The sequence below is a fragment of the Paroedura picta genome, chromosome 1 (genome assembly GCF_049243985.1).
Source record: "Paroedura picta isolate Pp20150507F chromosome 1, Ppicta_v3.0, whole genome shotgun sequence".
Classification (NCBI taxonomy): domain Eukaryota; kingdom Metazoa; phylum Chordata; class Lepidosauria; order Squamata; family Gekkonidae; genus Paroedura; species Paroedura picta.
In genome coordinates this window covers 156378140-156522318 of record NC_135369.1, presented here as the reverse complement: position 1 = coordinate 156522318, position 144179 = coordinate 156378140, and the positions used below count along the sequence as shown (strand labels likewise).

Below are 144179 nucleotides of genomic sequence, written 5' to 3'. Positions count from 1 at the left end.
TGGAGAAAGCCTCTTTAGGCTGAAAGAAGGTTCTTTGGAGGGTGGCTACTACAGCAACATGACAGCCAAGGTGGAGCCAATGCAGAGTCATTGCAAATGATGTGGGGGAAGTATAGAAAAACTCGCTTGTGTAGAAGTTCTGATGTCAGTGTGCATGCTTCTGTACTTGCAGCTGTGCAAAAATCGTTGCCATGTGGAAATAGCCACATTTGTCACTTTTCAAACAACTATTGGGTGCTTTTCAAAGGTAGATGAACTACATTTTATATGGCAGCCTAATTCCAGCAGTTGTCATCATGACTTTTATACGGAAAGAAGAAGCGTTGGTTCCTATATGCTGCTTTTTTCTACCCAAAGGAGTCCCAAAGCAGCTTACAATCACCTTCCCTTTCCTCTCCCCACAACAGACACCCTGTGAGGTGGGTGAGGCTGAGAGAGCCCTGACATTACTGCTTGGTCAGAACAGCCTTATCAGTGCTGTGTAAAGCCCACGGTCACCCAGCTAGCTGCATGTGGGGGAGTGCAGAATCGAACCCAGCTTGCCAGATTAGAAATCCGCACTCTTAACCACTACACCAAACAAAGTGGAGAATGATAATCCAAATGAAATCTTGGGAGGGGATTTACTCATGTAAGTTTCCCAGCCTCCAGGTGTGGCCAGGAGATCTCCCAGAATTACATCTGATCTCTAGACTAGAGACATCAGTTCTAGACTTGAGTTAACTCTTGGTTAACCTTAGCCTTTACATAGGGGTTGAGTACTATTCATACAGACCCAGTTAAACATGGAACTAGAATAAATAAATACTGAGAGGCTTTCATAAGTAGGAACATTCCACTGGCAGAAACATAGGAAGGAATAAATATTTCCCATGTTGACAGTTAAAAGCGGACGGATTAAGAACAAACCATTTTACTAGCAGCATGGGAACAATTCATTATAGGTATAGTGGCTTTGTAACTAATCTCTCCTCCTTGTTTAATGACAGATGGGAAAGTATCTGAAGGGGAATCATTATGTTCCGGCCTCTGGTGCATATGACTGCTTAAATTTATGGCATTTAATCGAGTTAGAGTTTGAAGAAGCATGTGTAGCAAGCAGAAGTTATCCAATGGTTACAAAAAAATGGCACCTCTTGCCAATATGGTTATAGGTGTTCTATCACTCACTTGAACTAGAGCTATAACCACTATTGCTCATTCATCTGGAATGATTGCTTGTAGCATTACCTGCTTATATATAAGTACACCTGTTTGTAAGTAAGAGCTAAAGTGCTTTACAAAGGAAACTGGGGACCAGTACGGTTTCAATCACAACTTCAGCTGTACAAGAATTGAATATATCACATGTATAAAGAAAAGTCAAGTGTAGCCAGTATACTGACTGCATGTGCATTCACTATAACTTATGAACAAAGTTTTTAGGAAACAAGGCATAATATAAAATGTGCTACCTATGTAGCTATCCTTTGGTTGATAGTTTCTCTCATGAATATGCATTTCTGATTATTTCAGTTGATGCATTACATGGATGATTCGTAACACATATAATACTACAGACAAATCTTTCCTTTCCCTTCACATCATCTCAAAGACAATGTTTTTTCAGTGCAGCCAGTAATTCAAATAACAGTCAACCCACATTTATCAAGTGCAGAGAAGAAAAATCATGTACAGGTATGAGTGAAACAGGCCCAGGTTTGAGTGAAACAGGCCTGGCTGTCTTCCCCGCTGCTAGCATGTCTTCCCTCCTTCCAGGAAAATGATCTATTGGGTTGGGAAGGGGTGCATGAAATGCTTCTAGCTGTGGGGTAAGGTTTCTGAGCATTCTTTATGTGCTGGTAAACCACTTCAGTAATTTTGCATCTTCATACTGCCCTGGTTTAAACAATCTATAGGGTGTGTGTGTGGGGGGGAATACTAAGTTAAAAATGGAGAGGGAGATTTTCTGCAGCATTATTATCAATCATTTGAATCATCAGTAGCTTGACCTAATAATCACAAGTTAAAAACTATGAAATATTTTGATCAGCATCATAATCTGTTTGCTAACAGTGCTAAAAGTAGCAATAACAAAACCATCAAATGGGAAACAATAGAATATCCAATTCCATAAAACCACAATAATAACAGCAAAAACCTACAAACAATTCCCACATTTAAAACTATAACTCCATAACTCTATAGACGGTGGTAAAATTAATTAATTAATTAATTAAATCACCTTTCTATACCAGGGTCCAACCAGCAGGACTCAGGCAAAGCAGATTCATATTAAATAAATAATAAATTTTATTTAAAAAGAAATCCTAAACTATTTAACATAGCAATTCTCAAAAATAATTCACACACACCCATACTCTTGGAGAAAATTAAAGATTATAGCATACACGATAGAGGGATTAATGGGGGAGGGAAGTAAAATAGACTTACAACCTATCCAAAAGACAAGTGGATCCATTGAAGAGCAGAGGGAGAGGGGCAGACACAAGACCAGCTTGTATCTGGGTGGTCTGTCTGGCGCAAAGACAAACGCCTTGTTTAAGTAGCTTGTAGCCTACCTAGCATGGTTCGGCTGGAGACAATGAGGGGGGAAATTAGTGTAAGAAGTGAAAAGATTGCAGCACGGGTGAGTTCCTGGGCTGGCACGAGACTCAGACCAGGGCTGTTAAATTAGCAGGGCAGTTCTGAGTTTCCTGCCCAGGTGATGATGAGTCATGGCAGGCAGATCCAGGCAGAGACCAGACGCTTTCTGGATAGATAATTAAAAGTGACAATAACTTTGATGGCCTGCGATAGTTATCAGGATGGGAAATTGAGGTATTATAAAATTCCGGAAAAGTGGAAGATTAACTACTGTCCCAAGTGAAGACCTAGAATCTTCAGGAATCTTGACAGAATTAAGAGAATGTCTCAGTTCCTTTGAGTTGTTAATCCAATCTCTCTCTCTCTCTCTCTCTCTCTCTCTGGCAACATGGGAGTGGGCAGAAGAATTACCAGCCCTGAGTTTATTTTCCAATATTTCCCAACCTGCCCTTGCTACAAACTCCTTGTTTCCCCTGGAAGTGGTAGCGCCAGGCCATGAGAAGTACAATTGTGGGGTTAGGCTATGTATAGACTTACCTGGATCAGTTTCCTGGGGTGAACTCTGACATTCAGGGTGCCTCCCTAGCCTTGACGCCATTGCAGAGAGACGCTATACAGTATATGCTGGCTGGGAACTCTGGGAAAAAGGCACCCCAATATAAAGGGGTCCTCTTGGTCTTACAGAACAGTAGAGTTACTATAGCTGAAGGTAATAACTTAGGTGTTACATTTCAAATAAAAAAACTGAGAACTTTTAAAATCATTTTAAACGACTCACTATAATTGTAGTGTCTCTGTATAAATATATCCATACCTCTGTGTGTGTGTGTATATACAGATATAGATAGATATAGAAATTTGTATTTAGAAGGGGACTAGCTAAAAGAAAATTGCACCACCTTAAATTAAATGAATTAGTGCCCAAATATTAAAAATTAACTAATTATGTAACTCCTGTTTTGTAAATCAATGTGCGACTTCTTTATTTCTGAAACTGTTAATTATCTCTTCCATTCCTGGGAACACTATATAAGTAAGATATATGGATTTGGTAGTATCAACCAGAAACCTTGTGTTTCCTCATGATAATATAAACCTCGCATTGAAATGCTATACCACAGTTGATTAAATCATTGGTCCAAGGTGGCCATGGGACCATAGTGTTTCTTTTCTAAGGTATATATTGGCTCCTAGAGATCTCCCAAGATATTACTTTGGTTAACAGTCTAAAATCCCTGGACTCCTATCAGGAAGAGCAAAGGCTGTAGAAAATGGGGGGATAGATGTTAATTGATGGTATTACATTGGGAAGGGCTGATCTTGGCCCAGGATTTCAGATAATGTAGAACTAGGTTGCCAAAAGAAGCAGGAAATGAAAGAACTGGCTGCCAGGACATCCAGGAGCTCATGCTGTGAACCAGATTAGATTGATGTACATAAGGGGGATTCCAACAAACCACCTGTTTAATCACACTGTTGAAAACCATTTTGCAACTCATTGCAGTCCCTCCCCGTTTGCAGATGCACCAGGCAGCTGATCCTTCAGGCCTTGCTGGCTACTTAATCTTTGCAACACGGATTTAGAATAACATCCTGCCTGGTGGTTTGGTTTGCAACCCCCTGCTGCTGCTTCCTTTCCATATAATGAAGAAAGTCCAATAGGAAGAGAACATTGTTTGCACTCATGTTTTTGCTACTGCCTATACTGTGTAGGAAGAAGGCATGACTCTATGATTTCTCATGGCGGTATCTCAAACTGGTAGTCTTCAGTAGTACAAATCAGGGTTCTGGTCTATCTACAAGAATAATTTTGAGACCCAGATAAGCTTTTCTGACAAAGTCAAAGTTGTATATGATTATTTTCTGCATGGTGAGCAAAAGGTAGCTAGCTGACTAACCATAATGCTATATTCTGAGAGTATGACTACGCATGGGAATTCCATGGCCAGAGTTCCCAGTTTTCTTTAAAAAGAAGCTTGAGCAGGAGATTCTGACTAGGAAAGAGGGAGAGGGGGTGTCAGCCTTTTCCTCCCTTTCCCTGCCCTGCTCCTTCTCTTGATCATAAAATTCCCCTTTGGGAGATGATCATCTTATATGAAAAGCTGAACCTCACCCACACATGCACACTGGGAGTGTTAGGTGTGCTGCGATGCCACATGGGGCCCGGTTGTAGAGACACAGCCATGACCCAGGGCACACTTGTTCCTCTTCTAACCTCCATCCCATCCCCAGATGTGTGAGGGTGGAGGCCAGGGAGATCCAGTTTTGGTGCTTTGCAATGCAAGGCGGATTAAAAACCAGGTAGTTGTGAATTTCCTGCATTGTGTAGGGGGTTGGACTAGGTGACCCTGGACGTCTCTTCCCACTCTATGACTCTATGATTCTTAACTTGCACTTTGATTTGCTGGTTCCTGATGCCAATGTCAATGATCATGAGCCTCCACTAGATACATTTTAGCCCAGCTCCATCTTGGATTTGACAAGAAGACTGGAACCCTATAATTCCCCTAAGTAAGCTCTCTATGACTGTTCTGCAGATGTTATGTGAAGTACAGCCTCATGGCTCATTGCACTGGTTTCTTTGGAGATTCCAGGCATGAGTTTTCATGGCAGTGGTAGAGTGATAGAACAGGACATTTAAAGACCACTGCTGTTTTGTGTTTCCCATGGTCACGTAGTGCTTAAAATACACTTTGGCTGCCCATTTAATACATTGCACGTGAGTGCAGAAAGATCACAGGTATTTCAAGCAATTGGTTTTATTTATTTATTTATCTATTTATTATGCCAATTGTATAGAGCAATCTGGTTTTAGGCCTGGTTATGGTCTAAATTGGCCTTGGTAACCCTAATGTACCAGGATATGGACAGGGGAGTGAATCCTCATTAATTCTGCTGGCCTTCTAAGAGTCTTTTGATCATGATATCCTGGATTGCCTTTTAGGACTGGGACTGTGAGGCACTGTCCTACAGTGGTTCCAGTCCTAACTTGATGTAAATTTCAGAATGTGGTGCTGCGGGATGGCTGTTCTGCCCCTTGGCCTTTTGGTTTATGGGGTTCCCTAAGGTTCTGTCTTGCCCCTTCCCATTCCCATGCCCTCCAGGCCTGTCACTGGCCACTTTGGGAGTGTCATGAACCCCTAGTTCCTGACCTGTAGTTCTCACCTCCTTTTGAGATTTGCCTGATTGCCTTATACTCCCGGATCTCTTACTGAGCTGTGGCATCTTCACAAGCCCACTCAAGAGCGCCCCTCCCATCACTCACTCTGCCTGCATTTCAACAGGAACTCATCCTGTTCTCAATTTCTTATCTCAAGGCTGTTCTCACTTCTAGGGTTCTGAAGTAAGGAAAAGCGACTTTGGATGGGAAAAATGGGAAAAAGTGAATCTGGCTAATTTATTCAGACAATGTCATAAAGAATCAAGATGAATTAATATGCCCGGTTCTCACTGTTGCTTCTTGACCTGCATATAGGTTTCTCAAGAGACAAATAAGATGCTCTGGTATTACCATCTCTTTAAGAACTTGCCACAATTTATATTCATTAATATATTCATTGCTCCTAGATGAAATAATTCCCCTACACTTCCAGTGTAGTTTGGAAGAACTCTATGCAACTGAAATCATACATTGGATTGTTGTAGACTGAAATGGAAAATTTCATGTGTTTTGAGATTAGGGAATTTTATTCTTCACACAATTCAATATTTATTTTTAAAGATGGAACATCGCACTGAATGAGTGGGAACCGCCCTATTACCCTTAGTGTTAGAATGAGGCTTTTAATTTGTTGTATACCAGAAAAATTCCATCTCTAGGAAAGCAACCATAGGAAGGAATTTAAAAGAGAAAGTACAATCATCCATAGGGTAACTCTCAAGCTCTTCATAAACAGTATAAATTATTCATATAACAAGTCAAGATCCATGTTAACAGTTATTTAAAGCTGGTGCTTCAAAAACTCCCCAGGGAGACCTGCTCATAAATCCCATCAATTTTCACTAAGTTTTAACATCTTGAAATTCCAGCTGAAGAATGTTTACATTTTAAATAGCTCTGACACATTTTGTTTTAGGAAATTGCCCAGATTTGGTCAGAGGGATTGTGTGAGAATGAATATTACATGTATCACATTTCACACTTCTATCTAATCTCTAAATACAATAAATGGCCTTACATTGTTGTTGTTTTTCAGGTCTGAGGAAGCTTTCTGTATCTCCAAATGATGAATTCCCACAAGATGGTCAAACAGACATGCAAAAGATTGAATTGAATGGTGCATGCAAATTTCACTCTCATGGACCAAAAGCAGCTAGATGGCCATGTGTTACACACATGGTTTAAGTATACTTAATACTGAACAATACTGCTCAGGATCAATGATGAAACGAACAGATCTGATATTAGACATATGGTCTGGATTTTATAGATTGGTCACCAGATACTGGTCTTTTGGCAGTGGGAGGTTGATTTAGATGGTCAAAGATTAAAAGAAATAAATCAGGTACTGGACTCCTCTGAATAGATGTTAATACTCATATTCTGAGTAATTCCCTTAAATAACGTATCAAAACCTCTCTCCCTTTTTCCCTCTCCTTGACAGTATAAAAGTTGAGAAGACCAACAATTGTACTGTATTCACTCTAAGTAACCACACTTCTTGGAGCTGGGAGTTCAATTAGTTCTAAAGATATGCAAAAAAATGCTAGAAGTACTAATGCTAACTAGCTTTCATGCAGTATCTATGTTTTCAATGATTCCTCTGGCAGTTCTCAAGTGATTCAGGAATATGGATCATTTTTCCACTGCAGATCTTAATTGTTCCCATTGTGTATGTGCCCAGAAATTTGATTGATTTTAGCTTTTCATTTTAGGATTAAAATGTATTTTATTTACTATTATGAAATATGTTCATTTTTTCCATTTCTTTCTATAACTTCATTGGCTTCTACAAGAATACACATTTTCAACAAACGCTGCTCTCCTGCCACTATTGGGAGGAAGTTACCAGACACTGTACCCCTCACTCAATGACCCTCAGACGATGCAAAAGACACTTTATTCTCAGACCAGTATAAGAATTAGCATATGTCTAGAATTGCCATCCTTCATTTCTTCAAATTCAGTCAGTTTAATATGTTATGCAAATTGTTTGTTAATTATCAATATATCATATATGAACTCAATTCTATTTCCTAAATATACCTATTAGTACAAATTATAATTACCTCATAGTATTCAATAGCTATCTGCTTAACAGGTAAACAGAGGATTCCCTGGATAATTTTTGAATGGGTCCCCATCAGTATTTCACTGAATCATGAATAAATATGTTCTGTCTGCAAAACCACTAAATGGCAGGTGCAAGACTGCCGAAATAATTAAAGGGCTACTTAATAGAAACCATGAGAAGTCCCAAGTGGTGTTAAGGCCATGCTTCCCCAGGGTATTAAGTGCTAATATGTAGAAGCTTTCCTTCTGTAACAGTTATCTTTCCATATCAATCCTTTGGTGAGCAGATCTTGTCAGTTGCTTAATCCCCAAAAGCATAGGTCTTCCGGATCGTGCCCATGAAGATCAAAATGGCTCATGAGTGGGGCATCCTTAACAGAGTGTCTCAATAGGGACAAGTGCTCATTACTCTAGTTTTCAAAGATCTGGATGAAATACCTACATACAAAAGTTGACATGGACATTTAATAGCATATATTACATTTCTGGTTAAGATATTTATAAAGCTGTTAACATGAACTCTAAAATCATTTATAGGGTTGGTAAGGTCTTGTATGGGCAACGTGAGTTTGCAGACACTGCACGTTCCACATTGAAAGTTTCCTCTGGGTAGTTCCCTTAAAGATATATCACCCCGTTTTCCCTTGGTGTAACTAACTCCTTTAGCGTGGATGCTTGAAAAATGTAACAATGAATTTCTATCATTTGGTTTCCTGTAAGAGGAGACATTCAATTTACCCTCACCATTTCCTTTCACTAATGTATCAAAAAATGTTCGTCACTCATATTAGTTATAAATTTTATCCTGGCATGTTACTCATTCATCCAGTCACTAAATTATCAAAAGCTATTCTTCTCCGCATAAATCAGAAAAATATCATCCAGGAACAGGAAGTAAAAATATACATGTTCAAAATAGGGGTTAGTTTGTGAATTGCACAGCCATGCATCCTCAAGCTTTTTCATAAATACGTTTGCGACCCCAGGAGCCACGGCGCTCCCCATGGTTATCCTGAACAGTTGTAGAAAAAGTTCCTCCTCAAACTCAAAACAGTTGTTATCCAAAACTATACCCAATAAAGAAATTTATTTATTATTTGATTTATTTGATTTATTTCCCGCCACTCATGGTAAACTCGTGGCGGATTACACAATCCATTAAAACCCCATTAAAAGCCTCATTAAAACTATCTGGACATACATCAATACAACACTTAAAACGGACTCCTAACACTTAAATACCATGCCAGTCATTACCCCACTATCCTCTCAAAAAAAATCTAATATAGGAGTGGGAGTAGGGAGCACAGATTGTATAGTGGATGCCACGCTCTTAACGCTGGGGGATTGGGGTCTTCCATAGAGTCCAACAATTTCTCCAAAGCTATCCTTGATTCCCCTTGTGGGATATTGGTATAAAGGGCATTCACAACCATCATGACCAGTAATGCACCCTTGGCAATACAAAGAGGTTCTATGGTGTTAATAAAAATGGGTAGTAACATTAAGCAAGATTCTTGATATAGAAATCAAAAATTTTTGAAAGAGGTTCAAATATTCTGCCAGATTTTTAATAATATAGTTCAGTCCCAAGCCCTCATGAGTGACAATTCTAATTACTCTTATAATTTCATCAATCTTACCTTAACCAACAGGTTTATAATACTTTCTCTGAGCTAGTTGCCTTCTAATTTCTTGTATATAGGCAGTACAGTCCATTATTACAGTTCCACCCCCCTTATACACAGGTTTATAACAATGTCTTTATCAGCCTGAAAACCCCGGAGTGACTCAGACTCCTGTTTAGCTAAATTCAGGGATAAACCCTTATTTTGTGCTTCTATTTTATAAACATCTCTAAGTACCATTTTTCAAATGTTGAGATCTCAGGTACCTCTAAAGTAGGGTTAAAAGATTATTTGGTCCTAAACACAGATGGATTAGGTAGACTTGGAACTTTAGAAAAGAAATGTTTTAACCTCAAAGTCTTAACTAGCTTAAACAAATCAATACACATTTTAAATGGGTTATATTTATACATTGGAACAATGTATGTTCCATGTTCTGGCATTCCACATTTCCTCGGTGTGCTGTATGCTGATTTGAGTCAGACCTGCTGTGCACAGAGAGGGTTGCCAGCTTCCAAGTAAGGCACTACAGCAAGCAACGGGCTTTACAACTAGTGAATTGATAAAGGATGTGAGAAATTATCATATTAAAAGAACTTTATTAATTCTAAAAAAAGCCTTGAGTCAATCTTTTTTCTCTTTTTGGGGCTTTGTCCTGATTGACAGACCTTCATTTTTTTGTCTGTGCTACTGAAGGCAAACAATGGCTCAACTCAGGAGGAATCCTTTCTGCATCTGGATTATTGCATCTTTTGGGGATTTACTGGACTTTAGGTTTAGGTTTTTTGTTTGTTTGGTTTTCAACTGCAGCTTCTTCTAAGATTTCTACACCTGGAGCATTCCGTTGCTTGTTCTTGGCAAGGAAGACTTCACAAGGATGAGTGAAATATAGAAACATTGTTCTGTTGCCTCATTTTCTAGAGGGAATGCCCAGCTTCTTTCTTTATTCCCTCTCCCCTCCAGAGTTTCTGAGAAAAGCATACAGGGGAGGACTGTACCACAGAGACTCAGCATGGACAAACTTCTGAATGAAGATGTGAGAATGAGCTCCATCGATTTTGGGTACAGACCTACAACATCAAAACATTCAGAATATATGGAAATATAAAGTTAAATTATTACTAGAGTAGGCTATCATGTGGCACTTCATGTCTTTGATGGGTTTCCAATGGTTGTGATTGTGCATCCTTTGCCTGGATTCATAGTAAATGTGTATGAATGGCCATTCACATGGTTGTTGTTGTTAGGTGCGAAGTCGTGTCCGACCCATCGCGACCCTGAAGTCTAAAGTCATGGTAGCATCTGCTATTGAGAGTATTTAAAGCATCATAGCCATGTGGTCATTTGTTCATGGTTTTCAGCCTAGAAACAACCCTCGTTTTTTGTTAATATTTTTATTATAGAATAAAATATATTTTCCTATATTTTATATATTTTCCTATATATCCTTACTGCGAAATCATTAAATGTTAAAAGTTTTCTTCCCTCTTTCTCTACTTCATCTTTACAGGACCAAACTTCTGGTATTAACTTATTCCCTTCAGAGTCAGAGGACAGACTCTGGCTTACTAACTTCCTGGCTAATGGATCTTTTAACACAAATTGGACTTATATGGCTTTGTTATTCCCCTGGGAGGATTATTGCTGGGCTGTGCTTGTTTCGTTCATGTCCTTTATCTATTATTTACATTTAGAAAACATTCTCTTTCGTTTTTTCTCAAATTGTACAGTTATTCCTGGCATCAGTAAGAGGATTTTGTCAGTATAATAAATGACCAATTACTATATGTTGTTCAAGCCAATATTCTGGAGAAACACATGTTGGATTTGTGTTGTGTTCTCATTTAGTGTTACCTTTTTTTCCTGGCACAAACAAAATAGCAAATAAGCAATTGCATCTGCTTGTAAGGCTGTAAGAAATACACTAACATGCACTGTAGTTGCCATGATAAACTCTAATTCCAGTACCCAAGTAATCGAGAGAAAGGAAGGAATCCGTACAATCAAGCAAGTACCAAATAATAGATGGACAGATTAAATGGCAGTTCTCACAGGCCTTGAGCCAGAAATTACATTGAGGAGGTAGGATTGCCTGGTCTCCATTTTCTGAAATCCTGTGAGATTTATTGGGAGGAGCCTGATCATGTCATGTGGAGGCTGCTTTGGAAAGTGGAGTCTATGGGTGGGAACCTAGTGATTTAACAATGAATAGCCATATTCTTAACATGAGAAGTCCCCATTCCTGTATTTTGTCCGAGCCAATAAATTTCAGAAACCAGAAAGATTTCTTTCATATGTGTTTCTTCCTCATTCATTGAACAAGGGCAAGAGAGATTTTTTTTCATCTTTCCATATTAGTGTTTGCTTGCGCACACACAAATACATATATGTGGGTCAAGTTAGTTCACTTCTTAGACCCCTACACTTAATGCAACATACTGGCTTGCATATGATACAGTGCTTAGTTATATATTGTATTGACAAGGAATGTTGTGCTGCTCACACTACAGTGCTGGGCATGAATAACCCAAGTAAACTGAGTGATGCTTTTCACTTGCACGAGAACTGATATAACGTCATGCAGTGAGCAAGAACATGATAACTGTGGCCTGATTTTAGTAGGAATATAAATGCTTTCTGCACAATCCTTGATGCTGTTTCTGTTCTGCTTACAGTTCTTTGGATCCTATCCATCAGGAATGAGAATATAATCTCTTCAGTCTTAAATAATATTTTCTATTAAACACTGTTATTATTGCTCTCAGGCCTTTCTCTAATTTTGTTTTCATTGCTTAAAATGAGTTTTTAGAGTATGGAGTTGTTTTGAAAAGTCTCTGTTAAACAATAATCGTGGCTATTTCCTACTCTGACAAAACTGAAAAGGCATCTGTTATCTGCAAATGCATATATGTTGCAATCATCATATAAGCTGCAACCTATCTTCCTTTGATTATTGACATAATAAAATATGGTTAAATGTTGCTTAAGCCTCCCATATTTTTGCATACCATGGGAAAGAAGGAGGTACTGTACTGTTATCACATATATCCTGTCCTGTAAGGAAATATAAATTCCTATACTAAGCTGACCACAGTCATTAAACATTTATATAGTCATTGGTATTTGACATAGTTGATATGCCATCATTATGTGTTTAGAATTCACCGCCCCCACCCCCCACAAAAATCAGAAATAGCAACTGTTTTCCTTCCAACAACACTCATGGTGTTTATGTATATAAATTAGATCTTCCCAGGTCTGGCTGCCTAAATGTTTCAACTATTGATCAGACTGTTAATAACATTCATTGCTCATTGTCCTGAAGTACATGAGAGCATGGAGTCACTTCCCTTTATTATTCACTTTTCACGAATTTTCACAATATGCACATCATCAACACTCTTACAGCGTTAACTTATGGGGAGTTATACCCTTTATGTCTATGGAAGTCAGGGGTAACTTTGGCTAGGGTAGCCCTGAAAAATGACTAAGTCAAAGAATGAGGTCCATTCCGCACAACTTCAATGTTGCAAAAGGCTTGCAAATTGTAAACGCTACTAATTTGCAATTCCGCAAAACGTCGCACACAATCTGCCACACTCCTGAAACAGTCCCGCAAAAAGCAATTCGTTGCAGCGCTTAAAGGGAAATCCAGAAAAGTGGATTCACCCTCTGAAAAGCGCAACACTCTTGCAATCAATCTGCAACAGTAGCGAAAAAGACCTGTGCGTTCCCATTGTGGCAGTTCCAGCAAAGTCCCTCCCCCTGGCTCTCTCCTCTGAACTTCCGGCAAAGCGATCGCCTTTTTTTTTTCTCGGAGTGAGCAGAAAGCAACGAACCAGCGAGCCTTCATTCACCCAGCGAGGCTTCTCCGGCTACAGTCCCTCCACAGAAGTGCTTTAAAGCTCCCCTAAGTCACCAAGCACAACACAGCCCCGTTTGCAAGTTCCCTTTATTTTTGGCCGAAAATCGCGCCCGTGCTGGGGGGGAGATTTTTCTTTTCACTTGGGGGAGCGTGGCAATGATGAATCGCCAGCTCACACTCCAGCTGCCAGCTAGATGGGTCTCTCCCATCAAATCAACACATATTCGTTGCAACGTGTGTGTGTGTGTTTTACTTTTCTTAAAGGGAAAGGGGCTTTCCCAGAGCATAATAACAACCGCCCATTGGCTGTTCGTTTGACTGACAGCCAGGGGTGGGACAAAGCACAGGAAAAATCGCTTCCTGTCTAGCGATTTTTGGCGAGACCGGAAACCTGTGGGAAACGAATGAAACGCTACTGGATTCCACTAAAAAAGCAGGTATGCGTAACGCCGGGATTGCACTTTTAAAAATAGCGTCTCCGCTTTGTGGGACCAATTGGCAACATTGGTCCGTGTGCGGAAACACCCCCAGAGTCACTTTATCATCTAATACTTCACCCTTAGCAAAGCCATATAGGTCTTGTTACTGTGTACCAAATCTACAAATCATGTGCCTGACTATCATTTACTGTCTCCACTATCCAACAGTTCACACCAGGCTTTCTGAACTAGAGTTTCATGAAACCCTGGGATTCCTTGATAGCCTTGGAAGGTTTTCCTGAATATGTGGGATTTAATTATTTTCGAATATATTTTAAAAAATTGTTAGCCATTTATCAGGTGATATGACCATATGTGATCATGTCAACCCACCCCCAAACAGCCAGTGATGGGCCTAGAGGGGGTGGGAAGGGGAGGGGCCTGGGTGAGCATGTACACAGCTATGTTTCCCAACCATATTCTGCACAATCGTGTCGCTTCTGGGGTTTCTTAAAGTTTGAAGAATGTTTCAGGGGTTTCTCAATGGTAAAAAGTTGAGAAAGGCTGGTTTATGCATACCCCTCACGCCACCATTCATTGGCTACTTTCAAATTGCCTTTGTATTCCATTTTAGTAGCTGGCCACTGATGGATTTCTTGCTATCATTTCAGATAACCCTGTTTTAGTAACTGGCTGCTAGCAGAATTCATTTACTCTGTTCATACAAACCCGCTTGCATCAGGTCAGCAAAGTGGAGCAGCTTTTGAGGGAAATGCTTTCTTCCATTTTCTGCCTCTTTGTTGCCCTTCTGATTTGCTGTGGTGTGCTGTTTAAAATGTCCATAGTACTTCCTACAATGCTGCTTCCCCTGATTTTCCATGGATTAAAAAAAATCGTTCTAAATTGAGTGCTATAGTGTTAAACCAATATAGCACATCAGCGCTATATTGGAACCATTGAGATACCTTGACTCCACTGATGATAAAATTTTGTATATGTGGGCCAGGACCAGCTAGAGAAGCAGTTGGGCAAATGAGTAGAAATGGTAATCAAAGACTAAATTGTTAACACCGAGGAATTAAGCCTGTTGAAGAAGGTGGGGCTGAAAGAGCCCTGACAGGACTGCTCTGTGAAAGCAGCACTATCAGGATTGGGATGAGCCCAGGGTCACCCAGCTGGCTGCATGTGGAGGAGTGGGGAATGAAACCCAGTTCATTAGATTAGAAGCACCAGTCTTAACCACTACACCACACTGGCAAAAACATCCCCAAACTGTTTACTGGGGATGTGCCATATTGGTGAAAGGCAACAGTAGGAGGAGACAGGCAGATCTCTCTGGGAGAGAATTCCAGCATTTGGGTGCCATCACACGGAAGATTTTTTCTCAGGTTACCACCTGTCTTGGCCCAGTTAGGGGTGCCAGCCTCCAGGTGGAACCTGGGCCCCCCGTGTAATTACAGTTTATCCCCAGGTGACAGAGACGTTCAATATGAAATGCTGGACTGTTGACAGTGTAAGTGGATTCTCTTTAAAAGTAATTTTTAAAAAGGTACCAATAAGCCAAACAATTTCTTATCTAAAGAATGTGCACACATTGGTTGGAATTAGCAATCTAAACTGAATTCCTGAATCTTTTGAATGAAGCTAATTAACGTAGTAAAACTAAGAAAAGATGTCAAGAAACTTAGTGGCAGCTAGGAGTTTCTTCAATTATTTACTCTGCCAAATCGATGTCCAGATGTCCAGTGAAAGACACTTGTCCAAATACTCATCTAGATTATATTTATTTTAATTTAAAGTGGTTTGCCAGTGCTCAATATTAAATGTGGTTTTTTAAAGGGGACTTTGTGTATGTACTATATCTCTGGCAGTCTTCTTCCCTTGCTTTTGCTGTTTATTTGAATACTTTGTTTTATTAAACAAAAAGCATGACATAGCCAAAGCTGAAACACATCCATTCCCTCAAATTCCCCTTAGGCAAAATAACCCATCATCATTAGATTTTCTAACTAGGAACTCAAATCCCAAGAACTGCATTGCTAGACAACTCCAGTGTTGCAGCTGATCAAACCAAGAAAGGAATTAAGAAATATGATTGATGTATAAAATTCATGGGATTGAATACTGTTTGAACATATGGTAATACTTGGTAACCAATATTTGCCATGTTTTCATTTCCTGTTTAGTATGAATATTTGGATGAAGTTATCTGTCCCACCGATAATGATTCCTAAAGTTGCAAACAAACCTGCCCAATGTCTTAGTGACAGGATTGCTAATGCTGACAGCCACCACTGGCCCCTGGACAATGAATCTGTCTGGGCTCCCTCCTATGACGCCAATCCAAACCTAATATCATAACAAAACAGAGCACTTGCTGACTGTTATCCTGCATCCGTAATAATAAAAGAATCCACATATCTATCTGTCCATTTGTGGCAGGTATTACTCATCAAAAATAAACCTAGGAATCTTAAGATGAGATGATAATGGGAGTTCCAGGGAATGAAAGGGGTTGGAATATCTTGGACCAGGCTAACTCCAGTTCCCAGCCCCCCATGCTATTTGCAATGTAAACTAAGCTAAGTTTTAACTTCTGTTCCTTATTTACTACCACCAAGGAAGATTAACATTTTATTAGCATGCATATTTTTACTATTTTAATAGATTAGAGGGAAATTTGTTCACAATATTAGTAAAGGTTTGCTGCTATTAAGTTGCCAACCAGGATGGATGAGAAAGAGACCATTTCCTCATGGAGGCACCTTCTGCTTGCAAATGCGTGATAGTAAACTACGCTTGCACGCTTCCTGATGGGAAAGCCCTCCCGTGTTATCCCGCCATCGTGTCATGGCTTTTCCCTTCCTGACAAGGAGGTGGAAAAGCTGGAAGCATGGACAACTCACATATCCCCCCCCACACACACACTTCTCAGGTTGTCAATCAATGCAAGCACCAAGCAATCCACAGTGGTTGTTTTGGGGATTCAAACTTCCATCCCCCCTGAGTCCCCCCCAAATTTTTTTAAAAGAAAAACACTTCCATGTTGCTACAGGGACATGACACAACAGTAAAACAGGTTTTCTTTTTTAATGTACACTTCCATGTTGCTATAGGATCATTTCCTTAGATCTCTTTTTGGGATTCTTTGTATAATGGTCTCTCTTTATGTTCAGATAGATTTCTGATACGTTGGCCATGGTAATTGGACCCTGATGATTGTGTGTTCACAATAAAGATTTACAATAAAGAGTACGGATGCTAAGCTAATAGGGAGAGGGCTGCTTCATCACATGCCTCCCTTTCCTGTTCATACCCCAGCACGAGAAAACACAAACAGGAATGTGTTTTAGATTGGGTTGGTACCCAATCCCAATATTACTGCACACACTGAAGAGAACACTTTATTTGATCTTAGGGCACTTTGCTTTGTGGTATCATAGCAAGGGGGATGGTACCATTAAAAAAAAAAGATTGGAAATGGAGAGTCATGAACCCCTGTTCCTGACCCATAGTTTCATCCCTTTTTGATGTTTAGCTTTTTCCTTTGTGCTCCTGGAACTCCCGTGGAGCTGTGGCACCTTCCTGGGCCCACTTGAAAGTGCCCCTCCCATCCCCCACTTGCATTTCAAAGTATCTTCCTGCGTTCCCTCCCTTATCGCCTCTTGCAAAGATGGCCTTGCCAGGAACTCAGACTAAATACCAGATGGCTGGATGGGCTGTTTTGTCACTTTGTAGATCAGAGGCGACTGTATTGCCCTTTCTGTGTGAACCGGTGTTCCCACCAAAAGCATCCCCTGTGCCCCCCTTTCGCCTCCAAGGTATATAAGCTATGTAACCCCCTTCCTTAACGACTCGGTCAAGAATCCTGTCCTTGATCTGTTTGAGAAGTGCTGATCTATGTCCTGACTTCTACTTAAAGCTTCATCCCGAAGCCCAAGAGTGATGTCTGTTGTGTGAATCTGCTGGGTCTCAACCGCTTGGTCCCCAACAGAGGGCAGGTGCAAGAGAGGGCAAAATACTGCAAAGTCGCACTGCAAAACACTGTCGCATGTTTCTCCTTCCAAACAGGCTTGCCCCTGTTTGTGCCTCGCTTTGCATCACAACAAGAAAGGGGGAAGTGGATTCTACTGCTTTCCCTCATCAGGAGGCAAAGAGGATAAAAACTTGCGCCAGCAACTGAGAGCTACAGGTTGCTGCCGACATGTTGAAGCAGCATTAAAACCCACAAATAACAAGAGGCCAAGCAGGGGCAAATTCCTTGTTCAGAAATGGTCAGTGTTTCTTTTAAAAAGTGCACGCACTCACTTCACTGATACAGTCATTGACCAGTCAGATTCTAGTAATATAACATAAGAAGGAAAAAAATAGCGAATTAAAATTCTGGAATAATACCCCTCTAAATACCGTGCACCACATCATATGTATAAACTGCATTGTAACTATAAAAACAAAAGTAAAAGACCTAATGTGACATAGCATTAACACTAGATCATAAAAGATATATTGTTAGCTAGTGGCCATTAGCTGTTCATGTTATTTAGAAGTGATTCCCATTTACGAATCACAATGTAGCAAAACTTTGATACTGCATGTATAACCAAATTGCGCTTATTCTCCAGTAGTTATTTTAAAAGTAAATCTTCTGTATAAATCAAGAAACTTTCAGGGGGATTAAAGCTCACAAGGCATAATTAACTGTTTTCTCTCTGCCTCATATAAAGCACAGTGTAATAAAAAATGGGATATTGTTTTCACTATGTCATCAGAGCAAAGACAGTGTCTCAGATGCATAGGAATCTGCCATAAAGTACTGCAGAAGGGAGAACTTTAAAAAAGCAAATGCATTCCGTGGGCTGTCCAGTTGACTTGAAGTCCCAAGAATTTTGTTTCCCCAGTACCCCCTTCTTGGTAGCCCTGCTTAGTGTTAGAATATGAAGATTTAAAAAGTTGTCCTCTTGATTCACTGTTTCTTCTATTGCATTGTATTTATTGATTGTTGTAGCTTTCACCTAGAAGCCCAAAACAGCATACAAGATTCTTCCTTTCTCAACTTTGTTCTCACAACAAGCTTCGGGCCCTGCGGAACCTTCCAGCATTCCGCAGGGCCTGTAAAATGGATCTCTTCCACCAGGTCTATGGTTGAGCCTGGGGCAATGAAGGAAGATCAATTGGGGTTCCCTTGATGTTAAATGCCACCTGTGATTCTCGTCTCTCCTTCCTCCTTCCTATGAAGTTGGATGGGGGAAGGGTTGGGGATTCTGCCATGATGTTGTTGCTATGCTGTATTGTGTTGTGACTGTCCATTTTAATGGGTTTTTATGGGATTTTAGTTGGACTTCTGTAACCCGCCACGAGCCTGCTGGGAGTGGTGGGTAATAAATTAAATAATAATAATAATAATAATAATAATAATAATAATAATAATAATAATAATAATAACAACCCTCTGAGGTAGATTAGGTTGAGTTTTATGGCAATCATGGCTTTGGGATGGGGTCTGCCTGGGCCTAGTCCAACACTTAGTCTCACTACTTGACTACAATGGCTGTCATAATTAGAAAAATGTCTCTTTCCCTTCATATCTTAGAGGAATCATTAAAGGTAAAGGTATCCACTGTGCAAGCACCAGGTCACGTCTGACCCTTGGGGTGACGCCCTCTAGCGTTTTCATGAAGCTCTGCCTCATGGGCAGAGCTTCAGACTGCATGTCTGCTGCCTTACCACTCTGTGCCACAAGAGGCTCTATCAGAGGAATCATTAATGAATCATAAAATGTGACAAGCATATTTGTTTGTTTGTTAGTTTGTTTATATACTGCCCTCCCCAAAGGCTCAGGTCGGTTCACATAAAACAGAACAGAAACCATACAGATAACTTAGATTAACAATATAAACCCAAACTCTAAAAAAGAAGAAGAAGAGTAAGGCAAATCCTTCCTTTTGGATGATAATTAAAAGAGCATTGGCCTTTGAGTAGGAGGAAAGGCAGCTGAGAGTAAATTATTTTTAGTGGTCTGATTAATAACCCTACTATGGTAGGGAGTGGTAAGCAACATTTTGAGGACATGTACCAGGATCCTGATTTATTAGATGCCAGTTCATTCCCTTCTGGTAATTCTCATGGAAATATAGATAGCCATTAATATGGCTCTAACTACAATGTGGAATGTTTTAATTTTCTCTGCCACTTCCTAATAAGAAAGCCTTTCTACAATTTAATTAGCAGTAGGAAGAAAAAACACACCATATTAAGCTGTGCTGCTGTCTGAAAGCTTACCGTAATTCTGAGCAGCAAATGAACGGCAATGGATGCTTTACAGTTAATGATGCCACGTGATAAGGATGTGACGATAGCTCTTTATGAAAATTGTCAAGGAAAAACATGCAAAGAACCAGAGGAAATAATCTTGTTGGAAAAAGAAACACAGCCAATTCCTCTAGTCTTATCATACTTATCACACACTAATCAAATCAGAACGTGGCTAGAGAGAACCAGTTGTGAAACTTGCTGTCAGGCTTGATCCTATGCTTGCAGGGAAACCTAGGATCACTAATATCCGTCCCTTAACAGATGATCAGAGCTCCAAAAGCAGTGAATCCCTGGTACATAGCACTCCTAAAGTCCAACTGGCTACAGCCAGAAGAGTGGATAGACAAAAGGGTTAAGGAGAAAATAGACAGTAGAAGCCAGGGGTCTCTAAACACATAGCATTGATGCCTCCTCACCACCACCTCTGCCTATGGCCCTTTAGAAAATACATTTGGGTGTCACTCATCAGATTTGAGTGCTTTCTGATGGAGTAGAACCCTGAAATTTATTCCATATACAGTACAAGGTGACTTCGGGTTATAACTTCTAGAATGGCTTTGGTACTTCCAGACCATACATAAAGTCGAAATTTAGCACACACATAATGAAAAGTATGCTGATTACTACAAAATGCTGGAAGAGATATATAAGTCTCTTCCAAGAAATTAGGATATGAAGGATACCCTCAGCTAACTAAAGTATTTCCAGGCCATCTGTGGTAGAAAGTGCTGCCTATTCAAGGAACCAAGTGCTGCCTATTCAAGGGACCAAGCCCTATGAAGATAGGTTGAGGGACTTGGGAATGTTCAGCCTGGAGAAAAGGAGGTTCAGAGGGGACATGATAGCCCTCTTTAAGTATTTGAAAGGTTGTCACTTGGAGGAGGGCAGGATGCTGTTTCTGTTGGCTGCAGAGGAGAGGACACGCAGTAATGGGTTTAAACTTCAAGTACAACGAAAAAGTTTTTCACAGTCAGAGTAGTTCAGCAGTGGAATAGGCTGCCTAGGGAGGTGGTGAGCTCCCCCTCACTGGCAGTCTTCAAGCAAAGGTTGGATACACACTTTTCTTGGATGCTTTAGGATGCTTAGGGCTAATCCTGCATTGAGCAGGGGGTTGGACTAGATGGCCTGTATGGCCCCTTCCAACTCTATGATTCTATGATTCTATTCACAACCAATTTACGGTGACCCTATAGGGTTTTCAAGGAAAGAGACATTCCATGGTAGTTTGGCATTGCCTCCCTCTGCATAGTGGCTTTGGGCTTCTCTGGTGGTCTCCCATCACAAATACAAATTAGTGCTGCCACTGCTTAGTTTCTGAGATCTGACGAGAGCCTGGACCATCCAGGTCAGGGCTCCAGGCTATCTAGAAAAGTAAAATATGTTGTATATATAGCCTTTGTTATTGTTACTAGAAAATATTAAAAAATGGACACATTTCAAGCTTCTAGAGTTAGCTGTACCCCCAAATAGTGGCATCACTTTCTGGGTACATATTTATTTGTATTTATGTATTTTTACATTTATACCCCGTCCTCCCCTGGAGGTTCAGGAGAAGGTTTTGCCACTGAATATGAGTAAACATCAAGAGCCTCTTGTGGCGCAGAGTGGTAAGGCAGCAGACATGCAGCCTGAAAGCTCTGCCCAAGAGGCTGGGAGTTTGATCCCAGCAGCCGGCTCAAGGTTGACTCAGCCTTCCATCCTTCCGAGGTCAGTAAAATGAGTACCCAGCTTGCTGGGTAAACGGTAATGACTGGGGAAGGCACTGGCAAACCGCCCCGTATTGAGTCTGCCATGAAAACGCTAGAGGACGTCACCCCAAGGGTCAGACATGACTCGGTGCTTGCACAGGGGATACCTTTACCTTTTTATGAGTAAACATGGCCCAAAGCACAGTGATTTGTCTGGAAATGGGACTTTGACAAATGACATTAACATGCTGGCAAGGACCTGATACGTGTTAACAATTTATATAAATTGGTGGGATTAAATCTGTGGTTCTACCAACCACAACATTTATTCCTCCATATTTCATTTTGGTAAAGTTTAAGAAAAGGAAATAGGGTTGACGTTTTAATGTCTGTGAAAAATGCAGCATTCATTGCATTGTTCAGTCTAATTTTTTGTTGTGATCCGTCTTTATTGCCCAGCTTCTTTTTATCACATTGTTTTTCTATTTGATTTATTACATTATTTTTATATATTAGGTAGTCACTTTTGTACAGTTCTCTAATTTTGTAATCTAGTATTAAAGATTTTCGTTTTTGTTTTTATTACATTGTTTTAAAAAGTTGTAATCTTCCTTGATTCTGGATGAGAAATGTGACCAAGGTGGGGGTGGCGGGAGTCCCCGGGCAGCTCTGCGGCTCTGCGGAGCTGACAGGGGTATGTGCTATCCCTGTTGGGACACCGTAGGTCGGGGGAAGGGCCAGGACAAAAGGCCCAGCTCTGCCAATTATGCATGGCACTGGCCCGACCCAGCCTCCACTCGTGCCCATGGCCTCCCAGGGAATGCGAAAATTATGCGTTCCCTTGCCACAGGTTTTCCAGGGCACTGCCCTGGGCCACGGCTTGGATGGCGGCAGTGTCATGCATAATTGGGGCTGCCCTGCTGCTGCCATCCCGGGGTTCCTGCTTCATGCATAATCGGTCAATGTGACTCAAGGCAGATTATACAATGTTTAACAATTTTATTGGATCTGATTTTGCGATGGCCTATGGCCTAGTGCAATAAAGTTTGACTTTGATTATACAATTTAAAATCAATTCCACCAATAGGATGATAATCCAATAAACCACAGAATATTACTAGTACCTGCAGAAACCTGAAGCAGATCCGAACAAAGCATAAGTATTTACATTACATTTTAAAAACTCAGAAGGTAGTTTTACATCAGAAGAAAGCAGTGCACTTTCCTGGGCCATTTTGTTACAATGTAGTTCCTTTATAAAAATGCCCTGTTCTGTTTTACATACTTTGTGAAATGCCAGGAGCGTGAGAACCATCCTGACCTTCTCAAATAGGCCATTTCACAGGGCTGGGTCCTCTCAAGTGAAAGCATGTGTAGAGGCAGTTGTTGATCATCTGAATTTGTAAAGTTTAAATAAATATTATTCCTTCTGTATTAAAAGGAATAATTTCACATTTTGTATGCATATCAACTCAAGTTCCATGGAGTTTAGTTATGGGTAAGTATGCTTATGATTGCAACTGTAATGCATGGGCAAATATTTATACCCTATTGATGATATACATTTATGCTGTTACAGTAGCCTTTTTCTATTTTGCCCTCCTCCCCAAAAAAGTTACTGACTTGCAACCATTTTAGCAATCTCTTTTTTCTTTTCTCCCTTTGGAAGGGTTGGGGAACAAAAGGGAAGGTTTAAATGGCTGCTGGCCATTAAATGATCAGCAGACCAATCACACTTATAAGTCTAAATGTTTGGTAGCCATTTCAACAGCATTGCTGCTGAATATGAGAACTGGCTGACAGATCGCACCAAAAGGGTGCTTCTAAATGGTTTGTCATCTTCTTGGAGAGGAGTGATGATATGGATGACGGAATAGAGGAGATACTTATTAAATTTGCAGATGACACTAAACTGGGAGAGGTAACATACACACCAGAAGGCAGAATCAGGATACAGGAGGACCTTGACAGGCTGGAAAACTGGGCTAAATTGAATAAAATGAATTTAAGTAGTGATAAATGTGAAGTTCCTCATTTAGGTCTTAGTAGACCATACATTGACCTACAGTTAACCTACAATAGACCTACAGTAGACCTACATTCAGTAGGATGACTCAGTCTAAAAAGGCAAACAGGATTTGGGGCTGTATTAAGTATAGTGTCCAGATGTTACTCTGGTAAGAACTCACTTGGAGTACTGTGTTCAGTTTTGGGCACCACAACTGAAGAAAGATGTAGACAAACTAGTGTGTCAAGAGGAGAGCTACGAAAATAGTGAGTGGTTTGGAGACCAAGTCATATGATGAAAGGTTGAAGGAGCTTGGTCTGTTTAGCCTGGAGAGAAGACGACTAATAAGTGATATGATAGCCATCTTCAAATATTTGAAGGGATGTCATATAAAGATGGAGCGCAGTTGTTTTCTGTTGCCCAAGAGGGTTGAACCAGAACCAATGAGTTGAAATTAATTCAAAAGAATTTTGGTCTAAACATCTGAAAGAAGTTCCTGACAGAGTGGTTCCTCTGTGGAACAGGCTTCCTCAGTAGGTGGTAGATTTTCCTTCTTTGGAAGTTTGTAAGCAGAGGCTAGATAGTCATCTGACAGAAAGGCTGATTTTATTAACTTAGGCAGATTGTGAGTGGGCGGGCAGGAAATATGTCCGTGTTTGTCTCTTGTAGGCCTTTCTTGCTTACCCAGGAAATTGCTGGTCACCTCTGTAGGATGGTAGGTAAATTTTCTCCAGATCAGGTTGGATTCTGGATATTTTTGGTGGGGGGATTACTTGAGCATGAAATTGGGGTCACTGGGGTGGTCAGTTAGTTGTGAGTTCCTGCATTGTGCAGGAGGTTGGACTAGACCCTGGAGGACCCTTCCAACTCTATGATTCTATATTCCTGAATAAAATATGAAAAATTCAGTTATTAAAAGGTAAAGGTAAATGTAAAGGTTTCCCCTGTGCAAGCACTGGGTCATGTCTGCCCCTTGGGGTGACGCCCTCTAGCGTTTTCATGGCAGACTCAATACGGGGTGGTTTGCCAGTGCCTTCCCCAGTCATTACCATTTACCCCCAAGCAAGCTGGGTACTCATTTTACCGACCTCGGAAAGATGGAAGGCTGAGTCAACCTTGAGCTGGCTGCTGGGATCAAACTCCCAGCCTCATGGGCAGAGCTTTAAGACTGCATATCTGCTGCCTTACCACTCTGCGCCACAAGAGGCCCAGTTATTACTCAAGTCATTTATACCAGTAGCCATACATTAGAAAATGTATATTCAGTTTAGAAATATCAAAAAAATACCATTACTTGCCATGGCAAGAACAGGAATGATGAACCAAATGCTAATGATAATATTAACCAACTGGAACAGAAAAATAGTAAGAGTGAAGAATTACACGATTGGAAATCTTCAGCGGAAGAAAATTGTGAAGCATTGGAGATGGACTCCTTCAGAAAGCAAGACCTGAAACAAGAACTTATTATCATCACTGATCAAGTTCCCCCAGATGAGGTTATCTTTACTGAAAAGACATATCTCAAAGCAGAAGTACAAAAGAATCAGCCAAAAGACACATTGGTTTGTCCTGAAAGTAACTATTCTAAAAGAGCTTTCCAGGAAAAAAAGGGTCCTAATACACCCCATATTGGAGATCAGGAGGTGCAACTGTTTCAAGAATAATTGGCAGATATTCTGTGGAAAGGGGCACAACTTCATTTCCTAAGCCTCGAATTGAGACCTCCTTAAGAAGACTGGGAGGAGGCAAGGAGGGGGGGGGGGCTGACATTTTTTCTATATTCTGTTTCTGTATGGATGGCATTAATACTTTACAGTAACTGCAAAGATTTTAAAACAATTTGAATTGAAGAATTTAAGAGCTGCAAATGTTATGATACAGCGGGCTTCTTCTCCCCCCCCTTTTAAAAAAATACTGAGCTAAAGTAGCTGTAAATGTCATGATAAAGGGTTTTTTTTCCTTTTCCCTTTTTATTTTCTTTTTATAAATACTAGATTAAAATTCATATTGTTTTATAAGAAATGCTTAATGTTAGGTACTTAAAATATGTTGTTGTGAACAAGTGCATGAATCAGCTTAAGGATATGCCTTGGTTCACGTCAGGGCAATTTTTAAAACACCCGTTGACTGTAAGTGCTGGAAATGTTATGTTAAAGTGGGATTTTTTTGTTGTGGCTTTGTTTTTATATTTACAGGCCACAGACATCTACAGTATTCAGCAATGCAAAACTTCAAGCAAATGGGGACTTCGGGGAGTAGAGGGAGGGATGATATTGTAATATTGTAATCAAAGATATTTTTCCTTGTTCTTTCTATATAAAAATAAAAAAATATATTAAAAAAACTACCAGTAAGATTTTTAAAAATTTTTTGGGTGCACACACCTAGTTAGAAACTGCCATTAGAGTCAGTTAAAACTTCAAGATGAGTACTAATGTTTCAAAAGAAATGGTTTGGGTACCAGCCTTCTGGAAAACAACACTCAGAGAAAGTATATCCAAGTGTTTGGGGGGAAATACTGAAACAAAAGCCTCCTAACAAACAGATTTAACTCACTGTGAAAAGCTTAAGAAACTCTCATGAGCCTGAAACATAATAAAGTCTATGCATATATGGATTTTACCCCAGAGTTATCTATATTGAGTTACCACAGAAATTTTACCCCTGATTTCACGTGACCTTTCCCCTCTATGTTGAATAAAATATTTTGATAATTTGGAATATAAAAACTTCTTGAGTGCCATTTAAATTAAAGGGGGCTCCCATCTTTCCCTCAGATTCTTGGGCTGAGCAAACAGCCCAAATACAGCATATTGAGAAAAGAAGAAGAAAAAATAACATGGGCTGCTCAGTCACACAGGAAAAGGAAAACTGAGGGGAAACCTTGCTTCTGAGGGAGGAAGTGGACTGGGGCATCATAGGAACCTCATGAATATTTTTGAAACAGAGTTAAGAGATATTTGAAGATATATTCTCACACAGAAAAGAAATGCCAGTAAGAATACAGAAGCCTTATAAAATGTATTTTTAAAGGGAGGGATTTAACCAAAGCATGAACATATTTATTTCAATAACCAATGAAGGCAGGCAGTAACGAGATAGAAAAAGTCAAATCCACTTAAAGCTAAAACAAAAACATCTTTTACAATCCAAAATAGAGTGATATAAAGATGTGTGGCGAAAATATATAGGGAAGAGGAATATTTTTTTTTTTTTTACGTTGGGGGGATGAAAATATGTTGTTGCACATACAATAAAGCAAGGTAATTTATTTCAAAAAACACGTATGTGTTTGAATATAACTGAGGAAGATTTGAGGGCTTATGTCTAGAACATTTTTTAAAAAGCGGGCAAGCACCAAAAGCAGTGGAAGAGACCAGTAGTCAGAGAAGGTTGACTAGGATGGTTGAGGGGTTGGAATCCATGCCTAATGAAGAGAGTTTGGGAGAGTTGGTTATATGTGGCTTGGAGAAAAGGAAGGCAAAGGCAGTATGATAGCTGTGTTTAATTATGTCAAAGGTAGACATGCTGAAGAGGGGGGCAACTTGTTTACTGCAGTTTTGGGGACAAGAGTTAGCAGCAATAGGCTCAAATTATTGGAAAGGAGGTTCCCCTTAAATATTAGAAAGTGTTTTCTGATGGTGAGGGCTGTTTGTAGATGGAATATACTGCCTCAGAAGGTGGTAAGATCTCCTTTACTGGAAATTTTTAGTTGGAGATTGATTGAACATATGTCAGGAGTATGTACTTTTTAAGTCCCTGAGAAGGTGGGAGACTGGAATGAATGGCCCTTTGTTGCCTCTTCCATCTCTGTGTGATTCTGAGAACCGTAGAAACATTATAAATAAGAAAAAAAGTGTATTTATCTAGTTGAAAACAACAGCAGCAGCAAAATAAAAATAGCAGGGTGACAGAATTTATTGTTTCTGGGCCATACATAAGCCTTGATACCTAGAGCTTGTTTAATACAGGTAATTTGATAACTGTCAATATTGATTGCAAGGCATTTCAGGTGTGAAAAATGGTTGCTATTGTATAATATTGTACTGTATAATATGTTATTGTATAATATATGTCGGGTCATTGAATGATGGAAAATAGAAGGCCAGAGTATGGTGAGGTAAGAAATGTTGACAGCAGCTGAGTAAAGGATGAGAGGAGAAGCAACTGCAAGTTCAGGCTGTTGAGAATTTATAGAATCTTAGAGAGCTAGGTTTTGAAGGGTAGATTTCTGCAGTTCTTTCCAGCTCCCACAATTCCATGAGGACCTCCATCTTGCTGTGTCTTAACAGTGAAATGGCTGATCCACTGGCAAGAAAACCAGACTGCTAGGCCAAGTAGTGGGTTTTTGCTTCTTCAGGGAACACCGTGAGTCAAAAATAAATTAACTTAATTAGAAGAATAAGAAAAAATAGTCTTATGAGGACTGAATGCACTCCAGAAAGAGGTGGGGAGCATTTGGATGCTGGGGAAGGGGGAGTTAATCAGAAAAAGAAAAGTAGCCCCTAAGAATTTCTAGAATCCTGGAGGAGGACGATTTTGAGGGCTGAGGTAGGATTTCTCAACTGTCCCTTCCCACAGTTTTTCAGAGGTTCCCAGTGTAGTGTTTGCCATCATTCTAATGTAATGACATCCGTTCAGTCTTCAAAAACATATTTTACTCTCTAACCACAGTATCTTGTAGGATGTATATTGTGCAGATACATCAAGTATATGTAAGCTGCAAGAGACATTCGTGACCCCTGGAAATCCTATCCCTATATACTGTAATACTGCTTTTTCTGTACAGTAGAATAATGGATCTTGGTGTTCTGCTGAAAATGCTGTACCAAGCCAACATTTCCTCCTTAGCTAACAATAATTCACTATTTGCGGCATAAACAATCCTTTTTTTTTTTTTTGCTGAAATGAGCAACAGGAAGGAAATTGCAGGGCAGAATTTATATGAATGAGAGTTACAGCATCCCTATTAAAAATGAATCACTTATGAAAAGTGATGGGAAATTGTTGGTGTGTCCTCATGGAAAGATCAAAAAAAAAAAAAAGCAGGAAATACACTTGATCTTTGAAATGGCTTAGTTACTGGCTGTGGTTTTTCTCAAAACAACAGAGTCTGCCACTGTGGAATATAACTGGACTATCTAATATAAGATGATCTTACATCTGGATTCACCTGTCTAACTTGTTAGCTGTTTTATTATCTGTTTAGGGTTGCAATCCTGTGTGTACTTATTTGAAACTAATTTCCACTGACCTTTCTGGGACTTACATCTAAGTAAAAATGTCTAGGACTGAGCTTCCTTTCATCACAAGACTAGTTTGTATTTCCGGGGTCCGGACAGTACAGGACTGAATTATTATCAGGCTCCTGCAGATATGTGTATGAAATTATGTTGTGTCCTTTCAACTACCTCATTATGTATTTATTTATTTGGAATATTTCTATAGCATCTCTCCAGAGCATCAAAATATAGAATCATATAACACTTGAAGCCAACGTCATGCTGAATACAGCCAAACATTTTTCATTTTTTTAAAGTGCAGTGCTGACTGCGGCCACTAGGGGCACAGGAAAATCTGAGCATAGCAAAGCAAAATTTGAGTCCAATAGTGCCTTTAGACCAACAAAGATTCAATCAAGGTGTGAGCAGACCAACACAGCTACCCACTTGAATCTGAGCATAGTAAAAAGCAAGATAGGATCAGCTAATAGGAGAGTCAGCTTGGTGTAGTGGATAGGAGTGCAGACTTCTAATCTGGTGAGCCGGGTTTGATTCTGTGCTCCCCCACATGCAGCCAGCTAGGTGACCTTGGGCTTGCCACAGCACTGATAAAGCTGTTCTGACTGAGCAGTAATAACAGGGCTCTCTTAGCCTCACCCACCTCACAGGGTGTCTGTTGTGGGTAGAGGAAAGGGAAGGCGAATGTAAGCTGCTTTGAAACTCCTTCGGGTAGAGAAAAGTAGCATATAAGAACCAACTCTTCGGGCCATTCCGCACCAGGATCTATGTGGCAAATTGGTTGCAGGACGAAAAAACACCATTTTAAATTGTGGAATTCGTTGTTATGCATACCTGGCTTTGTAGTGGAATCCAGTTGTGTTTCTATCGTTTCCCACAGGTTTCTGGTCTTGGCAAAAATCGCTAGCCAGGAAGCGATATTGCTGAGCTCGTCCCGCCCCTGGCCGTCAAGCAGCCAATGGGCGGCCGTTATCATGATCCCAAAAAACCCCTTTCCCTTTAAGGAAGTTAAAAAAAACACATTGCAACGAATCTGCGTTGATTCGTTGCAACGGAGAGACCCATCTAGGTAGCAGGTGATGTTTGAGCTGCCGTTTCATCGTTGCCACGCTCCCCCCGAGTGAAAAAAAAATTAACCCCCCCCCCCCAGCACAGGCGCGATTTTCGACTGAAAATACAGTGAAAAATAAAGGGAAAATAAACCAGCAAACTGGGCTGTTTGTTGTTTCGTGCTTGGTGACTTAAAACAGCTCTGCAGCCAGGGAAGCCTCGCTGGGTAAACAAAGGCTCGCCGGTGTGTTGACCTCCGCTCGCTCTGAGAAAAAAAAATGGCGATCGCTTCGCCGGAAGATCAGAGGAGAGAGCTAGGGGGAGGGACTTTGCAGAAACCGCAACAATGGTAACGCACAGAACTTTCCCGCTAGTGTTGCAGATTGGTTGCAAGAGTGTAGCGCTTTCCGGAGGGTGAATCCTTCTAATTCCAGAGAGGTGGTAGACTTTCCCTTGAACCACTGCATGGAATCAGAGGATGCCTGGATGTGGGCAAAAAAGCTAATGCTTTATCTGGAGAAAATGGAAATGGTGTGTGTTCCCCTGAGCCACTGCCCATCTTTTTTCATTTTTAATCAGTCAGCTCAGAGCATTTCTATTAGAATGTAAAAATTAAGTGGGCAAGTGCTTAACAAGAAGCAAGTTTAAAACATATAGCATTTTCCTTCTATAGAAATCCTTCTATTTGCTTATAAAATTGAGCAAGTTAAATACATAACTAAAAGCAAGATAAAATACTTGTAACAGAAAACTGATTCTAACTCTTATCGTGCCGCAGCTATATGACGGCTTGCAAAAATGATGCTGCATTCTTGGTTATATCAGGGTTGCGGTTATTCAAGAGATAGGAAACCTTGAAGGAATTGAAAAGTCCTGTCTTGTTTACTAAGATGGGGCTAAAATATTTTGTATTGATATCTGTGTAAAGGGAACAATAAAATAAGACACATGAAATAGTTTCAATACAACTCACTTTACAAAGGAGATGCCTACTTTACAAGGGATGTGCCACTTTTAAATAATACCCACACAATATTGAGATGGTAAATGTTCAATTTAGGCTTATTCTGCACTTACTTTGTTTATTACATTGTGGATCCTTGAACTCAGGTCTTCCTCTACCCCCCCCCCCCACTCCCCATTGAAACAGAAAAGTTCTGCATGTGATTAGGGGAGCTCAGGGGGGGGAGAACCAAGTACAGCAGGAGCCTCTTTCTTTTCTTGAAAGGAGGGGAGAGATAGCAGAGGAGGGGGAATAAATCCAAGAGGCAAATCTCTGCTGAGAGAAGTTAGGGCTTTTGGAGCTTCTGATGAAAGAAGTTAGGGCTTCCCCTTTAAGGGAAGCTTTGCAACATGGGAACAAGGGAGCCTTTGAACTGATGCCCTGGCCAATCAGGGCTTTCCTGCAATTTTGGAACCTCGACAGCAAGTTATTTCGGGGATAGCAGACAGCTGCACACTTATTCATGCTGATTTTTCAGATATCGAGGGTTATATCCACTCCAGGATATCACAGGGGAAAGGTAGGGTCACTCCAGATCATTCATATTTGTTGCAGAGGAAAAATTTAAATCACCCAAAATCAAAATGGAAATCACATTCAGTGTAGACGGCAGGGACTGAATCGACCTGGCATTGGAATAAAAGCTCCGTGCAGATTCAGCTAATGCAGAACTTGCAGATATTAAAGATATGAGCCTGTTATTTAACAGATTTTTAATCAACTACTTTGCCTTCATATTTTGAACATTATTGATTTCATTGTGATCAGTTTGTTGCATGGTTTTATCCTGTAAGCCTGTTTGGTAAAATAAGGCACATAAATTTGAGGGATAAAATAAACCCTCATCCTTTGTTGGGTTATCACTAATCTATAAAGAATGAAAGTAAATAAAATATAATAATAAAAATAAACAAAAAACAAATCCTCCATCCTGTATTGGATCATCAGTATTCTACAAAATCTCAATAAGATACCTGTTGCATATTTAGGGTATCCCTGAGTTGGCTGATCGCTGTTATATCAGTGCAGATGTACTGGCTATTTTAATGTCTTAGAAGTTGCTTGTGAATCTCTCCTTCACTTTGGTGGCCTAGCTGCCACCAATACTGCCAGTATCTCTCACTAACCTCTTCCATGCAGGACTCTGGCTTTGAATATCCATCAATTTTGGGACAACCATCATGATTGTCTTGGGATTCTTGCAATACAGTGAAGTTGCGGAGACTGCAGGCTGAATGAGAAAACCAGCATGGAGGGAAACAACAAAACCAGCAGTGGCTTTTAATGATATTTTATGACAAATGAAATACAACTGCTGAAGAAGCTTTCATTTATTATAGCAACATAACTTTTTACTCATCTATTAGTAGTAAGGAAATGACTGCAATCTCAGGGCAATTACATCTTTCCAGAGAAAATTAATATAGTAATGTCACAAACCTGCAAAATAACAAATAGCTCATACCCTCAGCCCTAACACACAATTCCATATCACCGCACTGATGGTATCATGTAGGAGTGGAGAGACTGAGGGCATTTCTGCACATCAGAAAAAATAGCATTCTGCCAGCCAAATGGTGTAGCGCTAAACATTATTGTGCCTCCAGGCCCCTCCTCACCTTTTTGCCATCTCTCTGTAGCCATCTTATCGCACTTCTCTCCCTCCACAAGTGCTGCTGGAAGTGGTGGAAGAGAGCAATGTGCTTTATACACAACTCTCTTCCACCTGTCAATCAATCCAGGCAGCCAATCCCCTTTTCCCATGTTTTAAAGGTCCCACGATGCCCACTAATTTTTTTTTAAATGCATAGTTCTTCATTTAAACACTTATACATCAAGATGCATAATGCTTTTTGAATGCCATCCCTTATGGAATCACAAATTTTGATACTTAAAAAAAATTGATCCACTCCCAGCCCAAATAAATCTCTCCTGTCTGCATTTAATTTGATTTCCATTTTGGTTTTGGGTGCTTTAAATTTTCCCTCTGTAATATGCATGATTAATCCATGGTGACCCTAACTTTCCCCCATGATATCCAGGAGTGGATATAAGAATTGATATTTGAAAAACTGCCACCAGTAAAAGTGTAGATCTCTGCTTCTTGTGAATTAACTTACTGTTCCATGCCTGCAATGCGGATGTAGCAAAGCAGTCTTCCCTGATTGGCCAGGATGTCAGTTCAAAGACTTCCTGGTTTCCAGTTGCAAGGCTTCCATTTCTGTTTTAAAGTGACTGCGCTCCAGAAGACCACACTTCTCTCAGAAGAGATTTGTCTTATTCTCTGAGAGGCTGCTGCTGGCTCAGGAGTCAAAAGAGAAGAAATAAAGCACTAATGTCAGCTGGACTTCACCCAACCCCCATTTCCTCGCTAGTTCAGGAAAAGTAGTTCAGTTTCATGACCTCCCCCCTCCCTCCCTGAGCTTCCCCAATCAAATGCAGAAGGCTTTCTGTTTCAATTCAGGGTGGGGAGGGAAGAAAAAGACCTGGGTTCAAATTGATCTGAATTCAGCAGGATTGACATTGGAAAAAACAAGTAAGTGCAGAATTAGCCCTGGTGTCATACCCCCCCCCTCCCCAAAAACATATATAAACAGTGGCTTTCCCAAGCCAAAGTGTGCTTCTGATTCGGGACCCATTCAGATCACCCTTCATGCTGCTGGCTGTTGTGTCTTATCTCTGCCTCTGTACTCTCCAGGACTGGTATATATAATGAGTGTAATCCTTTCCCCCCTGTTATTCCCCATATCTGCATGCCTGCTAGTGTGCCAGATATATTTTTGCTTATTACTTTTATTGTTTTCCTTCCAATAAAGATTGTTATTAATTTACTATAACTATCTGTAGTCTGCCTTGAGTTCTAAAGTGTGTAATCACCTTGTAAACATTGGCAAACAATCCTAAATGTTATGTTCCCAAACCTCTCTCAAGCAATTCCCCAATACTAAATATATATGTATCTTGGACACGTGTGTGCATTTCTGGTTAACAAGCACCCTGGAGGAAGGCCTGATACAGCCTACTGATCATACATTGCATGTCCCCAAGTAGAGCCCTTTAGTAGAGAGAAAACAATGACAGGAATCATTCAGAAAATAAAGTCTTTGGTGGGAACAGAGCTAGTCTAACACCTACAACAGACCACTCTATGTCTTGTTGATCCCTAGTTTTTGTCTGTTCAGTTACCATGAAATCTGCAACAGGAAACACTGATAGAAAAAAGAGCTCATTCTTAATGGGGAAATTAAAAGCAAAAAAACCTGCACTAATTCCATGTCTTTAGAAACATTATGCAGCAATTGCATCCATGTTCTAAAAAACTGCAGCTGTCAAGTACCTTGTAGTTAGATTACAATGGACAGGACCGCCTCATTTAGCCAAAGAACGAATGCAACAGAGCTGTAGTTAGCTGAAACACACCAATAAAACAATATAAACATAATGAAAAATTTAAAAGGGGAAATGAGAAAAAAATTTACACAGCATCCCAAAAGGATTGACAAAGTATGCTCCAAAGGAAAGTTAACTACACCAAGAGCAGACAGCTGTGTGCAAGGACAAAGGATTTTTAACGCCACAGATTTTCTAAAACCACAGTTACTGAAAATACAATTGTGTCACATAAGTGTCTGCAGTTGCCTGATGAGGGCTTGGAGTCCTCCCAGAATGACAACTGATCTCCAGACTACAGAGGTTCATCCCCATGGGGGAAATAGAAGCTTCAGAGGGTGGACTATGACATCACATCTCAGCTGAGTTCCCTGTCTGACCCAAACTCCATCCTTCCCAGGAAGTACCCTAGGATTCCCCAATCAATCCTATAAGTAACCAAGGAGCAGCTGATAACTGGAGAACCAGTTTGGTGTAGTCGTTAGGAGTGCGGACTTCTAATCTAGCATGCCAGCTGGGCGACCTTGGGCTCCCTACAGCACTGATAAAGCTGTTCAGGGCTCTCTCAGCCTCACCCACTCCAGAGGGTGTCTGTTGTGGGGAGAGGAAAGGGAAGGCAATTGTAAGCCACTTTGAGCCTCCTTGGGGAAGGGAAAAGCAGCATATAAGAACCAACTCTTCTTCTTCTTCTTCTTCTTCTTCTTCTTCTTCTTCTTCTTCTTCTTCTTCTTCTTCTTCTTCTTCATGTGGCTCAGAACATCAGCATAACATTTTTGATGGTAGATGACAACAGACCTAGGTTCAGAACCTTCCTGAAGGTTCATCACATGTTCTGCTCAATACACGTCAAAACAGAAGAAATAGGGAGCCTGAAAAGTGAATCTAGGCAGAATTACAGATTGCCCTCCCCTATTTGTAAGCTGGAGCCAGGTCTATTGGTGCTGACAGCAGGGGATAGGGGGAATTTCCAGGAGCAATGCAACATGCTGACATTACCCAGAAGTGACATGGGCATGTCAAGGATGTTGGGGAGGGGGTTAGACACTATGGCTTTTGGGCAAAACCCTGTGCTAGAATTTGCTTCTAAGCATAGAGTTTTGCCCAAAAACCAATCACCCCCACCCCTCTTTCTGGATGACTACACTCCTGGTTTCTTGTGCAGTTTGCTAACATAGGTAACAATCCTCACCTGAATCCAAAGACACAATGAAAAGGGAAAGGAAAACTGTGCTGGAACAACAAATTTGGGTTGTGAGTGCTGTTGGGTCTACAGATGCAGGAGGAAGGAATGGGGTGACAGAGTTCTCAGTCTCTAGCATTCTACATTGAATGTGGAGACTTACATTTTTGATGGCTCCTTACAAGCAAAACATCCCAGAAACTGAAAACTGGCACAATAGGGCCACAATAAGTCAATTTTCTAGTTATTATTTCTACAAGCAGAAACATTTAAAAGGTTATTCACCATTTGCAATCTTAGCAACATCTATTCAACCACCTCAGGATTCTATAATTTCATATCCAGTCTAGACAAGATCTGGAAAACAGGGATAGGAATCATTTTTAAGGAATCCATATTGTTCCTATACATAAGTCAAATAAGCAGAAGAATGTGACAATTTCCCAATACACTGTTAAGCAGTCCCTAGCCAATCATCTGTATCATTGTACTAAATGCTTAGGAGGATTTTACTGTGCATCATTTGCAGATGTGACTAACATGGAAAAGATCAACTTCATGCAGAAGTAAGGGAGGGAGGGAGGGAGGGAGGGAGTTACTCTTCTCAAACATAAAGAGGATCCTATAGCTTCCTCGTATGTTTCCCAAGTGTTGGAATTGCAATCAGCAAGTAATTTGATGAAGTCGACCCTAAAGGGTTATATTAAGCTGTTAAACTGCATCTGTGTGCTCACTAGTGACTCCAAATGGTCAATGGTGGAATTGTAGATTGGATATTTTACAGTAAAATCCTAAACAAAAGTACACAATTTCAGCCAATGGGCCTAGAAGGATGGAAGTCCACTTGGGACTGCGGTGTTAGCCTATCATTTCTGTATGCATGATGGAATAGAACCTGCCCGCCTCTCCCAACTGGCACACCAACTCTGGCTTTCAATATCCACAGGGGGGCTTAATGTCCAAACTGCATGCATGTGCCAATGTTCCAGATGGCTGGGGAACCAATGGCAAGTGGTGAGCAGGCACACCATTCCCCACAGCACACAAGGGAGCAATTGTTAAATGTGTCATCTGATCTGGCTCATGAACTCTGATGCTTGGGCAGGGTGCAGAGAGTCTTCATGCTTTCCCAAAGTAATTACAATTCTTGTTTCTTCTTCTTTTTTCCTTCCTTCGGAAATGCATCATATAGCCTCAGGATCTTGTAAGCGAATGTAATTGTGTGACTTGATGAAGTCAGCAGAGTACGTAATCAATGGGGCTTTGGATTTATTCATTAAAAAACAAAAAGGAAAGAAAAAATGTTGCCTGCAGGTAATCTGGAGACCCTGTTCATAAGCTCAATCAACGGTGATAGATTTTCACAAAAATAAATATGTGCGTTTGTCAAGGAATACTTTCCTGCTTGCCTTCAAACCCTTTCTCTTAATCTCTGTGTGCTTTTAAATTTTCTTTCTGTCTATATTTATTTCTTTTTCTTGTGGGCATGTTGAAGGTGTACATAATTATGTGCAAGAGGAAGTAAGCAGATAGAGGCTTCTCCCCCCTCACCACCCCATTTTTGGAGTCATTCAAAGAACTTGGTGGGCTGTAGATTTAGCACTGACAGAATGAAGTCTTTCTTCTGGGAACATCTAGGATTGTTGTAAGGGTCAAATGAAGAAGAGAACAATTTAAGCTGCTTTGGGACCCCACTGAGAAGAACAGCAGGGTATAAATGAATATTGGTCTGTGGATGTCAGACTCAGTGTCAGAGGATGTAGGGATGGCTATTAGTCGGGCATCTTTAAAAGGCAAACTTGTGGAGGATAGGTCCACCTATGCTTCTCAGTGCCAGTTTCTGGGGGAAACAACCAAAGGCAGTGTTGGCATCTGTGCTGCCAGTGGCTATTCTGAGGCATTTAGTCAACCACTGTGTGGACCAGGATGCTGGAGCTGATGAACCATTGGTTGGTGAACAGTCCACTGATCAACAAGGGTTTTATCCACAAATGGACATCAGGACCCAGGCACTCTGTTCAGCAACCCTTGAAAACATCTTCTATCCCAGGGAATCTTCCTTCAGCTTAAGTGACCCTTCCTCCTCTGTGGGAAGGGGAAGGCGGGGAAAACCAGTACGTATTGCATCTGGTAGTTGGTTGAATTCAACTCACAAAGCCCTACAACCACATCTTTCTAAAATGTCTTTCTCACTTGTTGCTTCTACAATTATTATTAAAAACTATTTCAAAATATACACCTGTAAGACTTCAGGACCATGAACACAGGAAGCTGTCTTTTACTGAGTCTATGGTTAGTGCATTGAGCTCAGTATTGCCTACTGCTGCCATCAGCTCTGTCTCCAGGGTGTAGTCTGCACGGAGCTTTTATTCCAATCCCAGGTCGATTCAGTCCCTGCCATCTCCACTGAATGCAATTTCCATTCTGATTTTGTCTGATTTAAATTTTCCCACTGCAACAAGCATGATTGATCCAGAGTGACCCTACCTTTATCCTGCAAATCCTAGAGTGGATATAACCCTCAATATTTGAAGTATCTGATTGAAAAAGCATGAGAAAGCATGCAGAGTTCTGCCTGTTTCGAATGTTCCTGAACTCCATGGTAGAGAAGCCCTGATTGGCCAGGGCATCAGTTCCTGGTTTCCAGGCTTTAAAGGAGAAGCCCTAACTTTTCTCAGCGGAAGTTCCAGAAGCCTAAACTTCTCTCAGTAGAGATTTGCCTCTTGGTTTTTTTCTCCCTCCTCTGCTGTCTCCTAGAGCCTCTTGTGGCGCAGAGTGATAAGGCAGCCGCCTGAAAGCTTTGCCCATGAGGTTGGGAGTTCAATCCCAGCAGCCGGCTCAAGGTTGACTCAGCCTTCCATCCTTCCGAGGTCGGTAAAATGAGTACCCAGCTTGCTGGGGGGTAAACGGTAATGACTGGGGAAGGCACTGGCAAACCACCCCGTATTGAGTCTGCCATGAAAACGCTAGAGGGCGTCACCCCAAGGGTCAGACATGACTCGGTGCTTGCACAGGGGATACCTTTACCTTTACCTTTACTGCTGTCTCCAATCCTTCCCCCCCCCCCCGCCCTCATTCAAGAAAAGAAAGAGGCTCCTGCTGTGCTTGGCTCCCCCCTCTCCTTCTGAGCTTCCCTTACCAGATGCAAAACACTTTTCTGTTTCAATGGGGGTGGGAAGAGGAAGACCCAAGTTGATATCAATCTGGATTTAGCAGGATCCACAATGGAATAAACAAAGTAAGTGCAGACTCTGCCCAGGGTCTCAGGCAGAGGTCTTTCTCAACCTAGTTCTACGTGGGACTGGACCTGGGATCCAAGTTGTTTTGAAGTGCTTTCCAAAAAACTTATTGAAAAGTCAACTGTTTGCTCTCCAAGGCAGTAGCCCATCGGGAAGTTGCCCAGCAAGGAAAATGGCCAGTCCATCCCTGGTATAGCCACACACTACTGGCAAACCACCCCGTATTGAGTCTGCCATAAAAAGGCTGGAGGGCGTCACCCCAAGGGTCAGACATGACTTGGTGCTTGCACAGGGGATAGCGTTACCTTTACCTTTATCTTTTTAAACCTAAAAAGTGTTCCTTAAAAAAAAAACTTTTATTCTGGCTACTTTATCATATTCACTCTCAGGACAAGAGCCTTGCTTTGGAATTGCCTCCCGCACCTCCAAATCAGTAAAAAAAGAATTTTTTTTTTACCCCAAGTAGAACATCATGGCATTAGCCAGAGGAAAAGAATGGGAAAGTACTTGATCATCCTATCCGGTTTCTATTGATTACGGTATGCTGAGAGCTCAGCTTCTGATGTAACGGGAAGGAACGGAACCCATCACAGCCCGCCGGGAATTAAGAAGCCTTCCATTATTGCATGGATGTTCTGTTGTAAGTGTACAAAGTTTCACTGTATGTTTTGTAGAAAACTAAAATTGTCTCCTTTCTTCTTTGTGATGACACTAGAATTCATATGCTATTTCTTTTTACAAACCTCGGCATGTTATCTGCTATTTCTTTATAAGCTGTCTTACAAACCCTTGGGACTCAACTTTCCTTTTTCATGCTCAGTGCAGTTGTCTCATCCCTTCTTGTTGGATGAGCATCTTCAAACACAAAGGTCACTGTTACAGCTCAGCTAGCTAGCTAGGTCCTTTCTGTAGCATGTCCTGTTCAGTCTTCATTTACTTCCTTGCATACCTGGGAAATACACCTTTGAAATAACTGGGAAAACTCCAGTCTACACGAGAAGTGATCGTCTTGGGGCTTCTCCCTAATTCAGCTCAGTTATCAATCTCCAGGCAGACTCTTATCTCAAGGCCTGACCCTTGTGGCCCGGCAAGACTGCCGAGGGCCATCATGGGCCCCTGCACTGCCGTATGACCCTGATACAATGCAGGTAAAATAAATTTCTCTGCTTGCTTTTACCATTAATCTAGAATAATGGATAGCCCAGGCTAGTCTGGTCTCATCATACCTCGGAACCTAAGCGGGGTCGGTTATGGCTAGAAGAACGGGCCTGTCTGTCCACCTGTTTAGGTTTGTGAAATTATGCATGGGATGGAAAGAGATAACAAATTGACATTTTCCCCCTTTTATTTATTTTATTTTATTTATTTATAATTAGTTTTATATCACCACCGCTCCCAAGATCTAGCTCGTGGCAGCTTACAATATCATCATATAAATCATCCTTATCCATTGTTCCTCTTAATATTTGTGAAACAGCCCTGGGGGTGGAGAGTGTCCTGGCTGTCCGAGTTGGAATTGGGCCAATCAGGGTGTGGCCAGCAAAGCTGGTTGGATGAGTATCTTCAAACACAAAGGTCACAAAGCAAAGCTGGCCGCATCCTGATTGGCCCTGCACCTACAGCTCCCACCCTCCCCTCCTGGACGCTAGCCACTATGCTCTCAGACACTGTAGAGGGACACAGAGAGAGAGAGACACAGAGAGCCATTGCCAAATCCCGCAGGGACCACAGCTCACCCGGGAGCTCATTCCACCAGGTAGGTGCCAGGACAGAGAAAGCCTTGGCCCTGGTTGAGGCTCGGCGCGCTTCCCTGGGGCCGGGAATGACCAATAGGTTTTCCCCTGCAGAGCGTAAGGTCCTGCTGGGGATATTATTATTATTATTATTATTATTATTATTATTATTATTATTATTGGATTTATTTCCCGCCACTCCCTTGCGGCTTGTGGCGGGCTACAGCATCCCAGAATCCCCATTAAAACCCCATTAAAACAATAATAACATTACCAATATTACCGGCATGGTGGAGAACGGCAACTCAACTTCCCCCCCTCCCACTACTGGTGGGTGGAGAGGAGGTCCTGATGATGTTTACTTCGTGTCCCAATCCCGAATCCCCGGGGAGGGGCATAGATCTATATTATCGGCCCCAGCCTCAACCATAAACCTGGTGGAAGAGCTCTGTTTTGCAGGCCCTGCGGAATGTTGAAAGATCCCGCATATTTATCATATGGCTTGTGCAGGGTAGCCAGGAGATCTGAGGACTGTGTGGCAGCCAGGCAAGGAACATTCCAAGGTGGTTTAACATTTCTTGCCTCTGCATCATGACCCCTAGTGTTCTTTGGAGGAACTACCACCCAAATCCTTGGAGGTCTCCCATCCAAAGACTAGCCAGGTTTGGCCCTTCTTAGCTTCCGAGATCTGACAGGATAGGGCTTGCCTGAGCTACTAGCCATTGGTGATTGAGGGGAAACTTCACCTTCAGAAGCACTGAGTTTCCTAATCCCAAAGCCAGAAGACAACGTCAGGGGGGATTGTGTTGGAGGCAAAGGAAGAAAGAATTTGGTTTGAAAGTTTCTTGATTAAATAAGCATTCTGGGTTTTGCTTTGGGGGTGGGTAGGTTAATAACTTTTTAATGTGACTGACGATTCTGTTTATAAAGGAGAAATTTACTCAGAACTAATACATTTGCAGTGGCTGGATTAAGTCAGCTGAGTCCTGCAACACATTTTTAAATGGAAGCTTCAAAGTTTCAGCTAAAATGCAAACCATGTTATTGTTTCTGAAAACCTCAATTTTTAAAAATTAAAATAAGCTGCAGAGTGCTCTGGAACTTTCCAGGACAAGGTTGGAAATATCTAAGCCCTAAATAAGTGAATGTGTAATAGAAGCAAATAGGGCCAGTCTACCTATGCATGTGAATTAGGCGCTACAGATCAAACGTCACAGAGAGAAGTTGCAGCTAACAGCTAAGAGTGCTGCAGCTAGCAGTGGCATCTCAAGTGGAGTTATACCTTTCTAAGCCCATTGGCTCCCATGCTTAAGACAGTTCTGTAAAGAAATTGGCAGTGCAATCCTATGCAAGCTTGAATGACGTCACATTAATAAATGCTAGCGGTGATCTCACCATAAGACAACTCAGTAACAGAATACTAGTTATGATGGTGCTTTTGGGGGGAAAACAAGTAGCTGGAATTGTTTTAATGCTCCTGTTCTCTCTGTATTTTTATTTTTAATATAAGTCGGACACGACTGAACGGATGACATCATCATCATCATAATATGCTGTACTTAAATTGTTATGTTGAATCAGGCTTTGATTATTTGTATGTTTATTATATGTCTAAAACCACTCTGGGAACTTAGTGTACTTGGGTACATAAGGTACTAAGATCACATGGTAGAACAATGTGTGAATTATATATCAATAACAAGCAGCAGTGCAGCATCCCTGGATTTTGTTTCCCCTGTACATGCCCCCTCCCGGTCAGTGGCCCTGTGGCTCTGGGCTTCTCAAGTTACCAAAACAGCATGGGAAAGACCCATACTACAACTTCTCTGCTGCAGAGGTAACATGATGCTATAAGTATACAAATGGGGATTCCTGTTCATTTCCATGCAAGAAGTACATGCATCAGTTTCTTCCACCGAAATGAATGGGAAGCCATGTAGGCAATGGACACCTGCGTTTAATGCATCCCAATGTATTGCATATGCCTATGCCTCCAGGTTGATTGGGAAGGCACAGGATTGACTAAAGCTAAACAGGCGTTAGTCTGAGTAATGTCTGGGTAGGAGATCCTACACGTACCACCTTGACTGCCACAGTGGAAGATGGAATGCCAGTGTAATAATATGTCATGAGGTAAAGCTGTATTTCTCAAGAAATCGGAAACTCCCACATCTTCCAATACTCAGATCCTGACATGAAGTAGAGTCCTGGTGTTAAACTAAACCATTTTGAGTCAAAACAGAAACAACAGTCTTCATATTGTTATTAACATTTTTGAACCCTGGAATAATCTCTTTGTAACATGAAAGGACGACAACGCTTGAGAAAGTACAAAAATATTCTTCAGGATTCAACAACATGAAGCATTCGTTGATTGAAAACCCAGAGCCATGTTTGTTTGCTTATGCTGAAACTAAAATTGGGATTTCAGTTGCTATTTAAAGCTTTGAAAAGTTAAACATCGTTACTTTCAATGTTTCAGGCATATGCGTGTGGGAAATTTAGACCTGGCTGGAATACATTAGCCTTTTATCTTTGGGCATGCTCATTTCTGAAGTGAGAAAGAGTGCAGCTCTTCATTCACTCTTTCTTAAACATTTGGGCCCCCTCCTCAAATTTTTCTACCTTTGGAGACTCTCCAGCCCAGGAATGGCTATCTCTTCAGCTATAAAGTATGCAGAATACTTGTACACAAATGGCACATATATAGCCCACTGCTGGACACAATGAAGGATCTGTGGGCCAGAAACAATCCAATCCTAATGTTCAGAGAACTGGAACAATTTTCTCTGTCCTAAAACTATCTAGCCAGGGAAGGAACTGCGCTAGCCAGACGCTTCCGTATGTTCCCAGCCTTGTTATAACAGCATCCATGGTTTAGCGTACCAGCTTTGGTGACTGCTTCACAGAGTATCTCATTCAACAGATGTCTTGCATTATGTTCAGAATGCCAGGATAGCATCATTTCTGTCCAGGCTGAGTTCATTAAACATGAACATATAAGGGGTGCACAGATATCTTGGTGAGGAGATGTTTAGTAACAATTTACACTAGAAACATGTTAAAGGAAACAACCAGGACCAAAATATTGCTCTCAGATGCCGACAGTTACTTTGAGAAGAGGCAGTGTATTCCGTTAATACAGCTCCCTGTTTGTATTATGTGACAACACTCCATCGAACATGTGAGGCTCCAACAGATGCTCCCCCTGTATAAGTGTGATGTTCTTAATAGGATGTAAGCCCTAATATAGGCAGGGATATTGTGCAAAATTGAAGCAGTCCTTTTAAAAACCAAACTAGAGCCCCGCGTATCAGACATTGCATGTGACTAAAGTCCAGTGAGCGAAGCAGGGAACGGGATAAGGTCTGCTTGCTGTTTCTAGTGCAGCTCTAATGACAACCTACTCGAGGGGTCCCCATCATTTTTTGAGCTTTTAGAATGGCTGCCACAAAGGGGGGGGGCAAAGGCAAAATGTCTGCCACAGGAGCCAAAAGCAATACCTCTATGACAGTAGCCTCTACGCTTTCCCCCACTCTGAGGTAAACATTCCCTCCTAAAAGAAATGTTGTTTCCTTAGAGTTGGCCTAGTAGCATGGGGGTTTTGTTTGTTTGTTAATAAATGAAGCTGAATGTCCCATGCTGTCACTGTTAGAACTTCTTGGCTTTATTCGGCCCTGGAACCATTTGGGAAGGTGTAGAGCCATATTTTCTTTAAAAACTCCTTTGTCAGAATGGCATTGAGGCATTTTTTTTTTACAACACACTCATTAATGATTTTATTTACAAGGGGGGAAAGGGTAGCTGGAGTTGAGAAATCAGTTTTCTTTATGCAAATCAGCTATTCTGCAGCTTCTATTTACACTCTTTTCAGATGTTCTTTGGCTTTTCTTTCAGAGGTTAAAATTTCCTTGAACTGAGAGGTTTCTTTACTGAACTTATTCCTCAAAGCACATTTGTTTTTCTTTGTTCTTTTAATAGTGTTCCCCTGAACTCCCTCTGGTTCCTAGAAAGTGTGCACACTTAAGATTGTACCCCCATTTTCCTCCTTTTTGGAGGAACCTGTCTCCCACTGCCTTCTGAGGTAACTGAAGCTCTTTTCCACACACAGGCATCTTATTTTCCTTCACTAACTAGGCAGGGGTCCTTCTTCTCTTCCTTAAAAGGACTCTCCTTCCACTTTGACCTAATTTGGGAGTTAACACCTGACTGCCCAGATTTTCAATGCCAAAAAACTGCCTTATTTGTTCAGATTAACTGTCAACCCAAAACACTGTTCCCTCACTAGAGTTTCTACTCAGAGGAGTTCATCAGCTAAGAATCAGACCTTTCTCAAAGGGAACCCTCTTCCCTCCAGCCCACAGCCAGTATAGCAACTCCCACTCAGCTGTGGCTGGCCAATCACAGGGCTCAGAGCAGCCTGCAATCCTGGTTCTGTCTGCTTAGTATTTTTAACTCTTCACTCACTGCTCCTGTTGTTTCAGCACTTAGGCCATGTCTGCAGTTGTCCATATTTTCCAGGTCTCCTGCATATTGGTCTTTGGAGGTTGACTTTGCATTTGCGCCTGGCTAGGTGCACGTGTAGTTTCCAAATGGCAATACCAAGAATCTGCTTTCTTTTCATGCTGTTCACATCAACTTTGGAGGCATGTGCTCCTGGTTTTTTTCTTTCCAGGGGTGGGGGGCAGATAGCCCCACCCCTACCTTTTCCCCTCTTTTTTTCTTTGCACATTTGCAATAATGCACGTTCATACGTTTGATTTAATGCATTTGTGATTTCTTTGTATCTGAGGAAGTGTGTGTGCTCACAAAAGCTCATGACTTGAATAAATCTCTGTTGGTCTTTAAGGTGCCACCGGACCCTAAATGTGTACTTTAAAGCTGAAATGATTGGGGGAGGGGGGTGGGGAGAGCCTGTTCAGGAAGAAGGCAAAAAAAAGGGGGGGAATGCAATTTCTGGCTTGCCCCACAAAAAGAAGGGCAGGAAAAAGGCAGGCTGAATCAAAAACAACAAATGCAGTGCCACAATTACTTTCAAGGAAGCTCTCGAGGGGGATGGGACATAATCATAATTATAATCATGCATCTTAATGTGATCAGAAAGAAATCTTATTTTGGATCCCCTACATCAGTGGTCCCCAACCTTTTAATCACCGGGAATGGGTCAATGCTTGACAATTTCACTGAGGTCCGGGGGGGGGGGTAGTCTTTTGCAGAGGGACGTCACCACCGCCACCTGAGCCCCTGCTCCGCTTGCTTTCCCACCAGTGCCCCTGACTTCCCACAGCCCGCTGGGGGGCGCTGCTAGCAGCAGCTGCACAGTACCACAGCGAGGGGGAGCCCCAGCCATGGCAGCTGCTGGAGAGCACCAAAGGTGAGCCGGTGGCAGAGCAGCCCCCAAGGCAGCAGCCGGGGAGGAGGACGAGGAGGAGCCATGGCCCGGTACCGACTGATCAACAGACTGGTCCCGGCCCTACATCTAGTTCTATAGTTTCGTGGATTAAAGGGGTTCCTAAGAGTTCGGAACACACATTAGGTGGTCATTCTAAGCTGTTTTAGTCACTAAGTGGAGACAATGGTTTTTATTTTGTGGGTGCGCTAATTTCAAACAGCAATCATACGTCTTAATGTAACCAGAAATATAAAATAACGGCAGCAGGGTGCAGAGGGAATGAAACGGGAGCCAGAGAAGCATGTAGGCAGGTTTGCAGGTCAGTGAAAGCATGCCGAGCATGAGGAAAGAAGTGAGAAGCCACTTCGATACCAAGTACACAAACTCGATTGCCACAAATTGTCTCCCCAGGAGGAGAGGCAATTCGTGCTTTCTCTGAGCTCCAAAAAAAGCCACAGGAAGAGACATTTCCTCTGAAGCTGTACCTGAGGAGCCTGATTTTGCTGTGAACCTGAGGAAATTCCACGGAGCTAGAACAGCGCTAATGCAAAATTTAAAGGTCACTGCAGAAATGGCCTTTAGAGTCTCATTTTCTGTGTGTGGCCCATCACAACTTCCCATCCTGCTTTGTACAAAAAAATTGCAGAAGGGGGAGAAAAGGAAATGAGGGAAAGCCTATGGGAAAGGGTAGAAAGAGGCTGAAGAATAAAAAGGAAAAACTGAATGGAACAACACATTAGCTAAGGTAAGTACAGGTACTTAGCAGTTCTCTGATCCTCCACAGGCTATGGCTTCTATTGCAGCTATGGGGCTGAATCTGCACAGGTAGAAAAGGTCAGGGCGGCATCAGAGCGGCTAATCCCCATGTCCACATGATGTCACCGCCAGGCCACCACTCTCCCAGAGCTGGCATGGATCGGGCCCCCAGAAGCCCTGTTCTAAGGGAACACAGGTTCTTCCGCATTCCCTTTTAGCACTGCGGGGGCCAACGATGCCTGTCCCTTGGAAGGCCCTTGTAGACAGGAAGAGCCTGGCCTTTGAGACCCAGCTCCTCCCTGCCCTATGGAGGCTGTCAGGGGGCAAAAAATGCCTGGACAGCTTTGCGGCACCTCACAGAGTCATTGGGTGGACCAGGGCTTCTTTATTTTACAGTAAGGTGGGATTGCGTTCCCAGGTAATCCCACCTTCCTGCAAAATAACTTCCCCACTGCCCCCACACATGGCAGAACTTTTCTGCCATGGCTGTGTCCCCTGGGGGGACAGGTTTCAGTGGGTGTCCCACTGAAATTTGTTCACTGCAGGGCACATTTTGCTGCTGGAGCAGATCTGGCACTGAAATGTGTCAACTGTGGGGACATAGAAAGCTATGGAGCATGCAGCTCTGCAGGAACACACTGGCTGCAGCCTGGAGTGGAGTTACTGGCCTCACTCTCTTTCTGGAAAGCTCAGCAGGCACCGCGGAGAGGGGGTACTGGCACAGGCACCATGTTGGGGAACCCTGAGCTACACTTTCCCCACCCAGTTGACTGTATAGCACTTCATTGAAGGGTATTAAGGGGTAAAGAAGTACAGAAACCTGTTTATGCAAATAGTCTCTAAGTCACACAAGCCTCATCCCTCTGCCATATTGTCAGTTGCAAAAAGCAGAGCAGTGTTTAATAAAAATTGCTTTGTAGAGAGAACATGAGGCCAAAAGAAATATTCCTTTTAGCCTGAAGATTCATTTTCCTCAAATAAATAAACTTTCCCACACAAGACTTGTTACCCAAACATTATGCCAGCACATGAGATCATGAGAATGTATATCATGGATAGGCCACCACCATCCCTTGTAACTTGTACACATTCATTTCGTCCATTAGCATTACATATAAAACATCTTTTAAAACTAATAAGTGCTACTGTTTGGCAAATACAGAATGAAATCCTGGAGCCTTTTTTGACTTTGACACGGACATCCACACACACAGAATTTCACCCTTAGATTCTGTTGTAGCTAAAGTACCTTTAGAAAGTGCTTTTTTGTAGAATATGCACTGCTTTATTGGCAGGAGACTATCTTGTTGTCTTATGTTTTAATTTTGTTGTGAACCGCCGCGAGCCGGCTGGTCCGGGAGTTGATGGTATATAAATTCAATAAACAAACAAACAAATAACATGTAAAAGCCCTGCTGGATCAGGCCAATGGTCCAGCATGCTGTTTCAACCAGATGCTCTAGAAGAAGAATTGGGTTTTATACCTTGCTTTTCACTACCCAAAGTCTCAAAGCAGCTTATAATCACCTTCTCTTCCTCTCGTCCAATTGACGGCCAATTAACTTCTGAAGAAGGTTCCTTCTAGTTGCCATGGCTAGAGGTCTACTATTGATGGACCTCCATGAATCTGTCCGACCCCTTACTCTTAATGAGGGTGGGAGAAGATGAGCAAATCATTACGAACATGTTTCATGAGACAAATGTTGATTGGAGCATTTCCTTGCCCTACTCATTCTTTCTCTAAGCCAGGACAAACAAGCAGGCTGTCTTTTCTGGTGCATGCCTGTTCTCTGTTGGGAAAACTGCTCTCTCTGGGCCTGAACAGATATACATAAAAAGTAAAGTCATTTAACTTTGGAAGCACACACAGCACATTCTTGTCCCAAATCCCTCATCTCTAGATTGGAGAAAAAAAAACCCCATTCTGTTAGTTTGCCACAAACATTAGCTAATGGCTATGCACAATCTTGACAGGCTGCTGGTGGTGATCAGACTCTCCCTGAAGATGTTAAAACTTGGTCCTGTATTCAAAAATAAGCTTAAAGGGGAATTCTTGATTGCTTAAAAATACACCTGACACTTTGAAGTAAGAACGAAACAAGTAATCTGCCTAAACATGATACAGAGGAGTGTAGCAAACAGCCAAACCATCTAGCACTGATGGCTACTGATATAACTGGTAACTACCAATGTCAAAGGAAGGAAAAAATGGTTACATCACCTGCTTTTTATTTACATTCTCCCTCTCCCTCTCTCTCATACACACGACTGCACTAGAAAAAGAGGACTTCTGGGGTTTGGTATCTTGCTGTTTACTACACAAGGCAGTCTCAAAGCAGCTTACAATCACCTACTTTTCAGTCCTGGTCCAACCTGGTGGAATGAGCTCCCGGAAGAGCTGAGGGCCCTGTCGGAATTGTCAGCTTTCTGCAGGGCCTGTAAGATGGCGCTCTTCCACCAGGCATACGGTTGAGGCCAGGGTAAAACCCCGGTGTTTCCATCAAGGACCCCTTCCCAATGTCTATCAAAGTCTATCAAAGTCTACTAGAGTCTATCAGACCTGCACCCACCCACTCATAGTGGAAGAAGACCCGGTCTCCGTCTGAACCGTCTGAATGAGGTGGGATAGGATAGATTATTGGTGTTATTGACCACTTGCTTATTTTATTGTAAATTGGGGTTTTATGAGGTTTTATTGTATTTTAATGTTTTATTCTGTGAACTGCTGCGGATTCCTATATAAATCAAAATAATAAATAAATAATACATAATAAATACTCCTCTTCTCCCCACAGTAGTCACCCTGTGAGGAAGGTAAGGCTGAGAGAGCTTTGAGAGAGCTGCCCCAAGGTACCTAGCTGGTTGTATGTGCAGGAGTAGGGAATCAAATCTGGTTCTCCAGATTAGAAGACACTGCTCCTAACCAATACACCAAGTTGGGATGATCAGCTAACTGATAGTTGTCCCATGAGTCTCTCAATGATAACTTCAGCAATTCTTTTCAACATCTTTCTTGACAACAGTCAAGGCCAAACAACATTGTCCAGAGGGTGTCTAATGTGGTATCTTCCCAAGAATAATCATGGGAACTTGACATGAGAATGGAGAATGTCCTTTTAACTTTTTCCTTTCTGCCACTGCCTTTGGGGGGGGGGGGTCGGCATCCCTGAGTTGCCTCTGCTCTCACATTTTTCCTAGAGGGAATAAAAGCAGCTTAAGGGTGCTTTTGATCTCCCAGAAGGAAAGCATTAGGAAAGGAATAGGTTAAAAAGCTCATTTGCCCTCGTGCTGTTCTCCCCCTCAAAAAAAGTAGTGTTTGCAAAAGAAAAATCTTTTAAAGCCCTCATGGAAGCAAGCACAAAGCGTCATTAACTTTACAAAAAGGATCTGTAGAATTATAATGTACATTGACCCCTCCCCCCAACACATACACACAACTCACTAGATCAGAAGGAAGGCCCATTGAGTTCGACTTGGTGGATCCAGCAGTGGCCTGTTAGATATTTCATGCCACCACAAGCAAGTCATGGAACCAACAGACCTTCTATATTTGCCCCCCGTGCCTACACTCCTCTCTCTGCACATGTAAGAACAGTACAGCTATTATGACTGTTAGCAGTCATCTTCCATGAATTCCCTTTTTAAAGCCATCACCATATTTGGGGCAAAGACTCTGTAGGTTAATGGTGCATTGTGTGAAGAGGTAGTTGCTTTTTGTCTGTCTGGAATTTATTGCCAATCCATTTTATTGGCTTACTGAGTTCTAGAGTTATGAGAGATAAATCTCTTTTGAAGTACTCCTCACATACCATGCATTATTTTATAGACCTCTATCGAGTTTCTCCTAATTCATCCCCTCCCCCCATTAAAAGGCTCTGCACACTTTCCACATAGACTGAGGAAGCAAACTCTTGATTAACTGGGTTACCCTTTGCTGTACCTTTTGCATGTCCATGATTTTTGAGCTGGGTCAGAACAATGCACATTGTTGTCAAGTTGGCTGTACCATCGATTTATATAAAGGCATTATCAGAATTTTTGCTTTCATTCTCTTTCATACTAATTGGCCTTTTCCATCATGTTGTACACTGAAATGTTCGTTAAAAGGACCTTAAAACTGCAAGATTAAAAGACGCCGGGAGAAATGTGAAAAATAATACCAAGAGCCATATTCAGAATTATGTTTCATACAGCTAACTAGTTTCAAAATGCACTCCTGTGGATAAAGTACAAAAGTACAAAACTGGCTGTGCTTTATAATGGTAAGAATGTCATCACACCATGGCAGAGTTGTATATGGACCAAATACTGCAGTCCAAATGGACCACAAGTATGATGGGCATTTTTAGAAATGATGCAAAGCGACACAGCTGTTCATTGCTTACAACTCAAAGAAGGGAATGGAGAAGATCATTCGAGAACATTGCAGGATTGATCCTTTTGGTTCCACAAGATGAAAAAACTCAAAAGGGCTGCCCTCCTCACGCACATGCACAGCGCGCGGAATCAAAAATACTGAAAATGATTTTGAATATGACAGAAATGTACAAAAAAAAGAAAAGAAAAGAAATGTACATACATACACTGTTTCATATAATTATCTTAAAGATATAAGGTTCAATTCAGGGTAAAACCATAGTGAACAAAATAACTCTAAGTCACACATTTACACACCATTGAAAAGGGGATATTTTTGATTACCGACTCTTTATTTCTAATCAGTGCTGAGGTGGTTGCATAGGGAGTCCAGTAGCTTTGTCAGCCAACTGACAGCCAAGTCAATGAAGGGGGCAGAGTTATTAGCTCAGTGTCAGGCATTACTGCATATTACTGTTGAACATGTAATCTGAGAATTGCACGTGGTGATGACGATGATGTTATCCGTTCAGTCGTGTCCGACCCTCGGCGATTCTATAGGAAAGACTTCGCCATGTGCCCCTGTCTCTGACTGGTTCTCTTAGTTGGTTCATGATCATCCCTGTGTCGGCTTTGATCGTGTTGAGCCAGCAGATCCTTTGGTGACCACGTTTCCTATTTCTGCTTACCATGCTGAGCATTAATTATTTTTCTAGCGAGTTTGATCGCATGATGCGTCCAAAGTAAGTGAGCTTTAGCAGTAATATCTTGCCTTCTAATGACATAGTTGGTTTGCTCCTCTGTAAAACTGTCTTGTTGCTAACTTTGGCTGTCCATGGTATTCGCAGCATTCGTTCGAAAGCATAATTCAAAAGCATGTATTCTCCTCCTGTCTTCCTTCTTTAGGGTCCAGCTTTCGCATCCATAGCTTGTTATGGGGAAGAGAATGGCGTTGAGTAGCCAGCATTTTGTATTAAGGCTGATATCTTTACTTTTACATATTTGGTTCATACTTAACATTGCGTTCCGGCCCAGAATTGCACGTAGTGCTTCTTATTTGCTTGGAGGTTGTATGTTTTTCTCTTTCAGTCTTAAAAATAAAACTGTTCTAAAAACAATTCTTACTCAATTGCCATGTTTTAGGAATGGCAGATTCGAAGCATTCTTTGCGGATCTATTCCATTGTATTTTTATTGCCTGTATACAAGATCTGCTGTCAGCAATCTTTTCCCAAGTCCCTACCGAGATATTGATTGCATAGTAGCTCAGTTTTAAACAGCCAATTGCAGTCTAAAACTGCATCCAAAGTTGTAGTACTTCCGTGCATTAAATATTGATAGGAATCCTATGTCTGGTTTCATCAGTTGAAACAAGAGTGCAATTGAAAGGCTGAGCCTCTTAGCATGAAAATTTTACCAATCTTCATTGAGTAGACTCAGACAGAACATGTTTCCCCTTTGTTTTTATGTAGGCCAACTAAATCCAGTCAAAACATGGTTGCTTTCACATTACACTTTGAATTGGCACCAGGAGGGAGCATCCATCTCTTCTGCGTCATAGGAAAGACATGTGGAGCCAAAGAAAGGGGCAAGCAGGCCACCAAAAGGGCCTTTTCTCTGGTGAAAACAGTGTGATAGAGAAGCCAGAAGTCCTTCCTCCCACTTCGCAGTGTTCAGAAACCCTGTTCTTCTGTGTGATGTCTTGGAACAGGGAACTGTGTCCCATCCTATGTAAGATGTAACCTCTAGCTTGAGCCTTAGTCTAAGAAATACTGAATTGGGGAAGTAGCAGAGACTAATGCAAGATAGACTGAACAACCTTATAGGACTTGAGTTCCACACTCATTCAGCTTCCAAGTATTCAGCATCTAGACCCCATCTAGTTCCCCAGAACTTTGGGGTGATAGCTGTTTTTCTTCCAAGTCAGATAGTTGACTAATCATGCATGTGATTAGTTAACTATTGGATGGAACCCCATCCCAGATCTACATTCTAGCTGTCAATTATATATTAAATAAACAGATACAGCCGAAAGCATAAAACCTTACCCTACAGGGATCTCATCAAAGAAGATCGCAATTCTCTGTGTCCTGTCGAGGGGGGGGACTTACAGAGTTCTTCTGCTGCAGTGTTTATAGAAATAACTCCAGCTAAGCCAGTTTTACCCATACTAACATTCTTTGAAGAGCTACATCACCCCTCTTCCCCATTCTTGCTTTCTTACTTAGGAAAACACTGGCTAACGATAGTGAACATTCATCTGTAACTAGTTGGTGCTGAATAAGTTACAGCTTGAGATGAAAGTTGTGGCCTTGCTGTTTTCTATTATCATTTCATCCTGCCCTGTAGAACACAGTTAATTCTTAACAACAATGGGAAGAATGCAATTTACATTTAGAGTAAAGCTCAGTTTCATAGCAGCCAGTATCTTAGCTCAGATAGGTACTACTCTCTCTCTCTCTCTCTCTCTCTCTCTCTCTCTCTCTCTCTCTGCCATCAAGCTGAAGATGACTTTGCTGTCAGGGGCTCATGGGAATTGTAGTCCATGAACATCTGGAGGACCACAGGTTGACTACCCCTGTTGTAGGGTTTTCAAGGAAGAGATGTTCATAGGTGGTTGTCATGGCCTACCTCTGCATAGCAACCCTAGATTTCCTTGGTGGATTCCCCATCCAAATACTTGGCTTCCTGCTTAGTTCCCAAGATCCAATTAGAGTGGCCTTTCCAGGTTAGGGCATCTCTCTACCACTTTGCTCATCACATCATCTGTGAAGGTGATGCTCTGCACAGAGACCCACAGAAACAGTGGCCTAGCTTGCATGCTCTTTGATGCCTTTTCATCCTCACACACAGGTCTCCACCAGACATTACTTTCAGTACATGCCGAAAGGGAAGACCATCTTTCCATAGTTCCAGCATGCAGATGGATTGGCTGATTGCTGAAGTATTTGAACAGGAGATAAGATTTCTACTCTGTAGCCGTCATCTTGGAGACGGATGCTAATAGATGTTCTGTTCCGAAATATATCCCTTGTGTGTTTGTATTTGATTTCAGAAATTAAATACGGGGAAACAAGGGGGAAGGTAAGATGTGTGCTTTCAAAATAGAAGAACTGGACCAAGCAGGATGTTTTGAAACGAGTTGTGGCCGACTCCAAACATATTGATTTGTATCAGGGCTGTTCAACATAGTGCTGAAGAGTACTCCTGTAGTAGGGCAGCTTGATTCTCTCGCTCAAGAAAAGATGAACCAACTGAAACTAGAACCCACCAGGCTGTGGTAGATCCTGAAGTGATGCACACTGCAGAAGTCAGCATGAGATATGACTACACCGTGACTCTTATAGTCACATGCCTCAAAAGAACACTATTAGTTTTTACTGTCACTGTTTTGAAAATAAACACTACGTAATATGTTCCTTACTAATATCTATTAAAAGCATAAAGTATCATAAGACTAGGAAACAAAGAGATTCTTTAGTCTTCTGCTTGGCAGGCCGATCAGGATTTAAATCCACGTTTCCCTTTGAAAACCAGCCCTTCTCCCTTCCTCAACCAATGCCACCACACAAGCTACTTTGGAAAGTCCCCTTGATGGCAAACTGCTTTTGAAATAATACATGGGGATTAATATTTATGTATTTATTATTTATTTAGCACATTTGTATACCGCCCTCCCCTGAGGCTTAGGGCGGTTCACATGAAACATAAAGGAACTATGCATCAAACTCAGTTTTTTACATTAAATAGAAACAACGGCAACGGAAATGACAATAACAACAACAGAAGAATAACAGTTCAACACAACAACAACACAATGGTCCATGGTTCGAGTCAGGCGCATGGATTTCTGGGAGGGAGGTTCAGGGGCCTAGTGGGAATTGTTGGTCCTGGTCGACCTCAATCAATTGCCTGGCGGAAGAGACCCCTTTTGCAGGCCCTGCAGAACAGTTTCAGTTCCATTAGGACCCTGATCTGGCCTGGGAGCTTGTTCCACCAGGTGGGGGCCAGGACAGAGAAGGTTCTGGCCCTGGTTGAGATCAAGTGGACTTCCTTGGGGCCAGGAATCACTAATTGGTTTGAGGTAGCAGGCAGAGTGAAACGCTCTTTGAGGGGTATAGGCAGAGAGGCGGTCTCTCAGGTACACTGGGCCTAGACTGCGTATGACCTTGAAGGTGATTACCAGAAACTCTAGACTAATCTGGAATTCGACTGGTAGCCACTGCAGTTGTTGGAGGATGGGCCAGATGTGGGACCTCCATGGTGTTGCTGTAAGGACCCTCACCGCTGCATTTTGGACCAGCTGTAGTCTCCGGAACAAGACTAGGGGCAGGCCTGCATAGAGCGAGTTGCATAACTCCAGTCTAGAGATGACTGTCACATGGATTAATGTGGCTAGATGTTTTGGGGCCAAGTAGGGCGCTAGTAGTTTGGCTTGGCAAAGGTGACAGAATGCCAGCCATGCTACTCCTGTGACCTGAGCTTCCATGAAGAGGGAAGCATCCAGGATCATGCCCAGGTTCCTGGTGGAGTGAGCCATTGATAGCTGCACACCATCCAGATTGGGCAGATGCACTTCCTTGCATGGTCCCTTCCTGCCCTTCCTAGCTTCATCTTTGAAGGATTGAGCTTCAGACGATTCACCATGAGCCATTTCATCACTGCTTCCAGGCAGCTGGCTAATGCTTCTGGGGGAAAGTCAGGGCAGTCATCCATCAGGTGGAAGTTCAGGGGCAACTAGTGGCCTACAGAATTAACAGTCTGATTGTTCTCACTATCATTAAGAAACTCATTTTTAGGAAACCACAAGCAAGTGCCTATAACTTAAAATCAAGTCAATGTTCCTCCTGATTCAGAAGCTGCCCCCGCATATGTGATTTTGCTATACTGGCACCTATTTTGTCATTTGCAACATGAACTTGGAAACTCTGTTCAGTTATTGCTCTGCCACAGAGCTGATTCAGACTGTGGAAGACTTCAGTATTCTTTTGAATTAGGCATTTAAACCAAGGGTCCATGTAGCAGTACTTAGTGCTTTCCATGCAGTGATGGGCCTGGATGGTGGTCCTCAGTCCCTATTGCTGGTAAGGCAGTAGTGATGAGGCTTCAACATGTCAGGTTTCCCACAGTTTCCTTGACACAAACCTCTAGCATCTCCTTCTTCTTGATCCACCAGGGATTTTGCAATTTTTTTTAAAGTAGTACTAGAACTGAGTTATAGGGATATAATGTTATACCAGCATGTTAATCAGGTTTATCAGAGCCAGCTTGGTGCAGTGGTTAGGAGAACAGCAGCCTCTAATCTGGAGAACCGGAAAAAAGTGGGTTCCAAAAAGCAGTCCGCCTTCTTCTCTGAATCCCCAGTGTTTCTTTTCTTTTTCAATGCCTTTCTACTTATATCTGTACAACAGAAAAAACTAGATACTTACTTGTTAATAAATCAAAGCTGGTAATTCAGAGAACCTGGAATACATACTGATGGTATAATATTATGTCAATATGATATTCTAGTCTCTTTGAGACAGAGAGAGGAAAAGCCTGCTGCAGGGATAAGCTTAGGGAAATGAGTGGGGAAATCCAATTCCAAGTCTTTATTGTGATCTTTTCCAGAAATTAAGAACACACTGGGGCTGAGATAAATCTGAGATTCAAGAAGGGGCATGAATGCACCATGATACTGTGGAAAGCAGGGGGAAAAACCTACTTTCCCCAAACCATTGAACTTGGGGCAGATAACTAGAGCAGAAATGGCCATTTATTTGTAATGTATTACACTGCATGCATTCTGCCTTCCTCTAAAGTCTCAAGGCTGATATAATACTAATAGCAAAAATGGAACAAAAATCACATCAAAACATTTAAACAGTCAGATCATTATAGAACAACTTGACCCTTGGTATCAGTGCAAAACCATAGAAAGGCCTCAACTTCTGGGGAAAAGGATTTGTGTACTGTCCAATGAATAGTCAATAATAGACTGGTCCAGTAACCAGGAAGGCCATGGAGTAAACACAGGAGAGGTATATGGCTCTTGGAAAGAGTACTGTTAGTAACAACTGGCTGGAGGAGGAGAACTGGCTCATTACATGGAGATGGAGAAGATAAGTATCAGTCCTGGTACCCTGGATTATAGCAATCTCATTTGATTGAATGAAAAGAAATGCTGGTCTTTGTTGTATTTAAAGAGCTGGTTTTTTATCGTTTGAAAACTAAAATGTGACAAAGGTTTCACACTGAGAGGAAGGAGTTAAATTATTCTCTAGAGCTGTGAACCCCCCCCCCCCCAATGTTGTAACAGCTCCTTGTGACCTAAACCATCTCTGACATGTGTTTATCCAGCCTTTCCTTAAAAACCTCCAGAGAAGGAAATTCCACAACTTCCCTGGGCAAATGGTTGCATTGCCTAATTGTTCTTAGCATTAAGGATTTATTTCTTTCCCAGCCTAAGGGCATGTCGGCACAGGAGTTTCACAGGGCTGCTGATTCCAGTACTTCAGCAGAGAAAGGTGAGAAGATGTATCCACAAAAGGAGGTGCCTTCCTTCTACCTGGAAATGTCCATGACATTTATCCTTGTGCTGTTAGGATCAGATGCACCACAAAGCATTGGGAGGTATTTGGCTTTAAGATAGAATAGATTGGGGTGGGCGAGTCATCCTTCCAATTACTTTTTAAAAAAGAATGAAATGAGTTTCAATCAAGAGTGAAAAGGTATCATCAGTTATGTTGGGGGGGATTTACAGCAAAAAAACAAAAAAACCTCTAAAGACTAGGGATGGGCATGAACTAAAGTTCCTGTTTAATTTTGGGGGAGTTCGTGGTTCATGAACTCAAGTTTGTTGCAGGCCAACTGATACAAACTTTCCATGAACTTTCAAGCAGTTCCCAGCAGTTCATGATTGGATACCTTTCCAGACAGATAGTCTCCGCTCAATCTAAATGTTTACCACATGTCAAAGCAACAGGGGGGGGGGACTTGGAGGGCATGCAGAGGAGCATGGGGAGGGGGGCTCCCCTGTCTTTAGTGTGCATAGGAACTGTTCTATACACACATGAACCTCTTGAACCTGTGTCTGTCAAAATGACAGCCTGTCATATTCTCAGAAAGCACTTTCCTGGGGACACCTTTGTAGGGCCCTGCCTTGGACTCCGTAAATCTAATCCTCACCAAACGTGGAGGGCTGGTAGAGAAAATTCACATGAAAACCCTTGCATGTCATCAGAGGGCTGTTCTACCACATCGCAAACTGAACCAGGTTGTTTGACAACTGCAAATTTGTGATGGTTCATGGTTTGTGAACCAGGCACACAATGCACCGCAATTTTCCGGTCCATGCGCATCCCTACTAACGACTGTGCCACCCACATTACACTGCAATTCTCTTGCTTATTAGAATAGAAAAGATGTTTTTACTGGACTGCATACTTTTCAACTTCTTGTTGCTATTACCACTGATGGTGCCACCACAAAAACGCAATGCCACTGTCTAGCTGTTAACACTGCATCTGTAACGGCAAAAATGCTTCAGATTAGTTTATCAAAATCAATGGGCATTATATCATTGCCTTTATTAAGATCTGCATTACAGGGCCATGGAATTCCATTGATTTGCATATTTATTGCTTTTCAGCTCATGCTGTTACATCATATTCTAGCATTACAAGAAGTTGAAATAATAAAAGTGAGAGGGACGGGTTTCCCTCAGCTAAACATGGGCTGGGGCACGATAGGACTTGGCTGCTGGCTCCCCACCTCCTGAGAGAGCCAGTGTGATGTAGCACTTAGACTGCCTGGCAAGCAAGCAGGAAGATACTTCAAATCCCCACCCATCTATGAAGCTCCTTTGAGGTTGGTCACCTTCTCCCTGTGTAGCCTACCTTACAGAGTGGACGTAAGAATAAAATGGAGGAAGAAGAACCATGCACAGCATCTTGAGTGCCTTGGAAGCAGGACAGGACTGGCTTCATAAATGGCAGCTGGAAGTTGGAGGAAAAAAAGTCCTTAGTTGAAAGTAGGTTGGGGCACAGTGCCTGGCTCCCTCTTGGCCCCTCTCTGACACTCTCATCACCAGGCAGCTTGATGGTCATCCATGGGAGCCAAGATTAGTTCTATTGTAGGGATCCCTGGCAGTCACTCACTGGCTGCCAGAAACTGGAGTGAGCCATCAAGCAAGACATGGATCCAGTGCAACAGAGTAGTATTTTGCAGCTATCTTCCCTCCTTTCTGAACAAAATCTTATCTATCCATAATTTTATAGATTCCTCAACGTGGTAAAAGGGTGAACAGCCCGTAGGCTAATAACAGAGCCATGACGAAGAACATGGTCCATAATTTTATACCTAAAACCAATTGGCCATTAGCAAATGGCAAGTAACTGTTTCTTCCGGGCAGGAAATTTTATGATGCATGGCTTTAACAGCACACATAACTATAGCCGGATAGGCATACTGCCTTTTTAAGTGCTTTTCTTCAAGACCGTGGACCTCTTTGGCAGGAATGTCAAAATTGTTAAGGCAGTTCCGCAACAACTTGAAAACTGAAATCTGGCATGCATAGCTTTAAAAAAAACCCTCTGAATGAACGAGTCTGAACAGAGCCAAGGTTGTTAGGTGAACGTTTTTAACATCATTGTAACATCCAACAAGTAAGTCATGGGATGTTAAGTTGAATTGGAGAAGTCTCCAACCTAGTTAGGTCAGAGGAATGACAGTGGTGAACAATCCATGATTGAATGTAATGTTATGTGACTTTCCCCTTCACAAGTTAGCAATTCTTAGAGAGGGAGGAAGAGAAAGGATTTAATCCTGGTTAAATTTGGAAGGCAAATTCCATGGATTCCCCCAACCTACTTCAAGGCAGAAGAGTCCTGCTGCATCACACCAGTGGGCCATCGTCTACCCTGCTGCCAACCTTTTCCCCTGGAGGATAAACAGCAAGGCACAGAGGCTGAGACCATCCTGATGCAGCCTCCTTGCACTGATTCAGATGTTGACTGTCTCAAAACATGTAGGTGCCCCTCAGTCACCATGACATTGGCTATTGATTGATGTATTCATTTGCCCCATTATCACCTACTCACCCAATTAGTGGAGTTTCTCTTAGAGCTCTTCAGTCAGGCTTGGTTTTCATCAATTGTGTATCATCTGCACACTTGGCTACTACACTACTCACCCCTAGTTCCAGAGCATTTATGCACTTAAATAACATTGGCCCAAATACCCCACTGCTTACTTCCCTCCATTGTGAGAACTGTCCATTTATTTCTATTATATTTGCTGTCCTCTAGCCAATTTTTAATCCAGAGCCCATCCTCCTATCCCATGCTGGCTCAATTTACTCAGGAATCCCTCCTGGTGGTGCCTTGTCTGCCAGAAGCAGCATTTTGTTGAGATCAGTGAGCTACTGTGGGAGGGGAGGCAGAAAACTAGTTGCTAGTGCATGTATACATTTATTACATCGACGGCTGAAGATCCACTTGGGTCACTGTTTCATATTTGTAGACTTTAAACAAATAAAGTGAATCCCCCATAAACCTATGGACCTGAATTCATTATGTAGTTAAGAATAGTCTGATAAATGACCTTGTGTAATTCTGTGTGCAGTTTGTTGATTTGCAAGCTGGCAGAAATAATCACTGGCAAAGCCATGAAGATGTAGTCCTCAGTGTCTCCACAGTTCCCAAAGATCTGAAACTGTTTTCAACAAAGATAGCAAAAGAAAAATATGTTTAATGACACTTCAAACTCTTGCACTAGATTGATAGTCTGTTTTGCTGCCCCTGGGGGAAAAAAACAGGCACTGCTCCTTTTTATTTATTTTTTTGCAAGGACTCTCTAGAACTCAGCAATACTTATTACCACCACTATGTGTCGCTACCCTCACTGCTTGGAATCCCTGTGATGCTCACCTGGATTAGCAGCCTTCTGGCATCTTTTTCTTTGCGTTCCAAGCATGATTTTCATCTGTAAGTACTTGATTATTTATTCAGGTGAGCCAGAGTGCATCTTGATTATCTCTGCTACTCCTTTACCATCTCTGCCCATTCCGTGCAGGTTGAGGAAAAGAGTCAGTATGTATGATCCAACTTTCTATTTACTTTATTAGCAGAAAAGGGAGAGGTTTATATACACACCATTAGAGCAAATAGAGTTGTTCTACTGGATCCTGTTTCAGTAGCATTTAAACACATGTATTATATTGCTTCGGGGGCTCGTTTAAGGGCTCGCAACTCCTGCCAGTTTGGTGTAGTGGTTAGGAGTGCAGACTTCTAATCTGACATGCCAGGTTCGATTCTCCACTCCCCCACATGCAACCAGCCGGGTGACCTTGGGCTTGCCACAGCACTGATAAAACTGTTCTCACCGAGCAGTGATATCAGGGCTCTCTCAGCCTCACCCACATTACAGGGTGTTTGTTGTGGGGAGAGGAAAGGGAAGGTGATTGTAAGCTGCTTTGAGCCTCCTTCAATTAGAGAAAAGCAGCATATAAGAACCAACCCTTCTTGGTTAGGCAGTGAGTCACAGCTCCTTCCGGCACCCCTTACCAACTTTATTAATGGTTCCAGATTGTATGGCATGTGTAGTGTAGTCCAATCCTAGGCGAAGGACCTTCAGAGGTGGTTTCCCATTGCCTGCCTCCACATCATGATCCCCAGTATTCCTTGGAGGTTTCCCATCCAAATACTAGCCAGGGTTGACCCTGCTTAGCTTTTGAGATCAGGCTTGCCTGGGCTATCCAGATCAGGCTATGGCTATACCACTAGATAGCAGGGAGCACTGACTGGCTGGAGCTACCCTTTGTAAACTACACCTGTCAAATAAGAAAGGATTTCCTCTACCACATCCGCATCTGTGCAAGGGGAATATAATTTATTTCTTTTTTCTTCACCTCACCATACATTTACACACTAGTGCTCAAATAATGTGAAGGAAGGTAGGGTGAAGTGATGCTACACCTATAGATTTCTAAAAATATTTGCTGCGGGGTTTATTATAATAAGCTGGAAATCAGGTAGCAAAATCCACTGATTATCACTTCCAGAATCATCGTGGAAAATAGATTCCAGAGATTGAACTGTGGCACAAGTTAAGACCTGTCTGGGCTTAACCCCTGGTTTGTCTGTGGGTTTATTTGAGCAGCTTAGGAGATATTATTATTATTTATAAAGCTGAAACAATATGGAGAGATTGGGCTGTACATGAAAAAGACTTCACATCCAGTCTCCATTTTCTTCTGTTAAAGAGGAAGTCAATGTAGTAGAGCTGGGTATGCTTCTTGGCCTCAGACCCTAGAAAGTCACCCCCAGCCAAACTAGGCAGTATTAGTTTGACTCAGCGTAACGGGGATTCTGCCACCATATGCGTGTTGTGTTATGGATGAGAGGGACCAGATATTTTGCTAAGGACTCTGAAATTTAGTTGTTTTCTTATCAGTTAATGGAGGGGAGACCCAACAAAAGTTGATGGAGAATGATGATGAAGAAATCCATCCCCCAATTGTTACTCACAGGCAATAGACAGCTACCCAAAACTAATTTATGGATTTAGAAACCTAAAAACCATTGGAAGAAATCTGACCCAACACCAAGCCCCTCCCCTCAGAAGGTTTTTTTTAATGTAAGGAAAAACCAACCTACTGTTTTGTCATTGACTTACCAAAATTGTATTTGAATATTGATTGTCACCCACCCTGAGCCTACCAGGGCAGGCTATAAGATTTAATTTATTATTGTTGTGTGTGATGGCTTTACATGGACAAGTAAAATTCATGGACAGTTCTAATATACCTGTTGACTAAAGGTCCAGCACACACCTGAGGATGTCTTACACCAAGCCAGACCTTGGGTTCATCAAGGTCAGTATTGTTTCTTTTAAGGGGCAGAGGTTGTGCAGGGCATCAAACTCAGGATCCTTTCTCCCTGATAGTCTTAAGGGAGATGCCAGGGGCTGAGTCCGGAATCTCCTGCATGATCTGGCAAGGAGCCCGGGGTCCATCCCCTAGCTACTACAGATCTCCAACTCCTGGGAGAAGGCTGTTGACTTGAAGCTTGCTGGTGGGATTGTACCGCTCAGCTCCTACAACCAGGCATCTAGAACAAGAGGGTCCTTGGACTTATCCAGTATGGCTGTCATCCGGGTGGGATTAGGTTCCTCAGGTACAGCCCCGGGGATTCTTCCCTACGGCAAGGGAGGCCCGGAGACCTGCCCCCCCCCCCCACCACCACCACGCGTGTTTCCCCTCCCTTCCCACTGAGGACCGGCTAAGTGGGAAGTGCATCGATCCGCCGCTGCGGCCGCCGCTTCCCGCTCGGGCCGCTGAGCTAATCTTCTTCCCCGCGCCGGTTCCCCGTCCTTCCACCCCGCCCTTTCCCGCCCCACAAGCAGGCGAGGGCGAAGCCCGCGAGCAGCGCAGCCAAGTTGCTGCTGGTAATCCCTCCGGCGCAGATGCCGGAAAGATGCAGCCCAGGAGGGCGACGGCGAGGAAAGGGAGGCGTGTGACGAGGCAGGGCGTCCAAAGGAAACGGGGGTGGGGGACCGGCGGCGGCGGCGGCGAGGGAAGACTTCGGGCGGGCGGGCAGGCTCGCTGATCAGAGAAATTTGGACGGTCCCCCCCCCCTCCGGTCCCTTCCTCGCGCCCTCCCCCTCGAGCCAGCCCGGGCTCTTTTTACGTCTGTGGGAGGCAGCATAAGAAGGGACTCGAGGGGGCACGGCGAGGGGAGAACTTCTGGCGGCGGCAGGAGGAGGCGAGCCAGCCAAGCAGCGGCGCTTCGCGGGGTTGCCTTGCCGGGGACTCGGCGCTGGTTCGCCCACCCACTTGCAAGTCGATACGAGGCGCTGACTCTGCCGCGGACACCTTCGGCGCCTATATAAAGCGCGCCCATGGAGTAGGTGGTGGAGACTGGACGGCGGGAGCGCCCCGGAGCTGAGACCACGCCAAGGGCAGCAGCCAGCCAGCCAGCCAAGCGGGCTCAGGAGAGCCGTCGAAGGCACCCAGCCGCGGACAGGTAATGCTGGACGCGGCGCGCCGCTCCACAAGCAGGTCCCGAGGCTTGCAAGGCGGCGGCAGGAGGGCGCGACAGTTCCCGCCAAAGCCAGCTGCCTGCCGGGACGCTGCGGTGTCGCTCGCCTCTCTGGCCACGAGGCAGGCAAAGCGCGGCCGGCGCCAGGTCCGGGGGGGGGGGGGGCTCCGCAAGCCGGTGGCCGGGCGAAGGTTCAGCCGAACCCCCCCCCCCCCCGCAGGGGCTTCCCAGGCAGCGCCCCGGGCGTTTGGCCAGTGGGCGCTTGCAGGGAGGGAGCGGGCGTCAGGCACCTGCTCAGCAAGGAGGGCGGGAGGGGACTAGGCAGCCTTGCGAGCGGTGCGGCGTCCCCTGGCAAAACTTTTTTTTGCGCCTCCGTTCCCCATTCCCAGGCTTCTGCTCTTCCTGGGACTCCTTCTGTCCCGGCCGGGCTCAGAGCGGGTCAGATCATTGGGCTCGGTTCTCCTGGCACGACAGTCTCCCGAGGCAGACGAGTGAGCGGAATATGCGGGGGGGGGGGGGGGGTTGAACCTGCGCGTCTTTGCGCCGAGTTGGCCAACTTGACTGGTGCTCGACGCTCCTTCACGTCCACGATGCGATGCCGATTCTGTCCGTTAGGTGAATTTAACCCTGTCGGGCTCAGTTGAAGAGCGGGGGAGGGGGCGTCTTCGAGTCCGCTTGCTGGGAAAGCACAAAGAACCCCCCCCCCCTCCAAATAAGACCATTCGAGTCCATAAAGGGTATGATCGAAGATACAAACAAGGTTTGACTGTCCAGAGGCTTGTCTGGTAGGGCTTCTTCTGTTTCTTAAACCAAAGTTTTCTTTAGAGATGGTAGACGGATTGGCCGGGAAGTGAGATTTCCAGAATCACTGGAAATCCTAACATCCATCGGTGTGAGGTGACACTCCCTCGGAAAGAAAGTGTGATGTTAATTTGTGTATGTGCGTAGTGTCCAGGGCAGCACCCATCAGTGTGACTGACAGGAGAGAGTGAGCAGGCTCGGACCCATTCCAGATTTCCTCTGAGCTTTTGTTTTTGACAGACATTGGTGAAAGTTTCACTGCCATGCCTGAGGGTCATTCAGTACAAGCCAACTCTTCTCAATTTTCTTTATACCCCTACAAGAACAGGGGGGAGAAGATTTGCCTTTCTCCTTTGCTTATTTAAGTGGAGTTAGATCGTGGAGGAAGAGCTCTGGAAGGGATACACCTGACTGCCTGCACTTCTTCTCCCCAGTCTAATTTGTGCAGCGTGGGTGGGAGGAAAGCCCTGGATTCCCATCGTTTTGCTTAATCCACTGCTGTCATGCTTAAGGACTTCCGAGTAGCAGATCAGGCTGTTAGATTAGTGCGCTGGCCAGGACTGCCCTGAAGAGCATAAAGCTAAGGATCTGAGGGAAATACGGCAGAGATCAGGACTCCCCATTGTTTTGCCTGTTGCATTTTGGCAACTCGCAGCTTCCACCCTGACACTCCTTCCCCCTCCCAACTCCTCCCACCCCAATCCTTCCTTTTTTTCCTTCCAGGGAATTACCCAGGAACGTGGCTCTGTTTCCTTGCTCTGAGCATTTCTACTTTGCAGTGCGATGTGCAGACTCCTAAGGTCCCCTGCGCTGCTTGGACTTGTGCTAGTGATGCTTTCGGCGGGACATTGCAAAGAGAGACCGGAGTCGAGTGCAGAGCTGAAGGAAAGGCAGAACCTCCTAAATCTAATCATGGAGATCATCCAGGAGCTGCGGAAGTACCATCTGGAGGAGGAGGAGGAGAATGGAGCACAGTATAAAAAAGACTATCTATTGGACAGGAGGGAAGTAACTGATTATGGAGCCTCCTCAGAGGAACAGAGAGTTGGTAAGTATATGTTAGGACTATGTGTGTTAGGGCACAGTAATCCCCTCTCCTTCCCCTTAATCTGAGGAAAGAGAGAACGAGAAATTGTCCATCACATTAATTTCTTACATTGGACAAACCACCCTAACTTTTTTTCTCAGGGGATGGTTTGCAGATCATTCCAGAAAAGCACTGGGAGAGATTCCTGAACAAGATTGGCTGTTGTGGAAAACCTCAAAGCACTGATGAAGTTGTTCTGACCAAGCAGTGATATCAGGGCTCTCTCAGCCTCAACTCCTTAACATGTCTGTTGTGGGGAGAAGAAAGGGAAGGAGGTTGTAAGCCGCTTTGAGACTCCTTTGGGTAGAGAAAAGCGGCATATAAGAACCAACTCTTCTCTTCAGTAGTGATCAGTGTTTAGCAAATCTTCGGTGTGCTCCTAGACAGAGTTACTTCAGTCCAACCCCCTTGAAATGGGCAGTGTAAGGCTGGTTGTTTGCCCCTGTTTAAATTAATGGAAACTTCACTACAGGTTTTCAAAAGGATAGCGCCCCTAGTGGTTATTTTGTCTTTTGTGCTCTTCGTTTCTTGAATAGGAGGGTATTGAGTCATTAGATGCAATCATGCTAAGCACTTTAGATATACTGTGTGGATTTGTGCACATGCATGCTGTTTTTTTTTCTTGGTGCCTGCACAGGACTGACATTACTGTGTTTGACTACTAGATACCACTTGAATTGTCTGCCTTTCTACTGTTTGATTTTAGTAAACTTTTAAAATCCCATTGACTGTAATGAACAAAAATGATGAAGCACATTTGAGAGAACATGTACTAAAACTCATTCTCTCCTCCCATTGATCAGTGGCAGCATTAGCTGGGCTATTGTCCATTATAGGTTTTGTGTGGCTTTGATTTATTTCTCTTCACATTGTTAAAGTATCCAACCATGCCATTTTTTGTTGTGATGGTTTTACTGGGTGTTGCCTAATCAAGAAGTCAGTTGTACTAAAAACTTTATTTTAGTCTGTTTTATTCTCATTTCTGACAATTGAACTAAAACTACTTACATCTGAGCATTTTGGCTTCATGGTTGAAAGCCAGCATGGTGTAATGGTTAAGTGAACTGAAATCTGGACAACTGGGTTTGATTCCCTTCTCCTCCCAATGAAACCTGCTGGGTGACCTTAGGCCAGTCACAGTTCTCTCAGAACTCTCTCAGACCAATTTACCTCACAAGGTGCCTGTTGTGCAGAGAAGAAGGGAATATGATTGTACACCACTTGGAGACTCCTTAAGGTAGAAAAAAGTGAAGTAAAAAAAAGCTCTTCTGCTGAACATATAGTATTTTTCACTTTAGAAGAACAGTTCTGTTGACAATCATTTTAGGGAGGTCGCTGTAGGCCTTTTTCAAGACTGCATGTCCATATCAAGCTTTATCAACCAGAGTTTCTTGTTGGCCCTGGAAGAGTTTCCCAAATGAGTGCGAGATAATTATATATATATATATATATATATATATATATATATATATATATATATATATATAAATGTGTTAAGCATTTATCAGGTGATATGATCATTATATGGTCATGTTGGCCCCTTCCAAAGTGGCCAATGATGGGCCTGGAGGGAGGGGGAAGGGGAGGGGCACCAGGTGGGTGTGTCCACAGCTATGCTTCCCAACCATATTTTGCATGATCACGCCACTTCTGGGGTTTCTCGAAGCCCGAAGAATATTCAGGGATTTCTCAGTGGTAAAAAAGTTGAGAAAGGCTGCTCTGTATAGTGGATACCTTTTAAAGTCAATGAGATAGGACGGTCCTTTTCATCTGTTTGATGTTTCTCTATTAGCATAGACTATTATGCAAATGAAATAGCAGAACTCTAACCCAGAGGTCTCCAACCCTTAAAATCTAGTGAAGGTACACTTGGAAATATGAAACAATGTGATGGGCACCGCACAAAATGCCTGCTGTAGCATACTTTCAGTCACATAGTGAAGATTCCTGTGCTGTAGAAACAACTGCTGCCAAAGCAGTGTTTTCAAAAATATGCACAGCCAATTAGAAGTCTTCTAGGGCAAAAGCCCCACTTGGCCCCACCCACTTTCTAAAAACACTTGGTGGGCACCAGGGAAGGTGTTGGTGAGTGCCACAGCCCATGAATGCACTAGATGTGCAGTAAGTTCAGCTTTTTCTAAACCAGGGGTAGGGAAACTGTGGCGTACCCCTGTCCTAAATCTTGTCAGTCACTCTAGTTTTCTGCACATAGAGCTATTTTAAAAAATATGATCCCACCTATTCTTATTTGTCTGTGTTCATGTGTTGAACAGATCGTTGACAGCTGGGAATCTTTTTGAGCCAGTGGATTAAAATGCCTGCTTAGCAATTCTATATCTTTTAATTAGAATATATTGGCTCAGACAGTAAAGTGAACTGTTATAATCAAAACAGAGTAAGTTCTGAAACAGTTTCTGAAAGTTTCTTTTTAAAATTACTGTCACAATAGATTTGCTTCTATCACTGAAAACCATCATTACCTAAAGATCTTATCAGCCTTCTGTGTCTATCTGGGCCCTGAGGAACTTTTGAGAGAAACATGTCTTCAGAGCTCCATGTGACACATTTAGGTCAACTATGATAAGGTCAATTCTACTGAGGCTGCCTATACTAAGAAGTAAGAATGAGTTTCAAGAAATGTCTAAACACACCAGTGAATCAGATCTGGTTCGAAATGTTCTAGCTTTAAATGCGATAAGAGGTTCCAAGGGAATTCAGTGGCCACTTAGACATTCATTTATGGTAAAATAAATAAAGTACAATGTTTCATGTGCATAAATGCAAGTAACTGAAAGCAATAAAAGATGACAATAAATCAAGGAGACAGCTGGAAGTAGTGAAAGCAGATTTCAGTAAACTAGTTATATTCCCATCTACTGAATACAAGATGTGGGAAAGCAGCCACAGAAGTCCAAAGTAGTTTATTGGGCATGTTTTCTGTTTTGCCCAGTGCTTCTCTTACATTTCTTGTAAAGATAAGAGCAACTGGTTTATAAACATTCATTTTCTCAGGCAATTCTCCTGGATCTTTCTAAATGCACATAATTCCATGAGTGCTACAGCAAAATGGGGGCGCAACATGGTTGGGGGTTTCTGCTTACTCAGAGGCCACAAAGGGCGACTACAGAAATACTAGTCTGCAAATTTAAAAGGAAGAAAACAAACCAGGAATGGAACAGTGAACACTAAACATGTCCACTGCATTTCCACAGCAATAATCAGCATCAGTTAAAAGTGGAAGTAACTGGAGAATATTACAGTTTGGAACATATGCCTCTCTCCATGCCAGAATCCTATAAACCTTAAAATATTCTGACCACTTTAGAGCTTTAAAATAAAAGTCCAGGCTGGGGGATCAAAAGCCCTTCCTCTGATCAAACATGGTAGCCTTAGTCCATCAGCAATTCCTTAAGTCATACAAAGATCACAGTACCTGTAACTACCCTGGAGTGAGGCAGACATGAACCAAAAAATTAGGGGGGGGGGCATGTGCTAGGAAGTGTGCATCCTTCACTCCCAATATTCTTCACAATCTTCTGTGCAGCAGGGAGTGGTAAAAGAGTTCGCACTCCTGAATTGTACTTGGGTGGTGGGGGAGAAAAGGGATTTCCCAATTATTTTCTTCCCCTTTGAGATATTTCTCAATCTCCAGGCTTCTTTTCCCTGGATAAGAAGTTAACTTGTGAAGAAAGGAATTACAGAAGCAAGTCCAGGTTGTCTCTATTATGAAGAAGAGTTGGTTCTTATATGCCGCTTTTCTCTACCTGAAGAAGTCTCAAAGCGGCTTACAGTCACCTTCCCTTTCCTCTGCCCACAACAGACACCCTGTGAGGTGGGTGAGGCTGAGAGAGCCATGATATCACTGCTCAGTCAGAACAGCTTTTATCAGTGCCGTGGCGAGCCCAAGGTCACCCAGCTGGCTGCATGTGGGGGAGTGCAGAATCAAACCCAGCTCGCCAGATTAGAAGTCTCAACTTGAGTTTCGGGAAACCCTGGGGTTTCTTGACAGCCCTGGAAAGCCTTCCTGAATGAGTGGAAATTAATTTTAATATATTTTAGAATTTGTTAAACATTTATTGGGTGGTATGACCATATATAGGAGCCTCTTGTGGCGCAGAGTGGTAAGGCAGCTGTCTGAAAGCTTTGCCCATGAGGCTGGGAGTTCAATCCCAGCAGCCGGCTCAAGGTTGACTCAGCCTTCCATCCTTCCGAGGTCGGTAAAATGAGTACCCAGCTTGCTGGGGAGTAAATGGTAACGACTGGGGAAGGCACTGGCAAACCACCCCGTATTGAGTCTGCCATGAAAACGCTAGAGGGCGTCACCCCAAGGGTCAGACATGACCCGGTGCTTGCACAGGGGATACCTTTACCTTTACCTTATGACCATATATGTTCATGTTGACTTACTCCTCCCTCTCAAAATGGCCAATGATGAAGGGGGGTGGTAAGGGGAGGGGCCCCCTATGGGTGTGTACACAGCTATACCTTCCCAACCATATTCTGCATTATCATACCACTTCTGGGTGTTTTTCAAAGCCTGAAGACTGTTTCAGGGATTTCTCAATGGTAAAAAATGTTGAGAAAGGCTGCCTTAGACTCCTGGTTGGAGCCTGAGATTGTGGTGAGGTCAACTGATGTCAAGGGGTAGAAAGTGGTGATGTCATAGAACAGCAGTATTAATAGCAGTACATCCACATTCCATTAAATACAGTGGCATCTGTGAATGTGTGTAGTCACAGTTATATCTGTGTAGTTTAGCTAGTAGCGCCAGATGATTCTAAGCACGCCAGGAGAAAAGTGATTTGCTTATGAATTCTTTGACTGAATTAGTTCACCTATATTTTTTCTTTAATACCAGAAATGTGTGGTTATTGTGTGAAGGAAAAGACCTCTATAGCTGTGTTTAGTGCTTGCAGTCTCAGCATTCAGAGGATGGAGGAGGGATTATTCTTGACTCAAATTTAGTTACGCCCTCACAAAGTTCTTAATTTTCTGGATGGAAAGGTGGCAGACTGGATATTGGCTCCCCTCCATTCTTTTGCTCGTCTAGAGTAAAGGACTTTTTTTTCCTGTGGTAAGAGGCTCTAGAACAGGTGTAGTCAACCTGTGGTCCTCCAGATGTTCATGGACTACAATTCCCATAGGAATATAGGAATTTGTCCATGGACATCTGGAGGACCACAGGTTGACTACACCTGCTTTAGAGTTTAAGCAAGCCTGAATATTATACCTCTTCCAAGTTCTAATATAGAGGCTTTATTTTTTTAAAAAACCTAGGAATTTCCTTCCTCCCTGTAGTTATGGTTTTGCCTAATTTACCAGGCTCTTGCATGTACTACTAAGATAACAGATATAAAAAATGCTTTGAATGTTTTTTTACACTGATCCTCATTCATTTTGATGACTTACTCCTAGGTAGTTAGTTACTGGATTATTTTTGCAAGGCATTTTTTCAATGCATACTACCAGGGAAAGTTGTGTTAATTTCACATGAACTCACCATGTGCAAGTGAAGCAACTATTCTTGGGTTCTGTGGCCCCAAAAAATGCTGCTGTTCTTTTCAGCTAGCTTTAGTTGTATCCTGAGAGGAAGGTGTCAAAGAACTACAGTGTAGAAGAACATGAATTAATTTAGTATAATCAATGTCAATTTCTTTCATCAGAAATAGTCCCTAGAGACCTGAGAATGAAAGACAAGTTTTTAAAGCATTTAACAGGTAAGCAAAGTTTAACAATTGAACATGTTACTGTTAGTTGTTATCCTGTCTTCAGATAGAAATCCAGTTGATTCATGTTTTCTTTTTTCCCCTCTAGGTCCTCTGTATTTTGGTCCAAAATGCACTAAGCACTTTCATAGACTTTACCACAATACAAGAGACTGCACCATTCCAATCTGTAAGTACCACTGCCTATAAACAATTGTCAGCTCATTAACAGAGTAGTTCAAGTTTTTGTGCAGCTGTCATTCTATTCCTGCAAGAAGCTTGTGGCCTTGCAGAAATTAATCAAACCACAAACTGTTGCTAAAATAAAATGAAGCTCCGGTGTGGATACCCAGTACCTGCAACTGTTGATTGTAAAACAGGCATCCTATTATGCTTACTGACCATCAAGTTGTATTGCACAGAAAAATAGTTTGATGTTGCTGTGGTTCCACCAAGAAGTATTAATGACTCTCATTTCATTTGCCAGCAGTTAAAAATGGCCTGTCTGCAGGCATCTGAAATCAAAACAGAATGTTCAATGTCTTTACCTCAGGTTTGCAACACAGTAACTCACCACTTAAATACACATGCTGATACACGTTGATTTGGGATAAGGTTTTCTTTAAATGTTGCCTGCCACTGCAATTGACAAGAGAAATAACAATAGATGCTGGAGCAGGCCAATTAAACTGCCTTTTGATCTTCATTATTAAGGACAGGGGCATATTCTCAGCATCTCAGATTTGAGGGTCCTGGGAATGCCAACCAAATAATCTCAGAAAAGGTGGCCTATGGAATAGGGTGCTTCTGGTGACAGAGAATGACATTTATTTACATATTTAAAACATATCCTGCCTTGGACTCAGGGCAGCGAACAACACGGTTGTAAGGATCCAAAATATACTAGTCCAACCTAATTTCTAAACAGAAAACATGTTTAAGTCATGAGTTGGTACTGTATGTTGCTGAAGGTGGATTCTTGTGGAGATATTTATCCTTTGGTTCATATATATAAGTACAAAGTAATTATATAGACATACGAATATCTATGTCATACAGAGGCATTCGTTGGCCTGTAAATTATGCAGCTGAGAAAGAAGGAATGGAAATCGGCTTATGTATATATTTTAAACAGCAAATACACTCCTGTAGAATTGTTGTAATTTGTATTTACACCAAGAAAACATAATTGTGATAAGGTTGCCTAACAGAAGTAAAGTTCCCTCTTTGGGCCCATGATTCAAAATAAATGCTTTATTCTAGGGGTTTATGACAGTCCCAAATTCTGAATTGCTGATTATACCTTCATGTGGCAGCTGAACTCCATCTATGACATATTTTTCCCTTCTCTATCATAAACCACTGCCTGGACTAGTAAGGAGTCTTAAACAATGTCAGATCCCTTCCATGTAACAAGTAGATATGTCACATTCCTCAGGAATCCTTAATGGAGCATCTTTGCATTTCCCTTCCCTCTCAATGACTGTAGCTTAACTTGGCAGGCTTCTAACAAAACTTGGCTCATATTCTAAAATTTAGGTTTTAGTTTACATTCATTCTTGGCTGCTGTTCATAAGACACTTACTTACCTTTGCAAGTTGGACACTTGTCATTAGCTGCATTAGCAGAGTTATTCATTTTGCTGCCAGTTACAGCAGGCTTTTCAACGCTATATGAATTTGACCTTGGCAGTATTCAAAGATTGGAAAGGCTAAGTCTTACACACAAAGAGCCATCCTAATGCTTGCCATTTAAATAATATTGAAGGAATTCTCAACTTTAAAAGATGAAGGTTCCCTAGGTATTTCCCTTCCAGGCTGTTGTTTCCAAATCTAATTACTTGGAGAAGCATTTCTGGCTTGGAGCGTTTTGTAATTATAATTTGGTGTCCTACTGACAACTTGCTGTTTATCATTAACCTTTATTGAAGAGGTTTCTTGTGGTGTCAGTAAACCCAGGTTAGCCACCCAGTCTACTTCCACATGTCAATTATTCTATGTTGCTTTCATGGCATTCGCAGCAGCAGAGGCATTCAGGGAGTATTTACATGACCAGCTGAGGAATTAATTCCTGCCTCACTTCATCTTCCCCTTTCTATTCCTTTCCAGGCAACCTGTAAAAAAAACCCTACCAAACAAGGATTTTCGCGCCTTATAAGGAACATCTACATAAGGGGCGAGAATCTTTGTCCCCTGCCCACTTTCCCCTCTCAGAGACACACACCCAGACTCACTCACTCCCCCCCCCACTCCTCTCTCCCTTTTCATCTTTACCTTTGAGGCTCCTGGGCTCCATGGGTGGCCCAGCCTCTGGGGCTGGGGCTGGGGCCGCTTGCAGCTGCTGCCACTCGTTGCTCTGGGGCTGCTGCCACTGCCGATTGTCTTCCAAGGCTGCTCCCGCTCTCCAGAGAGGCCTCGAAAGACTGGTGGCAGCTCCGGCTCCAGGGAAACGAGTGGGCTTCAGTGCTGGGCCTTGTTGCTCTGGTGAGGCTGCCGCCACCACTGCAGGCCATCTGCTGGAGCGCTCCATTCATTCCCATTATAGGGACCACACCAGGAGATACTCCTCATCAAAAACTCTTTGTATTTTTCCCATTATATGCAGTATGATGCAACAGTTAAGAGTTCTGGACTAGGACCCAGGAGACCCCAGTTCAGTGACCCACTGCTATGGAAGCTTGCTGGGTGACCTTAGGCAGGTCACATACCTCAGCCTAATCTTTGCACATGGTTGTTGAGAGAATATAATCTAAGAATGATGTAATCTACTTTGGGGTCCCCCATTGGGAAGAAGATGGAGTATAAATGAAGTGAATACATATCCACAGGGAAAAGGGCTAGAATTCATTTCCCCCAAAAAACACAAAAGCTGGAAGTTGAGGATTGAGTATATCATAGCAGTAGATTTTTATAGCACAGAGATGTCAAAAAGAGAAAAATGGTGCTGATGTGGTAGTGCTTGACTTGTATTCTTTCCAAAAAACACTGACAAAGCCAATTTGGGAAAAACTGAGGCAAAACAGGGAAACCTGGAAAGTGGATAATTAGAGGATAATGTGTAAATGCTCTGGGGAAACACTTCAGTATGAAAAAAAGGCAAAGTGAAACATCCATGTGGAAATACTCATAATGTATGTTAACAGTATGAAAGGTGCATCCCATTGCCTGATGTCCCATGGCTTGCTCCATGTCTCCACAGGAATGTTTTCAAACCACAGTGGGAATAAAAATATATATAATACTATGTATAATGTGTTTAACATATATTTTTCATATACAATTCTGAAGTTGCATTTATATAGCATGATTCCTAGGGTCACAGATAAGAGCTTGTGCATTTGAAAGAAATTATTTTCAAGATCAGTTACAACAGGATTGCAATCCCCTGTGTAACCTGCATTTGAATCAAGTAGCATCTTAGAGACCAAGAAGATGTTGGGGTCTGAGATTTTTTTGAGAGTCAAAAATCCCTATATTTTTTTTAACTAGCCAAATGCTATGCGTTTAATTTCCCTTTATGATTTTTTCCACTGTAGACTATAAAAGATGTGCCAGGCTTCTTACCCGGTTAGCAGTAAGTCCAATGTGCATGGAAGGCTAAGGTAAGCTTTTGATTTGCACATGTCTAATCCCAACTACATTGTACATAGCAAAAACTCTTTGAGGGTCAAAACAATAGCCCCCTTGGCTAAGGGATTCCCCCCCCCCCACCCTTCAGAGAGGTTGGTGTAACTGCTTTTATCTCCCAGAATACTAGTAATTATAGAAGAAACTCCATCATTCCTGTGCTGGAAAGCATTATAAATAAATAAAACGTGCAAATTATTCATCGCAACAAGCATATAGTAATTTTTTAAAAAAACAACAAAGCATCGCAGGCAGAGCTGATTCAACAGTTGAATCAACATCAATTTCCATGTATTGACATTGGTCATCTTTTTATGTATAGCTGAAGATTATGTGCATATTTTAATAAATGCATATACCCACAGAAATGAGTAAGGTATATCTATGATAATTCACTTACCCTCGGCAATGAAAATTTTGTATAGATCTGAGGTTAGGGTTGCATTTATTTCTCACTGAAGTAGATGTGTAACTAATGTAAGCAGTATTTGGAGTCTCAGATTTTCCACTAACAGAACATTCAAAACACATGAACCCTCAAAAACACAGTTCCCACCTACTAGAAATCAGCACAGTGGTGCAGCATTCGTCTTTGAAAACTTGTGGGAAACAAATGTAGCAACTTAACATGAAACACCCTCCCACAAAGGTAGAATGTATTTCTGAGATGGGGCTTATTGTTCTTTTGATTGTTGTGTTTATTTGTTGAATTCATTTTAGCGATGACAACTATAAGCATGGTGAGCCATGCTTTTCTAAAAGCAAATAAGGGGAAGCATAAGAATCTCCGCAAAACTTGTTCTGAAGCGCCTCCCCTCCCTCCTAATAGAAATATTTCCAAGGTCCAGTCCAAGCGGCTGTTAATTCTCCATTTTCGGGTAGACCATAAAGTAAAGAACTGCCCTCAGCCTGAGCTTTTGCTACACAAAAATGCAAGCTAGTTGCAACTAGCACACCAGCTGCTCTCTTCTTACCCTGTGTGAGACTGTCACATTCTCCCCTATGTGCTTTAGATCAGGGGTAGTCAAATCCGTGGTCCTTCAGATATTCATGGACTACAATTCCCATGAGCCCCTGCCAGCATTTGCTGGCAGGAGCTCATGGAAAATGTAGTCCATGGACATCTGGAGGACCACGGGTTGACTACCCCTGCTTTAGATATTTGTTGAACAATATCAGATAAATGCACAAGAGACCGGAGAATGTAAACACTGCATTGTCACATTGCCATCTCGGTGAGCCAAGTAAATCAAGATTCAAAGGGGCAGGGAGGGAGAGAGAAACTTACTTCACCATCGCTAAAAACTACTTCCTGGGCGTTATTCCAGGACTTAAACCGATCTAATGAGAAGGGAATTTGTCCTTTCACAGATGATGATCAGTTTGGAATTACGTGCCAAGCAGACATGTTTCATCTTAGCCCTTGTTCTTCCTTAAGGCCTGTTCACACAATTCATATCTGCATGCGGTAGCCATGGAAAAGCACTGAAGAGGGAGACTTCACAGTCAGTTCATAGTGAATGGGCTACACAAATCCACTACATCAAACATATTTCGTCAGCAGGCTTCTAACCATGCCAGTGAGTGGCATGACTGGCTTGGAGAGGAGCTTGGAACCAGCATGCAAAGAAGCTTAAAAATTACTATGGTGCCCTTTATGTGAGCAGACATCCTATTTCACAGTGCCTTTCAAGCTGAGCATCATGTGTTGTTTATACATGACTGTGTAATTTCCATAGATGGCAGCCATACAGTACTGCTTTAAATTTAGTATGTTTATAACCTTGCTATTTTCCTTAAACAGCAGTTCAAACCAGCTAATAAAAAAGTGTAAACTACTACAAAATCAGAATATACCTTTAAGCGTGCACACTGATGAATATACCTGTGACATCAGCATGATGTTTGTTGATGACACTGACATAGCACAGCTGTTGGTATAATGGGTGTAAAATAATAAGATGCCAGAGCATGGGAGCAGCTAATGCTTAGGCATTGAATAGTTGACCTTGTTATGACAGAGCTGTTGCCACATAGTACTTCAGATTAGACATATGAAAAAGTGTAGTGAGAGACCGTACATAGGTTTTAAGAATAGAATGGTAACTGAGCCCCCCTCCCCCTCCCCATGACTGTGTTGGGCTAATTTATTTTCACACCAACTGAGAGGATTATGATAAATAGGAAGATGTTGTGATTTTAAATCATTTCCCTGTGGGTTTATTGCTCAATACATAAAAAGCTGTAATGCAGCTAGTTTGGGTACTAAAATGACCCACCTCAAATATAAATGAGTACTTCATTTTTTTTTTCAAATGCTGAGGAACAGCTTGCAGATTACACATTTCCACTTCTCCCCACTACATCTCAAAATACCTAGATTTGAGAGTCTACATCAGGGGTAGTCAAACTGTGGCCCTCCAGATGTCCATGGACTACAATTCCCTAGATTTGAGAGTCTACATCAGGGGTAGTCAAACTGCGGCCCTCCAGATGTCCATGGACTACAATTCCCTAGATTTGAGAGTCTACATCAGGGGTAGTCAAACTGCGGCCCTCCAGATGTCCATGGACTACAATTCCCTAGATTTGAGAGTCTACATCAGGGGTAGTCAAACTGCGGCCCTCCAGATGTCCATGGACTACAATTCCCAGGAGCCCCTGCCAGCGTTCGCTGGCAGGGGCTCCTGGGAATTGTAGTCCATGGACATCTGGAGGGCCGCAGTTTGACTACCCCTGGTCTACATATTTCCAACATCAGAAGCAGGGGGTGGTATTAGCTGTCTCTTCCCAGAGCTTCTGAAGGCCATCACTGCCATTCAGTTTTACAGAATATGAATTTCTGTAGCTGCCCTTTTCTCATGCAGTGATTGGACTTCTGTGGTGGTGTAAGAATGCTGCAACTTCTACTGCACTTTGCACTGTTCTGCCATTGAAAATATGCTCATTTTCTACCTCCTGTCTCAACTGCATTAGCAACAAAGTATAATTGCACCAGTGAACTCCATACCTGGTGGTGGTGCTGCTGCTCCAGCTCAAAACGAAATAAAATGATTGAGTCCTGTTCGCATGGGTGTCTGAGGGAAAACAAATCAGCTAAACAAACCAAGATTTTTCAAAACTGTCATTTGGAGGGGGGGGGGTATTCTTAAACTCATGGGAAGAAAATACGGTATAATAACCAATTATGAATTCATCATTTTCTAAAAGATGCTAGTAAAAGGAACTAATAAAGTGGCTGAAATAATTTTGTCTCATAAAAAAATCTTTTTCTCCTCCAGGTGTTGCTCTTATCAAAGAAAAAAACCAATAAGAACCAAGAGAAGTGCCTTGGAAATTAACAGGGAATTCAAAGACCATCTTTGTAACATATTCCATTGGGAACAAGAGATTTATTTTTGCAAGTTGATGGACTACTTCTCGTAATACTTTAAATATGTGTTTTGTATACTTGTCACTGCTGTTTACAAGATACATTCTTTATGGCAGAAAAACTACCACTAGAACTTCAGTGTTTAATACTTTTAGATGCCCTACATCAAAAGTGTTGCATCACCAAATGATCCATTAATATCACCCTTTCCAAGTACAAAAATTTTACATCCTAACACTTTGTTGGATCCTGCTCACGGACAAGATATAATCTGAGACCTTTTGTGCTTATGCGATTTTAAAAAGTTTGGTGACAAACTTACTCACAAACCTTTACTGGAGGGGTGAAATCGAACACCTACAGTACAAACCGCATGCCATGTGCAAAAGACAAGTGTGTTTAAGTAGAACTTTGAATTCTGACATGTTTTCTGTACGAGAGGTATAAACATTCCAGCTAAATGTGCAATATGTAAATAATGTAAATAACATACATAATAAAGTGTTTGTATATGACTAGGGCAATCTTCTTGTGGTGCAGCGGTTAAGAGCAGAAGCTTCGAATCTGGTGAGCTGGGTTTGATTCCTTGCTCCTGCACATGCAGCCAACCAGGTAACCTTGGGCTGGCCACAGCCCTGATAATGCTGTTTTGACCAAGTAGTCCTGGCAGGGCTCCCTCAGCCTCACCTACCTCACAGTGTGTCTGTTGTGGGGAGAGGAAGGGAAGAAGATTGTAAGCTGCTCTAAGACTTCTTTGGGCGGTGAAAAGCAGGATATAAAGACCAACTCTTCTTCTTGCTTCTGGGCTGCGGTTTCATTAACGAAGTTAAGAGTCAAACGCAGTTTGATAAAGAGCTGGCTGAAATAAAGTGTTAGTACCAGTCACAATAATGGATAAAGGGTAACATGAAGCTTACTGGAAGAGCAACCTTTCAAATAATTCTTTCAGAACAATCACCCAATATACACTCAACAGCAGGGGTAGTCAACCTGTGGTCCTCCAGATGTCCATGACTACAATTCCCATGAGCCCCTGCCAGCATTTGCTGGCAGGGGCTCATGGGAATTGTAGTTCATGAACATCTGGAGGACCACAGGTTGACTACCCCTGCTCTACAGAACTGTGGCTCTACTTGGTCCTTGGTAGCACTACCATGCATGCTAACTGTGGCCATGCTTCACTTCCATGGAAGAACACCTCTTTTCGGCTAGGAAAGTAAATTCAGAGCAAGGCTATATTGCTGTGTTCATAGATTGCTCTGTGCCTGCATCTCATTAGGACAGTGGATCATAAACTACCTGTGGAACACACACAAAAATCCTCTTGTTTCACCTTTTTATAACAAGGAAAAACCACTGGCTGTTGAGAGGACAAGGCAGAGCTATTGTTCGATACAAGCACAGTTCAGATTGTCCTGAAATTGACCTTTTACAGGAGAATATCAGGCACACCCAAAATGGCAAAAGTTTTCCCCACAGTACTAGGGACCCAGAATGTGTGAAACTGTTGCTGAATCTTTTGTACCTGAAGTACAGAACAGCCATTGTGTCTCATGTTGTATTTGATAAAGAAGAAGCTTATTTGGATGTAGAATTTTCTAAAGCAGAAACATTTGTTTGCAATGTTACGCATCAGAATTTATTTCAACTGTTATCTTTATCAATTAGGATTAGATTTTATGGCAAAAGGGGATTGGGTTGGATCTAGCATCTTTCCCCACTCTATTCTCAGCACACTATGGCAATCCACATATGCCTCCACAAAAGCTGCTTCAGGGAGACTGTAGGTAATCATGTGGGAAGAAAAACAGCTGGGGGCTGCAATGACAGATACCTCAAACCAACAATGGGGATATTTGCCAACTCCATTAAGGCTTCTTGCCCCTCGCCACCCCCCCCCCCCCAAAGCTATGTTTCTGGTGCAGGAAACTATCAGAAAGGTGAAGAACGCGACAGAAACCCCTTATGTGAATTTTCTCTGTGGGTCTGAAAGAGAAACCATTATTTGACTCTGTTTTGAAGCAGCACTTAGATTTATCTTTATCAAAGGAGGGGGGGGGGGAAGAGAAAAAGAACACAAGTAACTCGATTGCATATTATTATGGCCAGACAAGTATTTAGCTTCTCATCCAAAATTGCTGCGTCTAGCTTTCTTCAGCTAGAAGTGATACAAACAATGTAGCACGTGCAGAAAGACTCTTTCCCAGAAGCAGAACTTGTTGACAAAAGGGATATAATCCAACAAACGGCCTGTTTAAAAGGAAGATGACTGGGAAGAACATTGAAGACCTGCCAGCTATACAAAAAGAAGTGCTTTAGAACATTGTTCTTCAACCCCTGGGTCAGGACAGAAAACTTTCTGCTGGGTTCTGGAGCCCTGTAGTTATTATTTTTCCTGGCATTTTGAAAGGACCTGCTGCATACAGAGGAAGGTAGCGTGTTGAGAAAAGCTGAAAAGCTTGTGTTTCCTGTTCCTAGATCTTTCTGTCTACTGATTGTGGCCCTGGCCTTGACCCTTTCTTCCTAACACTTGACTGGTCTGGACCAACAGCTGGAATAGTAGCTGCCTCACTCAAGGAACGTATGCTCAACTAGGATATGTCTGACAGATGGGAAGAAGGGTCATCGTGGAAGCATACAATTCTTTCTTCCTAAGAACACGCAAGAGTCAAGACCTGGATTCTTATAGTGAGACTAGGGCAAAAACAAAAACAACACAAAGTTAAGAAAGCAATAAAATTAGATGCAATCTATGACAGATCACATAAATGTTAAAAAAAGGATTAAATGAAGCAGGGGTAGTCAACCTGTGATCCTCCAGATGTTCATGGGCTACAATTCCCATGAGCCCCTGCCAGCAAATGCATTTGGTGGCAGGGGCTCATGGGAATTGTAGCCCATGAACATCTGGAGGACCACAGGTTGACTACCCCTGAAATGAAGAACAGGAAGAAAGGGAAACCCAGCTTCTATTCTTGCAGGAAAAAAGGCAGATCTGAGTCTCAAAGCACAAGGAGCTGGTCATGGTTCCTACTGAGACAATTACTGTCCACCACTCCTATCCCCAAGGGTGCAAACATTTCCTTATTTAACAGGCCATAAGAGGGAAGTGTATACTTATATTACAAGAACAAATAAAAGTGTCATTCTGCTCATAGGGGGAGTCCTATAAGTGGAAGGGCACCTCTGTAAGCCAACACAGAAGTCTGTCTCCAACCCAAAGTCTAAATTGAACTACAGTGCTGCAGTTTGTATATGTTATGCAAAGTAATGTACACATTTTTGTATAATTTATTACACTTGTGTTAACAGCAGGCAGAAGCAAGAGCAGTGAAGGCCCATTTATTGGAAATCTCTTTTAGGCAACCTTCTTGGCTTCTGGTATTTCACAAGGCACTGCCTACTCACTTTCAAGCATCACGTCAGCAGTGAGGAAGAACTGAGCTTTTCTGAAACAGAAGGCCAAGATCCAACTCTGTTACTTAATCCATTTTGTGTTTCCTGTGCTTGTGCTAGACTGCAGAATTCACACATCAGTTATTGTATTCTAAAGTTATATTCTAGTGGGTAGCCATGTTGGTTTGAAGTAGCACAAGAGCCGAGTCCAATAGCACCTTTAAGACCAACAAAGATTTATTCAAGGCGTGAGCTTTCGAGTGCAAGCACTCATCCTCAGACTTTTTGTGAACTTCAACTGAACTCAAAAGGACTGTTTTAGCAAAGGATTACCATATGGCATAATATGGCTTAATTTGCGTATTATGACAGTTTCCTAATTTGCCCAAATTTACTTTTGCCTTATATCTTTATGCTTAAGATCCCTGTTCCATTTACTCTGAGGAAGAGTGCCTGCAACTCAAAAGCTCACACCTTGAATAAATCTTTGTTGGTCTTAAAGGTGCTATTGGACTATGATTTTGTTGTAGTCTAAAGTAAATGCTGTAAACATTTACAACATGGTAACTGGACATAAATGTTGTTTTGTCTGTCTCCAATACCTAAACAGAGAGAAAAAGACCTATCCAATGGCAATACAATAAAATATTATCAAAAAAGAAAGAAAAGTCTCCTTTCTGTAGTTTTCCTTATCTTTTTATTCTGTGGGACTTCTGTCAAAATGGCATCCAGGTAATGTCTGTTTTCAGTGAAATCATTTCACTCTTACATTTAAACCTCTTACACAGTAATAGTATAATAATGGCTGCAGGCTCATGTAAGTATGGGGTTCCGGTCTGTTCAGCACAGACCGGAATCCCATTATTATTACAATTACAATTACAATGTAAGAGGTTTAAATTTCTGATACCTGAAAAATTGATACAAATACTGAAGAATCAGAGGACTTGTCAGTGAGGAAAGAATTTCACTGAAAATGGACATTACCTGGATGCCATTTTGACAGAAGTCCCACAGAATAAAAAAAAATAAGGAAAGCTACAAAAAGGACACTTTTTTTGCTTTTTAAATAATATTTTATTGTAGTGCCATTGGAGAGGTCTTTTTCTCTCTGTTTTGGTTCTGTAATTACATCGTCTTTTATTACTCTCATCTCCAGTACCTAACAACATGACAACCAAAGTGCTTATGCGGAAAACATATGAAACTGCCTGAAAATGTAAATGTGATTTTGTAAGATAGGTAGCTGTGTTATTCTGTCTGAAGCAGTAGAAAAAGAACAAGAGTCCAGTAACAGCTCAAAGATTAACAGCACTTGTGGCAGGGCAAGAGGTGTCTGAAGAAGTGAGCAGTGACTCACAAAAACGCACTCTGCATTTTTGCCATTCCAAATGTTTCATATTTAGACTATGTATATAGGAACTCGTTCATGTAATGCACAGAATACATACACTCAGAGTTGCATGTTTATTCTTTTTGTTGGAGAACCTCTCTCCCATTACATGGAGGATCAAGCACAATACTGAGTTTTGAAAGTCTATTACTTCTCAAATAGGACATACAGGAACTGCGGCGCTAAAACTAAAATGATTAAAATTTAACTGGGAAGTCTTTTAGAGGCACATTATTACAATCTGATGAGGCCAGAAGTTATAGAATGCTTCTGTAGAACAGCTACTATTTGTGACTCTCAGGAATACCTGAGCATGTTAATGAGGTTTTGCTAAAAACTCTTTACAACATCTAAGGCACTGTTCATAAACAGTATCAAAATCTTCATCATTCCCCTACGGAGAAAAAAAGAGAAACAGGAGGTTAAGTGGTGATCAAGGGCACCAATTCCAGCTGTAAACAATTTCATGAGATACTATGACTGATTTTAAGACAGGGTACAGGGCTGGGCTACTTACATAGTATGGATCCTCAATAATAAGCTGTTTCTGGGGATCATAGCTGCCCAACAGCTCAATGGAAGCTTTGCAGTTCTGGATTTGATTGCTTTTCCTTTTCAGATCTCTGTAATTGAAATGATAAAGCAGCTTTTTAAAATATACTGCATGAAGCGCTTTCTTTGAAACTGGACATCAGCAAGTATGTAATCAGAGTTTGTGAAGTATGAAAGATGCAAACAATACTTTGTGATGCACTTTTCTTACAAATGGTATCAAGGACACTGTATAGAAAGTAATCATCTCTGCCTTTCACAGCAATAAACATGACAACACAACTACTTGGCTTTTGTCATTGACATGAATTTACATTGTTTCATCCCCAATTCATTTCCCATTTTCAACTTTAACTTCTATGTAATGAAAATGTTGTTCATGTATTCCTAGAAGATGACAGAGATGTTCCATTGCACAATACTTCTTTGTCATGTTTCCTTCCAAGTCAGTTCAAAAATAATGTTCTCCATGAACACTCTCCATGAATGTACCAGTGACTGAAATGCTGGACGATATAGGATCTGGAAGACACAGGTTTGAATCACCACCAAGGTTTGAAGCTTGCTGGGTGACCTTGCTTCAGACTTTCACCCATCATCACTGACTTGTAGCCAACCAACAGAATGCGGATTTCCCCAACATTCACTTCCCACCCCGCCCCCCCAGAAACAATTGCCTGCTGTAGTTGAGGGACCTGCACGGATGAATAACTTTACGGGGGGGGGGGTAGATGAAAAGAGGGTGAAAATTGTTTCTTCTTTGATTACTTGCCCTTTTCCATCCTCACTGCAGCTCCCTCTCTCCCAAGACCCTGATCCTGTTTGTCTCTGTGGGTCCTGCAAACCCAGGAATAATCTTTCGAGAGTCCAAAGGACATTGGGGGTGGAGGAAGGGGAAAAATGAATATGAGAACAATCAACCTTACTCTAACAGTTGGTGGGGTACAAGCCAATAGTTCCATGGCTGATGGCCTTCTCTAGTTTAGATGATGGAGGATTAAGTGGGCAGTGCAGAGTCAAATATGGCCAGCCAAAGATACACAGCACCTCAATATTTTAACCAAGGCACAAGTATTTCTTCAAGATGCAGACAAAATTCCACATGTCACTGACCCATTTCTCATTGATTAGTTCAAGAGAGCCAGCTTGGTGCAGTGGTTAGGAACACAGACGACTAATCTGGCGAGCTGGGTATGATTCCCCGCTCCTCCCCCACATGCAGCCAGCTGGGTGACCTTGGGCTCGCCACAACACTGATAAAGCTGTTCTGATTGAGCAGTAATATCAGGGCTCTCCCAGCCTCACCTACCTCACAGGGTGTCTGTTGTGGGGAGAGGAAAGGGAAGGCAAATGTAAGCCGCTTTGAGACTCGGGTAGAAAAGAGAACCAACTCATCTTCTTCTTAAGGCAATTAAATGTAGATAATACAAAGCCTTTGATAACCAGAAAGCTTTAAACATAAATTATGGCAGCTTTATCATGCATCCCAGACACTACTGAGTTCAGTTTCTTTGGCAAGATAACACTTCCAGCTCTACCACAAGAGAGGAACTTAACTGGGTAGGAAGTTTTGAAACACAGTTTTTTGAATTATGGTGATTCATCATAAAGACACATTCTTGTCAACAGGTTTCCCCCCTGCAGAATAAGACTGGTGATCCCTTGCTTGCAGGAGGAGCACTTTACTATGTCGTAAGGTAACATCTGGTCTTGCGAGTCCCTAGGACTGCAAGGCGAACAAACCGGCCAGTCCTAGAGAAGATCAGCCCTGCCTGGTCCTTAGAAGGCCAGATGCTGAAGATGAAACTCAAATACTTTGGCCACCTCATGAGAAGGAAGGACTCCCTGGAGAAGAGCCTAAAGCTGGGAGCAATCGAGGGCAAAAGAAGAAGGGGACGACAGAGAATGAGGTGGCTGGATGGAGTCACTGAAGCAGTCGGTGCAAACTTAAATGGACTCCAGGGAATGGTAGAGGACAGGAAGGCCTGGAGGATCATTGTCCATGGGGTCGCGATGGGTCGGACATGACCTCGCACCTAACAACAACAAAGGTAACATCAATCTGGCTGCTCCCTGACAACTGCCAAGCAACTCCTATGGATGCTGTGTGCATGGGGGTGGTGAGTGGGATTTCTAAAGGCTCTCGCTTCTATGAACAGCTATGCTAATCTGAACACATTCTGAGGCTGCATTTAGCAGAAACCACATCAATATTGGCAGAAATGCTTCTTTTGTACAACTTACTGTAAATTGCTTTCATCCATACAAAGTATATAATCAAATGTCAGGAAGTCATCCTTTGTAATCTAAAATACAACAAATACATTTAAAAACAGTTAAGCAGAGATTCACATCCCCAGTACAGAATTCCGAAAGTTTAAGCACTGGTAAATACGATTTCTACATCATAATGGAGGTGTCGTTTTAAACAAAAGTCCATCATGCCACCAGAGAGTTAGAGCCCTGGATTCTTATTGTCTTCCATTACCTATGGACTATTGCCTATATTGTTCTAATTGTTTTACTGCTTTTTAAACAGCTACTGCTATGATATTGCTGGCATTGTAATGGCCTATGTCTGTCTGTCTTGTGTATGTCTGTATCACTGGAATGTCTATAAAATCTGTAGCTGTGAATCCATACTAAACGATCCACATATCATCTATCTCAGAAATATGGTTTTAAAACTGGCCTCTTGTAGGCATGCATATAGTTGAAAACTTCCGTGCCCTACTTTCTTATCCATCACTGTTCCAGAAAGAGAATCTTTTTTTAAAATAAGGGCAGACCACTAGGTAAATTAACTGTGTTAAAAGCACAAGCTAGAGATAGTAAGGTCTACTTGACTTGAAAGCACCTTTGGAGCCCTGCTTTGAGTAAAAAAAGGTTCTGCGTATCAAATAACTTTCCCTGCATAAGGAAAGTGGCTGCTCAACAAGCAGAAGCTCTCCTCCACATACAAATGAGGATCCATGGCAGTCCACTGAGTCAGGCATGTTGGGTGGTAACAAGTCATACCAAAGGTTGCTTTCAGGCCTAGGTTTGTCAATTTCCAGGTGGCAACCTCCAGATGACCAAGATCAGTTCCCCTGGAGAAAATGGCTGCTCTGGAGAGTGGACCCTATTGGCATTACACCCTGCTGAGGTCCCCTCCCCTCCTCAAATCTCACCCTCTCCAGGCTCCACCCCCAAAATATCCAGGTATTTCCCAATTTAGAACCGGCAGCTTAGTGCTAGAATAATGACAAAAAATTTCCTGCTAAATACTGGGAAAAAATCTTTAAATGCCAACAACATTTTTTAAAAAAAGCACAGTCAAGGTAGACAGAATAGCTTAACTGCAGGGGGAAAAAATCAAATACACACTACACTGTGTTAGTAGGTAAAGATGAGCTAAAAAGACCACACAGCCTATGAAAGGCATTAGTGTAACCGAAAAAAACTTTCAGAGACTACTCAGTATTTCTAAAGGCAGAAAACGAAGTGTGTTACCTCAACAGAATGAAGGGAATAGAACAACTGACCTAATACAAAAGCTGGAGACATGATCTCACCAAAGAAAGGTCAAGTCTTAAAAGGAATTTTTATACACAGAACAACTGAAAACAGTTCTATGCATTTATATGAAATATGCAATTAAAACATGACATTCTTCTTTAGCTTTTTCCCCTCTTTTTCATGTTTAGCAAAGAGTCTGTAGTATGTACTCTGGCAAGTGGGAGACCATAAGCACTGATGTCATGCAAGCATTAATGTCACTCAAGAGCCAATGCAACTGAACTTGCTCCTAAACAACTGGAGCCAGGAACCAGCTATGAAGCAGCCAAGTATACAGATGATGTGAAAAATTATTCATCATGACAAGAACGCATGCAGACTACAAACAGCTCCACAATGGTACTCTGCAAATTAAATAAATGGCCACAATAGTAACAGATGAGACTAAGTATAAACAAGCAAATGATAATATTTAATGGGCAAGACAAAACAATCCTATATATACACACATTTATGAAGCTGTTGTCATACAGCTATGACAACAAGGAAAATTACTGTCAGGTCATGGTGGACAGTCCAATTATCAGTGTGAACGTGGTATACAGAGATGGAGAAAAGAGCAAAGTCCACCACAATGAGGTCCATTAGGAAAGTGACTAAGGTAACAGCCTGACTGAATTACTTTATTCAAATCTAAGTTGTGGCTGAATTTGAATAACTGTGTACTGTTCTAACCAACTCATTTCAAAGAGGGTGGCATAGTACTGAAAAATATACAGAAGATGACGATTAAACGCTTAAGAGTTATACAGCTTGGGAAGAGGAGCAAGATAGCAGAGTAGGAAGACACCTGCGCTGGGGTAAGGCGGATCTCAAATATCCGGGTCCATAGGTAGTAGAGGGGCATGCTACCCCCTCTATATACCTCCCCTGGTAGGGTCTGAGCGCCAGGGGCTCAAGTGTGAATCAGTGTTCAGCAGACCTTCTTATCAACAAGATTCTCCATGCTGCAGGGGCCAGACTCCGACCACTCCGTATCCCTGGTTGTTTTTCTTTCTGCATTTAAGGCTTCTTCACTAAACTGCCTCACTCTTGGACTTGTTGGCTAGGCATCATGATACCTTTGGACTAAAACTGAGTAAGACTCCTTTTTCTCCCATCCGCTAGGCTGTTCCTTCTCTCCCCCTCCCCCCTTTGAAGCGGAGTGCAGCAAGGATGTTGTAGTGAAGTCACTTTAATTAAAAGGCTGAGTAGAAGGGTTAGGGGTTAGGTGTGAGAGAAGAAAGATATTAACTGAATTTGAACAGTCGTGAGTTGTTTACCTTCTTGGAGATAAACAATAAACAAAAGTTTAGCTTGAAAAAATGTTAGATGGCTTTACCTATGAGAAATGGATTTTTTAAAACAAACTAAAAAGCTAGTGATATGCATGTAGGGGGAGGTGGACAAGACATCACAGATAATTATGAGTACTGAAAAAGAAAGAAAATTTACTTATTCCATAACATTAGAACTTGGGGTCAGCCATACAGTGCATAATTAAAGAGTTTACTGTCACACAGAGAAATGATGGTAATTAGCTTAGAAAGCTTTAATAAAAAGTACTGAAGAAGTATATCAGCCTGTCTAGGTGAAGCTTCCATGTTCAGAGGCAATATGCCTCCAATACACTGTGGCTACTTGCTGCCTTTAGGCTCCAGTTTTCTGAAAGCATACTAGCACTTGATGGAAGCATCATACTATGGGAGGGACTATGACAGAAACATGATGCCGTGTGTGGAGCTATGACAGTGGCAGAGCATCTGCTTGGCATGCAGACGGCCCCAGACTCAATCCCCGGCATCTCCAGTTAATAGAATTAGGTAGATGGCAGTGTGAAAGACTTCTGCCTAAAACTTTGAAGTTCCTGCCAGACTGAGAAGACAATACTGACCTTGATGGACCACAGGTCTGACAGTTTCATGTATACAATGGATTGTTGTTCTAATCTGATAGGGATCTTCTAACAAAACATTGGGATTCAAATCAATCCGTAGCTACGAAATTCAGCACCTAATCTGCAGCCCCACTGAATACTTCATTGTTGCATGGACTAAATGCACCTATTACCAAGACTGGATGATAATTACAAAGCAAGACATTCCCATGATTCCTGCTAAAATGAAACAGACTCCTTCTACCTGTCGTGCTTTATGGGCCGTCTCAATGCCATGATTTCTTAGACAGCTTAAACCCCTCGCATCGGGGAAGCGCCCCACGTTCCAGTCGGAAACAGCAGCGCTGTCTATCATCCACTGCAAACAACAACAATACATATACATTTAAAGAAACATGGGTACAGTACCTGCCTGGCAATATGATTCATGGTAATGCCATGTTTCCGCATGCAATTCTGGCCCCGATAATCTGGAGGGCTTCCTATTTCATACGTAGATGTTGCTGCACTGTCTATCCTCCACTACAGAAAGACAAATTCAAATATTGACATTTCCCCTTCACACTAGTATAATGCTAAGAGAAGTATTGCTTCAGGGGCCAGAAACAAAAATGTACCTTGCTTTCAGCATTCTGATCAATTACTAGTTTCCTGAATACAGCTTCTGCTATGGGTGATCGGCATATATTCCCTGCAGGAAACAGAAATATGAGAATTTAGTACAATGATCATAAAACACCAACCGACACCTGTTAATTGAAAAAATTCCCAGTTGTTACAGAGAAGGTAAAGTGGTAAATTGGCACAGGGTCCTGTGATAGTCACACAGCTGTTTTTTGAGCAGTCTTCTATTCCTTTCTTTCTTTTTGTATTTATAGACTGCTGCATTCCCTTCTGACTTGCAGTGATTCACAATAAAATGATAAAAACCAGTATAACCCCATTAAAACCCATTGAAAATTAACATTAAACAATGAACAATAAAAGATGGTGAATACAAAGTTCTAACCCCCCCCCCTCTCCCTCTGTCCAACTATAGGGGGCCAAGAGCTCTTTCTTGTTGGGAGCGAGGGTCCTGATTTACTACTGCAAAGGGATCCACTGATGGAGATTCCAGGACCCACCATGGTGTCAACCATATGCCTGTTGGAAGAGCTCAGTCTTACAGACCCTGCAGAAAGCTGACAGTTTCGACAGGGCCTCTTCAGGAAGCTCATTCCACCAGGTTGGGGCCAGGTGAACGTCCTGATGGAGGCCCAGGACAGCCAGCAAATTCATACCCGCAGATGATAGTATATTCATACCCGCAGAGCATACCTGCAGAGTGGGGGGCATAAGGAAATAGGTGGTCCTGCAGATATGTAGGGGCCAAACCGTGTATAGCCTTTAAAGGTTAGCACCAATAACTTAAACTTGATCCGGAAACATACTGGTAACTAATGAAGCTGATGAAGATGGCTGAATATGGACCCTCTAAGGTGTCCTAGTGAGGATCCTGGCGGCTGCATTTTGTGCCAGCTGTAATTTCCGGGTCAAAGACAAAGGCAGGCCCACATAGAGTGAGTTACAGAAGTCTTGTCTGGAAGGGACCGTTGCACAGATCGCCATGGCCAAGCGTTCCGAGGACAGGCAGGGTGCTAGTAGCCACACCTGGTGCAGATGAAAATTTATGGACATCTCACTCCTAATACAAAAATATCTCACTACTGGGCTTCATTCTGTTTATTCCTCTGCACCTCACCTCTTGCTGCCTTTTTTTGGAAACCCTTTTATAACTCATCAATTCACAAAAGTTTGCTGGCTTTGCAGCTGAACTGAAACTGCTTCTAGACTAAAGAGATGTACTGAGATCAAGGACTGAACAAATGCACTTGCAGATTTTTTTTTTAAGTTAACCAACCTTCTTTGGTCATTTAAATTACTGGAATCAAAGTAACCCTTTGACGAAGGAAGATGCTCTAATGTTATATTAATCTTTGCTGGAATTGTAGTGTAGACAAGGTATGGACAAGTAGAGGCTTCTGGCCCATGTCTCTTTTTTATTTCATTTATTTAAAACACTCATTAATTCCTTTTCTGCTTTTAGGAACCCTAGGCAGATGATTAAAACTCTTTAGAAACAATATAAATAAATTATAAAAGCACATACACAAGATTGCAATTTAGATGTAAAAACTCCAAATAGGGCTCTGAATAAATAAAAACTAAGTCAAATGCAGCCCTAAATAAACCGGCCTTCAGCTATTTCCCGAAGACTGACAATGAGGGGGGAAGGTTTGTCTATAATCATGGGGTTTCTACTGTGCCCAAAAAATGAACTTCTTTGATTAATGGACCTCTCCTTGTGATGTATGGGGGAAGACGATTCTCCAGATCTGTCTCAATCCATGTAGGTTTTGAAAGAAAGGGCTATTACATAGGCATATGCAAATTATTACTAGGAGAAGATGTTTGCGTATTCTTGTGGCACAGCATTAACTAAAAAGTTACATCTCAAAAAATAAAACAAAAACAGAGCTGCTTTTAATCTAACAGGCACTACTTTCATCAGACAGCAGGGTCCTGTTTGCTGGCGTCTTTACCTTTCAGTAATGTTATACATTTTCAGTTATTCTACCTTTGGGATATAATTAATATAGCAAAATATTAATCCTGATCCATATGGTACAACCTCTTCTTCTACGTTCTTCATAGGTCATGTACACTGCTTATTGATAACAGCAGGAGAAACTCACAAACATATAACTTTGCATGTATTAACTAGATTATAGATTGCTATGTAAAGAATATGGGCTACTCCTGTTACGAACAGAAGGCAGATGGTATAGTGATATTTGAACAGCTTTATATTTTGAAAACACCATGCAAGAAAGGCCATAAGGTCACCAAAGTTCTTCTCTATACTTTGGAGGCAAGTTGTGAGTCAAGGTTAGCATGAATCATGCCACCTAGCTGTGACTAACTTATTAAGTGTGACTAGTTTTCTTCTGTTTGGGCCACAATCTTCATATAAAGCAGGGGTAGTCAACCTGTGGTCCTCCAGATGTCCATGGACTACAATTCCCATGAGTCCCTGCCAGCAAATGCTGGACATCTCAAATGTGATCCATGGACATCTGGAGGGCCACAGGTTGACTACCCCTGATATAAAGAATACACCACAGAAAAGTCATGGCACACTCAGATATATGCACAGTGGGCTATAAGTTATATCACGGTATTCCAACAGGTCATTTAACAAGCAGGAAGAGATTTGCTGTGTCAAGCCCAACTGTGACGATCAATGAGAGCCAAAGTGCAAAGGGCGAATCATATTCTCCCACTGTTCTCAGACTTCCAAAGGATTTGTAGAACTTGCTTCATCTGGAGAAACATTTGGCTAGTTGCTGGCTTCTGTATGTTCCTCACTTCTTCCCAACATACCAGGGACACAACCTGATACTAGCTAACCATGCCCCGTGCCTACTGGAATCAGTTAAGCATCCTGCAGACACCATGGCTTAGATTGTCTCCCCTGTACAGACAAGCTTTAAAAAAATCAAGCATTATGAAGAGTTTGGGAGAACTCACAAGCTTGCACACTGGTTTACATCAATTTGATTTGTTGTAACAAAATGTATTTGCAGCTCTTGGATTTTGATTTGGACCAAGGTGGCTACCTGCAACTTTTATCCAATCAGTCTTCCTAAGGGACATGTCCTTGTGCACATCCAAAAATGTCCCTTCCTAACTGTCAAGGAGTTCAGGACTGAAGTTCAATGTATATGAACAATTACATAATCCTCTGATAACTGTTGCTAATGTGCTTTGCCTTTACTTTGAACCCAGGTAATGAGAGCTTTATAAAGTAACAGATTCAAGACACATCAGTATAATGAAACAAGAAAACCTGATTTCAACGGAGTACCATCTGCTTTGGTATCATGTGATAACATAAGTTTCACATAACAGCAAGTAGGGACCTAGAGCATCTTGAATGGCCTGCAAGGAGACAGGCCTTTCAAAATGTTTTAACCATCAAGCTCTTATCAGCTCCCTGAGTTATCCAGGAAGGAAAGATTCTGAAATGTAATTTAATTACTTTAGTTAAAAGGATTCAAAGCATTCGATCAACAGCCTTATACATACAACTGAAAAATCTGCTAAGACAGGAGCTGTGTTCTGTCCACAGAAGGAGCTGTATGGCTCATTTTTTAAACCAAAGACTGCTCCCACAACTTAGTGAACTGCAGCGTGATTCACAACTGACAAAAAACATGGAAGAAGAACCATCATCAGTATTTATAACATAACTTTGCAGCCCAGTGACAGACTCTTCCAGGCAACTGAACAAATGGAAACTTACTAGGCAACATTTAGAAAAACATTTAGAAAAATAACACAAGGAACAACTCTTATTTCTTTATATTCTAAACATTTTTCATGCTCACAAAACATGCTCTCCCTTGACTTTTGGTATCCTCCCACATCTGGGCCAAATGACCCTGTACATTTTAATTAGTCGAAATATGTGCAGAATTCTCTCTCGGGCAAGGTTCAACATAATGCCTTCAGCAGTTTTGGAAGATGGATTCTGGGGGATACCTGTTAAAGATAGATTATGCCCATGTAGTGGCTGGTGATGGAGACTTTAGTACGTATGATGTTTTATTGTGCCTTTTATGGATTTCAATGGAAAGTTCATATCGAGTGCCATCTAGATGAAAGCACCAGTCCTCTCGATTATAGTATTTTTGTTGATGCAACGCCTGAGAGAACTGAGAAGGTAGCAAGATTTCTACAGTGTTCAGTTCATTTGCCAGAGCAGCTATGGTATTAACTGAAAATTCATTTAGAAGGTCAGCTAGATCTTCTTTGTATAATGCCAATAAAGGTATAGAGCTGAACACTTATGCCCTGCCTTTTGCTGAGGCTCAAGGTAGCTTACAAATCACAGTTAAAACCATTCAAACCAGTATAAGATGCCCCAAGGATATCCCCTAACCCTCTGCTTTCAGGGGGATCTGTATGCTAAATGCTACTGATTCACTATAGCAGCTTGGTAAGGAATTGTAGCCTGACGAGAGAATTTATCAAAGGCATACAGTTAATGTGCTACTCTACTGCAAAATTAAAGTTGTCTAAACACAGGCATTATTGCCTAGCGTCTGCACACTCTAGTATTTGTAGTTTGACACAAATAAAAAATTGAATTCCTTAATAGTGCATATTCTGATAGGATGAATTTATTATGCAACTAAGAGCCATGGACCAAGTTATATTGTGAGACAAGAGCCTGTCCTAAAAAGAGGAGGAACATGAAAAGCTGTCCTGGTAAACCTATATAGCAGGGGTAGCCAAACTGTGGCTCTCCAGATATCCATGTGCTGGCAGGGGCTTATGGGAATTGTAGTCCATGGACTTCTGGAGAGCCAAGTTTTACATTATAGCTCAAATGTGATCTTGCTGACAACAGCAAGTTTGTAAATAGACCCTCCCTTGATAGCTTGAGGAAAACAAAAATTACTCTCAGACAACCTGGGAGTTGAGGCCACATCCAATGAAAGACAGCCACTAACAGATAAATGGCTGAATGTACACAGAAATCAAATTATAAGCCAGCAATTTTTGTCACCCTTAAGTATGGACAAAGAAGCTGCTCAAGAGACAATGAAGTGATTTTGCTTATATCTATAATAATTTTTCCACATTCATAATACTAACTAAGACAGTATGTAACACTAAAAAAAATTACAGAACTAGTAACCATAAACTACAGCATGTTATTGTTCTTTATGTAATAGACTATAAAGGTGCAATGCCCTTGTCACCAGCTAGTAGCTTCTTCTGACACATGCAGGAGAAATGGAAAAGGAATTTCAACACTCAAGTTTTAAACCCCCAATTGACAACCTGCACCTGCCATTTTCCCCAATAAAGCTATTACAAATGCCTTAATATGCCAACACCTCACAGCCACAGAAGTCGCTCTGCATGAAACCCTTTCAGTGCCACACCCCTCAAGGAGCCATGCCTGTGTGCATGCTGCACAGGGCATCACATTTCACTGGTCTCCTTTCCCTCCCCTTCATTCCTTTTCCTTAGCAACGGCTGAGCAGACCTAACTGAAGTCCACAACCCTAAAGCCCCTTACCTGTAAGTAATGCCACTAAACTCAACGGGGTTCCCTATCAGGCTGACCCACTAAGGAACGCTACGGCTGCCACCCTCTGCCCACCACCCGGGAGTTCAGAATAAACACGCATTCACCTACAGGGTAAGCAACCCTCCACAGAGGAGGCGAGCAGCGCTTCTAACAAAGCGAAGTGACCGGTGAGTAGTAACGGAAGAGTAGCAGAAATAGAAAGGGGGAAAAGGGGTAGTCAAACTGCGGCCCTCCAGATGTCCATGGACTACAATTCCCAGGAGCCCCCTGCCAGCGTTCGCTGGCAGGGGGCTCCTGGGAATTGTAGTCCATGGACATCTGGAGGGCCGCAGTTTGACTACCCCTGAGATAGACAGAAAGGCTCAAGCGGGCAGCCGGGCAGGTCTGGAGCAGCAGAACAAGTTGCTACTGAGGGCAGATTAGAAAAGGAGGTTATGTAACTCGCGGGAACCCGGCACTCCTGCTTGAGTACGCAAAGCGAAAGAGGAACAAGCCCGGGGAAGGGCATGGGGGGTTGCGCCTTGGGTTTTGTGCCCCAGCTGCATTGTGCACGCGCGCGCTGATGCCGACCCGGCCGGAGCCCACCGCCGCCGCTTCGCCCACTCACCCAGGCACACGAACAAGACAGACTTCGCCTCGGACGCCATGCTCACGCCGAAGCCCCGGGGCGAGCAAGGAAGCCGCCAGCGGGAAAGGAAGGCGACGCCCCGCAGCAACAGCAGCGCTGCCACCTCGTCCGCCAAGTTGCGCTCCCGAGCTGTCGCGAAATCCGCTCGCCGCTTTACGGCAACTCAAAGGGGAAAGCCCCCGAAACTCCGTCTATGTCTAGCGCCTGGCTGAATGGTGGGGGGTTGGGTTTAAATATATATATATAAATAAGGGATGAATAAACATTGAACCTTTCCAAATGTAAAGCCACCTATGATTATTAGGTCATTTCACCAACACATGCCCACGTTCCTTCACCGAGAGAGGCAGCCTAGAAATCAGGCACTTGGCTGGCCCACTATTCCCCAGCTCGATGCACCTGCTCCAGGTGAGCAGCAGCTTTTCATAGGCGGCGTTCTGCAGAGGGAAGTGGCCGTGTTCTTTCTTCTCTCCCTCTGTTTTCTCGCAATTTCTTGATGTGTTGTTGTTTAGACTGGGAGAGCCTTTTCTATCGAGAGTTTTCGTGCGTGTGCATGAACGCACTGGAAGGAGTAAGTACTTGGATGCTCATAAATAAGCGAAGGGACCAGTTGGTGGAGGAAATCTGTCGAGAAAGTGGGTCTCCCTGGCTTCTTTCACCTCCTCGCCTCTGCTCGGTTTCTATGTAGCATTTACTGAAATACATGGAATATTCTATGGAGGGAGGAGTTGGTAAATCTTAGAAACCCGTAGTCTGGAAAGCCCACCTGCCATGTTTACAGTTTTAGACTTCTAGTCCAATTGAGAGGAAACTGTAATATTTTTTTAGTGTGTTGTGCACAAGTGGTTTCTGTTTGTGTTCTCATGGTGTCCATTAGCATATGATTGCTTCTAAAAAACAGTTTTGGGAACTCAACAAAAATTGTTGCCCAAGCTGTTTTGCCTTATCTTTCATGAAACTGGACTTGAGGATCAGTGCATCCTAAAAGCAAAGGGCTGGTAATGGTACATTCTCTCTTGTGATCAACCAACACTGTCCTTCATGGGCCAAATCAATTCTATGTTCACTGGACCTTCTCTTTAGTTGTAGTTATTTTAACTAAAATTGTCTTGTTATGCCTAAATTGTCAGTTATGCTAGAACCCGATTCTCTCACACAAGCACTTGCGTAGCTCTGTATTTGCCAGGGATTTTGTATTTACATTGAAAAATATTGTGTTTTAGGCATTGTCTGCTGGTATGAAAGTTTGTTCTGTAATGTTTATTTTTGGTTGATGTTGTGCAAATTAGGGATTGGCATGCATTTGTGAAGCCATAGTCTTCATCGTTTTCTTATAATGTTCAATGACATAATGTTCAGCAAAATACACTTATCAATATCTTATTGTTGTGGTTGAGATTACTCTACTTACTAAGAAGCAAGAATTATTGTGGTTAGTTGCCTGAAAGCACAGACATTTCAGCTTATTAAAGAATGCTTGATGAGGAAAGGTAGGCATATCCTAGCCAAAGATTTTTTTTAAAAAAAATTATTCATCACTGCTTCTTTTTCAGTCAAGATTCAAGTGTTGGTCTGAAGTAGCACAACAAAAATAGAGTCCAATAGCACCTTTAAGACCAACAAAGATTTATTCAAGGCGTGAGCTTTTGAGTGGATGCACTCTTCCTCAGTTTTTCATTTAGTTTGAAGAATAGTGCATGCACTTGAAAGCTCACACCTTGAATAATTCTTTGTTGGTCTAAAAGGTGTTATTGGACACTATTTTTCATTGTTCTTTTTCAGTCATATATTTAACTACTTACCATTGAAATTATTAGGGTTTCAAGGGCTTTATTTTGGCTGAGATGTGCTTAATGTAAATAAATAAATAAATAAATAAATAAGCTTTGTGCAGAAATGCACTTTTTCATTAAGTGAAATTTCATAATCATAGTAACATTCATGAGGCATGTATACGGGCCCAACATCATCTTGTAGCCACTTCTTTTCTGCTACTATCAATTGCTAACAGTAGGACCAGATCTCCAGGGGAAGCAGCCAGGCACCTCTGCATTATAACTGGGCTGGGATTTATGTTATATCTCAGTCAAGATGAATTGGAGTTTTAAATTGTTGTCCATTTTAACTCTGAAGAGTTGGGCAAGACGAAATCAGTATGGTGCTGAAGATACATCACAGATTTTGCTTAGGAAACCTGAAAAAGATCCTGCAACCCACTATTACTATTGGTGGGGTCTGAAGCCAAGAGAATGAACACTTTGCTTGAGGTTACCTAATGAATTATGTCAAATGTGGGATTTGAATGGGAGACTTTGTGGTTTATAGCTGGTTCTCTACACAAACCAAGGTCTCTTAAATCTTTTTACATTTATTATTATTTTAAAACAATTGGATTATACCACAGAATAGCATCTCATATCCCTACTGTATAAACTGAAATGTGTGTGCTTTAAAAAAAATCAGATTCCTTTAGGAGAAAAAATCTTATTTGCAAGCTTTGCATAAATTCCATTACCAAAATACACACTACTGGACAACTGATACCCAAGCTAAAAGGCAGTAAGGCGTACATTGTAGAAGAGTGATCCTGAGGAGGTCTAGTTTGGAAGAAATCCTATTTTATTCAGTCAACTAAGGAAAATTGTTTCAGGATTGTATTGTTGGACTCTGTCTCAATTGTTTAGTTAATTGTATTTAGAAATTTCCAGAATAGGCCAAATTCCACTCTTCAGATCTTTGTCCATCTTGTCTTTTACATTGACACTTTTATATCAGTTGCCAAGGAAGCTTTTTATTTATGTGACATTATCATTTTATGCATTCATGTGCCCTTAGGAGGAATAGGCCTACTTTAGAATCATAGAGTTGGAAGGGATCTCCTGGGTCATCTAGTCCAACCCCCCGCACAATGCAGGACAGTCACAACCCTATTGCTCATCCACCCCCTTGAACATTCACAGAACCAGCCTCTCCATCAGATAGCTATCCAGCCTCAGTTTAAAAATTTCCAAAGATGGAGAACCCACCACCTAAGAATAATTTAATTATGAATACACACTGCAATATGTTGCAAACAAAGGGGTAGAATCAAAGAATAATGGTAAAATCAATCTTTTAGAAATGACATGAACATGAGGCCGACCATACTGAACTGTGAAACAAAGTGAACTTGAAAAAAACCCAAACCCAGTAGCTTTTCCAGAATATGCTATTTTAATGGAATGCCAATTAGCTTTGTATATCACTAAGCTTATCTGAGCTTGTATACATATGGCTGGCTCAGCTTTCATGCTGTTTGGTTTTAAGGCTGAAGGTAAGCAGTTTCCCAGGGATGACCTGCTAATCCTGGAGAACTCATCCATAATCTTGGAGAGATGTAATCATCAGAATGCTAATGGTGCCCAGCCCTATATTTCTGTCATGAATCATTTGGAAGCAAGTCTAAGCAGATCTATTTTGAAGTAAATTCCATATTATCCAGTATGGCTTACTTCTATGAATGGACTGCAGTTGTACTTCTGAACCAGCATCTTGGGTGCCGGTCAGAAGGATGAGTTAGGACAGCCTGAAATTGAATCCACACAAATTAGAGGAGATGCCATCGGACCTTGGAAGAATCCGGGTAACATGTGACAGATGGGGTTATGACTTCCCCATCAGAATGGGTACAATGCCTAGGAGTACTTTTTATAAGCAGGGAGGAGGTTGTGATTGGTAGCTTTTAATTAGTTTAATTTCTTATGGAGGTTCCACCTCTTCCTTAGCAGAGGTACTCTTTCAATGATGATTCATGCCATTATAGTCTCCAGTAATCTGCTTTATATAGACAGCTCTTGAAGAGGACTATAACTTTAGCTAGTTGAGACTGCAGCTGCTTCCCTTCCTATGGATTTGGGGAACTATAAACAATGTATGTTATGTCAGTGGCACTGGCTGCCAGGGTGCTTCCAGGCCCAATTGTAAGTGCTAGTTTTAATCTCCTAAAGCTGCTTACGGTCTGGCACCCATGTATCCTTAGGAACAATCTCTCGCTGCATGTTCCTCTGCACCCTGGGCAATCTTTTGACCAGGTCTTGCTTGGGAATTCAACAGTATGTGAGGTAAGAACTATAGCCAGCACAAGCAAGGATTTTACTTTGATTGTTGTAAGTTGCCATGAGAACCTTGGGTGAGCAGCAATTTTTAATATTTAATTTTAACGATCTGTAAGTATTTTTCTTCCTTAGGGATACCATTGCCCAGGTAGGGCCTGAAGAACCCCTGGAATCATAGCTCATTGCCAGACTAGAGAGATCACCTGAGAAAATGGCTGCTTCGGAGAGTGGTCCCCATAGCATTATACTCCATGGAGATTCCTTTCCACTTCAGATCCCGCTCATAACAATTCCCAAAGTCCCCAACCTAGAGCCCCTGAGCCAGAGCTGGCAACTCTATCTTAGGTTCAGGGTACCATTTTCTTCCTTGCTTTTAGCAAGGGACTCAGATTGCAACTGCTTTGCTTGGCATTGCATTAGTGAATTTGATGTTGGGATATCTGATGAACAGAGCTTAGTAGCCCATACCCTGAAAACCTTGTTAGTCTTGTAAGTGGTCTTGAATCAGACTGTTTTGTTGCTGAGCAGGACAACTACCCTTGGAAAGAAATAAACATGCTAACTCTTAATAAGAGACAAATTCATGTTCCCCCTGTGACCCAGTGAGCGCCCTCTCTCTCCGATCTCTAATGTATTTCAGCTTTCATTCGGAGAGATTATCCTGCTTAGGGGGATGAAACAGAATTCTGCTTGTGTGTATTTATATGCTCAATTCCAGCTGTCCTGGAACACAAAAGTAATTTCCTGTGAGATTCATAAAATCTTCTTGATAATATTTTTGTCTTTTAATTAGGTTATCTAGCCGATTTCCATGAGATAAAGTCAAAGCATCTATCAGGAGCTTAGTTAATGGATTCTGCGTTGAGGCGCTAAGTCCATTCATGAGAATATGTTCTTAGATCACAGCCCAAAGCTGGATTTCCATGATTAAACTGTATTGTGTGTGATATTTTAAAAATAGCATCTGTAAGGTCAGTGCTTCTGTTGTGTTATTGTACACTATCGGTACAATGGAAAAGCAGTTAAAACTAGCAAAATACATCTAAATATATTTCTTCTGAAGACTGTGGGTGGAATTGTGATTTATCTTATGCTTTTTTTCTATAAACACCCCAGTTATGATTGGATCTATACCTGACAATGGATCAGGAGTCAGTGCATTCATCCTTTAGCTACACTGTATTTCTTCAGAAGCTGTCATGAATCTGACATTGTGTTTATGGTCTAGAGACTCTTGGGGAATACAGACTTGTAAAATTCACTTCCACAATAATCTGTGGAGAGATCTGCAAGTCACAAGGTCAAATAATACCCATTATTTGTCTTGATCCAGTTTGTTGGCCCTCTCATATCTAAACCATAGCCAGACATTGGTCAAGACCTGATAGTTTGGCTGTCTCCAAGAATCTTTAGAGACAATTTCAAGATTCTGTTTGGGATTTTTTTCTCTATAACTGAGATTGTAATTTTTAATAATATCAGTTCTTTGATCCATGTGGCCACTGTAAATTTATTTATTTTATAAAGTTGTCATTTTTTGCATCTTTCCCTGTCTTCTATTTTGTAAACTTTTAGTACAGGTATAAGTTATTTTGTTCTTTCCATTTATACTATGAAGGTTACATAATTTTATACACTATGGATTTTATGACCCACAATTTATTTCTGTAAAAATTGTATCAGTTAATGAAAACGGCAAGCTTTTATGTTTTGCCTTTATGTGGCCATAGCCATGAGTTTTATTTTAAAGATTTCTGTGAAATCACCAAAGTAAAAAAGAGAGCCTATTTAAAAGGAATTGAGCCAACATATCACAGTTGGTATACTAATAATGGATTGACAGGCTTCCCTTAGAAACCTGCAAATTAAACAGTGTGTCAATATTCTGATGACATTTTGCCCTGGAGCTTGCACAGTGCTGACTCAGGTAGGGTTTCAATACCATCTTTCTTGTATAAGTATTTCCCAGCAAATACTCAAAATCTGTCAATTAATAAAATCCTCTCTCTGGAATAACTTTTTAAAAATTTCCTGCTACACCCCTGACTCTCTTGAATGCTATTGGAATGGGAATTGGAAAAATTCTTTATGTAACTTGAAGCATGTTTCAAATCTACCATTGAAGGAATGTGTCACCTACTCACTGACTGTACTCCCACTGTTGTAGTATCAAAATAATAAATTTTAATGCATTTGATTGGTGTAATTTCCCAGAAGTCCTGCTATTATTGTGCTGAGATTGCAGGAAAGTTGTACAGTGTTATGCGTTTTGTGCTAAGATGGGTGCTCAAGGTCATAGCAAATACATAGTTCTTAAAATATCATAGCAAATCCAAATACCGAATGTTCTTAAAATGTAATGAATCCTTCTACCTGTTGATATTCAAGGTTTAATCATACTGTTTTATAATATTTATCTTTTCCCCCCAGTGAATAACCCTATACCTTCCAATTTGAAGTCAGAAGCAAAAAAAGCAGCTAAAATCTTAAGAGAATTTACAGAAATAACATCCAGGAATGGACCTGACAAGATCATACCCGGTTAGTAAGGAGATCTCTCTCTACCCCTTCCCTCATCTTTTTTTTTTTTAATTGAAACTTTAGGTCATCCATTTGTCTTTGAGCAAAGCTGTCCTCTTGGATTGCCTCTTATCTGATCTCATTTTAGAAGAATAAAGGCATGAGTTCTGTGTTTAATGCGAAATGGCAAAATCCTGTTGTCGAGACTATAGGCCTTGATAAATTATTCTCATGGTAACTAACTGATATAAATTTCAGGAGGCAGCAGTGGTCCAAAAGTCATACAATAAATACCCTCTTCACTAAAGACACTGAAGAACATCAACATTCAGAGATAATGACAAATTTGCAATGACTACTGAACCAGAATGCTAACAGTGATATGAAGTTGGTTTGCAACACAATTTTTGGATGGACTGGGTTGCATCTGAAATGGTCTAAACATTGTTTGAGGTGGCACAATACCCTGGCCTGTCCATGGCAAAAGGAACGAAGAGAGAAAATCAGATTGCTCTGGTGTTTCTCTAACCCTAATGCTTTCTTTTATTGTTCCTTCTCTTTTTTGGTCTATGTCTTGTCTCTAAACCAAATTCATAGCTCTACTGACTCTCAAAATATTGTTGCTAAGATTATTCATTTTTTGAAGATCGTATGAGTGCTTGTTAGACAATTTGTATTTATTAAGAACTGTTAAGTGTGAAACCCATCATATATTACAAACACTTAGGACTTTTTTCCAGAAATAGCCATAGATTTTAAGTCTCAATCCCATCAGCATGTTTTGTACTGAAACAACAACATGGTGTCTCAAATGGGACCAGCTAGCTAGATTTCCCATACTTCTGCTTTGAAATATAAAGTGTGTTGTGCTCCCAGAAAAGATGCAATTATGATACCCATTAACACAGGAACCTTCCTCCTGATCTATGAGCAGGGTAGAAATGTGAAGATTCCATTGAGGAAGAGAACTTGGGAAGACATGGACATCTCTGAAGACCTGATCATTTATGTGGAGTGTGTGTTGTATTAACAAGACCCATCATAGGAAATTTTTCTGGCTTCTTTGGCCTTCTACTTGGTCAAAATATTCCCCCCCACGAATTTTTCACACAAGGGTCACAGCAAACTGAGTTTCCCTGATGACATTACCAAAGAAGATACAATCAGAAACAAGCAGATCTTTCAGAATGACTTATGATGTCATCTGTGAGTAAACATCATGCTAATATTTCTCATTTCACATCTTCCATATTCATATCTAGTCTGTGTTATTACCAAAATAATGCATTGGACAATTAGTAGTGGTTTATGGGGTCATGTTTTCTAGCAACTTACAGATCTCTCAAAATCCATGCTATCACCATGTGGAATCTAAAGCCCATCTCTTCTGCCAAGGATAATGCAATTCCAGTGATGAATGGCAGGTGCTTAAATAGTCAGTGCCAATTCTAATAAGTTATTGTATTGTTTTTTTCTTGTAAGGCTGTCACTTACAAAGCTCTTTTCAGTATCCTTCTTAAATCTCATCTAATACATCTCAACTGATACATATTAGCAGGCAAACTAAGCTGACACTTCTGCTTACTTGAGTATCTGTTGGTGCTCAGGTTCAGAAGATGTGTTGACACATACAAGGAATCTGTGGTGGAGAGCATTTCCAAAGAAGCTATGGTCCTCCAAGACGAGTCTATGGAAGGGGAGACGGTGGGAGTAAATTTTCAGAAATGTGGACTTACAGCAGTTTGAGGGTTGCCAGAAGTAATTGGGGATATGCCTGAAACCATCAATAAAGCCCTAGGGCAGGGGTAGTCAACCTGTGGTCCTCCAGATGTTCATGGACTACAATTTCCATGAGCCCCTGCCAGGAAGCACTGGCAGGGGCTCATGGGAATTGTAGTCCATGGACATCTGGAGGACCACAGGTTTTGACTACCACTGCTCTAGGGAACTGTTTCAAGTTGGAGCTTGCTGCCATCTGGGAGTCTGACACTGTGCATCAGATGAAGGCACATGTTAGGCTACGAGAGGCACCAGGACAACATTTGGGACCCTGAGCCACAGCAGTTGATGATGGTGGCTGAGTCATTAGACAGGGCCACTCCAGAGCAACCTACCACCAAATGTGATTGTCAGCATGTGGTAAATGTGAGCAGAACTGACCGAGTGGTTACATCTTCTCCCACTTCCTTCATTTCATGAGCTCGACATTCTTATGACCCTCTGCTTAAAGGAAAACTGCTGTCTAATGATATTTATAAATACATGTCTGGAAGATTGTTCTTGATATGATGAAATCAGCTTATGTGAAATATAACAGCGCTGGCCTATCTGCCTCATACTGCTTCTTAACTTATTATTTATTTGATTTCTACACCACCCTTCCATATGGCTCAGGGTAGTTTACATACAACATCACAGGGGGATACATGGAACAAGTCAACATACAACATGCAATTAGTTCTATTAAGTAGACCACTATAATATAGAAAAAGTTAGACCCAATTCCAATGGATACGTAACATTTCACAGCTAAAAGGTTTGCTGTTAATGTGTAATAAAAGAATTAATGTCTCCATATTATCTATATTTTGGAGCAAAGAAAGAGTTAAAAGATTTCTAGGCTCAGACAAGTAATTACATTCAAAGGTCACATGATACAGGATGTCTACACTACCAGTCTCCTTTGCTAAACTCTAGATGGTAGGGCATGGCAAGATACCTCCCTTGTTAAACTAGATGGTAGGGAATGCCAAGATAAAGGCACACCTACGAGCAGTAATTGAGAAGCGCTCTACTAGGTGGAAGAATACCAGCAAATTGCGTAGAACCAACTCATATGCTACAGATTGGACTGCTATAAAATCATACTTAAACAGACATTTCTTAATCATTCTTATGGCTTCCTGTCTGGTAACTGAATAACATACTGAAGGTGCTGTACTAAGCAGAGCCATATCCTTTGAAGCCCAGTGATTTCAGTGGATTTAAAGATATTGATGGTGGCCCTGCTGGTGTGGCTGCTTAGTTTAGGGAATTACAACATACTGCGGGTTTGTATGCTCTTTCCCTTGATCTTTTCTTCTGTCCCAGAACTATTTTTATGGGCTATTCTCCTCTTTGCTCTGCTCTTTGCAGTAACTTTAGTTTGCCGTGTTGTTCAGTTGAAACAGCTGTGGTTAGTGTTGAATCAGACCTTGAAGCCATGTTTTTCTCACCTTAGGATGACACAGCAAATAGTGGGTTAGACCAACCTAAAACTGGAGGCTGGAATCCACACTTGGATGGGAGTGGGGGGGGGGAGGAATATGAAAGTGTTCAAGCATATGTTGTCTGGATTGAACTGGTGTCTTTATTGGGTATAGTAAAGGTATCCCCTGTGCAAGCACCGAGTCATGTCTGACCCTTGGGGAGACGCCCTCTAGCGTTTTCATGGCAGACTCAGTATGGGGTGGGTTGCCAGTGCCTTCCCCAGTCATTACTGTTTACCCCCCAGCAATCTGGGTACTCATTTTACCGACCTCGGAAGGATGGAAGGCTGAGTCAACCTTGAGCCGCCTGCTGGGATAGAACTCCCAGCCTCATGGGCAGAGCTTTCAGACTGCATGTCTGCTGCCTTACCACTCTGCGCCACAAGAGGCTCTTTTTTTTTATTGGGTATATCAGTGTCCAAATACTGCTGAGATGTTTACAAAAGAACTGCGCTGACGTAAGGTGGAAAAAAACATGAATTTTACCAGAAAGGTATTTGTTATTTGATCTGATTATTTTTCATCAGTTTAAATTGTCATGGGCAGGAGTAGAAAGGTCCTCTAAATCTGGAAGAGTGGTATTTATGAAGCATACTCCCAAGTATACTTATGTCAGAATTTGAATGTCTTTTTGTTTTCATTCATTGTGATCTTGTCATTATGATTCTGCTCCATCTATCACTTTATTTGTATTACATGTAACTCTGAAAGGTATGTAAGTGAAATCCCTGGCTTTTATGTTGGTTGGCAAAGTGGATGATGATAACTTTCCAGCAGAATCCTCCACCCCCCCCCCTGGTCTCTCCCTTCCCTACAAAAAACACCCAAGTTCTGTCAACAATTTTATGTTCATCTAGCTTTCCAGTTAGACAGTAAAAAAAAAACAAACCTGAACAGAGCCTGTGTTCTATGGCAAAGTACTGTTTAAACCAAAGTTACTTGCAAAAGCATTTTGAGTTAAAGTGTAAGAACCTGTTTATCTGGGGGGGAAAGTCAAATATTGGATTGGGTGTATTTTTCAAAATATGCTTAGATCTACATAGATTTTTTTAAACAAAACTTTGCCCTATGATGAGTTTCTTTTCCATATGTAACCTCTAACTTTTCATTATTTGCAGCTCATGTAATTGGTAAAGCAAAAGGCCTCGCAATCTTATCTGTTATTAAGGCTGGCTTTTTGATAACAGCTCGAGGAGGCAGTGGGATTGTATTGGCTCGTCTGGCTGACGGAAGTAAGTGTGCCCCCTTTCACCAAAGGAAAGAACTCTTTCTTCCTCATACAGCTAACTAATAGCATTGTGCGTGGGGTGCAGAAAGGATTTTAAAAAGTTATGGGTCATATCAGATTATATGAGATGGAGGGAGAGGAAAGATCCTGTTTGCAACAGAAATCCATCAATTCTTGTGTAAAGAGAATAATGAGATCTATTTTTTAAAAATCAATAAGATGAGGCAATGTCCCATTTTGCATCTGACATCATTGCATGCAGGTCCTTGAAGAACTTTTCTTCCAGCTAAGCTCTTTTTCTAAATGTCTGATCCTGGCAAAGAGAACAATGTTTATATTTATATATGTATATAAGTGCCATCAAGTTATAACTTGCATATGGCGGGGGGCTTGCAAGGCAAGTTAGAAACAGGTGCTTTGCCATTGCTTTCTTCTGCATAAATATTTGTTTGTTTTTTTTTAATTTAATTTCTAGACTAGCGGTCGGCAAGCTTCCGCTTGCCGCGGACCGCTGCTCCGGAGTGGGCAGAGAGGGCAGCCCGGGGGCCTGCGCACACGCGGCAGCCCCAGCGCAAACGCACGTGCGTGGACTGCCGCACACGCGCGTTTGCGCCCGGCATTTGCACGGCCGCCATGTTGGCGGGCGCGGCTTCCCTTCCCGGCCCCTCCGGGACGCAAGCAAATCGGCCGCTAAAGCGGCTGATTAGCTTGTGGCTTGGCAAGCTTCTCTTCCCTCCCCTCCCGAAGTGAGAAGCTTGCCGGGCCGCGAGCTAATCGGTCGCTTTGGCAGCCGATTTGCTCGCGGCCTGGCGAGCTTCTAGCTTCGGGGGGGGAGGGAAGAAGGAGCCCCGGCCCGGCGCCGAGGCCTTTGCGGTTCGGCGCCGGGCCGCGGGCCGCGGTTTGGGGACCACTGTTCTAGACTGCCCTCTTTGCTGAACTGGATGTAGTAGTAGTATTCCAGGATGGTCTTTCATCCATGTACTGAGAGCCAGCTTGGTGTAGTGGTTAGGAGTGCGGACTTCTAATCTGGCGAGCCGAGTTTGATTCCCCGTTCCTCTTCCACATGCAACCAGCTGAGTGACCTTGGACTTGCCACAGCACTGATAAAGCTGTTCTGACTGAGTAGTAATATCAGGGCTCTCTCAGCCTCCCCTACCTCACAGGGTGTTTGTTGTGGGGAGAGGAAAGGGAAGACGATTGTAAACTCCTTAGAGAAAAAAGCAGTGCATAAGGACCAACTCTTCTTCTTCTCTTAGCTTTTGAGATCTGATGAAATCAGGCTATAATATGCCATCTTCCCTCCCTGGGCAAGATTTATAAACCCTCAAATAGCCACTGATTTCTTAGCATATGAGCATCAGGGTGTATGTAAATTTTTAAGGGTTCCCCTGTTTATTGTTTTCTGTGCTCCTAACTGTCTTTTTGGGGTGCCAGTCATTTTGTATGCCTGCTTTGCAAGAAAGAATTGTGATTCCCTATAAAACAGGGGTGCTTTATCCTCTGTGTCTGACATTTGGCAGAGAAAATTATTTGAGCCAGGACGTACTGCCATAAAGTTTCATCCCAGATGGATGAAAGGGGAAAAAGTTATTGGAAGGCAAATTCCCTATTGAAATGGAAAAACCAAACTGCATAATTGAAATGTACAATAGTAACCAATTTAATGAAATGAGATCAAGTTTAAAAAAAAGAAAACAAAATTGTGCATATTTTTATTCGTTGAACTGGACAGAAGAAAGCACCATAGAACCGTTTTCATTTCAGTTGTAAGACTAAACCATGGGACTTGGCAGTGTCAGAGCTTTTTATTTAAAATAGTGTCAGTAAGAACAATAGTGAATTTGTTTCCGTGCAAAACTGGATGCCGTTTGTTGTGTTTTAGTGGTATAAACATTTTGATACCTGTGAATGCTTTTTTGATTAGTCATTCAGTGAGAAGCTGTCATTCCTCCTTCCTGAATGGTGATGGAATTCACTGAAAACAATAGGCTAATGCTGAGGCAGAATTGTTTTACTGATGCAGCCCCTTGACTTAGATGTGTGTGTTGTTGGCATACACTGAGGGCTTGCTTCCTTAACTCTGAATAATCGCTACAAATAAATGTTTTCTTTGTCTTGACTCTTTGCTGATCCAGAAAGTATTTCCGTGTGATTGCATAACACAGATTAAGAGTTGAGAGTGCTATGAAACAGCTCAGTATAAACTGTTGTGAAACTTTTCTGATTAAATAATGAAACCATTTTGGTAAGCAAGGGACTGCTGTTCAGTCAGTTCTCTTTCCTAGAGATTATTAATTTCAGGAAGTTGTGGACAGTGTACATACTTTAAAAAAGGAAAATATTAGCAAAGGATCACAGTGCTCTCAAAACCAACGTGGACTCATTTAATAAGTATAACAGATCATCCAGAATCTTAGTTGTGAGTTTGTAGCTGTGTCAGACAGCATTATAAAAACCAGATTCCAAGTACTGAAGTGAAGAGTTAAAATTCCTCACTAAGAGAAAGGGCTTGAGAGACAGGCTGCCCCAAGCACTCTGGTTGGCCAGCAACTGATGAGAGGGAATTGATATAGTAGCGAGGTGCTGGAGGAAATTGACTCTGATAGAATCTTTATCTAGGAAAGACCTGTCTGAATTGTGCTCTGAGGAGGAATGTCCGGAGAACAGGGGCAGATATTTGGCAGAGGGGATTTGGGGATCTCCCAACTCAGGCCAAAGGAGAGGGGAGAATTCTTCTAAGGAGAGAAGGAAGATCCCTGCCCAGTTAAAAACAGGAAATTAGGTGTGAGGATTTCCTTGGACTTGTGTGAGAGAGAACTTGCTTCAGACTCCTCTGAACGCAACTTGTACTTCTAGGAAAGGAAATTGGGGATACTGCAGGAGGTACCTGCCTTCTTGAAACCAGGGGAGTCTAGGGGGACAATAGATAAAAGAAAAAACAAATGTGTTTTGGATAAACACAGTAAGCAATACCTCTCAGAGTAAAAAAAAAAATCTTAAGAAACCTCAAAAAGTCTGTAACTTAGAACTTCTAACTGTAAAATATCTGATTTGTGTATAAAAACTTCATTTCCTCATTCCTACTACTCTTTTTTTCTTTGTAAAATAAAATATTTTGTTTGTTGTGAACAATGCCTTAGTGCCATTTCAGAAAAACAGGCTGTTATACCTTCCAATAAGGTTCTAGGGCTGAGTTAAAGCCAAAATATCTTGTCAGTGACAGGGTGGGACAGTCAGCTTTATTTTATAACAACAACAACAAAACATGTTACAAGGGCAACTCAGTCTGTGAGGGAACAACAAATTCACCTCAGAGTGGGAAAGTGTGAGAGGTCTGTCTTAGCATCCCCCCCTTCCCCCCCTCCCCCCCCTGCACACACTCCCTTCAGCTGAAGAACCCACAAACAATATCACAGCCAGAGACTTACACAGGCTGGTGGGTAGAAGTCTCCCTGCTTTCTCGGGAAATGTCAAAGGAGTTTATGCTTGGGTCACAGTTTCAGGTGATAGTTTCTGGTTTATTTTCACCTCAACCCTTCTGCCAGCATTACCCTGGTAGATGTTTGCAGGTGATGTTCACTTATGGAAATTCTGAGATAGTTTAACTGAGATGTAGCATGATCTTCAAGTGCTTACTCCTGTCCCCCTGCCCCTGGGAAATGTAGTATGCAAAATGACTTGGCTCATTTGCAGTGTGGTGAGCAACTCTTTCCATGTGGCATCAGTAAATCACTCCCTAGTTTTAATGGTTGTTACATTGTCAGCATGTGTTTTTCTTCATGTTGTCCAGATTGGTCTGCTCCTTCTGCAATAGGAATAGCTGGCCTTGGTGGCGGATTTGAAATTGGAATTGAGGTAAGCATTTTGTATATAATATAAACCATCCTTTTTGCAGGTAATGCCCCCAAATACCTTCTAGTTATTGTTTATTGTCTAAGAACCTTAAACAGAGCTCTATGGCCATATGCATTGTCTGCTGATTTAGTAAGTTTAAGTTTGGGACTGAGCCCTCGCATTGCTAGCTTATGTCTGCTGAGTGTTTCTTTCATGATGGAAGTTTACGTTACCTAGATCCAACTGGGGATAGTTTGCTGCAGCCAACATATGTCTTGTGGCAGCTTAAAGACAAAACACATTTGTTGTGGGACGAGCTCCTTCACAAAATCCCTTCTTGTTTTTAATAGCGGGTAGTTCAGTTTTGTAAACTAATGTACAAAATGCCAGCAGTAATGCCTTCCATAAGATTTATTCCCGAAAGAAGAAATCCAAGGGGGAATTGTGCTTCCTCAGAGTACCGAAGGAAGGAGGTGCCTGGCACAGCCGCAGAGCCCCTAGCACCATCAGTGGGAAGTATCTTGTAATACCGATCATTTGTGTACACACCTGCTAACTGACCCCTAGCCAGATAACTGTCAGACCTGAGTCTAGCCAGTTAAATCAAGAAACCAACTGCTGTCCCACTACAACCAGTTAATACATCCTGCAGCTCCAATGGGGGCGGATTACTAGCCCACACACCAGTCACAGAAGCCAAGACGGAAACATCCCTACAAGTGAAATAGAGAGTCAAGAGACTCTAACGCTGCCAGTGCTGTTTAGAAGCCATAATTTATTTTTTTGGGGGGGGGGAGTTTTTTCCTTAAATAGTGTTTGTTTAAAAAGGTAAAGGTATCCCCTGTGCAAGCAACGGGTCATGTCTGACCCTTGGGGTGACGCCCTCCAGCGTTTTCATGGCAGACTCAATACGGGGTGGTTTGCCAGTGCCTTCCCCAGTCATTACCATTTACCCCCCAGCAAGCTGGGTACTCATTTTACCGACCTCGGAAGGATGGAAGGCTGAGTCAACCTTGAGCTGGCTGCTGGGATTGAACTCCCAGCCTCATGGGCAGAGCTTTCAGACTGCATGTCTGCTGCCTTACCACTCTGTGCCACAAGAGGCTCTATAGTGATTGTTTAGTGAAAGCCCTATCTTTCATGGGCCCCCTCAATTGCTGACAGAGCAAATGCACAGCACACCTTATGGGCTATGTAAACAGGCACACATCTCCTTAAGCGTCCAGGTGTGATATGTATGTGTGTGTGTGTGTGGTTTTTTTTCCCTCTCCGTGTCAAAGATATTTTTTTTTTTTGCTGTTTTGTGCTGAACCTCAGAAGGCATGGCAGATCCCTTGCTCTTCCCACCTTGGGGCCTTGCTCAAAGCCTGTTCCTCTGAATGTTTTGTGGGTGGATGTAATCAAATAAAACAGGGGAGAGGAGGTAACTCTTTCTTTCCTGGTGTCAGGATGCTAGTTTATTGAACTCGTTGTTTATATGCCACTCTTCTTCTTGATGGGGAGCTAGCAATACACAGAAAAGAATAAGGCAAACTAAACCAAGGGAGGGGATGCGTCCAGCAGTGGAGCAGACCTGCTATCTCTACCAGGTGATCATCTGCCCAGCTCTAAGCCCACCCATCAGGCTTACAGCTAGGGTAGCCAGCTTCCAGGTGGCACGAGAAGATCTCTTGCTATTGCAGTTGATCTCCAGATGACCAAGATTAGTTCCACTGGAGAAAATGGCTGCTTTGGGGAGTAGACGCCATGGTTTTATACCAGGGATTGTCAAACTGTGGCCCTCCAGATGTCCATGGACTACAATTCCCATGAGCCCCTGCCAGCAAACGCTGGCAGGGCTTCATGGGAATTGTAGTCCATGGTCATCTGGAGGGCTGCAGTTTGACTACCCCTGTTTTCTACCCTGCTTCCCTCTCTCCCTTCCCAAAACCCTGCCCTCTCCAGGCTCCACCCCTAAAATCTCTAGGTATTCTCAATGCACAGCTGGGAACCTTAGACCGTTTATGCACTGGGAACTTTACTGCTCCAGCTCCCATACAGGAGCACAAACTGGGGGCAGATGAGGTACACCGGGCCAAATGCTCCTCCATGTGGGTACAGGAAGAGGTGGGGCAACCTGACACTGGCAGTCTTCAAGCAAAGGTTGGATACACACTTTTCTTGGATGCTTTAGGATGCTTAGGGCTAATCCTGCGTTGAGCAGGGGGTTGGACTAGATGGCCTGTATGGCCCCTTCCAACTCTATGATTCTATGATCTATGACACAACTAAAACTCCAGCCTGCAGCCCAGCATGAAACCTCCAGTTCATAAACGGTCTTAGTGAGAGCCCTTTACCTTGTGCCTCTGTGGATATGCAGACAGAGAAACAAACTCAGCAAGATGTTATTCAGACACTGTTCAACTAGGTGGGTCTTCCCCAATTCATCCTCTGCTAGAAACTGTTCCGTTTCAGATACGTGAGCACCTAAAGCTATGTTTTCAGTATGTGGGTCTAGCATTGTGTTTATTTTGCCAAGTTACTTAAGACCAAAACAATAGAGAGTTATGTAGCCATTTACTAGTAACACTAGGGTTCTTTCTTGTCTTGTCTTCTGCTAAAAGATCCTGATGGCGCCTGTTCATTGAAATGTTTTCTGTACTGTTCTGCTGGTTGGCAAATTAAATAATCTGAATGCCTGTGTTTGTTCATTCTTCCTTTCTGTTTCTCCTTCACAGGTATCAGACCTTGTAATAATACTGAATCATGAAAGAGCCGTCGAAGCGTTTGCAAAAGGTGGAAACCTCACTCTGGGAGGAAACTTTACAGTCGCCATTGGGCCTTTGGGGAGGTAAAAGGATGGCTTTTCCCCCAGTTTACTCTGCCTCTTCCTTCTTGGCACTAAGGACCAAATAATACCTATTTATTTATCCTTTCCCATGCCAGCCTTTAAAGCAGCTGGGGGCGGGGGAAGTTTTTCTGCAGCATCTCCAAGCAGCTTATTTTTGTTCTAGAGGAGTTCCAGTTGTGGAATTAGAGTCACCTCTAGTTTGAACAAGCTTTCTAAACCAGGGTTTTGTGAAGCCCTGGGGTTGCTTGATTGCCCTGGAAAGGTTTCCCAAATGGGTAGGAGTTACGTAATTAATATTTATATAGTTTTACAATTTGCTAAACATTTATCAGGTGGTTAACCATGTATGGTCATGTTGACACCCTCTCCCCCTCAAATAACCAATGATGGGCCTGGAGAAGGTGGGAAGGGGAGGGCACTAGGTGGGTGAGTACACAGCTCTGCTCTCTAATCATATTCTGCATGATTGAACAACTTTGGAGGTTTCTCAAAGCCTGAAGAATATCTCAGGAGTTTCCCAATGGTAAAAACATTGAAAAAGGCTGAGACCAGGATCCTCTCTCACACAGAGACCAACCAGTTTCTCTGGAGGGCCAATAGCAGGGCATAGTGACCGAGGCCTTCGCCTTGGGTATTCTGTATAGGCCCCACCATAAAATGGCTGCCTGGGGAGAGAGAATGGCCCATCACAGAGTGTTGGGAGAATTGAAACCACAGCACAGACTGTATTTGACTGCCCATGGAGAGCTCAAGCTAGGAAGAAGTTTCTTTTGTCTTTATTTCCTCTAACTCCAGAGGCTAGTGTGACAATTGAATCTAAGATTAGTTAGCGTCTTTCAGATTTGGTTGCAATGTTAATTTTGTATGGCAAATTTTTTTTAAACCCATTATTGAGTCAATTTTGTTCAGTTATGACGTTTAACAGCCTGTGGCTTTTAACAATATAATTAAAGTAAGAGTGTTGGGAGATTCCAGCACAAGTATCCACCTATTATAGGGGGAATGAGCTTTCTTTGTAGACTCAAAGGACTACTCTAGTCTCTTTCAGAATTTCCTCACTCCTGTGAAGTGGAGGAAAAACAGAGTGGATTCTTTGTTTGGGGGAAGAAATAAGTGGGCAACAGGAAATATCAACACCACCACAGTGCTGACAGGTTTTGAACTGGGCTATTCCACTGCCACCGCTTGGAACCTGGAGTGACTTTTTGCAAAGAACAGTTCTAGAAAGTTGTTTAGAAAGTTGTTTAAATATGTAATTTTAAAAAAATGCACAACCCAATTTAGACATATGCAAATGACCAAGAGGGCCCAATGGGCCTCTTTTCTTTCTCCTACCCTTAGGAATCTAGAAGGCGATGTAGCCTTGCGAAGCTCTGCTGCAGTCTATACTTACTGCAAATCTCGAGGGTTATTTGCAGGCGTGTCTTTAGAAGGAAGCTGTTTAATTGAAAGGAAGGAAACCAACAGCAAGTAAGTTGTAAGCAGAACTTTTAATTCCAGTGATGTTTCCCCAGCATACAGTGAAATGTTTATGTATATGGATGTAGATGACCTTTAATGATATGAAAATTCAAAGAAATACAAATAACCACAACACAGATGGACATAGGTAATATACACTGAAACCCAATGCACAGGTAAAATGTTTATATTTTATCTTGTATCCTGAAATATTTTGCACTTGTATCTGTTAACAAATTTTATCTGGCCAAAGTGCTGTACTACATTCAAATCAAATCAAATTTATTTTAATACAGCACTGCGGCCAGATAAAACAGATAGCAAGAAAAAAAAACATTTCACAGCAGAAAATTGCATAATCAGGGAGCCAATACAAAACTTAAAATATATAGTACCACATTTACTAACTGATTCCTGTATTGGGGCTATGTTAAAGAATTCATTCTCCTTTTAAAGTTCGATCATGAATATGCTGCATGCGGCTGGGGAAATATATTGTTCTTAAGTCTATCCAGTACCCATCAGCCTTGTGCTGAGTATGTTCCTTCCCTCTGGAGCTACAGAAGCCGATAACTGAGTGCTTCCTTTTCTGGTACATAAAGGGTTGCATCCTTCCAAATACTTCTACTGTCAGCAGAGTGGAGCTTATCTCCTTTTTCTTGCTGTACCACAAGTTCGCCCCAGAAATACTGCTTCCAAGAGGCCACAGGGACCCCAAGGAACAGCACAAGGAAGGGGTTGGAAGTCCCCCAAGAAGGGTGAGAAGTAAATATTATCCCTCCCCTTCTGTTAGCAGGAACTTTCCACAGGGCCCAGTCGGTTTCCCTTATCTAAACCTGTTGGGCTTCAGCAGAACCCACTAATGATTTCTTCATTCCTTTTTTTCCAAGTGTAGCCCCCAGTTCCCAGCATCTCCTTCTCAGGGACAAAAGAGGTCCTGGAAGAAAAAGGATGCAAAGAAATCCGTATCTGCCAGTTTGTTGTATTTAAATACTGAACAGACAGATGACATAAATCTGAATTTCATTTGTGTTTCTCTAAAAACGTTAATAAATATTTTTAAAAGTCACGTGAACGAACAAGTATCTCAATATTAATTCAATTAATATTAATGTGTCTATATACTGAGCAGTTATGTTCCAAACTGACTTGCAGAGAGGAGTAGCCTATAAATCTAATAATATAAATCTTCTTCTAATAATAAAAGTTTAGACATCAAATGTTTCATCTTATGAAAAAATACAGAAATGATCTGATGCTTTCCTTGATCAGTTATGTGCCTGGTTAACCTTTCCTACCCACCCCCATTTTTTAACTAGATTCTACGGTATGGACATCCGTGCAAGTGCCATTCTGTTTGGTGATCTACCTCCTCCTGTTCAGGCTCAAGACCTTTATGATATCCTGGAGTCTTTCACTCTGCAATATGAAACGCAGGGGGGGAGAAACTATGGATGGACACGAACAATAAAAGAACCTAGAAAGGTGGGCACCATACTATTATGTATAATTCCTTCAATCAAGGCATTCTGCTCATTTTTAGTGCACTAGTGTAATGTGCGTGTAGAATTTTCTGTGTCCAAAGTTCCTATATTCCTCCTATTGCCTTTGACTCCCCAAATTTGTCACGTGCAGCTACAGGAAAACCTCTGTGTGAGTGTGGAAGCCCTTCTCCATGCTTTGGGAGCTGGATAACTAAACATGGGTGTGAGTTATTGTGGGAAAATCATGTCTCTGCACTCTTGGGTTGTAGGCAGTATTGCTGGAATTGTTCCAACATGGGCATAGTTGGTTATAGAATCATGAAGAGAGTTTTATTAAATCTTGTAATTCTAGACACTCATCATATCTCCAGATTTTACAAAATCAGATTTAGGAATACTAAAACTAATAAAACCAACAATTTAGATATATTGGGGTTTTTATGCTATTTAAGTAGCACAGTAAGGGCAGAGTCTGTAGGTGTGTTAGTTATTATGGGTGAGATATCCCACAAGAAGAAAAGAATAACTGGAGAAGTTATAGAATCATGGAGTTGGAAGGGTCATCTAGTCCAACCACCTGCACATGCAGGAAAATCACAGGTACCTGCCACAGTGACCCAAATTCCATGCTCCCCTGGCCAAGAAAACCAGAATCCTTGGCCAGTCTGGCTTGGAAGAAATTTGCCTCTTGACCCCAAAGTGGTGATTGGCATTTCCCTGGCCATGCAAGAAAGAATCACAAGAGTGAAGCACTGACACAACCCATCCTGCTCAGCCACTCACAATCTGCCTAAGTTTACAGAATTAAAGAAAAAAGATCAAGAATCCATTTATGGTTTTTGAGTCCTGTAACTGAAATATTTTATGTGGAAGGTTACTTGCAATTTATGACACAGCAAAGGGCATTGTTTTAAGCCCAAATTCAGAACATTTACGCAGCATTTGGGAGTGTTTCTGTTTGGCAAATTTGGGGAAATGAAAAGAATATCTATATTCAACTTGAAATTACAGGGAGATCCACACTTAGGCAGAACTGATTATCAGGTAGATTAAGATAATGGCTTGAATCCAGAGAATGTGTCCCACACATACTTCAGTCCAGCTGTAGCAGAGGTTGCTTCCTGTTCTGCTAGCACTCCAGGCTTTTCAGGGGCACATGGAAAACCATTGTTTGTGCATGAGCAGAAGCAGCAAAGGAAGCAAATTGTGCTGGAGCCAAAGCAACAGAGCATGTGAAATACATTCCCAGGATCCCAGCCAATGGGCTGGGCCCACGCAGTTCTCCCCCTGATGAAAATAGGAGGGAGGGGTTTCCGTTTGACCTCTCAAAGGCTATGACTGGGAGTGTGGATAGATCAGAGTCAGATGGCATGGGGCCTGAGAATGAGTGAAAAGGCTGTCTGGATACAGCCCACGGACTGGAACATAACAGCTGCAATCAAAAATGGGGAGACCCTTCCAGAAAGATGGCCCCCATAAAAGAGAGCTATGGTTTTTGCTGCACAGTGAGACTAAGCACCAAGGAAAGGATTGTACATGGGCTTCTGAGATGTTGATAGGTACATTATATGACTGCTGCAGGAAGACCTAAGTTGTGTAATGGGGTCCAGCGATGTATCATTCATAGTGCCGTAACATTGGGCTGATATATTCAGTTGATTAGAATGTATCGCAGTGGCATAGCTGTTCTGAGAGCTGTCGTGCTCTCATGCTAAGCTTGATAAGGAGTGTCAGTGGTAGGATTTATTCTCTAGTTACCAACTTAAACTGGATATGGATCCCCTTAGGCAGGATAGCCTTGCAGTACTGAGCCACAGCAGCTCTGATGTCCATTATGAAACGAATCAACTACTGCTTTGGTTGCCCGGTCACCAACCACTAGGTATTTGCATGCAGAATACTTTGGGCATATGAATGGAACATGACCTCGTGACTGGAATTACATGAAGCCAAGGGCTCTGCTCCACAGCTGTACTCACAGTCATTTTAGATAACTCCCAAGATAAAGGTGAACTTTTAAAGATGAGTGATTTTAACACCCGCATATGAAGTCTTAGGGGATGCGGCAGAACTAGCATCTTAAGGCAGCTTTGACATCCCATCTTGTTTTGTTTGAAGGGTTATATGTGCAATGTGTCCTTAGGAGGATCATTTCGTCTTGGAATTCTACTCAGGGCAGTCTTAAAGACAGTCAGACCCTTCATGGGCTTAGAAAGGTATAACTCTTAGGATTGTCCTGTTGGACTCCACATATAGCTTTCTCTGAAATTAACTGCTCTTTGAAATCAGTTTCTTTATTTGTTTCTACTGTGAAATATAGGAACCTATTTTGGGACTGACAAAAATTTGAGGTCAGGGCTATATTACTGAAGACCCATGGAACTAAATATCAAGGAAATGGCTCCCCTTGCCCTGGGGGCTGACAATGTTCACATGTGAAGGGAGCATGTGTGAGAGGGAGAGATCAGAGGTTTGCGGGGGATGGGAAGTTTAGAAAATTGCCCCCCACAGAAATTCTAGGCAATCCTTAATGATGGTTAACATAGCATGTTTGAACAATTGACTGAGAATTGGAGCACAATCCTCCATCAAATGAATAGGGGAAAAACTCTGTGTGAATCAAATTGTTCTGCGTGAATTAAAATGCTTGTGTATGAAAGTCATTGTGTTAGTGGATTTGGATTTGGTTGCACTGTGTACCAAAGATGAGCATGTTATTGCATTTCTTTCCCTCTGACCATTCCTTTTTGTAGACTAATGAGTACTCCTCAAGGCCACATTCACGCAGAGCTTCTGAAAACCCCATGCCAGAAGGTATTGTATAAGTAGTAGCATGCATTCTCTGTGTGTCTGTTACAGTTTAATGTATCTTCAGTTCTTGGTAACTTGGTATATTACTTGGTAACTTTATTTTAACAATTAGTTAAAACAGATGCATTCCTTGTAAACCTCTTCATATTCCCTCCTCCTTTCTATGGTATACTATAGATGTACTTACTATACATACACATTATTATGATAAATAAGTATCTCATTATACCTATCTTATGCATCAAGTTTTCTGGCCACTCCAGCTTCTCTGTACTTTAATGAAGGGAGGGATAAGGTGAGCACAGCTCCATGTACATAAAATTTAATTCTATTTTACATATATATACACATGTAAAACTACTTCCCTCCATTGCTGCAAATATGCCAGATCAGTTGAAACAATTGAAAATGGCTCCCCATCCCCACCCCCGGCTCTGTACCCTGTCTTTTGTAGAAGGTTGCTTTCATCATTATGCTCAACCTATTACAAAGACAGACGACTAAAACGTTGTGTTTTTCCTTTAATACTTTCGTGTTCTCTTCCTCGTGGTTTTATTTGGGTCTCTCTTGCTCCACATGTGTGTCCTTGTTTTTTAAACAAGGAGTTCTGAGAGAATTATTACAGCTTCACAATATCAAGGTGGGATGAATTAATAAAACATGTCTTGGATTCTTTGACAGCTGTAAGAGCACCAAACAGACTTTATCCTGAGCTTCCCAGTTACTCTGAGCTTCCCAGTTACGCTACCGCAGTCGGTGAGTGCATGCAGCATTATCGTAGGCAAATCTGAGCAGAGTTTAACTCAAGAAATTGTTTGTATGTGATTCTGTGCCACTAATCCATGCATAGAACTAGAACTGGAGAATTCACACACAATTTTACCTCTTCAATGTTTGGTGAAAATTTGTTTTTTTTTATCATTGTAACAATGTTGAATCAAACATATTTTGATGTGTCAGGCCACCTCATGTTGGGTCTTCCTCTTTTTTATGCCACCTTCAACTTTTCCTAGCATTATTGTGTTTTCCAGTGACTCTTGCCTTCTCATAATGTGACCAAAGTACAAGAGTCTCAGGTTAGTATTTTTCGCTTCTAGGGAGAGTTCAGGCTTCAGAACCCACTCATTTGTCTTTTGCATGATCCACAGTGATTATAAAACCTCCAGCCCCACATGTCAAAACAATCTACTTTCTTCCTGCCAGTAGCATGACAAAGCTAGCTCAAGGAGAAAGTGACAATAGTTCATCCAAGAGTCTTTTCAAATTCTGGATATGGATTTTCTAAGACTTGCACCACCTCACAACTCCTGCCAAGAAAATGTTGGTCGCTCTTTTTCTTATCTGACATTTAAGGTAGGATGGGAAAAAACATGTTACCCAAATTAGAATTTAGATTGGGGAATTTAGCTTGCAAGAGGGGTAAAACTGGATTCTCCGCCTGTGTATACCACAGTCCTTCCCTTAGAAACGTGCACAATTTGAAATAAAATGAAAATTGTTTTTATTGACCTTTAAAAAAAAACTAGTCAATTTGTACATGATTAAATTAAGCATTAACTCAAGAGAGAAATAGAGGTGAAATGGTGCGGTAGTGGACAATAACAGGGGAAAAAATATAACTACCTTCATAACATGGAGAGGTCCTAGAAGAAACAACAAAAATAGCCACTGCTTTGAATGTATGTGGGATATCCAGAAGACACAAGCAGGCCCTCGTGTAGTGGAGGTGTGAGAAGAATCCCAGAGAACACATGTGAACAAATGTGCACTCATGCACACACAGAGCGACATTGATGTGTGCCTTAAGAAGCCAGATTTGCATCCTGAGGCTAGGGTCGGGTGCGGTGGCCCCTAGAGCAATGTGCTTGCTGAGATTGCCAATATAATATAAAGAAATGTGGAATGCAAGTGATATTTTTGTCCAGTGTTGATGAGGTCCTGGAGTTTTTCCAGTCAGATATAACACCTGTGATTGCTCTGGATGGATTCCTGATAAGTTTCCCAGGCAAGTAGACAAAGGCTTAATTACATTGACTGAATTAGGCAAAATGCAAATAGTGTCTTGATGATCCTGGGATTAGAGGACAGACAATAGGTGCAGGTGTGGTAGGCATGTTAATCATGGCTAATGGAGTTCCATAGGTGAGGTGGGAAGGAAGGAGCACTTAAGTGGTGACACAATTAGCAACATTCCTAGGTGTCCCATTGACCTGCAAATAGCCATTGTTTCTGGGGAGGAGAGAGAAAATCTAGCAGCGGAGTGCCCCTGTGGGCTGACATTGTCACTTGAGGAATCCAGGCAGCTCCTGGTAAGCCTGGCATCTGGCTGGAGAATACATCTTCCTGCTTTCTGCGTGAATGCAAATATTACTGCTCAGTTCTTTGGGCAAACTGACACACGTTTGTACATTTCCAGCACTGTAATGCAATTGCTTAGCAATATAATGGTGGGTTGTGCACAGTGTTGACAAAGGGTTCCATAAAGTCCCTTCATGATACCAGCTATCTCCTCAAAGCATCTCATCCTCTAAAGCAGGGGTAGTCAACTGTGGTCCTCCAGATGTCCATGGACTACAATTCCCATGAGCCCCTGCCAGCATTTGCATTTGCTGGCAGGGGCTCATGGGAATTGTAGTCTATGGACATCTGGAGGACCACAGGTTGTGATTACCCCTGCTCTAAAGCATTTCTCCACTTAACTGGAGCAGGAAATTGTTCAGAAGAATCTAAGAAGCATCACCTTTGTGTCTTCTGGGAGCACCCAGAACCAGATGCTTCTGTTGTAGAAGAATACTTGGCATGGAACCTTCCAGCAAGCTCAATATTATGACTGGCCAAAGCCCATTCCTCTCAACCCGTCTTTTGTGGTGGCATCGGCTACCTAATCTCAACATGCCCACAGGTTCAACAAGGTTGGAGAACCTAATCTCATGAATTCAACTGTATGCATGGTCTCTTGGGGAAGTTGCATTGTGTCCAATGGTGCTTTCTTCCAGGAGACCATGCACTGAATGGCAGCCTCAATCAAAGAACCGCTCGTGACAACATTTTAGCAGCCCTAAGTCAATGTCCCTGTATTTTATTGTTAGTGTCCCAATATCAAACAAACTATCAAGATGGGTGAGTTCTATAAAGGGAAGATGCTCCAAATTATATGCCATTGGAATTTTGGCAGAAATATTTGCTTCTCATCCCAGCAGTGCTTCATTGCCTTATTTTATTATATATTTGTTTTACTGATTTATTAGCTTCCTTTTTTCTTATGGAGCTCAGAGGCTCCTCCAGTGATCCTCAGCGATTCCAGTGTGGAATGCTGTGGCACAGATGCTACACGCTATCAGGCTGCTACTTAAAAGCTTGCTCATTTGAGAATTGACCTATAGTGAACCTATAGTGTTGACAAATCCCAAGACTACATTTCTCTTTTTCAAAGAACAGATATTGAAAGAGATTTAAACGGGCAGCAGGAATGACTCTGCATCTCCATGGTTATTAATCCAATTCAGGTACAAAAGTATCATTTTTATTTATGCTGTCTGCACCGGAGAAGAGAGGCTTGTCGCTTCTGCCGCAACCGATCCCATCAAAATCTCCAGTCTGCCAGAGTCTCCAAGCATTGCGCCCGCTACCCTCATCTCCCAAGAGATACAGAATCACTTTAAAGAAATGTAACTCTTTCTCCGCCTGACTGAAATCGCAGCAGCATGGGCAAAGTACCACATGTAAATTACGATGGCTCAAATTTAAATTACGATCCAAATTAAGCACCCTAGATTCCAGTTCCACTTTCTCAAAAGGCAGGGGATAAAAAAAAAAAAAACACTACAGCAGGAGTGGCCAGATGTCCATGGACTACAATTCCCATGTAGCTGGCAGGGGCTCATGGGAATTACAGTCCATGGACATCCAGACAGTTTGGCCACCCCTGCACTACAGGAAGGGGGATTTATGTGTCTTAGTTCGGGCTCATCTTTCTCAGCACCATCGTCGTTATCAGTGAGGTTCCCAACCTTTTTATCACCGGGGACCACTCAACGCTTGACAATTTTACTGAGGCCCAATGGGGGGGGGGGAGTAGTTTACTGTCTACTCTCAACCACTGCCCTAACGCTCTCTGATTGCTATGGTAATGTTTAAACATCCCTTCAAAATAAGATACAGACACGCCACAACAATGAAGTGTGTTGTAAAGGACTGGGGGGGATGAAGTAAAGGGCCGAGGTGGGGGAGAGAAGACGTCCTTCGGGGCCCACCTCCAATTAGTCGAAGGACCACATGTGGTCTGCGGCCCACAGGTTGGGGATCGCTAGCTTACAGTGTCTTCCTTTAGGCATCAGTTGATACACTTTACATCAGCATAGGATCCAGAGATCCTGAGAGCAGCTGCGGGACCCTTCTTACACTCATGCCTCTGTGTGCCCATCCAAAGCTTTCTTTCTTGGCAGGAATTCCCCTGTGCATCTGCTGCAGCAGCACACAAGCGTTCTTGGCAGTGCAGTCCCAATACTGCAGGGTCAAACTAGGGGCAGCAATGGCAGCCTTGGCTTTTGATCCCTGGCCCCCTTCACCTATAAAGTGGCAGGAAGGAGAAAGGCAGTTTTACCAAGGGAAAGATGTGTAGGAGGGGAGCGGAACATTCCCTCGCACCTTCCTTTCTCCGCAGTTCATTAGCCCAGGATCTTTTCTTCTGCTCTAGCTATTGAGACTGCAAGTTTTGGTGCTGTACCTCAGGCCGGTAAGGCAGGGGAGCGGAGGAAGGAGTCAATTTCCATCCGTTGCAGTTTGCTGTCAATGTCAGAGTCAGTGTCACTCTTTCTCACACTCTCACAAAATGTTTGAACAGGGCTGATGTAAATAACAAATGAGGTGGCCACGGTCACATTGAGTCTGGCCCTCTGTGTTTTGTGTACTGAATTAGCCAATACTTTACGGTCGTCCCTTTAAGGTTTAGGTGCCTCAGACCTCCACAAGGGCCTTTGTTGATCTAGTCCTGTGCTTCAGGTAGTTTGCTGCCTTCGTAGGCTTCTAGGCCTTGGCAATCGGGCTCAAGCTTCCAGTGACTCGTGAATGAGGAAGAGTTCAACCGTGTTGATTCCTGACCACAGCCCTTGTTCGTTCCAAAGGAAAGCCATTATTCGTACCCTAAATATTTGTTTAATCTTTAAAAACTGTACAGTTGCCATGAGTTAATCATGTTAAAAGGGTATGTGTCCTTAGTGTCTGCCAATTACTCAATTTAACAAAATGGCACTGACTGAAACACATCTCAAGCCCGCAGTTTTCTTGCCTGAGCATGCACTGTCTTCAGCCCTTATCTGTGTTTTGTAACTAGCTGGCTCTGTTGAAATGGTCATTTTCAAGGTATTTATTCCCAGTAGGATCCTAAATTCCACTGGTGCATTTCCCCCTCCCCTCCCCTCTCCCATTCTATTCTAAGCCAGAAAAAGAACCTCAATTTAAAGGGCCATAAATAGTATTATCCTAGTAAAGCAGTCATAAAAATAGTCTTAGAAATTGTTTCCTGGGGATTTCCTGCCTTATGATGAGATTAAGGCAATCTATAATAGAACAGTAGAGGAAGGGAAGCTCCAAGAGGGATGCTTATTTTAGTTGAACCCAGGGTTCAAGCCAGATTAGGAAACAGAAAACCACAAAAAGAGAGAGAAGCTGGCTACAATAAATCGCTTTAAAATGGAGGGGGGAGTTACAAAACTGAGCACGTCGTCGTGGCTTATATACAGATATGCTACATTATCCCTGCTGGCTAAGGATCTTCTGGTACAGATCCATTAGTCACCCTGATCTAGTGTGTTGCTTTTATCGTCTCTAATCAGCTATAGGATGCTTTCTACAAATTATTACAAACATGCTGCCACACAGCCTCTGCACAATGCCAAATTCTAAGCAAGCTCTCGGTTTCCGCATAGTGACCTGCCCCCCTATTCAGAAAGCTGTTCCACATGCTTGGTCAAAACTGAAGGGTATGCCTAGCACACTGAAGGGGATTATTAATACAGCGTCAGTACTGGATCTGAGTTTCCTGAGACCACTGGGGGTTTTTTAAATTGGTTTCAGACATTTTATGCTTTGGTTTCCCCAGAAATGTGCTGAAAGAAAGCTCTTTCCAAAAGAGTCTGGATCTCTGATGCACCAAGTGGTGTTCGTTTGGTCCCTGAATTAATCCATAGGAACTATGGCTTCCTCTATAATGGGACTAAATTTACAAGCTGAATTTACAGGAATTCCAATTTCTAGCTAGGGGCTCTGTGGGATTTTCTTCAGTTCCGCAAGGCCTGTAAAACAGAGCTATTCTGCCAGGTTTTTGGCTGACGATGGCCACTGAGATTCTGTTACTGGCCCTCACCTAGCCGTCCCCTCTAGCAGTCTCCTCCCTTTGTCTTACTGACTAGCTAACTGCACAACATTCCTTTTGAATGCTTTAATTGTAATGTTTTCATTTGGCAATTGTGAACCATTCAGAGTCTGCCTGGAAAAGCGCGAAGGGCGGTATACAAACCTAATGAATAAATAAAGCTGAAAAAGTTAGCCATCTCTGAAATAGCACTTGGGTCAGTGGCTTTTCCTTCCCCTTCATTTCCCAAGATAAAAAAGGAGCTGGATATATTGAAGGCCTTTTTATAGCTTATCATAACCTTCTAAGTAGCAAATGGCTTCCTTCTCTTCTTCAGTTGGATTTAGTACAGGGGTAATCAAACTGCAGCCTTCCAGATGTCCATGGACTACAATTCCCATCAGCCCTCATGGGAATTGTAGTCCATGGACATCTGGAGGGCCGCAGTTTGACTACCTCTGATTTAGTAGAATGAAAATGCAGTTGTTGCAACTAAGATTGCCATAACCTGCTTGGTTTGCTAGTTTCCTATTAACAGATCATCCCAGCTCAATAGCTCAGATCTTTGTTGAATGTTGCACTGTAGCACCATCTTGTGTGAGCTTGTGTAGGGGTTCTCCTTTCACTCTTTAGATTGCAAACATACATGTTTTGCAGTGGAACAAATTACAGAGACTACGCGTCCTGTGCAGCCTCTTTGCCGAAAAACCCGCTTTAAGTCAAATGCTGTGCAAATACCAATTCCCACCGGAGAGTGCTTTTGCCATGCGAGCGTTGTGTTTAAATCAAGTCTGTCTTCTCTCTTTGCTTTAGTTTGCTTCAGTTATTGATCTGGTTTCTTAAACAGCATTGCCAATAAAGGTAAACTGTTTACAAGATAATAGCAAGAGTCCAAGATGTACAAAATTTGTGTTGGGGCGTGAGCTTTCATGAGTCACTGCTCACTTCTTCAGATACAAGGGCTTAAACAATCTCGGCTCTGCAGCATTCTATGAAAACCTGGCTACTTATTTACAATGCAGATGACAGCTCAGTTTGAGCTGGTAGATACTTCATAAAACCTTACAAGCAGACTGTGCAACACGTGAGATTGATTAGTTTTCTAGTTTTAATTTGTTCCTTTGCTGCAAACCTGAGCTGTAAGACACCCTGGTCTGTTTGTAGACATTCCTGGTTTTATCTGCTGTTCAGCATTACAGCGTGGCAGTATGAAACATTTTACGTATTTGTTCTCCACAAATATTTTGACTCCCCACAGTTGACTAATATGCGGCCAGTATAAAAATTAAATGATGTTCCATGACCTTCGAACTGTTTATCTCTTTATTTTTTTCACTATAATAACACCGCAAGTTTAGGGCAATATATCAGTGAATTCAACGCACTGTATCCGAGCTGCATACCAGTGATGTACTCCCTCAGCATGGCCACAGTCCCTTTCCCACCATTATCCCCCCTTCCCAAACAGATCCATCTGCAGCAGCTATTTGTTTGCTGCTTTTTAGAACACAAGTGGGAGAGAAGAAAAAGAAGGAAAGCATTGGGCTGTTTATAAAATGGGGTAAACCCTGTTTTAATCATATTCCATGCCATTCTTGTTGTGCTTACTAGCTGCTGAATTGAAGCCGGGTTCTCCTTTCTGTAGCATAAGGCATTAACATTTGGGATGCTAGCTCTATCCATTGGGATGCTAGCTCTATCACTGGCAGTCTTCAAGCAAAGGCTGGATACACACTTTTCTTGGATGCTTTAGGATGCTTTGGGCTAATCCTGCGTTGAGCAGGGGGTTGGACTAGATGGCCTGTATGGCCCCTTCCAACTCTATGATTCTATGATTGTATGAAAGTCTCAGTTTGTAATCCAGTGCAACCTCAGGTCTTGAATGTGCTTCTTTCTTTTTCAGGAAACTCTTGTGCCAACCCCATGATGGCGACAGCAATATATTCATTTGAAGGACAACAGCCAGGGGACTTGACTTTCAAAGCCGGAGACCAAATCAAGATCACAACAAAAACCGATTCTCAGTTTGATTGGTGGGAGGGATGTTTACAAGGCAGGACTGGCATTTTTCCTGCCAATTATGTCAGGATGAGCTTAAGATAAAGCATTAAGTGGTGCTACCATTTAGTCTACCTTCTTTTGAAATATACAACAGATGATCAGTTCTATCATCAATTGTATTAGATGATCAATCTTATGTGTTGCACCTGCTTACAGAGGAGTCACAGGGAAGTGCACTCCTCCAATAATAATAATAATAGCACATGCAAGCAATGCAAACAGATATGCATGGAAAGAGAGATTCATGACTATTTCCCTATCCCTATCCAGTCTACCTTTCATGCTTCTGGGTCTCCCATTCCCTGCATGTATCTTCTTGTGATGTACACACTGTGTCTGAGCTGCATACTAGTAATGTACCCCATTAGCATAGCCACAGTCCCTTTTCCACAAACCTCCCCCCATCTGCCACAGCTGACTGTTCATTTGCTACTTTCTAGAGCAATAGTGGGAGAGAAGAAAAATAAGGGAAAACAGGCTGCCGCTTTCCATGGGATGTCCACACTGTGCCTTTGCTTGCCTATATTTGGCCTTATGTTTTTAACAGGATTTTTAAAAATTAATATTTTCAGAAATCTTTTTTTCTATAACTTTTGGTAATGGAAAAAATTGCAAAATTGATCCGAAGGAGCTGCGCATGGAATTATAAGTTTAATATATTATGTGTTATTTTTCATTAATAGTGCCTAACAAAGCTAACATTTTATTTTTGCCAAAATAAATGGGTATTTATAATGGGGGATATTTAAACCTTTGATTGCAATAAAGCAAAAGTAAATTCAAAAGTAAGGTAGTCTTGTTTATTTCTTTAATCTGATCTTCACTTCTGTGTTTGAAGCTGTCTTCCAAATCTCTTGTAGCCATCTCATCCAGCTTTGCCCCTTCTCTGGGATGCAGCTAGGAACTTTCAGAAGTCCTGTTGAATGTGACAATAGCTCTATCGACAAACAAATAAAGAATCAAAGTTTGAGCCCAGTGCCATCTTTAAGACCAACAAAATTACATAATAAAATAATATGACTTCGTTGGTCTTAAAGGTGCCACTGAGTTCAAACTTTATTCTGCTGTTTCAGACCAACACGGCTGCCTACTTGAATCTATCACAACAAATTTGGGTTGGTGTGATATTTAAATCAAGTCTCTTGCCACTAAGAGTACAACAGTTCATATAAAAATACATCTACTTGGGCCATGGATGCCTGGTATTTGAATGGAAAACTAAGCTCAGTTCTACGAAACAGATGAACGGAGACAAAAATCAACAAAGTGGCTTGTAAATGAAGTGGTTTTAATAACTGATTCCTCCAGTGCCTTATTTTCAAATGGGTTAAGCCAATACAGGGTCCGGATTTTTATCTAACACCTTCAAGCCCACAGCCTTTCTTCAGTGGCTTAACCCTGTATGAGTATACAATAAACTTATTACAAATCATTTTCAATACAGTCAAATGTGTTCAAATTAAAATGAATAACAAGAATCCCACCTCCCAAATTCTTCAGTGTTTCCGTATGTAACAGAAATAATTCTTTTCTAAGTGATCTTCACACTGCACAAAATAAAATTCAAACACAGATAATTCTCTCTTCAAATTTCTTACATTGAAAAATACAGTACAAACACTGAAGAATTTTGACGGCGGGATTCTTGTTATTCTAATTTGAATATGTATTTGTGACTGTATTGAAAATGATTTGTAATAATTTTTTTGAGTACTCATAAGAGCCTCTTGTGGGGCAGAGTGGTAAGGCAGCAGATATGCAGTCTGAAAGCTCTGCCCATGAGGCTGGGAGTTCGATCCCAGCAGCCGGCTCAAGGTTGACTCAGCCTTCCATCCTTTCGAGGTCGGTCAAATGAGTACCCAGCTTGCTGGGGGATAAACGGTCATGACTGGGGAAGGCACTGGCAAACCACAAACTGCAGGATTTCTATACAAAATAATCTTTAAATGTTCTGTATTTGTGTGTGCAACTCATGTTGTGAGTCTGAAGCGACTGTTAATTATATCTTATTTTTACTAGAAAATTCTTGGAGGAGGAGATTACAAATTGTGTATCCGTCTTGATGGGCATGTTAAGAATCAACCTGTCAATTGCCGTTTATTTTACCATTCGTTGTTTCGTTTTTTGCTTGAACGTAGAGCAACCCACCCTTTGTTGGGAAAGGATTTATTCAGATGTTATGACAATCCCTGGGGCTCTTCGGTGATGGTTTGTTGCCAAATGCCACACAGTATAAACCAGAGATTCCCTGTTAACTGTGGTATGTTTGGGAGGGGGGGGGAAGGGTTAAACACTACAAAATACAAATGTGTCATGTTTCCATGGCCAGCATCAGTGTTATCAGACAACCTTTAATGCCAACATTAAGCCACAAAACTATTATATGCACCGTTCACAGCACTCCCCCTTAGAACAGCTAACCGAGACTCAGCAGGTGGGAAGAGAAAGGGGCAAGGCCTACCAGCCCAGCAACATTCATGAGTCATCCATGTCAGTTTTTAAATGTCAGTTTTAAATAACCTTCGAATGCAGCTGTGGAGCTGGCAGATATCATTTGTGTGCCTGGTCAGTGAATCTGTCAGCCATAACCATCTCAAAACAAATCTTAATTCCGAAGAGATTATTATTATTATTATTATTTAATGTTTAGACCACCCTTCTCCAAATAGGTCTCAGGGCGGTTTACAACATAAACAGTTAAAACACAATAAAATCCCCATTAAAAACCCAATTTACATCAACAACAAGTCACATATAACATATAAGTGGCGGTGGTACAATTCTGATCGTATTTACCCGACTTCCCCCCAAGTTCAGCCTGGTGGGGAGAATAATATTCAGAAGAAGGTGGTGCCAACGCAATAGATCTAACAATGATCTTGATGTTAGAGATCTTAATATTGGAGGGGATCCTCTGATGGATTAGTGGGAGAGCTGCCCTGGCCTCAACCATATGCCTGGCGGATGAGCTCCGTCTTGCAGGCCCTGCGCAAAGCTGGTAGATCCTGCAGGGCCCTTCGTTCTTCTGGGAGCTCATTCTACCAGGTTGGGGCTAGGACTGAAAAGGCCCTGGCCCGGGTCGAGGCCAGGCGAACATCCCATGGGCCCGGGACAACTAGTAAATTCATACCCACAGAGCGGAGTGCTCTGCGGGGGGCATAAGCAACCAAGCGGTCCCGCAGGTAGATGGGATGCTTCTTGTGTCAGGACTGAACTCCATGTAAAATCCCAGATGGATGTTCTTCGTTTGTGTCAATTTTTCCTAAAATGAAATGTGGTTCGCGGCCCATTTACTTTCTCCGTTTTGTTTCTCCGTGCCTGTTTCATGCGGTCTAGTTTTCCCATTAGCGATTCCTTTGTATTTTTGCGGACCTTCTTCTCTTCCTTCAGACTTGCTTTCCAAACCCAATCACAAACCCAAACCATCATTCTACAAAAATGCACATTAGAACTACCCCCACCACATCTCAAGTGTTTTGGGTCACTTGTTTTGTATATGTTTTTAATTAATGGGAAATGGGAGCCAGCTATGTATCATCACGAGAAGTGTTTGCCTGAGGCTATAAACAGGATGCCAGGATGCCACTGACCTTTGGAGACTTTTGAAGTCTTTCAGTTGACTTCATTAGACTTGAAGTCATTCTCCAAAAAATAAGTCCGCAAGCATGGGATACAGGGAACCGGCATTTCCCTTAGTAAGATCTTTTCTGTTAGAAATAGCATGTAACAGAGCAGTTGTCAATTTGGCTAAGCTTATAAACTATTCTCATTCAGAACATTATCTCCTTGCCAGCAGTTTTGGCCCAGCAAATCCCAGAGTATTGTACTCCTGGGATAATTTTTTTTCATGTCTTTGCTACAATGTTTTGACTTAAAAATCACAATGGCAATTTCAATATATCTCAGACTTGCTGGTGGCACCCCTTTTTGCCCCTTAGAATAAGGTTGTAAGTATATAGCCTAACATCTTTTGTATAAGTATTAAGCAAAATTTCTTTCTACAGAAATGCTGTTAAGAGGACTGATCATTCCCCAAATTCTGTTACTAATAAAGTAAAAGAACATGCATTCTCATTTATAGATTGGATTGCCTCTTCCCAGATGTCCCCCAAAAGAAGATCTAGGGAGCAAAATCTGTTCAAGATTCCCAGCCCCAAAGATATAAAATTGGCCTCAACCAAGACCAGGACCGTTTCAGTCCCAGCCCGGTGGAAAGTTCTCCCTGGGGGGACCAGTACCCTGCAGGACCTTAGACAGTTCTACAGGGCTGCAAACCAGTTGAGGCCTAAAACAGTCAAGATCTGGGCCTCCCTGTTCAAAACACCAGCCAAATTTATATCAGAATCTGAAGTCTAGACCTTTACCAATCTTCCGGTCATAAGGAAGAGGCAGTTATGGAATTAATTAAGGGATCTGTTATGGATTTTAATGTTAGAATGTTTTATTGATTTGTTTTGTTTTAAAACTATTGTTACCTGCCCTGAACCCCTGGGGAAGGTTGGACTATAAATAACATTTTATTATTACTATATTATTAACATATGGTGGAGCCTAGAGCAACAATTTGCTCTTCGGGTTCAGTGCTGAAACATTCAACCTAGCCTTCATGTAGTAACCCAGAGAATGGGACATTCCTGTCTTCATAGCCCTGAACACTGCAGAGCCCATACCACACCCATGCTGATATCTGGAAACATGCTCGAGAAGCCTGTCTTTATTGAAAGCCCAAGATGGCATACCTGATCCCTGACAGAAAAGCCAGGTGGTTTTCCCCAAACGAATTCAGCAGGCTATTTTCTTGTCTCGAAATGCCCACTATCGCGCCCATACAGTCACTCCACATTCCCCCTCCCTCCATTATGCTGAGGAAGATTCCATTAAAGGACTCTCGGCATCTAAGGGCGCACAATGTTTAACAGGAGCCTCAAGAGCCTGATATTAATAGCTCTTGCCTGACAACGTGACATGTGCACATTATGAATTACCCTCCTGGTGCATTGCGCGCGACTGAAGCACAGCACTCAAGTAGCCTGTGCAGGCAAGCCAGATGCAAAGCTGAAACCCTATCTAAACAGAGCTGACTATGAAAGTAAATAATCCAGCGGGTGGTCCTCAAGATTGTCAGCAATCATCACGGTCTTCGGCATAAACAGGGTTGTCAAACAGGGTTCTTGTCACCGCGCTAAAAATCTCATTCTTCACCCCAAACCTTTAGGCTGTTTCTTCTCAATAAGAAAAAAATCTTGCATTAGAAAGGATAAAAGCCTCTTTCCAGGTTGCAATATTCTTTCATTCAATAAACCGGGCTTGGATCCTAAGTCTTGCTTCCCCTTGCAGAGGAATGGTAACAGAATTTATGAAGACCACAGATTGGTCACGTTACTAAACGAGCAGTCCTTGAAATCACTCACTCCCTACCTCTGACTCCAGCCCTTCACATCCTAACACATGATGTACCTGAATGCCTTTGGACATTGCCAGATTCTGAAGGTAAAAGTGCAAAATATTCATTCCTCTGTCCACACAGACGGAACCGGAGATTTCTTGCCGGTAAACAAACTTTAGTCCAAATGTCCTTTACAATGGGTATATTTAGGCTAAGTAACATTTTAATAGTACACTTAAGTTCAAGAGTTGAATAAGAAACTAGTTTCTTGGTTTATTTTTTGGTTTATCTTTTTTTGCTGTTGTTCTGAACAGCTGTCTGAGTGTTTGAGAATGCCAGTAGAGCTTATGCAGACCTGAGCATAACAGAGCAGCTAAATTTCACCATATTTCTTCCAGGGGAACAGATAGCAGATCTCTCTTTCCCTAATAGCTGAAGTAGGCAGTCTAGATGCTTTGGAACTTCAGGCAGTTCTGCCCAGTGTGCCCCTATGGTTGTCCTCCTGCCTTTGTGTGTACAAGTTGTTTAGGTCAGGGGTAGTCAAACTGCGGCCCTCCAGATGTCCATGGACTACAATTCCCATGGACTACAAATGCTGGCAGGGGCTCCTGGGAATTGTAGTCCATGGACATCTGGAGGGCCGCAGTTTGACTACCCCTGGTTTAGGTGCACAAAACAGGAGCTTCTTTGGGTCTCGAGTGGTATGAAGAAGAACATTTAATATGAGCCATCTTCGGTCTACCTACCTCACCTCTCAGCCCAGTCCTGATTCCCTGGCATAACCAGGAACTTTCATGGATTCAGCAGTGCAGTTCGTCTGATAAAACGAAATTTGCAGAAGAAGAGACAGCAGACCTCCACTTTGCCTCCTGTGCTGTTTTTGACAGTCTTTTGATCGGGGCGAGGGGGGCTCAGTGAGTTCTGAGAAAGGAGAAGCCCTGTTCTATGGTGGCCAGGTGGTTGGATATTCTGTACTCTGTTAGCTTCGGGAAAGAAGCCAAACTTTGCAGATACTCATTGCTTCCCATTTTCTCCAGCCTTTCTGAGGTGATCGCAGGCAGAAGGAAGGCCAAGGACTGGGGTGAAGGACAGGAATAGTTACAGAAAATATCTGGCAGCTACAGTAAGGGAGGGAGATGGGCGAAGCAAGCACAGAGACAGCGAGTCAACATTTTATGGTGCCTGAGGCTTTATAAAATCCAAAGTGTAATGTCTGCGATGTCAGGAACAGGATAAAACAGTACATTTCCTTCATAATTTCCCAGGCATTTCTACCTGAGACCAAACTTTGTCTAAGAATAGAAGGCTGGAGAGACCCTAGAAGTCATTCAAAAGCAGAATAACCACAGCAAAATGAAAATGAACAGCAGGGACCAATGCTTCATAATGATTACCATTCTTGGAAAGTGGCTTTCTTGTTGCCTACCACTTAAAGAGCAAAAGGTGAAGGTGAAAACATGGTGCTGGGACCTTCATAGCAGTGCCTCTCCTTAGAAAAGACATTAAAATCACCTTCGTTTATGCACCCCTAGAAAAGAACTTTTAGACATGTCAATATCGGGACTTTGTCATGAACTTTCTCTGAAGGTGTAGAGCTGAGTTTGTGAGCCCAGCATTAAGAAACGGCAATGCAATTGCTGCCCAAATCACTCAGAGCTGCAAACCGCCGCCCTTAAATACCTAACTAATACTAATTAATGGTAAAGCCCCCGGTAGGAAAGCTGCCTGTTGCAGAGTCAATGCGAACTTCCCATGAAGTCTGAAATGCCGCTTTCCTTTTTCTCACTGGGCTGGGAGAGAGATCCAGTTTCTCAGTCCCAGAGGCAGCTGCCCCACTTTATGTGGCCGTTTTAATCATCCTGCCATTGTGTTGTGAGTGTATCTTCCGGAGCATCGTCAGAGTTTTCAAAGGCTGCCTGAAAGGACGGCAGGTGGTGTCTCTCCTAAGAGACATTGTTTTCCTTCTGGGACCACTTTTAATGCAGGGGCTGCAAACCTTGCTCACTTCCATTAATGAGCTGAAGGAAGCTGGCCATGAACTTGGGGTGACCTGATCACAATGATGTAAGAAACCAGGCTCTGCGGGCTGGGAGGGAAGAGCTCTGCTGTTGTTCAGTAGATCCATCCTAGGCATGTTTCCTCCAAGAACAGCATGTGTCTTTTTCTTTCTTTCAGTGGCTAACAAGACTTAAAGAAATCAAGTGTTTGGGAAATTCCCCTCGCCCCCATTATTGTGTGGCCTGGAGCTGGACCATACATGTTTGCCATGTTTTGCTCTCTGTCCATCTCTTTTGGCCCTAAGGGAGTTTTACACACAGAATGACACTGACCCAGTTATATTACTATGAGAAGGGTAGCTACCAAGGGCTGTTTAACACAGAGAATCATAGAGTTGGAGGGGCTATACAGGCCATCTAGTTGAACCCCTTGCTCGATGCAGGATCAGCCTAAAGCATCCCTGACAGTGACAAGTGTCCAGACACTGCTTGAAGATTGCCCATCATACTGCTGATAAACTTCTCTTACTGTAAAAAAAAAATGTTTCCTGATATCTGGCTGGTATCTTTCTGCCCATAATTTAAACCCATTTTTGCAAGTCCCATCCTCTGCTGCCAACAGGAACAGTTCCCTGCGTTACACTGGCTGTACATATTTAGCTTGCAGTCCTCCAGTACCCCAAGATCATGTTCATGCACACTGCTACCCCAAAGCTTGTTCCCCACACAGTCTGTATGCTTCTCATTTTTGTTGCCCAGATATAGAACTCTGCACTTATCCTTGTTGAAATGCATCTTATTCAAATCCACCCACTTTTCCAGGGTGTTCAGATGTCATTGAATTCTGGCATCTTCACTACTATTCCCAATTCATGTCATCCGCAGATTTAACAAGCAGTCCCTCCACACACACCCCATCTAGATCATTTATAAAAGCATTGGACATTACCAGGCCCAGAACTGAGCCTTCACTAGATACCTCTCTCCAATCAGATCAAATGCCACCAACACTTGCTCTTTGGGTGGGGTTCTCTGACCAGTTCCTTATCCACCTAACTGCCCTAGAATCCAGTCTGCAGTCCTCCAGTTTACCCATCAAAACATCCTGCCCACTTTCTGTTGAACATCTCCTTTCCCCTTGGTATCAGTTGAAAGCCCTCCTGAGGAATCTCCACAGGTTCCTGCTAAACACATTCACCTTGACTGGTGAAGTCCATTACATGCTAGTAGGCCCTCTTCCAGAATGCCTAGCCTCTGGTCCCAGAATCCAAATTGCTCCTGTCAGCACCAGCAATGCTCACCTCCATTACCTTCTGTTCTCATCACATCCTTCTTCTAACAGGAAGGATTGAAAAGAATACCACCTCTGCCCCTATTTCCTTCAGCTCTCTCCTGAGAATTTCATAGCCTTAATTCTTGTGATGGTGTTCATGGCCCTGTCATTCATTCCCACGTAGACCATCACAGATGGGCTTGAAGAAAGGCAACAAGCACTGCTGCCCACCCAGAGAAGCCATTAGACACTTGTCACTGTGACCAGTTTTGGCACCCAGTCTGCAATATCTTCAATCTTCGCCCAACACAGCCCTCAGGCTTGAGGATCAGACATGGGCACGTGACATCCCATAGGCCTCAGCAGCAAATGATGATGACCCTCCCTTTCCCTTTCCTTGCCATTTTGCTTAATATTAGGTTGGCACAGGACCTTTTCAAACAGAGGTTCATCCCCCCCCCCCAATAATTTGGGTGGCAAACTGCAGCTTTCCCTCTCTGTGCACTCCCACACAACATATGTGGGAGGGGGGGGAGGGGGCTCCACATGCACAGGGCACTTACAGGATAAGGTTAGCCAAGACAGCTTCTCTGTGACAGCTGTTTCATATTAACATCTCACCATACTATACACAGCTATCGTACGAGACGCCCGGTGATGTGTTTTGGAACGAAAGGCTGCTAAGAATTCAGAGCTGCAAAGCATCCACATTTTGACCCTGTAATGTTGCTGATCCTTGTAAGAATTCTGTTTTTGCATTTCGTAACGAGGTGTGAGGACCAATGCCCACACAGTTTTGCTAGATGTTTTCTGTGCCCACCCTGCCTGGCACAGCACTGTTGCAATATCTCCGTTAATATTGTGAGATGAACACATCCCCTTGGTTCTGACTCTCCAGCCGTGCTCTCTGTGCCCCTGTCTGCCTTCAGAGGTCAGGTGAGCAGCGATTACGGATGAGAGGCTCTGTGGTGGCACTTGGCCTCCGTAACACTAGTCCACTCAAAATTTGCTTGGCACCGACCTGACTTCCTTTTAGGTGCCAGGCTGAAACACATTTTTTTACTCAGACTTTGAATTAGTTTATTTTCACAGGTTTTCCACAGTCTGTGTCTGACTCTGTTTGGCAGGTTGTTTTGTATGCTGTCCAGTGGCTTGATTTTGAAATGACAATGTTGCTTTCACGCCGAGCAGGACTTTGCCATGATGCTTATGGGTAGGCTTTAGCCCAGGCACCACCTCCCTCGCAGGATTGTTGGGATAGGAAGACAAATACAATTAGCCTCCCCTAAGCTCTCTGGAGGACAAGCAAAGTATAAATGAGAAGAAAGGATAACCAGCTTGTCAAATTTCACAACATTCCAACCCTTTAATTCTGTCTGGTGTCAAGAGGATCAAGGTCTTTTGGCCTCCGGTGGTTTGGCTCTTCCTATACCCAACAACATCTAAATGTCCATCTTAGGAGATGGCAAGAGATGGAACACAACTAATATCCTTGAACTGCCTGACTGCATGACTGCAGGCTTCAGTTTCACAGAAGACCTCAGTACTACAACATTCCCACAAAACGAGGGGAATTGCCAGCTCCTTCTAACCCAGCTGTCCCAAATACCCATCACTCTTAGAGCAACCCCTTGGCCCCTTCTTATTTTCATAATTAAATGTCTGTTATTAAAAAGAAACAAGAACATGGGAAAGGAAAGGCTGTTCTTTTTTGCAAGCAGAAACTGTGGGAATCTAAGATGGGAAACAAGCAATGCCGAACTACTTGGGTGCCACGATGCAAAATCCTACAAAGGTCCAACTGTTTATATATTTCATTTATTTATAGGGAAATCCATCGAGTGGGCACTTAGGTGCCCTGTGCTAAACAAAACAAACAAGCGACCAAAATAGACTTTGTAAAGTCTACCAGGGCGACTGCACAAGCTTAGTCCCTTCGCTTGTCTTTCCAGCTAATCTAACCCAATAATGAAATGGTAACAGGGACAGATGGATTTCATCAGAAAGTCTGGGTTTCATCCATCCATCATCCACCTTCTTGTCAGCCTACTATTTAGATTGTTGGGTGGAACTCCCACATTTCCCCTCCCCTCTTTCTTCACCTTTCCCTCGTGGTAATCTGCCATGGGGAATGGTAGCGCACATGCTACCAACTAGGTACTATTTTCTCTACAAATCACTCTTCCCATCAGCCCTGAAAGACTGTCAGACTAGGGGGGGGGGGATTATGAACAGCCATTTGCATGGCCTCCCAAGCTGAATCAGGCAGAGAAAGTTACAATTCCCCATGAATACCAACAAGTTCTAGCCACAGCCAGTAATTGCTTTTAAGGTAAGGTGCTTTTAAGGTGCTTTTAAGGTAAAGCGGGACACCATTGGCCGGGGGGGGGGTTCTTGATTAAAAATTTGGTCTATATGGATCAACAACAATTTTCATAGAACGCATAGACCGCATATTTTTAAATTTCAGCATAAGTACAATTTGCAAGGTGCTCCCAGGTCACCTTATTTTAAGGGTTCCTACTTTCTGGGTTCCTGCTGTTGAATTATTATTATTATTATTATTATTATTATTATTATTATTATTATTATTATTTATTAATTAATTACTCGCCTCTCCCCGGAGGCTCGAGGCGAGTTACAACACATAAAACCCCAGTAAAAACCATACAATGAAACCCATAAAACAACAATACAAACAAGTACTAGGCACAATAAAACAAGATGCGGCAAAAAAGAAACTCAAGCCTTATCTATACAACCCCTTGAGAACCCATTCTAGAGGGGGAGGGGGGAGAGACGGACGGTGCTAATTGGTCATTCTCTACTGTTGCTGTAAGGGAGGCCAGATCGTCCTTGCGGCCTAGCCTCATCCTGGTGGAAGAGCTCCGTTTTGCAGGCCCTGCGGAATTCTAGAATCACTTGCAATAAGCCAGATCACTTCTGCACAAGCAGAAGAAAAAGAAGAAGATTTGGTTCTTATATGGTGCTTTTCTCTACCAGAAGGAGTCTCAAAGTGGCTTATAATCACCTTCCCTTCCTCCCTTCCCACAACAGACACCTTGTGAGGTAGGTGAGATTGAGAGGCTTCTGACAGGACTGCTTGATCAGAACAGCACTATCAGGGCTGTGATGAGCCCAAGATGAACCAGCTGGCTGCATGTGGAGGAGCAGGGAATCAAACCAGGCTCACCAGTTTAGAAGCCACCGCTCTTAAACACTATACCAAGCTGGCGCAAGAGCAAACCCCTTCATCAACATTCTTCAAGTATCAAACTATGCAAAACTTTCCCCACAAAATATTATATCCCCAGGAGTAGACCTGAATTTCTCACCCCCTTACCCTGCAGGTTTCGAATCCTCCTTTACAGTGATATTTATCCCTTCAGATCTCACCTCGTAATCATGATAACTATTGAAGACAATAAAAGACAGTAAACAGAGGGTATTTCTTGGGAAACAAATGCACTAGGAATGAACCGTGTTGGTTTTCTATGCCTCTCCAAAGAGTAAAACACAAATAGAAATTTCATTAGCTTGGTTTATTCTTCCCTCCCTGAAAGTTTTTCAGAACTCTTGTTCTTTCCAAATCAAAGAAAAATGCTCATAAATACAATTTACAGATTTTGTTTTTAAACATACCTGGGAAGTATTTGACACTCTGTAAACATGAAAAATGTATGAACATTTAGACAATATTCTGGTAACATGACATGTGTTGGCATTTCATGTGATCTTAATATAGTTCCAAACACTGGAAGTTATTGTTTACTATAGCATCTTTCTTTCCCCCTTTTCTCTCTTTCTTTCTACTTGGGTTATATTTTTAACACATCAGGCTGTCACAAAACAATGCATAGTAAACATCATGAACTTGGAAAGAATGACAATATTTTTTACATCGATGATATGACATTTCCCCCCTTTTAAATGTAAGAGTATCCAGGTTTTTAAAATATGGCTAGAGAAAGGCAAGACCTTCAGAATTAAATGAATTCCAGTTACTATCTGGCCGACATTCAACAATGTAAAATTTTAATGGTTTCATGACATATTTGTTATCAGATGTTCTGAACTGTGATCTGTCAGTGGTAGACAGCATATGGAAGGGAACTTTCTCCCATAATTGGTACTATTCAGAGCTCTTATCCCTTCTGGATAGAAAACAGTTTTGTCTGGTCACTCATCCACACGCATCTGGGCACTCACACAGCCAAAAACTGCAGCCCTGTAAAGAACGCTGGTCTAGGGAAAGATTCAAGTGGGTAGCCATGTTGGTCTGAAGCAGCACAACAAAACAAAACCAGAGTCCAGTGGCACCGTTGTTGGTCTTAAAGGTGCCACTGGACTCTGATTTTGTTTTGTTAGTCTAGGGAACGTGTAAGAGCCAAACTGATTCAGCCCTAGAACTAGTAATGGAGACAGTCCCCAGCATAGATTCAAGCCCCATGTTCAGGGGTCTGGGGGACCTCTCCTTCTGGGATGATGTTCTCCAAGTGCCAATTCTTTCCCCAGCTGATCTAAACTCTAGTAGAGAGGGGGGGGGGAAGCAAACAGGTTATTCTGTTATTTTTTTACTGAGGCTTAAAGCAGAGATGGTGATGCATTTGCATTCAGAGAAATGTTGTAAAGCAAAAATTAACTCCATCCCAATCTGTAGCACCTCATCACTCTCCTGCAGCTGAAGGGAAGGGGGGTTCTGATTATAGACTCTCCAGTGTTGTGTGTCATTTGTCTTTAAGAAAACATGCCATGCTTGGAAAACACATCCCATGGCTGAGCCTGTGTTTGCCCTTGTTCATGCAGGGTGACTTTTATCTTGTTTTTAATCAAATCTGTCTAATTAGTCTGCATGTGACCCCAAATACAAACTTGACACATCTCATTAATGTTGATACTTGGCCTTGCTTGAGGAATTCAAACATTCTCTAAGGTTTCAAGTACATGCAGGAGCCCTTTTTATTTAAAATGAGCAGGATAGGGCTAAAGTGCTCCAGAGAACAAGGGAATTTCTGCAGAGGGAAGTTATGGAGGCTAACCCCTCATCTCACCCTTGCATCCACCTCCCTCTCCCTTGTTCCCAGGGGTGGGAATTTCTTTTTAAAAAGGTCTAACATTCTGGAGCAACAAATAAGCAGACAAGGGTGCAGGCAATGCCAGAAATAATCCCCCCTCAAAGTTTATTTATTCATTTACTAGGGGCAAAGCCCGTTGTATCCAGGAATACAATGGGCACTAGAGCTTGGTGTTGGGAAGAGGAAGGGGAGGAGTTGTTCAGTCTGTAAGGGCATGGGGTTGAATGTGTGTGTTGTGTGGGAGGTTGTGGTGGCATGGTGGCAAATGAGGCCATGGGTGTGGAGATATGGGTGTCAAGAACCTGTGGTGTGGAATGTTCATTGAGTGTGGGAGAGGACTGACCTTTGGGAATTGTGGCATAGTGGTTACAGATGAGCTTTCCAGAGCCATGTCCTCAGATATGTGAAGGGAGAATCAGACTGGAGACTATTCTTAGGATGAGATTACATGGCAACCTATTCCTCCCAGTTCTGCATCATTTCCCTGCTTGTGTGAATTAGGCCACAGACACCGAAATGTCCCCCTGCCCTAATACACATAGGGTAGTCACAGTACACAGGTGTCCATCCTGCTCCTTCTGTCTTTATTTTGTCACTGTTGATAAAATGTTATGTTCCCACATGCTTCTTTCATGGAATTAAAAAAATATATAGCAGGCATCATGGGACCTTTAAAACATCGAGAAAGGGGATTGGCTGCCTGGATTGATTGACAGGCTGAAGAGAGTTGCGTGTAAAGCGTGTTGCTCTCTTCTGCCATTTCTAGCAGCATTTGTGGAGGGTGAGAAGTGCAAAAAGGTGGCAGACAAAAGTGAGACAGCAAAAAGGTGAGGAGGGCTTGGAGGCACAATAATATTTAGCACTACACAATTCAGCTGGCGTAACACTGTTGTTTCTGATGTGCAGAATGCCCCAAATATTCTAACAAGTTTGGATTTGCTTATTGTGGATCCTTTTGTCCTACAGTTTTTAAGTGTTCAGTTGGTGCAGAATGATAGAATCATAGAATTGGAAGGGACCTCATAGGTCATTTAGTCCAACCCCCTGCACTATGCAGGACACTCACATCCCTATCGCTCCTCCACTGTAACCTGCCACCTCCTTGAGCCTTCACAGAATCAGCCTCTCCGTCAGATGGCTATCTAGCCTCTGTTTAAATATTTCCAAAGATGGAGAATCCACCAACCCCTGAGGAAGCCTTTTCCACTGAGAAACTGCTCTAACTGTCAGGAACTTCTTCCGGATGTTTAGACGGAATTTCTTTTCAATTAATTTCATCCCATTGGTTCTGGTCCTTCAACAACTCTGCTCCATCCTCTATATGGCACCCTTTTAAATACTTGAAGATGGTGTAATCAGGATGCTGGCTAGAGTGGGTTATAGGAACTGTATCATTCTAATATTGATCCATCTACACTGGGCAGAATTCAAGCTGCTGGTCTTGAGTTTTGAAACCCTATATCAGGAGTGGCCAAACTATTGCTCTCCAGATATTCATGGACTACAGTTCCCATGCTGGCAGGGGCTGATGGGAAGTATAGTCTATGGGCATTTGGAAAGTCATAGTTTGGCAACTCCTGCACTATAAGGTTTGGGACCAACAAACCTAGACTGATTCTGCAATTTTTCCCCCTGTTGTTGATCCTGCTGAATTCAGATTGATTTGAACCTGGGTCTTTCTCCTTCCTCCCCACACCCTAAATTAAAACAGAAAGCCTTTTGCATTTGATTGGGGAAGCTCAGAGAGGGAGGGGAGCGATGATCATGAAGCTGAACTACCTTTCCTGAACTAGCGAGCGGGGGAGGGTTGGGTGAAGTACAGTCAGCATAAGTGCTTTCTTTCTTTTTTTTTTTTGACTCCCAAGCCACAGCAGTTTCTCAGAGCATGAGACAAATCTCTGCTGAGAGAAGTGTGGGCTTCTGGAGCACAGTCACTTTAAAACAGGACTGGAAGCCTTGCAACCGGGAACCAGGAAGTCTTTGAACTTATGTTCTGGCCAGTCAGGGAAGACTGCTTTGCTAGCAGGAAGTTAATTTACAAAAAGCGGAAATCTACACTTATACTGGTGGCAGTTTTTCAATATCGTGGCTTAGATCCATTCCTGGATATCGTGGGGGACATGTAGGGTCACCATGGATCAATCATGCATGTTGCAGAGGGAAAATTTAAAGTGCCCAAAATCAAAATGGAAATTGAATTCAGTGCAGACAGGAGGGCTTTATTTGGGCTGAGAGTGGATAAAAAGCCCTGTGTAGACTTTACCCAAGAGAACCACTTACTCCCTT

The 144179-nt window shown here is 42.2% G+C and overlaps 3 protein-coding genes across 6 annotated transcripts; 2 read left to right on the top strand and 1 right to left on the bottom strand.

Annotated features, from left to right (window-relative positions):
* The first annotated feature begins 40536 nt into the window (after window positions 1-40536).
* On the top strand, window positions 40537-79206 carry ALKAL2 (ALK and LTK ligand 2). 3 transcript variants are annotated; one of them, XM_077309630.1, is made up of 6 exons: window positions 40537-40600; window positions 65624-65948; window positions 71651-71704; window positions 71802-71882; window positions 75228-75293; window positions 78600-79206. In XM_077309630.1, exons 2-5 carry the CDS (start codon window positions 65684-65686, stop codon window positions 75290-75292), a joined length of 465 nt encoding a protein of 154 aa, XP_077165745.1. In that variant the 5' UTR covers window positions 40537-40600; window positions 65624-65683; the 3' UTR covers window position 75293; window positions 78600-79206. The 3 variants fall into 3 exon arrangements, with proteins under 3 accessions (XP_077165745.1, XP_077165728.1, XP_077165737.1); XM_077309613.1 differs by lacking the exon at window positions 40537-40600 and adding an exon at window positions 63464-64084; XM_077309622.1 differs by lacking the exon at window positions 40537-40600 and adding an exon at window positions 64796-64884.
* A 4334-nt stretch (window positions 79207-83540) lies between these two features.
* ACP1 (acid phosphatase 1) lies at window positions 83541-96421 on the bottom strand. 2 transcript variants are annotated; one of them, XM_077309731.1, is made up of 6 exons: window positions 96219-96421; window positions 90084-90157; window positions 89875-89988; window positions 86277-86338; window positions 83998-84103; window positions 83541-83874 (listed from the first exon to the last, which is right to left on the bottom strand). In XM_077309731.1, the coding sequence occupies exons 1-6, from the start codon at window positions 96256-96258 to the stop codon at window positions 83797-83799; spliced, it is 474 nt and encodes a 157-aa protein (XP_077165846.1). In that variant the 5' UTR covers window positions 96259-96421; the 3' UTR covers window positions 83541-83796. The 2 variants fall into 2 exon arrangements, with proteins under 2 accessions (XP_077165846.1, XP_077165854.1); XM_077309739.1 differs by lacking the exon at window positions 89875-89988 and adding an exon at window positions 89711-89824.
* A 221-nt stretch (window positions 96422-96642) lies between these two features.
* Window positions 96643-128947, top strand: SH3YL1 (SH3 and SYLF domain containing 1). Its single transcript, XM_077309716.1, has 10 exons — window positions 96643-96810; window positions 102764-102874; window positions 107220-107333; window positions 111120-111184; window positions 113881-113993; window positions 115335-115463; window positions 116774-116939; window positions 119692-119752; window positions 120431-120505; window positions 128005-128947. Coding segments are annotated over exons 1-10 (1035 nt in total). The 5' UTR covers window positions 96643-96809; the 3' UTR covers window positions 128205-128947.
* Window positions 128948-144179: the final 15232 nt, after the last annotated feature.

Excerpts from the sequence above, each read along its gene's own strand:
- ALKAL2 (XM_077309630.1), top strand. The coding sequence starts at position 65,684 with ATGTGCAGACTCCTAAGGTCCCCTGCGCTGCTTGGACTTGTGCTAGTG. Across the intron at positions 65,949-71,650 it reads CTCAGAGGAACAGAGAGTTG|AAATAGTCCCTAGAGACCTG; the intron begins GTAAGTATATGT and ends TTCTTTCATCAG. Across the intron at positions 71,883-75,227 it reads AGACTGCACCATTCCAATCT|ACTATAAAAGATGTGCCAGG; the intron begins GTAAGTACCACT and ends TTTCCACTGTAG.
- ACP1 (XM_077309731.1), bottom strand. The coding sequence starts at position 96,258 with ATGGCGTCCGAGGCGAAGTCTGTCTTGTTCGTGTGCCTGG. Across the intron at positions 86,339-89,874 it reads TGAATCATATTGCCAGGCAG|ATTACAAAGGATGACTTCCT; the intron begins GTACTGTACCCA and ends GTTGTATTTTAG. Across the intron at positions 84,104-86,276 it reads ATGGATGAAAGCAATTTACA|AGATCTGAAAAGGAAAAGCA; the intron begins GTAAGTTGTACA and ends TTTCAATTACAG.
- SH3YL1 (XM_077309716.1), top strand. Across the intron at positions 111,185-113,880 it reads GATTTGAAATTGGAATTGAG|GTATCAGACCTTGTAATAAT; the intron begins GTAAGCATTTTG and ends TCTCCTTCACAG. Across the intron at positions 115,464-116,773 it reads AGGAAGGAAACCAACAGCAA|ATTCTACGGTATGGACATCC; the intron begins GTAAGTTGTAAG and ends TTTTTTAACTAG.